The sequence below is a fragment of the Choloepus didactylus genome, chromosome 9 (genome assembly GCF_015220235.1).
Source record: "Choloepus didactylus isolate mChoDid1 chromosome 9, mChoDid1.pri, whole genome shotgun sequence".
Classification (NCBI taxonomy): domain Eukaryota; kingdom Metazoa; phylum Chordata; class Mammalia; order Pilosa; family Megalonychidae; genus Choloepus; species Choloepus didactylus.
In genome coordinates, this window is record NC_051315.1 from 119,624,682 (window position 1) to 119,746,577 (window position 121,896).

General features: G+C 39.5%; 2 protein-coding genes and 1 pseudogene across 3 annotated transcripts; 1 reads left to right on the plus strand and 2 right to left on the minus strand.

The window, feature by feature from the left end:
• Positions 1–38,615: 38,615 nt before the first annotated feature.
• IRS1 (insulin receptor substrate 1) lies at positions 38,616–95,300 on the minus strand. Of its 2 annotated transcripts, none has more exons than XM_037848464.1 (2): positions 91,404–95,300; positions 38,616–39,635 (listed from the first exon to the last, which is right to left on the minus strand). In XM_037848464.1, exon 1 carries the CDS (start codon positions 95,148–95,150, stop codon positions 91,425–91,427), a length of 3,726 nt encoding a protein of 1,241 aa, XP_037704392.1. In that variant the 5' UTR covers positions 95,151–95,300; the 3' UTR covers positions 38,616–39,635; positions 91,404–91,424. The 2 variants fall into 2 exon arrangements, with proteins under 2 accessions (XP_037704392.1, XP_037704393.1); XM_037848465.1 differs by having other exon boundaries at positions 91,392–95,300.
• On the plus strand, positions 95,149–110,541 carry LOC119543841 (serine/arginine repetitive matrix protein 1-like). The gene is made up of 6 exons (XM_037848676.1): positions 95,149–95,555; positions 95,628–96,399; positions 97,457–97,617; positions 107,749–107,901; positions 108,189–108,349; positions 109,048–110,541. The coding sequence occupies exons 1-5, from the start codon at positions 95,149–95,151 to the stop codon at positions 108,211–108,213; spliced, it is 1,518 nt and encodes a 505-aa protein (XP_037704604.1). The 3' UTR covers positions 108,214–108,349; positions 109,048–110,541.
• Positions 110,542–120,986: 10,445 nt separating this feature from the next.
• On the minus strand, positions 120,987–121,492 carry LOC119543619 (annotated as a pseudogene).
• Positions 121,493–121,896: the final 404 nt, after the last annotated feature.

Below are 121,896 nucleotides of genomic sequence, written 5' to 3' on the forward strand. Positions count from 1 at the left end.
TGTAAAATAATTTGTTTCTTGTCAGTTTGCCTGTAGCAATAGGGACTTTCTTTCTCCGCCAGCTCTCTCTCTGCCCTCCACAGATTTCTCCTGATGTTGTGAGAGCTGGTAACAATCCATTACAAGTGGTTAGTCTCTTCAGCAACTCAAGAGATAGTTAACTGAGGGCTTCCAATTAGTACAACATTTCCTTGGTTTACCAAGTGGACAAAGCACAAACACAAATATTCTGTATTATGTTCAAGGAACATGTAATATAGTCTTGGAGACAAGGCGACAATGAAAAAGTAAGCAATAATGAAAAATTCTAGACTAATTCAGTGTGAATGTGGGAGAATGAATTGACCTTCCTGGTCTCCTTCCTACTTTAATGTCACATGAATTCTAGGGCAGGATAACCAGGGGGCTCCATTTTGCCTTACAGGCTGTAAGTCTTGTGGATGTTAAGAGCTGAGGTGACAATTGAACTGCCATTCCTGAAACATTGACCTTGTCACTTTTAACGAGGCTGGTCCTTACCAAGTGACCCCTCGCACTTAGGATCTATTTGTCAGCAGCTGGTGAAACACTAGCCTTGTTGACATCTACACTTACCTCCCCTCTCCAACAGACCGCACTGGGTTAGATAGATGGAGGTGAATGACTTCCAAGTCACAGTAACCAGGTCTGTCTTTTTAATGTTATCCATTATCACTTTGTCATGCCCAAATCTTCTGCAAGTTCTTATAAATGGATAAATTCCATGGATTCCAAATGTTAAATCTTCTTCTGGCTGTAACATATAAATGGTTTTGTGACTATAACCCTACTGCCATCAAAACATCAAATATTAAAGAACTTTGGATTAGTATCTACCTAGGAAATCTGAGGCAGAGTGGAGAGATTAACTATGAAAATAACCAGTCTCCCAAGTATTTCTGGATGCAGCCTACAGACCAAAGTCTGTTTGGGGAGAGTATAGTTGAGCATGGCAGAGCCTAAGGAGATAGGAGAAGCAGAATGGGTCATCCAGTATCCCCAAATCTCCTGTTTACATGATGTAGCCACTGCCTTTTTCCTATTATTAAGATCAAAGTCAAAATGAATTACTTCCTTTAACCACACCAATAAAGCCCTTCTAATAACTAAATGACTAGCAACCCTTCAATTGCATTTTATCAAAAATAGAAATTAAGTAGCTGAATGATGGCTCTTTGCTCTTCATTTTTCTTGAGTTATAGAGTCATAAAGGTCATTTCTCACCGTCACAGCTAACCCAAATCCAAAGGAACTCAATTCCAATAAATGTAGAAGCATAGAAAATACTTCCTTGGGCAAAAGGCTAGCAGAAGGAATTGAGAGAAATGGGAAAGGAATCCATATTCACAGTCATGCAAGTAGTTTACAAAAGAGTAACAATGCTTTCTTTAAATAATCATTCATCCAAATGAGCAACAGCTTTCAAAACAGTACACCTTGGAAGGTGACTGATTCCAAAGACATATTTAAGCCCAACTTTGGTGTTGCCTTTGGCTGAAATGTAAGAAACACTTCTGAAAATTAAACCTATTACTTTAAATTCACACTTTAGTTGAGGCCCCAAACAGAATGGCCTGACTACATCAGCCACTCTATCAGCCAAGCTTGACCTCAAACCACTGTTGGCTTTTCTCAAACATCAGATATATTCTCAAATGATGATGGATGCCAACAATGAGAAAGTTGAAAAGAACAAGTTTTGTTCACTGACGATCTTTCCCAAAGGATCATTTCAAAATGGTTGGAGCAAAGGGAGTATTGCTGCAATAAATATACATCTTCCCAAAATAACTACACTAAAGAACCCTCATGTAAATATCTAAGGACTGTTTTACCTGTAGTGTACCTCCCAGTGCTTGGCTACGCTCATTCTTCCCCATAAATAATGTGCCTGAAGCATGCACACATCTGGCACCAACACTCCAGCCCCTAGGTTTCACCTCTGCCTCCTTATATCCTGCACCCAAGCTCAAGTCCTAGATTTTCCAGAAAACTTTTCCTGCCCAAGCAGCCCATCTTCTGTCAACTCATAAGCAAATGTTCCTTTAGCTTTTCTTCTTTTTCTGCTTGAGCTTTCTCATTATTTCCCTATATTGGGCCTCAAATCTTGTGTCCTTGTAGTCAATCCTCAATATTAGCAGATTCAGTGTTTGCAAATTTGCCTGCATGCTACAGTTTATTTGTAACACCTAAATCAATACTCGTGGTGCTCTCATGGTCATTTGCAGACGTGCAGAATGGAGAAAAATTTGAGTTGCCTGACATGTATGTTCCCAGGCAAGGTCAAACAAGGCAATGCTCTGTCTTCTCATCTCATACTGTAAATTCATGTCCTTTCCACAGTATATTTTGTGCCACATTTTTCTCAATGTGTGCTTTATATTTGCTGTTTAAAATGTCCCCCAAGCATATTACTGAAGTGCTGTGTAGTATTCCTAAGAGCAAGACAACTGTGATGTGTCTAACAGAAAAAATACGTGTGCTATAGTGTTGTTGGCTGGGAGTTAATGAACACCAAGATATATTAATAAAAATATATACTTTAAATAGTTATTAAATGTGGTATCTTTAAACAGAAACATACATAAAACAGGGTTATATATTGATCAGTAATGAAAATGTTGTGACCAGAGAAGAAATATAGAAATCTAACCCTGTATTTTCCCTAGGATCAATGGTTCAGTATCCACTAATCCAGTGTTTGCAGTAACTTTCTAGTACAAACTCACGGCAAATAATGAGAACCAACTGTGTCTATTGTTTTGTAAGTTGTTTCATATCTTCGTCCTCAATTAATTTGTAAGATATTTGAAAACAAAGATCTCTCAGGGGCTTCATTATATTTAAGATAGCGTAAAAATGCCATGCCTAAGATGTAATAACAATAAATACTTATTAATTTAAATGTCACAAAATAACTCTTTTTCCATCTAACTTTTATCTAATGCTTTCTCCTTAAAATTTTTGGGGGCTATGTATGGAATTAAAGTAAAGTGCATAGGCCATTAAGTGTATTGTCTACTTTGTGTAAATGATAAAATTCTCTCACCCTTGCTTTTGGTAAAACATCTATTTATTGAGCTCCTCCTACATGACAGGCACTGTTCTAGATGCTGAGAACACAGCTATGTAAGAATGGAGTGACTTTTCCAGGGAGGGGGAGAGGGAGACAGATGTTTTACAGATAAAAGAGTAGAATATGTGTTGTCAGATGGTGATAGATACTAAAATGAAAATATAAAGAGTAGAAGAGGACTAGGGAGTATGGGTTGGGGGACACTGTGGAGGGTACAATTTTAAATAGGATGATCAGGAAATCCTCACTAAGAAGGTGGTATTTAAGGAAAGACTTGAAGAGAATAAGGGGGCAAACTATGCAACATGTAGGGAGCATTTGGGATGCTCAGAGAAACTAGGCTCCATTTAGGGTAGTTGTTCAAGACTTTTGTATTTTAAGGGGTGACCTTCTGAGCCTGACGTTCCCTGTCCAGATACCATAAATGGCTCCATAGGCCCCAGTGCTTACTAACACCTAAACATTAATCACGCTGTGTCATTACTACTTTATATGTCTCCATCAAGAGGCTGTGAGTTATTTGGAGGCAAGGATTATCTCATTTATCAATACAAACCTCATAGTGTTTAACACAATTCCTGGCCAACGGTGAGAAATTAATAAAATTTTGTTGACTATTGAATAAACCTTCATTCAGATAAAGAATTCATCTCTTCTAAATTCAAAGCCTGGCTTATACTAAATTGAGTCAAATGGTATTTGTGTAGATATATTTATTTGTAATGTAAACGCTTGGCATACTGCTTTTGAAATAAAGAATTGAATTTTTTATAAAAAGTCAAGTAAAGCCAGCCCCATCCCCTCTCTTTGGCACTGCTGACCAGACCATGGAGAACTTGCCAAATATGGATTTAAAACTGAGTAGCACATTTGCTACTGTTCAATAAAGGAGGAACAGCTAGTACAAGGATAGATGGTGCCAGTTCCCACAGGAAAAATGTAAAGTAGCACACACAGTACTAATTTAGCCCTGAAGTTATTAACATGAGGCAAGAGTAAAGTTCAAGCCATCCAAATGTTCAAGGACAAATGATCTTACTCATGACTGTGTAGAGACATTACTTTCTTGGACGTGAGGAACACCAATTTCTTCATGATGATCCTCACCTCAGGGAAGAGAAGTTTTTCTTTCTCTTTTTAACCCATCTTCAGTTCTTCTACTACTGACTATTGGAGCTTCCAAGTCTGAAAAGTCTGTCATTCTAAATCATCCAGGTCATCTGCCCAGGATGTCTCTTTGCCTGAGAAATCCTACCCAACTCCCCTGTTGATGAGCTCCCTGGGGACAAAGTATCATAAGGAAGTTTGTTCCAATCAAGTAAAATCTCTTGTAATTGTAGTTTATACAACAGGCCAAACATAGTCATCTGGTATCCCTCAATACTCAACTGTGAGCATTCCACAGCGTCTCTTGAAGTACCTTGGGAAAGCTCAGATGACTCAGGCCCTGCCATATGCTCTTTGGCCCTAAGCTAATGTGGCAGTTCCAGTGAAATCTGCTGCTGGCTTCCACCCAGCCAGGATCCTGTTTGCTAGTACGATTCAGGTCATTTAATAGTTGGCCAGGCCAAGTTGTTGCTCTTACAGGTAGCATTCTGCCATCCCTACAGGGTAGAAGATGCCTATAAAGAGCTGCTACTGCCACCACTCCCAGCTCAGTCTCCATCTCCCTTCCACTTCTAAACCTCTTGACTCATCTGGTTTCATCCCATTGATTGAATTCTCTTTTTCTCCATGAGTCCTTCAGATTGACAAACTAGCTGGATGGTTCATCCGATTTTACTTTCTGTTTCTGCCTAGATGTTATGTCTCAAAACTGTTCCTTCTTTGATGGAGCATTAGCACCCAAGGACGAGGGACAGCCATCCCTGCTCCCCTTGGCACCACACAAGTGTCCCTGGCTACTGCTCACCTGAGAGGGGCATGGGTGGAATATTGCCCATGTCCCACAACAAAAATAAATATAAAACAAATAAAATAAATTATCTACTTGATATCTGGCAATAATATAAATCTACTGTTCTGTCATTCTCAGGCACACTTTCAGCCAAGAAACAGTGTAAAGGGAATCAACAATGTGTCCCTAGATGCTTGGGCTCTAGGCATGATCAACACGTCAGAGAGAAAGATGCTGCCCGGGTGAGTAGGTACAAGGTGGATGAGGACACAATTTTGCCAACTTATTATAAAGAAAAATTTTTTGAAAAAAGTTAATCATGGGCTAGTTCAGGAAGCAGCCTAAGACTTATGTTTGTATGGGAATACTGTTCTGCCTTTAGGGAGATGTGACTATTATGGGATAGGCTTGGCATTACTTCCAAATTAGTAGGCAGAGACTCTGAAGCCTTCAAAGAAGGCTGTAGCTGGAATTGAAATTATAATTTTTTATTTTATAGATGAAAAGTCAAGGTCTTGGGAATTCAATGATGAACCAAGATTCCTGCTTGGTTAGAAAAAATTAGGAAAAAAAAAAAGGCAGAGTATCCTCATCATGGTTTTCCAAGTGGTCAGCATAAATTATAATTAGCATTCAAAATGCATTTATTGAATAGAAAAATAGACCCTGTTAGTGTTAACAGTACAGTGGTCAATATTTAGATTTACTGATTTAACCATTCCTTATCATCTCTGACTAGTAAATTCTCTTTGTTTAATTATTCCAGCAAAGTCAAGGTTTGATTATCCTGTTAACTGGGTGTCTATGTTCTGTCAATAGAGAGTATTTTCACCTACAATTTCTCCTAGTCTTCTTGAAGTTGAGTGCCATAACTGGAAAGTAATTGCATCACAGGCCATAAAAATATTTGGGTTGTTTGTCTTGGAAGTTATACTTTTAGGAAATAATTCCAAATGCAGGGGATTTATAAATGTGCCCATATATGTTCATAGCAATGTAATTTACAAATGAAAAAAATGTGTTCATGTCTAAGGGGTAGTTAAGTAAATTAGAATGCATCCATAATACATGGAATCATTTAATAAATATCTATTAAATGCCTATGTCCAAGCACTATTCTAGGTATTCAATATGCATTGGTTAGCAAAACAAAGAGCTCTACTATCCTGCAATTCACATAGTTAAAAAATTATGTTCTTCAGAGTTACTTAGAGGAATGCTTCACATATTATGCTAAGTTAAAAAAGCCAGAGACAATGATATGTTCAGATGATCTTTATATATCCGTATGTGCACAGAAAACTATTAAAAGATAATTAGTCACAATGTCAATAGAGGCTATCTTCATGTGATGAGATCATGTGTCATTGTTATTTTTCTTTACAGTTTTCTCTATTTCAATATCTTAAAAACTATTTTCAATAAAGCAACTTTTATAATCAGATAAACAGTGGAATAGTTAGACTAGTAATACACCTAAATTGCAGGAATCTGGAACTCTTGTTCTACCAACTCCTACTCTAAGTTCCTTAGAAAGTAATATGACTTTTTTAAAGTATAGGCTTCCCAATCTACAAGACTATTTTTAGCCTTCCTTCATCTGGCAACAGAGAAGAGCAACCAATAACCTGCTGTGAACAATTGCTGCTCAGTGGTAAATGTGTTTGGAGCTGATAAGTTAATGAGTTGATGGATAAATATAAACTGTGTTTTGAGATATTACATATTCTGATATCCACAGAATTATCTGCAAAATGCTATTTGTATACAAAGTAGACTGAGCATTCATGAGCATACACACACACACACACATACACACACACACACACACACACACACACACACACTCCACTCTTTCACACGTAGCCAACAAAGGGTAACAATACAATAGCCAGCTACCCAAGATTTTCTAAAGCAGTCCTAATGTCACCTAATTCTATTATTATCAAGGCAGGGAACTTTCAAACTCAATGCTTTTTAATTTTTATCCCTTTTTTAAGACTTTGACAAGAGAGATATTTATACACTAGAAAGAAATACTTCAACAGATCATGTGTACTAATTTTTGTGTCAGAATTTAAGGCCACTTAAACAAGAGCAAATGCACAAATGTTCCTGGCATAAACTGAATAGAAAGTTTTATATTGCTAACCCCAGTCAGATTATCAAATGTGTACAAACACACCTAATTGCTCTTCTGTCGTTTTCCTGTATATCTGCATATCTTTAAAACATGCACACACATAAAATTAAGTTGAGACAGAAATTAAATTGAGCAGGAGGAGGGTGCCTTGAAGGCATAACAAGTAGAGCAAAAGGGAGTATTAGGGGCAGTGCTATAAGTATGAGAAATTATGGCCTCTTGGCTCTGGTTAGCATGTTTGGGGGAGGTAGGATATGGAGTAGAGGGGGAAATGGCTGCTAAATTTTTCTGAAGCATATGGAACTGGTTAATCAACACCTTTGGAAAAAAAAAATCCTTAGCTACTTAATATCCAAAGCAGAATAAGCACAAGATTATCTGTCTATCCAAAAGATGAGCTTTCAGAGTAAATCTAAGGACTAAATGAAAGGGAAGAATAGTATGTTACAACTTATTGCAGTCATTACAACAACTGCAATTGTTGGACAATAAGTAGTTATAGCTCACTGCTGCACCCTCAGCTAGGAGACTGGGATAAAGGGGTCACCACAGAAGGATAAGAAAGGAATACAAAACCCTTTTAGATTTTGGGTCCACATGGGGAGCTAAAAGAAAGGCACTCCCTTTCAACCCCAAGGTTTGAAGACTGTGCTATGATATGTGAACCCTCCAGGCTTAGAGAAACATGGTGGGGTCAGAGAGTCTGTGAAGGCGAAGCTAGGAGGGGCATGATTCAAAGGAGACAGGTGGTAAGAGGAGGGCTGCTTTCTCTTGCATGTGTGTAAAGATTCCATTCCGTAAATATATCTCGAGCCTGGGCCATGCAAGGAACACGTGAGTAGAGGAAGGGGTAGGGACTCAGATACTGTTTTTCCTCTTGCTTGTTCTTCACTTGTTTTAGTTTGGCTTTGTTGTGTTTATTTCTTAATACAACAGCAATACGTATTAATACATGTTTAATGTCGAAAACATACAAATGCAGAGTAACACAGCACTAGAAATTAATACTACTTGTAATCTTATCTCCCAGAAATACTCACTCACATTCTGTCATATATTCATCCAGTTATTATTTTATTTACAGTATGTACTGCTTTGTTTTATTTGAGGATCATTATGAATAAACTGTTTCATAAGCTGCCTTTAAAATTTTAAGTGATATTCTGAACATTTGGCAATGTCATTAAATATTCTTTTAAAATGAGATTTTTAATGGCTGCATGGAACACTATCTTCTGGATGTCTTCTAATTCATGTAACTATTATCATACTCATATGTCAACTGAGTCTAACCTGCACATAACTTTGTGATGCATATCCTTATACAGAAGACTTTATCCCATCTTTTTTCTTCTTCTAGATAAATACCTACTGTGCATATTTTTCAGTCTTTTGATATTTGATGTCAAAATGTCCTCGAGAAAAATCTACTGATTTACATTTCACCAGCACTGCTGACACTGTCTGTCCTCCCCCATTTCCTCATTCACGTTGAATATCACTGTAAAAAAGGAGCTTATCCAGTTCATGCTCAAATATTTTATCATGTTGTAGTTTTAATTGCAATTTTTAAAGTTTTGATGAGGCCCCCCCTTACATTTATTCACTTCTCATGCTTTAATGGGCAAAATAAAATCAAAATGAAATTTTCTGTCACACACATTCTTTGGCACAATGGAAACAGAGCATACTTATCTCCCCTCCTTCATGACTCCCAAGGTAACATTATTCCCACTCTCATTTTTCCCACTAGTGTGAGAGTAAATGGTTAATAAAAAGAAAGGACAAATAGAGTGGGAGAGGGGAGAATAGCAGAAGAGGCTATCAAAAAAGTTTGGAAGATAGAAAGCAAATTGACACATGAGAAGTGGCTTAGGTTTCCCTGAAGGAGGAGAACCCAACAAGAAGCAAATGAATTTTTTCCAGAGAACTCTGGGAAAACTCAGAATTAGAGGCACTAGTGCCTCAGAAAGTCTGTATTAAGAACAGTTGGACCCTCCGATTGCCCCTTCCCACTCACACAGCCCGGCAGCTGCTCCTCATCCTCCCAGGGGAAGATGAAAGGGCAGTTGAGCTGGAGAATGGTCCTTGGCCTGCTAGGCCTAGGAAGGGTTGGTTTACACTGTTGTTCGGATTTAGGACGTTTATTATGGTTCCCCACAGCAACAGAACCAATAGGATATTTATGGGTATGTGTATGTATGTATGTGTGTGTGTGTGTGTGTGTGTGTGTGTGTGTGTTTATGAGGAGATTTATTTTAAGAAATTGGTTCCCTTGATTGTACTGGCAAGTCTGAAATATATAGAGCCTGCCAGCAGGCTGGAAACTCGACAGGAGCTGATGTGTCAGTCTTAAGGCAGAATTTCTTCTCTGGAAAACTGCAGTTTTTGCTCTTAAGGCCTTTAACTGATTAGATGAAACCCACACACATTATTGAGGGTCATCTCCTTTAGTTAACGTCAGCTGATTGTAGATGCTAACATATCTACAAAATATCTTCACAACAGCATTTAGATTAGTGTTTGATTAAATCTGAGTACTATAGCCTAGAAAAACTGACCAATGAAATTAGCCATCACAGAAAGTTTAAATGAAATCTGCACATGCAGTGGTCAGACCCCTGCCTCAGGCTCCTTTTCCTGCTGGGCTCCAGAATTCAGCTCCCAAGTTTATACATCTGCTCATACCTGGTCCAAGGAGGAGATGGGAAGAGATTTCCCTGGTGAAGCTAACTGCACTGGTTAGTGCCACACTTAACACTCTCCTGTGAAGTCCACTAGTCAACAAGCTCTGCCCGTGTAGACACAGCTTCCAGTCTCATTTCCGTGCAGCACTCTAACCATCAATGGACACCAAATAATCACAAAAGAAAACAAATCTAGAGAATCAAGAGAATGAAGTGTGCAGAGGTTTACAAGTCATCGGAGCACGCCATTCTCTGGGAAACTCTCCCTCCTTCCTTCAGCTCCAAATCCCTATACCTTCTTCTGGATTCCTACAGCAGGACCTGGCTGCCTTACTCCTGGCACTTTAAGAGAACTTTATACTTATTTTATCCTCTCTTTCAGATGCTAAGTTCCAAGAAGGTTGGCTCCATATTTTGCCCATCTCAGTCATTTCCTGAGACACCTCACACAGGTAACAGTTTCAGTAAACATGAATAAAGATTGGATTCAGGGTGCAGTCCATTTTCCCCCATACATGGATATTCAGTGTAGCCTTCATGGTTTAACCAATCAATTCAATCAGTTTAATCAATCAATTCAATCAATGTCCTAGGAGCCCCCATGATTGGACACATTGTTCACAAGAGCTAGCATGTACTGAGAGTTTCTAGATGCCAACCACTGTGCTGAGAACTTGACTCAAATTACCTTGTTTAAACTTCACAGCAGCCCTAGCAACTAGAAGCCAGGAGTTGAGGACCCCAAGTGTTTCCAAACTGGCCCAGGGTTATACAGTCTAATTCAGACCTGGGTAACCTAACCCCAGAGCCTGGGTAACCTAACCCCTTAAACCCGAAGTCAGGTTCTTCCTCTGACATCATCTGGAATTCACAGTATCCGACTCTGGGCCTCCTCACCAGTGGTGATACGCCACTAGTGGTGATACGCACTCGTAAGCTAAATGTAAAGGTTTATGCTGAGAAATCTGAGCAGGAGCTCATTGGCCAGTGCCACGGGTGGAGCTTCCAATTACGGAGTGGAAAGCCCCAAGCCTACAGCCTCACACAGGTTCTTTCCAGGCCTGGCCGAGGTCCAGGGATCCCTCCAACAGGGCTTCTAGTCAGTGCTTCTGGGTAGTGATTTGACTTGTGAGTGGAGTGAAGGATGCAAGAGGGGAGAAAGGAATAATATTTCTGTTCCTTATCTCTACAGCTGCACAAACTCAGGCAAACATGAGCTACTCCAGAAAGTTAATGCAGATTGAATTCTAAAGCAGTGGTAGCAGCTGTCATGGATAAAATTCTAATCTGGTTCCAAGCCCTTCCTTGGTTTTAAATGAGGCCTTTGGGAGAGTACATGAGCTCCTGGGGCAGTGATTGACCCAATGGCCTGAAGAATAATGTGGTTCAAAAGGAGGCTCATGTACAGCCATTACTGACTTTGCAGGCTGTGGTCAGCTGAAAAAATGGCCTCCAAAGATATCAAGGTCCCTGGAACCTGTGACTGTCACCTTATATGGCAAAAGAGACTTTGCAGATGTGATTAAGTTAAGAATCTTCATATGGAGAGATTATCTTGAATTATCAGGCTGGGCCATAAATATAGTCAAAAGTGTCCTTATAAGAGGGAGGCAGAGGGGGATTTGACAAGAGAGAAGAAGACAATGTGAAGACTGAAGTATGATACTATGTTTTGAAGGTAGAGGAAGGGGTCATGACTCAAAAAATGCAAGGAATGAAACTCTAGAAGCTGGAAAAGGTAAGGAAATAGATTTTCCCCTAAAACCCCTGGAGGAAGCCCGGCCCTGTAGACACCTTGATTCCAGCTCAGGGAAACTGATTGCAGACTTTTAACATCCAGAACTGTGCGAGAATAACGTGTGGTGTTTTAAGCCACCAAACTCTTGGTAATTCATCAGGGTTACCTGACTAATACACTGTGTTAATTAGGAAGCTAATGTGAGGAAATTGTTTGAAGAAATCATCCAAGACATTCAATAAATGATGCCTGGCCTCATTCTGAGCATTTCAAATCTGGTGGGTTTTGGTGGTAGAAGGCAGACTGGTCTTGGAATTGGACAAACATGCCTGTGACACTATATCTGAGCCTCAATGTCCTCAGCTGCACGATGAGAGGGCTGGATTAAATCATTCATTGCATGCTAGAATATCCTATTTACTGATGTCATTGGCCTGTGGTGTCAAAATAGTCTAAGCATCACTGCATGATATATAGTTAAGAAATAGTGCTGCTTTTTTTTAGAACATAAGTTGAAATTTTTTTTTTCCTTTTATAGATCAAAATGTGCATCAAATAAGTATCATTTTAACTTCTAAATAGAGATGACTATTTTTTCAAGGAAGTATTTCAAGAAAGTAACCAAAATAATGCCAGCTGCTACTCTAGCACTCATGTTTGTGATAGTAAAGACTTAAGATATTAAAGCAAACATTTAACCAAATATCATACTTCAAAGCCTCTCATCTAACCCCAGGTATAAACAAGGGCTTACACTGCTGGATCCTTTCTCAAACTTTAATGAATGATGTAAACTTTTATGAACTATCACAACATACACTCTGTCTTTAGACACCTCCTGAAATAAACTTACAAAGTCTCTAAAATCCAGACACTCTGTGGAAAGTGCTGATCATTACTTGTTAAAGAAATTAATTTATGCAGTACCAGTTTCTTCCGGGACCATAGGTGAGAAAGTGCCTATTGGTAAATATTTCCTACAGTCATAAACCTTTTAAGAAAAGGCATTTGGGGCTCATCATGCTGTTGACTTGGTGATATTTGCTTTGCTAGGGCTTCCTCTTTTTCTTTCACCTATAGAGAAGAAAGCATTTCACTTGCTGGGAGGCAGAGCTGGAAGGTTGGAAAGACCTTCTACTTAGATGACCACTTCCTAGACAGTGTGGGGATTAGTGATTTTGTAGGTCTACACTAGGTTGAGTTCCCTTCCTATGAGTTCCCTTAACTCAACTGCTCTCTTTCTGTATTATGTCATGGCCCTGCCTTCGGACTGGTCTAAATCAACTGTTAAGAATCAAAAAAGAAGTCAACATTTACTGAAATGCCTGGCTTCTCCCCAGTCCAGCAGCATGGCAGAGGGCTCTGACAAAGAATCCCGGCTCTACCACTGACCAGTTGTGTGATCTTAGGGAAGCTACTTAACCTCCCTAAGCCTTGGCTGGGATCACCTGAAATGGGGAAGTGGGGTGGTCCTCATTCTTTCCCCCTCTTTACTTCCTCCCCGACTCACCAATTTCTACTGACAGCTGTTATGGATTCAATAATAACTCCAACAAAGACATGTTCAAGTCCTAATCCCTGGTCCTGTGGATGAGAACCCATTTGTCAATAGGCTCTTCAAAGATGTTATTCTCCAAGGTGAGGCCAAACTGAATCAGGGTGGTCCTTAACCCAATATGACTTAATCCAATATGGAGTCCTTAGAAGCAGAGTAAATGTGGACATAGAGACAGAGAAGACAGATGCCCATGTGACAGTCAGAGAATGAGTTAGGGATGACTGGTCAACCACCACCAGAACACTTTGGACTTCAGAAAAAGCATGATCCTGCTGACATCTCGATTTTGGACTTCTAGCCTCCGAAACTATGAGGCGATAAATTCCTGTTGTTTAAGCCAACAAGTTGGTGATATTGTTTTAATAGCCCTGGCAAACCAAGACAACCAATCTCAGCAAAGTCCAAGCAGGAAGGGAAGAGAAGTAACAAGGCAAAAAGTTCTGACTTGCTTAAAATGTGCCCCATGCCCTCTGGGACTGAGAGATGTTTCAAGCTGACACTTTCTCTAGTGAGTGCTTTAATGGGTTCTCTGGAGACCAGCTCCTCTGGGATTCTCTGAATATAACTTCCTTGTCAGGGCCAGTACCTCCTTCATCAGACACACTTGATCGCTGAACTAGTGCTCTTCCCAAAGCGCGCTGTGCAGTTGGGATCCCAGAACAACATTCCAGCTGAGGGGTCCACACCTGCCCCAGAAGTAGCCCATGGTCTGCCTGGCACTGACCACTTTGCTTTTCTTAGGTGTGTGTCGGGCTTCTGACCACTCTGCCCTCTAACTGCTGAGGACATGGATCCTGAGGGATGTTGGACCTAGATCAAAGGGGCAAGTACTCCCTCTCTAATAGTTAACACATTCATTTAATTCAAACAAGCAAAAGTTCTAAAAGGCATACTGTGTAACGTCTTCCTTCACCCATCCACTTCCAACCCCACCTCTCTACACACACGTGCATGTGTAAGCACACACGCTGGTAACTCTAATTTCACTTTCTCATCATCCTTCCAGATGTTGTTTATAAATTTGTATCTGTGAGGCAAAACAAACGTATCTTTTTTCCTCCTTTTCTACACACCAATAGCCTATAACACACACCCTTCACCTTGGGTTTTTCACTCAGCAATGCGTCTTGGAGATCTCGTGTCAGTACAAAATAGCCTCCTCATTCTCTCTCTTACAGGGACAGAACATTTCGTTTTGTGTAGGTATCATAATTTATACACCTAGTGCCTACTGTTGACTGTATGGGTTCCCAGTTCTTTGCTATTAATAGCAAATACTGCAGTGAAGAGTCTTATATGTGCTCCCATAGGTGAGAATATAGATTGAGTAAAATGCTCGAGACAGAATTGTTGGATCAAAGGGCATATGCGTTTGTAATTTTTATAGCTCATGTCAAATTGCCCCCACTTTTTTCTGCAGCACAGGAGAATCTCTGCCCCATATCCTCACCAAACCATTGTGCTATCAAACTTTATTTTTGTCAGTCTGATAAGTGAAAAATCATTTACTGAATAAACCATATAATCCCCACTGATTTGAAATGCCACCTGAATGAGGTGCTTGAATATATATATGTGTGTGTGTGTCTGTGTGTGTGTGTGTGTGTGTGTGTGTGTGCTTGAATATCTGTTAGAACTGGCCCCTCTCCCTTTATTCATTTTTTTAACAGAATTTTCCTGGACATTAATGCTTACATAATTTCTCCATGTAAGTTTTAGAAAGCAAATTTCCTGCTTATAAAAATAATCCAATTGTCTTTTGTTGGGATGGTATTAAATATACAGATTAATTTAAGAAAAACTTACACCATTTTAAGATTCCCCTCCATAACCAAAAGTATGGTATGTCTTCATATTATCTGCCTTATTTTACATTCCTCAGAGAATACATAAATGATTGCCTCATACTTGACTTTCACATTACTTGTTAAATTTTCTCCGAGGTAGTTGATCTTTTTAGAACCTATTTTGAATGGTATGTTTCTTGTAATCATAATTTCATACTGGTTGTTGAATTTATATAAGAAATTTATTGATTCCTTGAATATGAGTTTTGCATTTGAATACTCTATTTTAATAATTTTCCAGTTGATTCTTTGAGATTTACAGATAAACAAATTATTTAAAAATTATGAAAATATACCCTCTACTTCTAATCTTTCTACCTCTAGTTTCTTTCTCTTGTCTAGCTGCATTGGCTAGTACAAAGTAATATTAAATAGCAGTGGTGATGGTAATGATATCTTTCCTTCTTTACTAGAATTTTTTTTACTGTTTCTCCACTAGGCATAATGTTGACTTTTGTGTTGATGTGTGTGTGTGTTGAGAAAAGCTCCATCCATTTCTGTCCTATTAAAAGGCCTTTTTTAATTAACAAAAGAAGGATATTGAATTTTTAAAACTGCCTTTTCAGCATGGTTTGGGACCAAGCACCTTCATAGTTTAGTCAGCTTGATTTGTTAAATTATGTTTATTTAAATCATCCTTATGTTTCTGCAATAATCCCACTTGAACATGGTGAATTATTCTATTAATGTGCTGTTGGGATCTGTTTGCTAACATGTTATTGAGGATTTTTGACATTCGTGGCCATGTGAGAAAACTTATGGCTTTATTTTTGTGCTCTTTGATGGGTTTTGGTGTCAATATTATTCTGATCTCAAGAAAATCATTTAGAAGCTTTCCCCTTTTTCTGCTCTGAGTAGCACTGGAGTGTTGGTAGAACTCTGTGCAATCATGTGGTCCTGGGGTTTTCCAAGGTTCTGCTTTCACAAACTTCTCTATTCTGTGTATATTTTCCATTTTAGGTTTGTGTTTTGCTTTTTAAGCCTCAAGGACAGAGGGTTGAGTTTAGCAAACTCCTCAATTCATGACACATTATTATCATTCATTCACACAAGTCCCCCTCTTCTTTATTTTTTTAAAGTATTTATTCCTTTTTACTCCCACAGTCCCTCTTATTTCCTTTTCCCCTCATATAGGCAACCATTCCATTTTGCTTAATATGTAGCTTTTTAAAATATATCCTTGCAAACTGTGCATTAGTTTTTTTGCATGTGCTTTTATTTACACAAGTGGAATTGTGTTATAGATCTCATTCCATTTCTTTCCTTTCCCCTCAAGCACTGTTTTTTAAATTCAGTTTTATTGAGATATATTCACATACTACACAATCATCCAAAGTACACAATCAATTGTTCACAGTTCCATCATTTAGTTGTTCATTCATCAACCCAATCTATTTTGTGAACATTTTCCTTACACCAGAAAAAGCAAAAATAAAAAAAGATAAAAGTAAAAAAGAACACCCAAATCATCCCGCCCATCCCACCCTGTTTTTCATTCAGTTTTTGTCCCCATTTTTCTACTCCTCTATTCATACACTGGATAAAGGGAGTGTGATCCACAAGGCTTTCACAATCACATTGTCACCCCTTGTAAGCCACATTGCTGTACAATCATCTTCAAGAGTCAGGGCTACTGGGTTGCAGTTTGATAGTTTCAGATATTTACTTCTAGCTATTCCAATGCATTAAAACTTAAAAAGGGTTATCTACGTAGTACATAAGAATGCCCACCAGAGTGACATCTCGACTCCACTTGGAATCTCTCAGTCAGTGAAACTTTATTTCGTTTCATTTTGCATCCCCCTTTTGGTCAAGAACATGTTCTCAATCCCATGATGTCAGGTCCAGATTCATCCCCGGGAATCCTATCCCGCATTGCCAGGGAGATATACATCCCTGGGAGTCAGGTCCCACGTAGCGGGGAGGACAGTGAGATCACCTGCCAAGTTGGCTTAGCTAGAGAGAGAGGGCCACATCTGAGCAACAACAAGGTACTCGGGGAGACTCTTAGGCACAATCATAAGCAGATTTAGCCTCTTCTTTGCAGTAACGAGCTTCATAAGGGCAAGTCCCATGATAGAGAGCTTAGTATACCAAACCGCCAGTCATCAATGTCTGTGAGAACATCAGCAACAATCCAGGTGAGGAAGCCCAACACCTCTGCATTTCCCCCCAGCTCCTCAGGGGAGCCCTGCATATATATTTTTATTCTCTGTCCAAATTACTTTGGGATGAAGCAGTATGTTTTAAGATCCATCTGTGTCATTATGCAAATATGGAATCCAGTGCTTCTAACTGCAGCAATAAACTGCAAGGTGGGCATCCACCAGCTTTTCTTCTCCACACTTCCAGTAACGGGCATCCAGTGGTCTTCAACCTCCTGCCACCACCACTGGCTATGTAGTTAATACCCTTGTACTTGGCCCTTTAGGGACTTACGTGTGGAAAATTCCCTTGGGTTCTATGCCCAGAGCAGAATTTCTAGATCAGAGGGAATGTGTTTATTTCATCTGATCAGGTAGTACCAGATGGCCCTTCAGAATGGCTGGCGTGTCCACACAACAGCAGCAGTAGAGAAGGATGTCTATTCTCCACTCCCCACTGATTTAAGTCTCTAATTGCTGTCAGTCAAATAGACACATATCTATCATTATATACCCTTGTTATTTTAGTTTTGATTTCTCTTCAAATGCAGGTTAGCTTTTGGCCTGTCATTTGTATCTCACCTGTTCATATTCTTTGTCTCTTTTTTTAATGGAGTTGCTCGAACTTTTTTTCTTGGTCTTCCAGAGTTTCTCAATTAATCTGGATATTAATCCTTAGTTTTAGACATTGCAGTTATCTTCTCTTATCCTGTTTTGCATCCCCCTTTTGGTCAAGAAGATGTTCTCAATCCCATGATGTCGAGTCCAAATTCATCCCTGGGAATCATATCCCGCATTGCCAGGGAGATCTACACCCCTGGGAGTCAGGGGTGACAAACTTTGGTTGAATAGAAATCCTTAATTTTGATGTAATAAAATTTCTCAGATTTTTGACTTAATTGTTCTTGCTTTTGAGGTTTTATTTTAAAAATCATTGCCTGCTCTAGACAACAGATATTCTTCTAATTTTTGCTATTAACTTCAGAATTGTTTTCTTTCAGATTTAGTTATATCTAATGAAATCTATTTAGAGTCTACCTTTATCTGAAATATCGGGGATGGATCCACTTGTGTTTCACTCCACATGGTAAGCAAGTTTTCTGAATATCACCATAATCAGATGTGTGGTTTAGTTTTAAATATAATTTATTAAGCACCACACATACACAGCTCTGGCCTTGAGCCCTTTATTCTGATCATTGGCCTGCTGGTGTGAGTTTGCATTAATACTTCTCTTCTATTATTATCTCTGTGAAGTGTGTTAATACCCAGTAGGACAAGTCCTGTTCTTACTCTCTCTTTTTTTTTTTAATTGACTAAACTATTTGTGGACCTTTATTCTTCCATGTACCTTTTAGAACGTTTATCAAATTTCTTTTTAAAAATCAACTGTAATTTTGTTTAGAGTTGCATTGAAATTATAAGTAAATTTGTCCCAACCAAGAGCATCTCTCCATTTCTCCAATCATCTTCTATGTCTTTCATTAAAATTTTTTCTGTCTTTTGAATTTTTGATTAGGGGAACTCCTAGAAACTTTATACTTTTGTGGCTGTTGTTAATGGGGTATTATGTTTATTACATTTTCTAGCTGGATATTGTTGTGAAATATGGGTATTTTATCAGATGATTCATTCTATATGCAATAGCCTTGTTAAATTCTCTTACTAATTCTAAAAATGTGTTTGATCCTCTTTTTTTCTAGATTGGTGATCATGCCATTTGCAAATAATGAAAGTTTTATCTCTTTCTTTCCAATGTGTACACTTTTGTTTTTGTTTTTATGTTTTGTTCTGTCTTTTGTTTTTAAATTTTTGTTCCTTACATCATTGGTCAGGATTTCTAGTTCTGCATTAAGTAAAAGCAGTGGACATCCTTGTCTTGCCCTATCTTTTTAAAAATGCATTTAAAATTTGTCCATTAGATATAATGATTGCTATAGACTTTCAATACATAACTTTTTCAAGTTAAAGTAATTCCTTCTTAATCATAGTGTGAGAATTAGATTAAGTTTAGCTTTCACACAGGATGGGGGCAGCTCAGGGGAATGGCAGAAGGTTAAAAAGCCAAGCTGTAATCGGTGGCCAGTCCCCCTGTTTATCTGCCCACTACCCTTGCAAGGTGGAGACTTGGGAGTAGAGGTTTCTAAAAGCTTTATAACTTGTTACCAAACTAGCTCAGACTGGCTCTGCAGTTAAAGAACAAAGGAAAGAGGCCACATAAGCATAGAAGTGGTGTCAATGCCTTATTTGGGCATAACAGTTATACACAGGAGTGGAGAATTGTTTTAAATGTTTCTTGTCTCAAATGTTTCAAGTTCGTGCAGGACACCTTTTCTGAATGTTTCGAATTTGCGCAGGCTGCATGTTTCAAATTTGCATGGGTTAGTTAGGCCTGTCAAATAGAATGTAACCTCTGAAGTATCCAGCCACTGGAGAAACAGGGGAGGGACTTGAGGGTTAGGTGTAGGGAATAAATAGTGCTTGGTCTATTGTTTGACGCAGTAATGACCACACTGTGGTTGCCTGCCTGTTCTTGCAAGAACGTGAATAAATTCTTTTCTTCTCCACAACTGGGTGAGTGTTTATTCATTTTTAGGAATAGTGCTTGTTTCTCACAATTGAGAACTACTGTTTTAATCATAAATGGGTGTTACACATATAAAAAGTTTTCTTTGCATTTCTTGAGCTAATCACATTTTTCTTATAGTTTATTAATTTAATGAATTATATTTATAGACCTTGCATTTGTGAACCATCCTTGCTGAGATTAACTCTACTTGATCATGTGTTTTCTTTTAAATACATTATTGGTTTCATATAGTCCTATTTTTTAGGACTTTTGCATTTATATTTAATGAAATGGGGCTATCATTTTCCTAGGTGTGTGCTATGTGTGTGTGGCTTTGGAATCAAGATAACATAAGCCTCATAAAATGAGTTAGGCAGTCTTTGCTTGCTCTGTCTCTCATTTCTTTTTTTTTTTTTTTTTTAATTACTTCTGTAACAGGAATTCCTTCAAATTTTTGTAGAATTTACATGTAAAACCATCTAAGTTAGGATTATTTTGGGTGGTGATCATATTAGAAATTTTCTTATCATTTTAATGTGTTTAATACTTGCTTGTCTGTTATTTTGTCTTTCACCAATTTTGGCATTTTATACTTTACCAAAAATGTATGCATTTCATCTGGGCTTTCAAATTTATTAGCAAATAAATGCTTATTATGCTTAATTCTTTAAAATTTTTCTCTTATGTCTGTAGTTAGTCTCCCCTCTATGCATTCTATGGTTATGTATATTTTGTTTTTTGTTTAACAGTCTTCACAGCTGTCTATTTTATTATTATTTTCAAATAACCACAATTTACTTTTGTTAGTCCTCAATATTATTTTGTTATTGATGTTTCCTTTCTTCTGGTTTGTTCAGATTTATTCTGTTGCTCTTTTCCCAACTCCTTGAGGTGAATGATTAGCATGATTTATTTTTTACCTTTCTTGTTTCTAAATAAAAGTATTTAAAGCTATAACATTCCTTCAAAGTGCTGACTTTGTTGTCATGCAATTTTTTAAATCAACGTTATTGAGATATAATTTACACAAAATAAAATGTACCCATTTAAACCATGCAGGTCAATGAATTTTAATATATGCATATCTCTGAATAACCGCACTGCAATCAAGATACAGAATATTCCCACTATGCCCCAAAAAGCTCCCTTAGGCCACTTTTTAGTCACTCTTTCCCTACCATCTCACCAAGCATCTACTCATGTGCTTTTTGTCACTATACATTAGTTTGGAATTTTTTTTAAGAATTTTTAATTAATGAAATCATAGACAGTATACTCTTTGGTGTCTGGCTTTTTTAACTGAGTATGTTTTTGAGATTCATCTATGTTGTATGTATCAACAATTCATTCTTTTTATGCCATTGCATGAAAATACCACAATTTGTCTATCCATTCACTTGTTGATGGTCATTTGATTTGTTTCTAATTTGGAGCTAGTATGACAAAATCTTCTATGAACTTGTGAGTCCAAGTATTTGTGTTGTGCCACAAATTTTGAATTATAGTATTTTAAACTACTCATTACTAAATATTTTAAATCTTCTTTATGATTTCCTTTTTGAGTCCCAAATTACTTAGTAATGTGTTACTTAGTGTCCAAATATATAAATTTTAAAATTTCTTTTTTGTTATTTACTAATATTTCCATTTCCTATGTGTTCTGCAGTTTTCATAACTTGTTATTCTAGAAAAATTATCCATCACAACCAAGTTCTCAAAGTTATATTCATAGAGTTATACAGAGTAATTCTCCACAAGACTTTCAATGCCCTCTATTTTTGTGGTTATTTTCCTATTACTAGTTTTCATTTCGGCATATTTTTTCACTTAGGATAGCTAATGGGGTTTTTGTGGGATTTTTTTTCCCTCAAAAAAGTGTGATCTTGGAATTACTTTTTTATTCTACTCTTTTTCTCATTTACTAATTTATATTTTTTGTTGTTGTTACTTTCTTCTTTCTGTTTTCCTTTGGTTCATTTTGCTTCTCTCTAATAATTTATTTTTGTTTTTCTAACATATTACTAGAACAGAGTGGAATTTATAGTTTTATAACATAGGTTCTGATATGTACTGTTTTCATTTCAATATTTTCTAGATACTGTGCAATTTTGGCATTGGAATCATTTTTGATTCATGAGTGACTTAAGAGGATTTAAGAAAAAACTTTTCCAGGTGTGATGGTTAGGTTCATGTGTCAACTTAGCCAGGTGACCCAGCTGTCTGGTCAAGCAAACACTGGCCTAACAATTGCTGTGAGGACGTTTGAGGCCGGTTGATAAACCAACAGGCTGGTTTATTGGATCATCAGTCAATTGACTGCAGCTGTGACTGATGACTCACCAAAGGGCGTGCCTTCCACAATGAGAGAATGCAATTGGCTGGATTTGATCCAATTAATCAGTTGAAGACTTATAAGCAAGACAGATGGAGGACCTTCACTTCTTCTTCGGCTGCCCAGTGAAACATTTCCTGAGGAGTTCGTTGAAGTTGCCGGTTCGTTTCCTGAGGAGTTCATCGGGCATCTTCCTTGGAGTTGACAGTTTGTTGACGGCTCTACGGAATTTGGACTCGTGCATACCCATAGTTGCGTGAGTCACTCTTACAATTTGATAATCAGAGACACCTCTCATTGATTCTGTTTCCCTAGAGAACCCTAACTAATATACCAGGTAAGAGTGTTTTCTCATTGTTTACTTTCTTCTAGTTTTAAAATTATTATAGAAGGATATTCTTTGTACAGACTCTGCTTTTTGTGTCCTTATATATGGTTTTTTTTTGTTTGTTTGTCTTGGTTTTTTCTTCTGGTTGTTCCATGGAGACTTGGAGGCATATGTATGCTGTGTGTTCATTGAACAGAATTTGGCATATATCAGTTAGAGCTACCTTGTTAATTGTGTTATTTAAGTCCTCTGTTGTTTTCTTAGTTTTCATTTACTTGATCTGTCACTGAGTAGAATGCATTACAGTCTTTTCCTGCAAAGTGTTTCAGCAGATATTTTGCATACTGTAATTTTTTCTTTTATGCATGTTGATACTATGTTCCTAGGCTTATGTGTTCTACTCACAACTGTTAGATCCTCTTTCTAAATTGTAAACTTTAAGCTGTGGTCTAGTTATAGTTATGAAGGCTACCAGTAGTTCAAAATCATTACAGCCCTGTTCCCTTCCCAGTCACTTCTCTTCCCACCCTCAAGTCAATTTTAGGGTATACAATTTATCTCTACACTTTAAATATATGTTAACTTCTTTTACTCAGTTTATCAGCTATAAATTGCATGTGTTGTCTCTTCACTCTGAAAGATCAGAAAATCAGCATATCCAACACTACCTCCATTAGGTTATGCTACTAGTATTACATTTACATCATTGTTCTAGTTTGCTAATGCTGCCAGAATGCAAAACGCCAGAAATGGATTGGCTTTTATAAAAGGGGGTTTATTTGGTTACACAGCCACAATCCCAAGGCCACAAAGTGTCCAAGGTAATGCATCAACAATTGGGGACCTTCACTGGGATGGCCAATGGCATCCAGAAAACCTTGGTTAGCTGGGTAGGCATGTGGCCAACATCTGCACCCGAGTTCTGCTTTCAAATTGGCTTTCTTCCAGGACGTTCCTCTCTAGGCTTCAGCGCCTCAAAAATGTCACTCTTAGTTACTCTTGGGGCTTCTCCAGAGCAAAAGTCTGCTTTCAAAGGCCGTCTCCAAAATGTCTCTGTAAGCTGAAGCTCCTCTCTCAGTTCCAGTGTGTTCTTCAAAGTGTCCCTCTTGGCTGTAGCTTCTCTTCAAAGTGTCACTCACAGCTGCACTGAGTTTGTTCTGTTTGTCAGCTCATTTATATGGCTCCACTGATCAAGGCCCACCCTGAATGGGTGGGGCCATGCCTCCATGGAAATTATCTCATCAGAGTTATCACCTACAGTTGGGTGGGGCACATCTCCATCCAAACAACCTAATCCAAATATTCCAACTTAATCCCCATTAATATGTCTGCCCCACAAGATTGCGTCAAAGAATATGGCTTTTTCTGGGGGACATAATACATTCAAACCAGCACAATCATCAGGATTTATAACATCTGCATTCAGTTCCATGACAACATATTGGTATTACTCTAAATGGAATAAATTATGACTGCCAGTCCTTTTGCTGTGATCTGGATTCTGGTTCCCTGCCCCCCACTCCCACCTGCCCCAGGTCTCAGGAGAAAGGAGCCCTTTTCCTCGTGAGATCCACAGTGCACAATTCCACTGCAGGAGGAACCTCAAGGCTTTTTAACTTTGTGCCTATAGAAGGGGGACCTGGTCCCAAAGGACAGAGACAGACAGCTTGTGGGGACTGCAGTGCCCAGCAGCAGAGAGAGGGTGTCCAGCAGGAAAGCAGCAGAGCCAAGCAGGAAGGACTTGTTGGTGAGTACATCTGACATACCCCTGAAAACTCAGGGAAAATCTGGGCAGAGCCTTTGCAGGGGAGGTATATTCTACTTGAGGAGGTGGGGATGCTGAATCACTAAAACTTGGGTTGAAGTGGAAAAGTGGTCACATTTGCAGCCCCAGGCTCGACGGGCCTGGGAACGTTTAGACTATGTTTTGAAATGAAAATGTGACTCAATAGGAAAATACATTTTTTGTAGATAAATAGTGAGGTTTGCTTAAACAGAAATGTGGGATTACAGATGTTTATATGACCCTCGTCCTCTAATAGATGCAGATGTGTACTATTTTCTTTAAACAAGAATTGAAGTTAGACCTGGATGAAAGAAGAAAATACTCCCTACTACAGCCGCTAGCATTCTCTGAAAAGAATTTAAACTCACCCTGTCTTTGTGTCCTTTTTACTATAATGCACACATATCTACACACATGCACACATGTGCACATGCATGCAAAAATCATGGTAGTGTTCTGATATTTTCCCTCAGCATGTCTGGGATTTCATGTTCCACCTCCATCTACCCAAAATCTACATCCAAAATCCAGAAGAACAAATTCACCTTCTCACAAACCCTTTCCTTCCCCTCTTCCCCAGACCACTTCTTCTTTTGAATTCTCACAGTGTTTTATCTGTACCTCTCATGGGCTTATCTCTTCTGTCTTGTATTATGGTTGTTTACGTGGACATTATGGTCAAGAGGAAAGAAAGTCTGGCTTTAGAGACAGACCTGTCCAAGGATGGATCCCAGGTCTGTCCCTCACTAAGTGGGTGGCCTTGGGAAAAATCCCAACTCTAGAGAGCCTCTGTTTTCCTCATGGCCAAAATAAAAATAATACTCTCTCCCATGGTTGTTTCGAGGATTGGAGATGGTGTATATAAAATGCAGTGCCTGGTAAAAATGCAAAGGCTCACTAAATTCTAGCAGTCAATATAATTACTGATGATGTTATTATCATTATTTCTTATGTCCCCTACAACAGTATTCACTCATTTATTCATTCAAGAGATATTTATTTAGGAGGAACTATGTGTCAGGCAATGGGGGCCACTTGGAGAAAAAGACAGAGGGTTTTAGGGGTGAAGATGGAAAATAAACAAGTAAACAAACCCAGAGATAGTTTCAGATGAAGGTAGCACTGTGAAGAGACTGAAATAAGATATTCAACAGGGAGTGAGAGAGTCAGGGAATGATAAGAAAAGGCCTCTTCAGGACGGGGACTTTTGAGCTAAGACCAGAAAAGGGAAACACCTTCCAGAAATTCAGAAGCCAATGCATTCTGGCAGGAGGAGAAGGTAAAAGTAAAGTCCTTGAGGGGAAAATGAGCTGTCAGCTGTGTGAACAAAGGAAGGCATGCTAGGGGGTGGCTTGAAGAGATAAAAAGTGTGGATTTTATTCTCAATGTGACTGGGAATCTCCCTGAAAACATGGTTCACTAAGTCCTGCTCCATTGTTCCTGCAGCCTGAAGAGATATTTCTCAGGACCCACTCCACAGATTTTTGAGAAAGGTAGAGATGGAAGGAACGAGGGAGGACAGGAGAAAAGAAAGAGAAGGGAGGAGGTGAGGGGGGAGAAAAGGAAGGGCAGAGGGGGAGAATATCTAAGTAGCCATCCACACAGATAAATCTGATGATTCTCTCCATTGCCAGGGCCTCTAGTACAGACAGAGGCCAGCCTTGGTGGGTGGAGAATTTTCCCAACCTCCTGTGAATATTTGGTGTCGCATTGGTCTCCTTCTTCGGGTGGTCCCAGATGGTGGTGGGGGCTGGGGAGCTGGGCGGTCCTGAGCGAAGAACTCCTCACTCCTTCTGGCTCACATCTCTGGCAGTTCTGTCTCTCAGGTCGCAGATAACAACTGTCAGATGGTCTTACTGTGAAGCAATAAGTTTCCCCATAAACAAGAAGGCAGGCCAAGCTCCAGAAGAGCTGCAGTCTGGACAGAACACACAAGCCTGGAAAGAATTAAGAGTTCATGTGCAATTGTACAAAGCACCTCAGGGAGATAGAAGGGGTTAAACATAAGCACACAATGTTCCCGACGCCCTTGAATGCACAAGCAGAAAAATAATCACATATCCTTGGTAAAGGAGAGAAGAGATGGTGAGAGAAACAAGTCAGTGTTTCCCACACGAGAACTAAAAATAATGCGGTGAAAGGCTGGCCCAGCCGGAAAATGGAGGCAAAGAGAAAGGAAAGGTAGAAAGGAGATGGCAAGAAATGAGATCAGAGGGAGGAGCTAAAGGGAAAGGCCTTCTCAGCAAGGCCTGGCGCTCAGCTCCTTTGTCACCTTGAGGGGACTCTTCTCAGCAGTCAGGGTGACTGAGCCTGGCTCGGCAGGGCCCCCCTTGTACACCCTCCCTTCAGACCTTCTCCGTGTGGTGCAGGAACCTAGACAACAAACAAAGAAGAAATAACAGCCTGGTCTGAATAGCTTTCTTTATTAATTCGGTCTTAAATATAAAAAGAATTCAACTCAAGCCTGGCCCACCCCAGGGGCCCGATGGTGCAGGGGTATTTGCAGATGGGCAACACCTCGAAAAGGATGCTGATGATTCAGAGGACAACTGCAGCATTTGGGTGAGCAGGAAGTGTGGGAGGCCAAGGCTCGAGGGCAGCATTTGAATCCACCCTGCAAGCTGGCAAAACTGGATTGGATAGGAGAGTCTAATCGTGGCTCGCATCTTGCGGGAAGTGATTCAATCGTTTAAATTAAAGGTAAAACTAGCTGATTTGTTTGTGATTCTTTATGTCCAGTTTCCTCGTTGGGGCCAGTTTTGCACTCAGCAAGCTGCATGGTGCGTTTCTGAGAAGCAGTGCCATGATCACGAGAACTCATCTGTGGCTGTGTCATAGCCTTCGTTTGAACACAGGCCTTTTCCACCAGAAATATAGGAAGAGGGCTTTAAGCATGGGATTTCTCCTCTTGTCGAAGGTCAGATTTGTAGAGATGCACAAAACATATTGGCATGAAGGAAGAGATTTTGTCTAAAAGTTGTAAAGATATTTAGAATTAAAATTATTATGAAATATCTCACTCCATTATGAACTGCTATTCTAAATGCTTTGCATACAGCTTACCAAACCTCCGCGAAGTAAACATTATCACTGTCTCATTAGAGTTGGTGAAACTATGGCTCCAAGAAGTTAATCTATTTTCCAACAGTGTCAGTTAATAAATGGTGTTTCTGGGTTGGCTTGGGCTAGCCAAAGCCCTTTTTTTAGAATAAAAACTCAACTCTCCAAAACCACAATAAGAAAAATTAAATGGCATGTTTCAATTGTATTGTCAACTTTGGTGGAAACATTTCAAAAGTTGATTATGGTTTCACTGGGGGTTCGACATTTTTATGGAGCATGCACACTGGATATAATCTTCTGGCCAAAATATAGTAATGTAGTTTCTAATAGGAGATGTTTTGAGTTTATCATCTCCAGAGAGAAGTGTTCTTTTTAAATTCTTGGCCGATGCTTTCTTTGTGTTATGGCGATCCACTCCATGGCTGGGGCTCGGAAAAGTAAAAATAGATTTCCCATTAGTAGCAATTGAAGTAGGAATTGTTTGTCAGACAGAAGGAAATCCTTTAGCACCTTTCCTGTTTGAGTTCTTTTTCTGCCAACATAACTAAGCAAGTTTCATCATAGAATGGGGTCAGGGCCAACATGATGTAGAGGTGAGGTAGGTGATCATCTGCAAGGGATGACTTCAAGGATGTGAAGAGGATGGCATTGGACCTGGGAAGACTTTACAGTGGCAGCCAAGCATGGACCCCTGCCCCCAGGAAAAGAAAAAAAAAAAAAAGGAAAGGAAAAAAATTGTTTTTGTTAACTTATAAAAATTCAAATTCTTCAGAAAATCTAAAAAGAAGCTATTTTAATTTAACAAATGTGCAAGTTTGTGACTTTTATTTTTAATTACAAATGGGGTAAGGAACCACTACACCATAATCGTTCGCAAAGTTCAGGACCTATAAAGTGCAACATCTGCCCTAACTCTAACACTAAACATCTTAAAAATCTCCCCGCATTGATGCCGAAAATTCTACCATTTGCAATTAGTTCTTTTGTGCAAAGGTGGTCTCTTCCCTCAGGGGAGGTGTTTTGTTTTGTTTTGTTTTGTTTTGTTTTGTTTTGAGCAAATGCCCTGGGTGTGGATTCATTGATTTCATATACCTTTGAGTTAATCAGATGTGTTTTCTCCATTTTAGAAAGAGCCTGGGATGCTTTCATGGAATCGCCAACCAATGTATAGAATTGAGAGAAGAAGGTAAGGACAAACTGTGCCAACCTAATTTTTTTTCTTTAGGCCAGTCCCTAATTCTATAACATTTGCTAGGGACTCAGGAAAATAAGGAAATTTTAAGATTCTAAGAAATCATCTAATGCAGTGATTCTTGACCTCCCTGAGGTCATAGAACCTTTTGAGAACCCACTGAAATAAACTAATCAAGGCCCATACTGAATGGGCGGGGCCACACCTCCATGGAAATTATCCAATGAAAGATCTCACCCACAGTTGAATGAGCACATCTCCACGGAAACATCCAATCAAAAGTCTCCAACCCAACCAACACCAATACGTTTCCTGCCCTTCTCCCCAGGAATAAAAAATGCACTCAGACACATACTTGAAAAATCTTGCATTGAATTTTAGAGGGTTCACAAATTTCTGAACTCCAGGTTACAATCAAACAACCTTTACATCTTATAAACAGAGCAGTGGAGGGTCAGGGTGGAGAGGTGCTTTGCTTGAAGCCAGTTCCAAGGCAAGGATGATGTGCTGGTTTGGATGTAGTATGTCCCCCAAAATGCCATTATCTTTGATGCAGTCTTGTGTGGGCAGGAAACATATTGGTGTTGGTTGGGTTGGAGACTTGACTGGATGTTTCCGTGGAGATGTGATCATTCAACTGTGGGCGAGATCTTTCATTGGATCATTTCCATGGAGGTGTGGCCCCGCCCATTCAGTATGGGCCTTGATTAGTTTACTGGAGCACTATATAAGCTCAGACAGAAGGAGCAAGCTTGTTTCAGCCCAGAGGGACAGTTTGAAGAATGCACAAGAGCTGAGAGAGTTGCTGCAGATGAGAGACAGTTTGAAGATGACCATTGAAAGCAGACTCTTGCTCCAGAGAAGCTAAGAGAGGACAGATGCCCCAAGAGCAAGTAAGACTAACATTTTTGAGGAACTGCAGCCTAGAGAGGAACGTCCTGGGAGAAAGCCATTTTGAAACCAGAACTCTGGAGCAGATGTCAGCCATGTGCCTTCCCAGCTAACAGAGGTTTTCCAGATGCCATTGGCCACCCTCCAGTGAAGGTACCCGATTGTTGATGACTTACCTTGGACACTTATGGCCTTAAGACTGTAGCTTTGCAACCAGATAAACCCTCTTTATAAAAGCCAATCCATTTCTGGTATTTTGCTTAATGGCAGCATTAACAAACTGGAACAGATGAGAACTAAAGTTTTCACACAGTCATTAAAAGAAATACCCCCATCAGATTCTCATCTGTCAAACATTTCAGGAAACACAAGCAGTAGGGTGACTCTATTCAGGAAGAAGATTGTTTAGTCGGCCAAACTTATTTTATTTTTCAACTGATGAAGTAAATCAGATTCAGAACCCAACAGTTTTTTTTCACATATGGGGCATGGTACCCTGCAAACTTGGAATAGTTAGTGTGCAGCGGGGATGAGAGGAGGATACACAGTTAAATGAACAATTCAAATTTAAATCGGAAATATGGTGCTGATGTAAAAAAAAAAAAAAGTTGGCTGTCTTAGACGCATCATTAACATTTATTTCTTCCTTGAATTATGTGTGCATGTAAATATGCATGGTATAGTGTGATGTGTGTGTGTCTGTATGTGTGTGGGGTAGTGTGTGTGTGTGTGTGTGTGTGTGTGTGTGTGTGTGTGTGTGTGTGTTTGGCTGCTGTTTGTTGTCTGTGAAAAGCAAATGGGATAAAGTCCTTAGCTGAGCTTCAAGAAGCTAAGAGAGAGCTAGAGAGTTGAGGAGTTCTTTGTCTTACGGAGCAAGAAGACCTGGAATATACTGGAGAAGGAAGTGGGTGGTGGAGAGTGTTGAAACTGCAAATCAAGAATCCCCATACGCCTTTTCTGACAAACCAGTGTCATAAATGTATATCAAGATTTCAATGGATGTGGATTTATTTTTCAGTTTCCACATATTTTGATGATGAAAACTTCAAAAGTAAAAGCTCAGAGTTAGATGGAACTGGGTTGGCATCTCAGTCTCCACTCACCAGCTGAGTAAACTTGAACAAGGTACTTTCCAGGCCTCGGTTTTTTCCTTTGTGAAATTATGTAATAACATGTATAAAACCCTTTGCAATAAAGGGTTGAATGGGGAGCAGATGAGCAGATTGATGAACAGTGATGGGCGCAGAGAAAACGCTTGATAAATGTGAGCTGCGGAGATGACTTGGGTTCTCGCTGGAGCTGATCCAGGAAGGGGTTCTGAACTCGTGGGTAAGACACTGGCAAACTCAGGTTCCTGATGTTTCCTGAGGATAAGGCTTTGCACCAGATGATAAATAAAGGATTCTGTCCAGCCAATAAAGGATTCTGTGATGCTTTCTGGCCCTGATGAAAGTCTGCTCTGGGAACCTTGTCCTCGAGAATTCTTTCCTCTGGATCTTTTCCCACCTGCCTGCTTTGATTCTTCTCGTTCCAGCTTTTTGGGCCTTTTTGCTGTCTCATCTTGGCTCTGAACCTGTCCCCCATTCTCCACCCAACTGCTATCCAGGCCAACTTCAGTAACCCTCCAGGACATGACTTTCCAAATCTGTGCCCAGTTTGAATCCATGACAGCACCCCAAACCTTTCTGGGAGGAGGACATCAAAGCCCTTTTGAAATCAATTTTAATCAATCTGGTATGAATACAAATTTAAAACAAAGACACGTTAAATGGGGTGGAACTGAAAACCAATTTCCTTATCTCTAAAACAAGTGATCCAAACCAGTTGAGATCTGAGATCACTTCAAGAACTAATAAGGAAGTTCCAGAGTCTTTCTCACACCTGGCATGTAATAACAGGCCTCAATAAATATTGTGGTGTGGGGAATGAATACATAAAAATTGAATTTTATGATTAAAAAAATACCAAGGAATTACCTTCCTATTTTATCTAATGACTCAATTTGGTGCAATGGTTCATTTTTTTAAAAAAGTCCACTAATCCTCAAATATTTTATCCTTGTCTTATAGGTCACCAGCTATTGTCTTCCTGACCAGAATTCACTCTCCTAAGCCTGATCTCCAATCTCAGCCCTGCAGTTGATCACGTTAGAAAAGGAGAATGGATAAGGATGCCTGCTTATTGTCCCTAATATTAGTTGAGGCCCTGCTGTTCTGGACACCACAATCTACTTTGAACTTCCTTTGGCCTCCCTTTACCCAGCCAATGTTTAAAAAAAAAAGACAACCCTTAAATGAATTCTTTCTTTTTTAAAAAAATCTAGAAAAACTGAGATACCAAAAATAGCATCACCCCATCACCCAGCTTCTACTCTAATTCAATACTGCCTGATTATAGGATAGTTTTTTTAGTGTTTATCAATAAAACCGTTTTAAAGAAGTCCCTTTGGCACTCTAACAAACAACTGTATGAGGATTAAGATATGATACTAAACTTTGTGCAGCAGCACTATAATTGTGGATACACTGTTCCACAACCCACCCTGATGGCTCCTTAGCAGACCCTGGAGAATTTCAGAAACTCAGAGTGAGGGACTTTGCTTCCCTCTTGGAAAACATCTACAGGGGGTTTCAATAAAAAGCCAGATAGTTACGTATTTTACTTTGTGGGCCATCCAGTCTGTCACACTACTCAGCGTTGCTGTTCTAATGCATTAGACAATACACAAATGAATGCACACGGCTGTGTTCCCATCAAACTTTTGTTACCAAACAGGCAGAGGGCTAGATTTGACCCCCACACCATACGTAGTTTGCTGTTCCCTGATGTACAGACCCCTGTGTGGTGCGATGGGATTCCAAGGTATGAAGGGATTCCCTAAGATTCTCATCCAAACACTGTGTTTTTATAATATTCTATTGTTTCCTTTCTCATTACAAAAATGAGATATGATCATTGTAAAACCTTACATGAACAGAGAAAATAAAAATCATCCATATTCCCATCTTGCAGACTTAACCACTTCATACATATATTTACAGAATTGGGATAATATGTGCATGCGTATTTATCTAATTCTCCTATATTTATGCTATTTCTTAACAGAAGTTTAGATTAATTTTACTGATTTATACTTTATAGATTATTTGATTTGTTCAGGAGCAGTGAGGATCTTCAGCAATATCATGTCTTGTCTCACATTTTCAACTAGGGGACTATGGTCTGTGAGATTTGGGGGTTTAGGCCAACTTACACAGAGAGGGGTGGGCAGGCTCCTGCCCAGTGAACTCCAGTAAACTGTTCCGGCAAGGCTGGTGTGCACAACTGCCCTGGAGGGAAGGTGTGCATGTGTGTGTGTGTGTGTGTGCATTGAGGAAACAACTTGTTACCAATATAAATTCCCATGGCCCTTATTAAAATCTGTGTTGTTAGAAGTCCTTCAGGAACTCGGAAACAGGTAGCTTGCAGATCAGGCACTGAGAACCACGGAGGATGTGTGAGAGGGGGCATTCCAGGACAGTGGAATTTCTCCAGTCCAGGAGATGCTCATGGCATGCACCACCCCCACATTTCTCCTCCGCCAATCCTGTTCATTTTTCTAATCATCAGTATCTTTCACAGAGACTGTTCCAAGTTCTGATTTAAAAGGGTTCACAGGAGGCAATCTGTAAAACCTAATGACTGAAAACCCAGGTATTTGGATTATATGTGGCTTTTCACATTTAACTTACTGTTTTGGGGTATTCCTAAAATAAAGCCAAATATTACTATTCTGTGGTTGAAAAAAGGTGCACGTATTGAGAAAAATGGTAAGACACCAGAAAATGATTTTCTATGAATGGACACAAAGATGAAGAATGGAAATAAATGTAATAAGGCCTGCTGCTTTGTAGGGTGAAATTTACAAGTTGGGCAGAGGTTTACTTTTGTGCTCACTTGAAACCAAGTTTGCTCAGCAAATTTGTGACCCAAGCCAGCTGGAGCGATAGTGTTTTTTAACGCACAGAACAAAAATCTTTTCAAGTACTTGGAAAGCAGAAGGGGGAGCGAGGAAGACGAGTCACTGCTCTGCAGTTTAGTAACCTGTGCCCAAAAACACGACACATCCCTCCTTCTGCTTGCACAGCTGAAAACTGGTAATACTAAAAGCATCTAACTCAGGGATGCTGAAAGCTTAAAATAATTGATGGAAATCCGGGTGGCCAACTTAGAATGAATGCGGAATAAATGCTGTTATTGCTTATAATAGAATCAGTGCGATAATTACAAATTCTGCTCAGCTATTAATTCTCACAGGCCTTTTATTGATGTTTTACTTGTTACCATTTATTTCTGTATATGTGTAAAAGTAATAAGATAATTATGCTATAAATTACACCATTAACTCATTCTAACTAGACTTCCCTGAAATTATTACTAATTAGTGATGTTTACATGTAATTTCAATAGGGGTTAGAGTGATATTTGCTCTTACAATATCAGTGGAAGGGAAAAATCTGTTGTTTTTTTTTTAAACTATAAATGGAGGAAGTTAATAGGAAGTGAAGATCAAGTAATGACTTCAAGCATTTATTAAATCACATTATGTGCTGCTCGACAATGAAAATATCATTTACACTGTCAAGCCAAAGGAAGAGCCTTCTAGCCTGATACACCAAATCAGAATTGAAAGGAGTCTTTGCCTCAGTGGAGTATTATGCTTATAACAATAATCTTGTATCTGTCTCATGTTTGATCAACATCAATCCTCTCCTATTTTAAATTGTTCAAGAGAATTCAATGAGGGGTTGACTGCTTCTATATTGGCAATGTGGTTTAATATTTTCAAAAATCTTAGATGTTGTTGTTTCTTCTAGTGGTGAAACAATCCACAAGTCTCCACTGGTACAAAAATCAGGATTCCTGAAACTTGCCAACCAGAAGAGTCACCTGTTTAAAAAACACATTCCTCGATGGCTCCAGGGAATCAGAACATTTGAAACATTTTGTTTCAAATGTTCATAGCAGCTTTACTTGTAATCAGCAAACACTGTAAACAGCCCAAATGCCCATCAACTTGTGAATGGATAAACAAATTGTGATATATCTTTACAGGAAATCAGGGTTTTTAGTAAGTGGCTCTTGTAATCAGACAAGTTCTGGCAACACTTCTAAGCAGTGTACTAGACTCTCCTGGGGAGCATAAAACAGAAAAACTCATGCCCAGGCCCCATCCCAGACCAATTAAACCAACATCTCTGGGGTTGGCCATGGCCATTGATATTTTTTCAAAGCTATTCAGATGATGCTAATATGTAACTTGTCTGGTGCCTTGCTCCTCCAAGTATGATCAGCAGACCAGAAGCAGCAGTGCCAGCCTCCCCAGGTAGCTGGTTAGAATTGCAGGAGCTCAGCCCCCCACCCCAGACCTCCCCAAAGGCAATCTGCATTTTAACATATTCTTAGGGAATATGTTTCCACATTTAAGGTTGAAAAGGTTGTTCTAGTGCATATTAAGGGAATACCTATCTTTCCACCTGGGAGGATGGATTTTTGTTCTCCCTTTTCCCCTATCCACCCACCCCCATCCACCTCCACCACCAAAAGCATCTTAATCTCTTAAAATAGTTTTCTTTAATATACTCGGCCATTGAAAAGTCTACTGAAGAGGGACAGGATGAGGCAAACCTATCTGTTCCAAAATCATTTATTAAAGTATGTTAAATGGTGTACATTGCTCTGACCCAATCAAATGCCCCAGGAAATTTTAATTGGCGGTTTCTGTTTCATGTCCCATAATTGATGACATTAAGGATCACTAACATTCAAATCCATGAATTCATTTAGACAGTTTTCTTTAATTAATGATGAAGACACTACAGTTCTAAGTACCAGACAGAATTAGGACAAAAAAAAAAAAAAAAAGAAAAGAAAAAAAAAAGAAAAGAAGCATAACGCTATAAAGAAAACTCGGAAAAACCCAAACACTTCTAAATAAAAATATATAACTGAACTGGTACCCATTACGTATATACATAATACATGTTATACACACATATACAATAAATGTTTTGGTAGCAATACAGACAGACCATGCATTGGTCTTTTTGTACACAAATGAAGTAGCACCTTGAGCAGCACCACTATCTTAAGATGATAAACCAAACTGCACATACATTAAATGAAAATATGTATGTATTTAATTTAGCCCACCTTGCAGCCAAGAGGTGTAAGGAAAGAATTGTAAGAAAAATTGTTCCAGGAACTACATTCTCAAACCAATAGCAAAATTCTAAAAAGAAAAAAAAAAAAACCCACTAAAGATGTCTAGGCAAATACAGACACGGTTTCCTGTTTACTGAATTTGTCCTATCATATGGCATGTTGGTTAACACTGGGGAAATTAACAGCATAAACGAAGAGAGAGAGAAGCCAGGTGAGTGGCAAAAGTCTGTAATACCAGGTATCTTGGTGTGTATATCACAAATGCCAGGTGTCAATCAACTAGGAAAGGAAGATGACTCTCCATCTAAGTCATACATTTCTAATCATTTTAGCTAATTATAAGCTCTTTTTTAATGATAAATTCCTTAAGAGTTGGTCAAGCACCTTCTAGATTGTTCTACCTTTCTACCTCCTTCCAGCACCTAACTTGATGCTCTAGTTGCAAGTAGTGAGAGTCATCAATCATAGTGTCTGACCCATACATTCTCTATCTACAGGCAGGAGACTGGTTTTCAGAGCTAAGGCAGTGCCTCCAAGATTTTTCCTGGTGTGGCTGCGGAAATGATTAAAGGCACCTGTGTTTAATCCTCCATGTTCTACTGACTACAGGAAGGTTGTTTTTGCTCTCCAGAACTAAGCTCACAGACTGGAGATCTTTCCCTTAGTAAAAACAAGGTGATACCTCTCATATCCCTAAAAATGCATGTTTCTTCCTCTCAAGTCTCTCAGCAGTCTACACAAATGTAGTATTGCCGTCAACTAACGTTCATGGTGTTGTTGGAGCACTAACTCCGTCAAGTCACTGCTGATGAGCTGTTTTCATGTTTGGCTTCCACCCATTTTCCTTTGCGTGCCTTCCAAACGGTCCTGGCCCTCCCCGGTGAAGGTCTTAACTCCCAGTACCTCTGGTTTCAGTGTCTCCTTGTGCGATGGGCTGACCCAGAGCTCTGCCAATTCTGCCTGAGCCTGAGGGCGGGATGGCAGCTACCAGCAGTCAGAACATTTCACGTCCGTACCATTTCCCATGGCTCTTATTGTCAGTGGATAATGACTCCCCCAGTCCCATTTTAAACCACCTACAGTAAATCAAATTAAAGTTTCCAACTACATGGCATATAGCATTTAAGATACAAGACAGAATAAAACAGGGCTTAAGCGTAAGACTTTGAATGTCTCAAATTTAAAGGACAGCTAGGAGACAAAAGCGAGGGAAAAAGAGGTTAAAAATTTCTACTTCTGGCTAGATGATTTTTAGTAACTCCATTTTCTCAGTCCATCTAGATTAGTCAAGAGTCCCTGACCTTTGAAAGTTAGCAAGAAACGGCCACAAACGTAACATCAGTACTGATTTGTCATTGTTGACTCATGTGGCTGATCATTAATAGATTCTCTTCACTTCTAGCTGGTTCTAGTCCCATTCTTTGGCCCAGAAGGAAGATATCATCGAAGTCATGAAACGTGTTTGTTCTTTTCACAAGGGACAATTTTAAAAGTCTGCCTAAGTCTCTATGAAAGAATGCTGCTAAAGGTTGGTCTCATGAAAAAAAGCCACAACGTCTAGGTTATCCAGAGGGCACCAGAAACTCATTATTGTAAGTCCTTGGTTGACCTACAAATACTTTGAAATGGATGAAAGGCAACTTTCCTCAACAGAAACTGAACACAAGGGCTTAGCAGCTGATGTGGCTCAAAGTAAACCCTTTGTGGAGGCAGAGCATGAGTTCCTGCCTTGAGTATCAACAACTTTTGGTTTTAAATCAGTAAAGTTTGATACCCCCATCAAACCCAGTTCAGGGCCCACTAGAAGCATCTTAAATAAGAACTTTATACCTTTCTGCTCTTTGACCCAATAAAGTGATAGGGAAATAGAAACCAAGAGATGTACTTTCCAGTCTGTTCACTTCTGTTCTCACCCAAAATATTTTGATAATTCCACCTATAGAGGTATCTTGGTAATACATATTCAAAGTTTAGGTTCCTTGAGAAATAAAACCAGCCTTCTAAGAAAATGGTTTGAGGTGACTTTGTTCATTGATTTAACTACTTGAGTCCTCAATAGAAGAGAGCAAGGCAGCTTGCTTTCTTCCTACACTGTCAGAATACTTGAAAAATGAAAGTTAGTTTGACCAAGAAAGTCCTTTTTACAAAAAAGGAGAAAAGAAAACCTTTTGTATCAGATTTTCCAAATTGGTAGTGTTCTCTAACAGGAAACGATGTAATTCAGCAAGTTCTTTGAAAACAATGGATTCTTATGACTACAGACCTATTTATTTTAGATATTGATGAGCATGCAAACGATTAAAATCTGCAACAGTGAATGTTGTATAGCAGTCTGTGAGGTACATGCCATCTGGTTGAATGAAGAGTAACCCAGGACTCAGCCTTTTATTTCCACTCCCTTTTGAATAGAGCAGGGACCCTATGTTGGTGATCTGGGAGTACTGGCCACTGCAATGGAATCCAGGCCCAGCCCCTTCTTTGTAGCCCCACCTCGACCCAGGGGGCACAACCCTTCAGAAAAAGAAAATTTTGCTCCTTCCCTCTGTAGAGTTGGAAATTCCTGATGGAGAGTTTCCACTGATGCCAAGGGAGCCTGATATCTGCATGAATTCACTTAACCATTAAGAAGGTTCCTGGTAAAAAGATGAAAAATTCTGTAAGCAAAAAATTTTGTAGACAATATCCACAAATAGGTTCACTGCCATTTCCATTTTCATATGGAAAAATTCCAAGATGTGTATACTTTGCAAACTTGAAAAGAATTAACATTTTTACTGCTGGCTAGATGTTTCAATAGCAGGTTATTTATGCTTTTATGTGCTCTCTGTAAACTGTCTTTTATTAACTAAGCACTAATAGGCCAGTACCCACCAGGGCAAATGAGCCAATTATATCCAGTTAAATAAGGTAACACTGGAAGTCCTCAGAAAACATGAGATAAAGGTCTTAAGGAAAGTGACATGCAGCCCTGTTTAGATTAAAAAAACACTTTCCGGAACTTTAATTTCTGGGTAGCAAGCACTAATTTGTTTTTACCATCTGTTTCAAGATAATGCAGGAAATAAAGTATCAGAATGTGTGCACAGAAAAAAAAAATGGAGGGAATAGTGCAGAAAGCTTACAGAAGGGGGAGAAGAAAAGATCAACAGTATGTAGTTTATTATGAATAGAAAGAAATTTCCAGAATTTACAAACACCCACATTGTTCATTCCAAAGAGAGCTTTTGATTTAAAGGGATCACCCATGTCTCCTTTTTTACAGTATACACAAGGAAGACTTTGATTTCCTTTACTTATAATTTTGCTTCCACTCAATTGCCAATTTTAAGCTGACACTTGAGAATACCCAGTAGAATACATCCTTCTTCAGTTTAATTAACATGGCCTATTGTCTTACAGGAAAAGTACAAAATTAAGATTAATTCTTGTAAGGAACTCATCTCAACATCAGGATTATATTACAGGAGATAGCATCAGTATATATAACTATACAGTTGAGAACCATCTATGACACTATGATTCTTATTATATTATTTTTCTGAATTACAATCTTAAAACAAGGATTGTACCCTATTCTACTCTTCTTAGCCTTGTTTTAAGCCATTGCTCCACTCTTTACAACAAAACATTGTATACCTCAGTTCCACATCCAAAAAAAAAAAAAAAAATGTTCCGTAAGAAAAGAAGTTACATTTTAATTAAAAAAATTACACATATAAATCAAAAACCTATGTTAAATATTTAATACTCTCTCCACCCAACAGTTCTGTATGTAATAATTTACAACGATGCTTTTTCGTACACAATTTCAGCAGCAGATGAAATATATCTTGCAAATGCACGGAGAGTAAACCCATTCTCTCGTGGTGTGATGGTGGGCACATCAGCTCACTGTAGCCAGCTAAGTCCTTAAGGTTGAAGACGAAGTTTATGCAGACTCATTGTTCCGGTGTCACAGTGTTTTTTTGCTTGGCACAATAGAGAACGTGCAGTTCAGTCAAAGAACTCCTGAGGATTGTATAAAGTAAACAAACTGAAACGGATGCATCGTACCATCTATGGAGGGGAGCATGTGAGGTCCTGGTTGTAAATCATGAAATATTTAGAGTCTGGGTACCCATGAGTTTAAGGAGGTTTTGCTGAGGTCATGTAGGTCTTCATTCTGAGAAGGAAAAAGAAAGAAGTGATCACCATGGGCATCTCAAAGTGTACTTCCAATCACTCATGTAAGGCTCTACTTTAAAACAAGTTTGTGCCAGATAAACTGGTTACAGGCACGAACAGTGCTATGTACCTAAAGAAAATCAACAAGCTCTCTTTAACCTTTTTCTTTTTCAATGCAAGAGTCTAAAACAATCATGAAATACAAGTGGTCAATATTAAATCCGTAAACACATCAATGTGTTCTGGACATTTCGGATGTTTAGCTATGCAAAAAAAAAACAAAATAATTTGATGTTCTTATAACTGAAGCAACCATGTACATTGCAGCTACTGAGCAAACTACTGCAAAATATGGCAAACAGGTTGCAGTCAGCCTAGGCTTGACCTTCTGTTGGTTAAAATTCAACAGCAGATTTTAGAATTTGAAGTGCAGTGCTTAACTACATAATCTGAAATAATTTTTTAAATGTGAAATTGTTCGCCATAAGAATTTGGGATGCAAATAGAGATCCACAAAAAACAGACCTAGTTAATCAGCAAATAAAAGAGCAAGAAAGTGATTCAAATTTAGGTCTAATGCAAATTAATCATTTAGGCAGGAGCTCTTCAAGAGAAAGACCTCAAAGGAACCCTATCTATTCCACTTCAAAGAGGAGATACCTTTTCCAACCTCATAAGGCCTCTCTTTGGCTCTCAAGTATTAGACTGAATAGTCCTTCTGAGGCCCTTATTTTTCATGTATTTGGAAGTTATCTCTATATATGAATATACAGAGTGCCCTGCACGGTAAATGGCTCACAGTGGTAATCAACACATACTTGTCGAATGAGTAAATGGTTGCATTCAGTACTATGAAGGCTATGAAGGTGAATTCTGTCACATGCCCTGCCTTCTAGAAATTAGCAGCTCTTGAAGGTAAGCTCTTTTCATACACATAATACAACGTAGGAAAGGTTAAGTTCCATGCACAGGGAATAAAAATGCTAGATTCTCAGAGGAGGGAGAGAATCCTAGCTAGGAATTTAAGGGAACTACCTCACTGACACACTCGGCTTGGTTCAGAAGACAGGGAATAATTTGGGTGTGTGGGATTATAATTATATTACATTTTATATAATATTATATATTATATAATAGGGATTATATCTAAGTTGCTTCAGTGCTGCAGCTCTAGAGTTTAGCATAAGACCTAGCACACAACAGGTACTCAAAGAATATGAGCTGAGTGAATGAGGGGGAAAAGCATACTTCCTATCGAGGCCACATTATAAAACATGCCCAGGGATTGGAGACAGCCATGGACAGGCCAAGTGAAGGGTCTGTCTTCATCGAGTCACCAGGTATCCATCTGATGAAGGGTGGTAGAAATCAAATCTGCAAAGTTAGCCTGGGGTAGATGGTGAAGAACCTTGAATGACAGGCTAAAAAGTCTTTAATTACGAGGATGCCAAGGACATGCTTTGTTACATGATCAAGATGCTGCCAGCAGCTCACGAGCTTAGTGATGGATTCTGAAACTCACAATAGAAATGTGAACAATATAACTTTTTTCTCTCTCTCCCCTCTTGCCGGAGATTATGGTGGGGATCAGTCAGCATTGGCTATTTACGTGATGCCTTTTGTGTAAACTGAAGTTTACACCAAATGAGGATTCTAGTTTTATGAGGAGATTTCTGTTTATTTTTAAATATTAACTCTGCCTCTCCAAGAGGTAAACAGTCTATTTGTCTACTTACAAATAAAGATTGGACATGGAGACACCAGTGTAAAACCAACCAACCAACCAACCAACCAAATAAACAAACAAAAACACTCCAGGCTTATCCCTTTAATTGCCAGAGAAACAGATTTACTTTGTGTGGCATCATCAAGCGAAAGGAAAGTGCATCCTTTCAACGGCTGTGTGGTATGCTGTGAAACTTCCCAGAGAAGGCTCTCACAGATCTCTTATTTACTTTCAACTTTCTCCTGAATTCATAATGCAGGCTATCAGAATGTGCCTTCCAGAGTATCTAGATACAGCTTAACTCAGCGGCAGGACTCTGGGTTTAGAACTGGGCAGTCAGGCCAGACTTCATCAAAAAGCTTGAGACAAACAAAGAGAGCACCTGATATAAAGTGGGGGAAAAGCAAAGCGCACACGGTAGGCTTTTCACGTCACATCTGGCTCTCATCCAGAAGGGCTGAACGAACAGCTTCTCACAGGAACAAACTGTACCCGGTTTTATCATCACATGTGCCAACCCGCATGGCGGCACAAGGGCAGGGATTGGGGGCCCTGCAAGGAGGAAAAAAATATGGCTGCACCATGTACTGAAACCTATCACTTGGGGCTATTCCGAAACCCTCTCTGTAATTTTCCACAAGTATGCTCAAAGAACAGGAAATAAAGGGAAATATCAATTCCATCGTGTACCTTCTCTCCACATTCTTAACACATGACTTTTAAAAGCCCTTTGTCATAAACCCTGATCAACACATGTCACAGCTACAAAAGCTACCTATTGGTGCCACATCTACCTAGGAGTTATAAAAACGTGGGAGGAAATGTTCACAGGGAAGGGATGGGAGCAGGAGGCAAAAAAACAAGTAATAGAAGCCTGGAAATTTTTAAAGGAAAAGTGAAGTCCAATTCTGTTTGTCTTTGTACAAGGGTATGTGAAGTGTGTATGTACATAAAGCTTAGCTATAAGAAATGACATAGATTTTTAACAGACATCCTCAGTGGGAACTGCCCTTCAAAGCAGCCACCTTGGGAGCTGCATACTTATTCCCATCATGCAGCCATTGTTGGGGCATTTTTGGAATGCCTTCTCAAGTTCCCATTTCTTTTTTGCAACCGCCTTCTCGGCCTTGGGCATATTCCTTTGAATGGTCTTTATAGCAGCCAGTCCTGGCCCTCTGAGGGCACATTTGATCTTTGGAGACAGCCAAAAAGCTTTTAGAGCCAAATATGGTGAAGAAAGGGGCTGATTAAGCTGCCTAATGGTTCCCAGCGAGGTATTATCTAAGGTCAAAGAACTCCAAAAGTGAAGTTCCAAAAACACAGTCGTTCCTGGTAGTCGCACTGATGAGTTTTATTTATTTATTTATTTTGGAAAAAAAAGTCTCATGACTTTATAGACATCTCCACATACACACTTAATTGGACTTTTAAGTTCATCTGTCTATATGCCTGCATCTACATACTTGCAGTCAAGAACAGCTGAACTTGAATAAAGCAACTCACTTGAAGAAATACAAACATGAATATATACATTTTTGTAACCTGTTTAAAATATGTATAAAAAACAACAACAACAGTAACCACACTAGAGTTCTGCAGTTATTCAATTCAATACACATCATTGAGGGACAAACACAAATACAATAATAAAGACCATAATAAGCACTGAGTAACGAAGACATGAGTTTAAGGCACTTTATCTATATAAACCCGACTGGTTCCCACCAACCATATGCGGCAACTATTGCTATGATGTTTTACAAATGCAAAAAGTCATTTGTAACATGCATACACCGGAAACAAAAAAGCAAAATGTTTCCTTGGAGAAGGCGCTGTACAAATGTCACATAGAGTGATATTCCTGTGATATATTCTCTCCAGTTGACATCATTGGGGAATAACTTCTGCACCCGGAATTATAATGTACCTGTCATGAGATTTAGTGGCAGGAAATGACATTTTGACAAAATTTCTTCGCCACATCAGTACCTACTATTCCTCTTCTCGTGCATCTTCTTGTAAGATAAAACCCACCTCATGCTGTTGCCAGTAATAAAACATGTACTTTTTAAAGAATTATCAAATAAGTCAACACATGAGCAACGTACTAGAAACCTATGGATTACTGTGTTTTGACATCTACATAGGAGTTTACATCTTCCAGACAATACCTACTTAAAGTATGCCTCCTGGAGCTGCAAAACAGAGACAAGCCTTGTGCTTCCTTTCACATCCTTTCAGCCTACTCACTGGACTTTACTCTGAAAGCAGCAGAACACTGTAAAATTATCATTTACGTACAACGGGAAGAAGGGTACCATGTCCGGAATGCATTCTTAGTCAAAACCATAGACTAAAAGTTTTTATCTTGTTTTATGTCTTGAAATTTCCTGCCAATTTTTTTCAGTAAAGCACAACATAATAATAAGTATCTGTTGTTAACTAGTAGCTTCTAATTTTGCCAAGGAAATAGGAGTACAATATTATAAGTTGCTCAGCTACCGTTATATACTACAACCTAGCCAGAAAGTAACATTTTCTCATCCACCTGTGCTTTAAATGCTGACCAATTTTTTCAACCTCCCTGTTATACCATCCCTTTTCCCATCCTTCTAATCCACTGCATTTGAAGAGAAGCATGGTGTCATTCTGAAAGTAGAAAAAGCCTCAGGCTTCCTGGCTTTAAGCAAGGATCTTTAAGGGAAGGGCACAGGCAAAATATTTGGAAGAACCATGAGGGGAGAAGGATTCCCCTGAGAGGAGAAAAAAGATTTCCTTGGACTAGGAGTAGAGGAGGAAAAGGTGGAAAGGCTTGAGGGCAGAGAAGCGGGGGAGGGGTAGCCCAGTATCTTATAAAGGTGGTGACTTCCGGGCTGTGACACCCCCCTATGTATCAGGCCTGTCGATTTCCTATTTCGCCCAACGACAGTCAACCACACACCACTACTACCACAACCACCAATCCCAATTCCGTTCTTCAGGTCCTCTTGACCTCATTCCCATTTCAGAGATAAAGGAATACTTCTTTACGCAGATGCAATTAGTTAATGATGTCAACGCTCATTAAGAGCACTAATTAAGAGCACTAATTTAGAATGCTTGCACAGTATAGCCCTTCATAAAACACTGTGAAAGTACTCTGTAAGCATACACAAATTTGGTAAAAGGGCTCAGTAAAAAAAAAAAAAAAAGTCATCTGTATCAAATACCTTTATAGTTCTGGTAGTACATAGCTGTTTCTCATTTTAACACTCACACTATAAAATATGAGATGGAAAAAATGAGACTACCGATTCATCTGATAAACTGTAAAATCCTTAATAAAGGAATTTCCTGGTTTAAAGTCTGGATCTACCATCGGGGTTAGATGGAAGCATCTAGGATGAAGCAGCAATAGCTCAGCCCAGCTGTTAGATATGGTAACCACTCAAGCGAAAAGTAAAGAAAAGTTAAATCCAGAGAGCCTCAAGTTTGGGACACTCAAAAAGAATCTCTCTCTTTGAAAGATACAGCTGGAAGGTGTAAGGGCAAACGGAGGACTTTGGGAAAGGACAAACTTAAGTGGTGAAAAAAAGTATTTTCAGTGTCCATAGTCCACCCCTTCCATAATCACTCTCCCTCCCAAAAAATTCAAGTTAGGATTGAACTAAAATTAGAGAAAAGACCAAGATGTTTGTTACTTCAACTTGAAAGGAGAAAGCCATGTTAGCTAAAGAAAGGAAACCAAAATCTTTAAAAATAGGCCAGAAGTGGGCTGGGAAGACTCGGTTTTGTGGTCTTGAATGGCAAAGGATAACCACCCTGCTGAGCCAGTGCTTGAATGGAGCTGCTTAAAGAGCACTTATGCCGGGTGCAAGTCACACGGGAGAGGGCTGGTGAAAATAACAAGGTCGCTGGCCAGACGCTCGAGGGCGCTGGGTTGCCAAGGAAGAAAATTCAGGCAGCGCTGCCAGCATGTTGAGAGGCCATCTCGCTCCAGTTCCCCTTTTGTCCCAACGAAGGCCCTTCTGGCATGGCTGGTGACTTCAGGAGACCACCAGCGAAGAAAGGCACGTGTATTATGAAAAGGCAAGGCGAGCAGGAGTGGCCGGAGGGGCGACCACAAAAGGCAGACGGGGGCTCTGGAAACTTTCAAAGATGGCTAGGGAGTTATAGAGAAAACAGACTTCAAAAACAAGAGAAAAGAAAACATTGTTCTCTATCATTAAAAGCATTCTGTTAATGATATAATAAGGAAATTGAATAAACATTTAGAAATCTTTTAAGCCAAAGTATAATCACTTTGGTTATTTCCCATTCTTTTTATTAACATGGAGGATGCAGATAAGTCAAAGATAAAGAAAATGGTGTCAAAGGCATAGCAGCCACCCCCCCCAATAAAATGTAAGTCAAAATGTCCCAAATCTCCTTTCTACCCATATTATAATATGTCCCCATAATAGATATATGACAGAGTCATGGTAGAAGAACTCAGAAAAACAATCCTTCTACATTTTGAGTTCTGAACTGTGGGACAGGAAGCTTTAATTTTAACCGAGTTCAACCAAAACAAACCTGTTATGCAAGACATTAAAGTAACATGATATAATCTTCCCTACCTGAGTAAGGAAGTCATAAAAGTCAGTCTTTCTTCTGCTTTCATGGGAGCTATTTCTGCAGTACATTCTCTCTCATAGGAATTACATTCAATTCTGCGTTTATATTGTAATTTCACATCCGTTTTTTTGTGTAGTGTTCAGAAATGCAGGATATAGGTTTTATAAGTCTGGCTTTGATACAAACCAGTAGACATAAATGAAAATCACAGCTAAGTTTACAATGTGGTGTAGAGATAGTAAAAAAGTGTTTGTAAACCCATATCTGTATTTAGGCCAATGGGAATCGACCAGATCTATTCCCAATACCTTTATATTTTCTCTATTAAACACTAAATGGATTTCACATTCTAAGCTCTCTCCCTGGAGTCTTATCATAAATTGCTTCAAGAAAGCAAGTGCCTGCTTTTACTTTGGAGCAACCATTGTTTCTTATCAACCATTGCCAGTTTTTCCACGCTAGCACATAAACGGGGAGTGGAACACGCGTTTGCAGAGCTGGTCCCACGTCTGCAGCAGGCTGAGGTAAGGATCATTAATGTCACTGACATCACTTTTGGCAGCCAGAGAAAAGGGAAAACCTGTGTTTAATCTATTTCCTACTCACCACAAGTTTCAGCCGGAGTCCCCGATAATATGGGTTGTGGTTGACTTTATGGAAGAATTTGGTAATGCCGGAAAAATGTACTGAACTAAACAAGCATCTTTAAAAGAAACCACGAGGTACCCCAGCTGTGTGGCCCTGATTGCCTCCCCCTTAAGTTTCTTGCTCTTAAACTGGTTTAACAGATGACAGAGCCATGGTTCCTGTTAAGGTCAAACTCAGTGGAAGACTTTTCCTGCTACAGGCATCTGATTAACATCTCCTGGAAACCGTCACTTTAAATCACAAGCAAAGGGCTTTTAGGCTTTGTTTTCCTTCGTGACTTTAGGAGAATACCAAGGAAAAATGTTGGGAAGAATTTAATCCAGGATTCTTTGAAGTTAAGTGAACTGTTCTTTAAAGAGAAAAAGGTGGTCTAAATAATGAAAGAATGTTCTTTCAATTGAAACTGGTCACAAATATGTAAGTATATGGCTCATATTTCAAATGCATTCAACCTACAATTCTCATTCATTTTGCCTTAAGAATTCTTACTAAAGAAATACAAGTCATCAAGATTTCTGAGCTAGGAGAGTGATTCTTAAATAAAATTCAATGTTAAGGAGTATGGAAAAATGTACCAGTCATCTTAGACCACCGAAGGTCATGGGTGGCTCCCATATTTAATTGGATTATGTCAAAGATAAGCTATAACTGTTGCTTGCAATAAAGTAACACAATAAATGTGTGTTTCCCTTGAGTTGCCACTACCTGAGTGAAAAGTGAGTAACCTGGATGCAATTTTGAATTCTAAAAATGTAATTTAGGAAATTCAACCAAAAAGGGGCTATTTTGAGAATGAAGGGGGAACTATTACACTGCCTGTTAGGCTTTTTAAAGACATCAATTATGTTTAATTCAAAACTTACTTCCAAACTAAATTTTAAAAAAGAGACCTACACAACTTACACGATCTCTTCGCTTGTTCTTTTTCTCTGTGACTGTGGGCAAGTTATTCACCTGCCCAAATCCCAATGTTTTCATCTGTTATGAGGGAATAATAGTACCTACTTCCTAGTGTCTTCATTAAGATTAAATGAGATAATCCATGAAAAGTTCTTATCATCACTGTATATAATAATAAGCACTCAAACATTAGTTCTTATTGCAACTATTACCATTGGGAAGAACTAGAACTCCTTGGATCTCACATCTTCTCCTGATACCTGAAAACACCACATTCCAAAAAGCAGAGGTGGAACTAGCAAGCAAGAGTGCATCCAAAGACCAGACGGGAGCCAAGGACTGGAGCTGAAGCTAAGAAGATTAGTACATGTTTGAGGAAGAGAGCAAAGTTATTTCAGCGGGGAAGTGGCATGGGAAAATGCCAGAACAACAACAAAAAAATGGTATAGGTCACGGTATGAAAGCTGAAAAACGACCCTGAACAATTTTACACAAAGACCTGCCTACCCACATAGAGAACAGCAGGAGTTGATATGTTAAATATTAAGACAGATACCACCAGCTTATATTTGAACGGATCCTAAACTATTGCTATCTACAGGAACACCATCAAAAGGCCACTCCTGTTGCTTTACCAGAAGAAATTAGAAGCATGAATCCCATCCTTTCTGAGTCAGCTAAAGAGACTTTCAAATGCTACACGAAAGGATTTAAGAATTCTCAATAGGCTTATATGGATGTTCAGTGAGTTTCTCAAGAACTATTTCCAGGTTCTAAAGCCTGTTTATAATTGTTGGGGGAGGAATTGGGTGGCTTTTGTTTCTGAATTTTTCCCTCCAGTCTCTCATCTGAAGACACTGAACAGGAGAGTGACACAGGCAGTCAAAACTGCCCAGGTAACTTGAAGAAAACCGAAATTGCTGTCAGATGCACATCTAATTGTCAGCAGCTGAAAGAGGAAGGGATAAAAATTTTAAAGATGATCTGAAATAATTGATAATGTACACACTGTATTTCTAAGGTCTTTGAAAGAGACAATGGTGCAGATTTCTCATTTACTGCAAACACTTCTTTTTTGTCTCATAGAAGTCAACATTCTCCTAGCTCACAAGAGGGGTTGGCCTTTTCACCCGCTGACCCCGAAGCTCCTAGTTCTTTGCTTTCCCCTTTCCTGTCTTACTTCCACTTTGTTCGTGTTCCTCTCTGTTTTCTCCATTGTCTGCCATTTCAGCCTTTTTCTTTTTAATTTGGAGAATGGCATTTGCTTAAAAGTTCCCTTAACAGCCTTTGGAATTAAATTGCATTGTGTTATTGTGGTGCTGAGTTGATTGTCTGGCTAAACTAGAAGCATCCTGGGGACAGCTGCTCCAACTCTTAGTTAAGAGCTGGTGACAAATCTTAACTAAGGTATCCTGGCTAAGAAATATTTGCCAGTGACTCCGAGGGGAAGACAGTCCCAAGGGAGATAAATGGGGTTTGTGAAGGTGACCTTCAGGTGCTGGAATGCTGGCCAGGGGTCATCGTGGCTTCAGCTGCAACATGCTCATTAGAGTAAACCTACTTTTTGCAGGGACCTTCTGGCCTCCAAGAATTTCACTGTATCTCTACAACAGTGGTCCTCCATTGGGGTGGGTGCAAGGAATTCTGCCCACCCCCCACCCTCTACTCCAGGGACATTTGGCAATGTCTGGAAATATTTTTGGCTGTCACAGCTGGGGGTGTGGATGCAGGGGAGATGCTACTGGCAACCAGTGGGTATAAGCCAGGGATGCTCCCAAACATCCTACAATACACAGGACAGCCCCCGCAGCAAAAATTATCTGACCCCAAATGTCAACAGTGCCAAGGTTGTATCACTATTGCCTTCTGGAACTGAGGAGGAGGCCACCAAACACAACCTGTCAATTGTTTTGGGGTATCCACACCAACTCTAGGTAGGAGTGTGAGGGAAGCGGCATTCATGTTTGCTGTTTCTGTTCTGCGGCCTTCTATCATTTCTGGGACTGCCACAACATGGCTTCTGTTTCCCAATGGGTGCCTCCCTGTGCTCCTGGCTCTTTCCCAATTTATTACGGTTGATTGAAACATCTCTGCAGAGTCTCATTCCCTCACAACCTTCTTGCTAGAGGACAGCTAGTTAATCTGATTAGCGAGTTTAAGCCCATGTTTTCACATGTCCCTCCTCCAGAGGAAACCAGGAACCTTCTGGCTGTAATGCTATAGCGAAGCAATGACTGAAGGGGGGGTGGACAGGTGTTATGGTACGCCAAGGCACCGGGGTCTGGAGAAGCCCAGCAGGGTGTCATGCTGCCCCATCTGTTCTGAGCACGAACAAGTGATCAGCCCACCAGGAAACCCACCTTCTAGTGCCCAGGTCTGTATCTTCGTGCAGCTGAGCCAGAATTTTCCGTATGATCCTGGACAAGTCATTTGACCACACTTTGCCTCCACAATTTAATAAAATGGAGAGAATACCTAACACCTGTGATCATTTGCAAAATTCAGTGAGATAACATGAGAGAAGGATATTGTGAACAAGAAGAAGACACTTCCCATATGTAACTTGTTACTGTTGGTCAGGCGAATTGACCTCAATATTTGAGAACAAAACATAATAATAAGGATTATGCAACTCTGTTCCAGAATTAGTTGACTTTTAAAACTAAATCTAATAATGTTCCTCTCCAAGAGGCTGCTCCTAAATCAATATACTGTTTCTTTTTCACTGTGTGAAATAAATACCCACTTGGAAGATGGTTTATTACAAAAAAAAAAAAAAAAAAAAAAACATTCAAAATTCAAGACTGAGATATAAAATTCCAGTTGCCTTTTGCCTTTTCTACGTATAGCATGTGTCCCTAGGAAGACACTTTAGGTCTGTTTTCCCTAAACTTAAACTTTATGAAAAATAGTGGGGGGTGGCAGATGAGCCCATATACTGTCATCAATGAGTGCATGGAGCTCAAAGTTCTAAAACTTAGACAATGAATGAACAGAAAAAGTAAACTGATTTCCAGGGGGTTAAATACATAGTTTTAAAAACTGAACCCTAAGGTACTGGTAATAAGAACAAATCCCCCCTAAATGTAACCACAGGAGGTGTTGTGGTCATGAAGTATGCTTTCTAGCCTGAGATGCTGACAAAACTCCTTCAAAATAAAACTGAACCACATAATTCCACCATTACTACTGTACAGTGACAGGCTATAAGTAACACTTAATTAACAGCACTCTCAGATGAGTAATAAAGACAAAAGAATATATAAATAATAGTGAGGATAAGGAGTATGTGTGTTCTTTTTTATTTTTAACTTCATTTGGAGTAATGAAAATGTTCTAAAATTGATTATGGTGATGAATGTACAACTGTATGATGATACTCTGAGCCACTGATTGTGTACTTCGGATAGATTATATGGTGTATGAATGAATATATCTCAATAAACTTGCATTAAAAAAAGAAAAACAAAACAAAACAGCCCTCTGATGAGCTTTGCTTAACTCTGCTCAAAGAATGCCAAAATTTTTTTTTCTGTTAAAACCATGTCAAAAATGGACAGTAGCCTTAGCTATTATTTCTCCACATTTTTCTTCAGTAACTATATAAGCGAGAGTTGTGACCAGGAAAACTTCCACACCAAGCCTTAAGCACCAGAGAAGCTCCTCTTTCTTCCTATCCTCCCATTCCAAGCCCTCCTCACTCCCAACCATCAGCAGCCCCCAACAGGGCCCTGGACACAGCCACTGACTTGCTCCACATCATTTCTTCTCAGATCTTCCCCAGAGAATTTCCAGTAGAAACAAAGAGGACTTCCCAGGGTATCAGGATGGGGGGGCAATCAGACCCTTGCTAATTTCCAACCTCTGAGGAACAGCTAGAGAAGGTCCAAAGGAAGAAGACTTGAGAACAATCTGAGATAAGCGAACAGGCTGGGACCCTTCACCTCGTGTCCTTCTCCCCCCACCTCTGACCTCTATAGTGGTTTACTAGCATTTCTTCTAGAGTTGGACCCAAGAAATAGAAGAACTTAACAAAAATTCACCTTAGCAAGTTTTCATCAACTAACAGTTCTATAAAGTGGGAAGGGAGGCTGGTACAATGACCAACCGAAATGAGCATCTGGATGACAATGATTTTAATTTTGGATGCCCAATTCCTATGACTACAGGTGACCTCAACTGGATAACCAAGTCACTGTACAAAGGGTTCATGGATTCATGAATGAATGGGACAATCACAGCAGTCCCAGGCCAGGTATTATGGGGACTTCCTGGATTCTGTGGTATTGTTTAGAGTTAGAACTGAGCTCATGAAACTGGTTGGTAGTGGCACCGAGATGGAATTTGGGGTCCCCTCACTACCAAAGCAGTGAGCTTTCTAATCACCCCATGAGCCATTCAAGTCTCAATAGCCCAACTATTTAGTAAAGCAAAATGATCCTAAAAGAAGAGAAAAGCGGGGTGATATGCAACACAAATACGTGCAAAGGAATATTCCTAACAGCCAAATCAGTCAAGTAGAAAACGGGGATTTCTACAGGTGAAAGGGGTAAATTTATAGCAAAAAAAAAAAAAAAAAAAAAAAGACAAGTCTCAAAAGACTACAGATTTATTGCAAATGAAGAATACACATTTTAACATTGTAGGTGTTAAATTAACAAGAATCTGAGATACAGAAATACTTGCTAGAAACCTTTCCACTGTGCTTAGTAATACCCAGGCCATTCTTAAGTACCATGTCTAGCTTTGTTCTCCACTGTCAGTACTACAGAACAGTGCAGAGAAAATAACCAGTTTATGGAAGGACAGAATAAAGCACTGCTTCCCAAACTTTAATGTGCTTACAATCTCCTGGGGCTCTTGTTAAAATGCAAATTCTGATGCATTAGTTCTGGGGTGGGCATTTCTAACCAGCTCCCTGAGTGATCCAATGCTGCTGGCCCTTGGACCATGCCTTGAGTAGCAAGGGAGTAAAGAACCTAAAAGGAAAGGGAAATGTGCTATTTAACTTATATACAAGAATAATACGAGGGCTTAACTGGAGGGCTTATAAGGAAGGCTGTACAATAAGCCATCTGTTCTCCATCTCTGTAGGGTAAATGGACTTAACTTGCAGAAACAGTTTTAAACTGAAATACGAAGAAAAATTTTCTGGGAGAAAAGGTTATACAAGAGTTAACTAGAGAAGAATGAGAAATTTCTGCCTTGGGGGCTCCTGAAAAACCAGAAGATCTGGATACCTGCAAAGACACTGGCGAAGATAACAATAGCTAGAATTCCTAAAAGACCCCCACTTTGTTATTCTTTTTACCTGATTGAGGCTCCAAGCCCAGGTGAAAGGATCAGAGACTGAGGCACTTGAATTAGGTAAAAGAGGACAGAAACTGTGAACCAATTCATTTCTATCTCTTTAAACAATGAATGCAGCTTACTTTGATATGTGGCAGTCACAGTCGAGAGGTGGGGCCATGTGTGTTACCTCAGACATGGATGATAGAACCAAAATAAAGAGGCATTCCCCACAATTCAATTAAATGCATACACCCTGCCCTACAACACTCTTTGACCAAATAAACCACAAGGCACAGATCGGAGGTTAGTTCCCAACTTGATGTCTTTATTATTTAAGGAGACCTGCAGGCAGTAAAAGCCAAACTGCCAATTCAGATCTCATCCCAGATAAATGAACAGAATCGAAATAAAAGTTAAGCATCTGCCCCAGTCTAAAACACCTTCAACTTTGAAATATCTAGAGTACTGGTATCAGATGGTGCTCCCATTCTCCATTATTAAGCCTCCATGATCTTTCTTAAGAATAAGGTGATTCTCACGCAGATATCTCATCCCCAAAACTGAAGGTGCTGGCAAAAGAAGATCCAGAATGAGCATTCTGTAAAAGCAGCAAAGCCATATGGGATCACAGGTATCGAAATTTGGAAAAACTAAAACATGAGCAACAAAGGATGATCTGTCTGTGAGATTAACTTGCATTCAGGTTAACAGACAGCAGCAAAACAATTTCTACAGGAAGGCAAACAGGCCCCGAGCCAACAGTGAGTCCTTCAGTCCTATTTATTAGGAAGTTGATTACAAGATTCCACTTTACTGTCAGTGAAGTTTTACAACAGCAGTGGACAGGCCTTAATTATTTGATGACAATTTATTTCACTGGCCCCGATTCTGTGCTGACCCCACGGCACAGCTCTGCTGGTCTGGAAGAGAAGCCTGGGCAGGGAGAGCATAAGCTCCTAATGGCTTTAGGGAAGAGTAGGAAAATGATGAGGTGGCCAGTGATACTCCCCAAGAGCTAATTCCAAAACCACTGCTGGGCAGTGCAATTCACATGCCACGTAACTCACACACGAGTTGTTTTCCTAATCAGTTGGGACAGAGTGAGAACACATTTGGCCAAGGGCTATGGGAATACAACAGGAATGGAAACCACCTGTGAGGCATTTCACTGTTGACCCGGTGGGGACATCGGACAGTGGTAAGGCAACAGCTCCCCTTGGCTGCTAGACCTTGAGCACTTGCGCAACCTCGCTGAGCTGAAATTTCTCGGTAAATAGTGATAAAGGTGCCTAACTCAGTGGGTTGTGGTGAGGATTAAATAAAATGGTGACTGCAACACCCTCAGTATAGAGCCTGACAATTTAACAGTTATGGGACAATTAATTCAATCAGTTGAGCACCAAGAAGCTATTGGAAACCATAATGGGTGGAGGACTGCAGAAAGGGGGAACCAAAAGGGACATGGAGACACTTGACACCCAAGCTCTGCCTCTTCCCAATTTTGCTTAAGTGTTTGCTGTTTACAAAGAGGAGCACCTCATAAAATGGTGTCATTGAGACCCTGACAATTACAACCCACTTATGATATCACAAGTTTTAAATAAAAAATACCGTCCAAGTCATTCATCATTATTTTATCACTGAATATGAAGGTGCTTCCTCTTTTGATTTGAACTTATCATTTTTAACAGTTGATTCGCTATTTGAAATGCATTGCCTTTAACTAAAGGGGCAATTTTAAAGCACTTTAAACTTCTTCAACCTGAGTTTTTATACTCCCTTAGCTAAAAGGCAAAATACATAGGCAGAGTAGAATCATGCCAAATCTCACATGCCCTGAAATTTAATCTTCTAAGACAGTGAATGAACTTATATCTGACTTATTAAATCATCTTTAGATTTATCTTCAACTCTCGACTTGATTTACAGTGTCTTATACATAATTGGTACTCGATAAATAAACGCTGATAATGTGTAAGGAAAGAGCTATAGGAAAATATGTCCTAATCCAAATATTCTATGGTCCACATGCCTTTATTTAAGGGTAAATAATTTTAGCCAAAGTAAAGATAATGGATTCTGACTTCTTTGTGAGGAGACCTTTACAACTGGCAGTGATTAGTTTAAAGTGGGGGTCTGTTGTCCCCTTTTGATCAACATTCTTTTAAAATCTCAGCAATGTTTTAATGCTATTCGAGCCTCCACAACAAATTAAAAACAGTGACTAAAAGATGAAAGCAATTTTAATAATCATTTTTGAATTACACGTGTCCTCCTCCCTCACAGGATATTTTAGTGAACTGATCAGGGCCGGGGGTAGAAGGGATGTGTAATCTTACCTGGCCCACAAAACGCATCCAAGAGTCTACACCTACAATATAGCTGACACTCATTACATGACAAGCACTGCGCCGGGGTTTTAATATGTATTATTTCATTTAATCCTCATAAAAATCATATGAGACCGTATTACTATTCCTGTCTTAAAGACAAGGAAGCTGAGGTTTAGAAAGGATGAGTACATTCCTCAAGCTCTGAAAGCTCATAAATGGGGCCAACGAGATCCAAAATCCGTACTCTTGACCATGAATATACAGACAACACTATAAAAAACATGGGCAGTGTCGTCAAACCTTTCATCTAAATAGAGTCCCCCGGAACATACTAAGTTATTTTTATAAAAGGAAACAGAAGATAAGCTTTGTGTTTATAAAAGGTAATGAGAAATTATATACTGAAATGCCATTCTGATAAACCTAAACTAAATCAGCTAAAACAACTTTTCAGGTAATAGCTACCTGGATATCAGCAATACTTTCACTTCTGAAAAACAGTGTGCAAAAGTGATTACCATCAAAAAAGCATACTTTTATCCCTTATTTTGAGCATCATCCTGTAAAAACATTAAATGTGAAATCTCTCATTTCTTGAAGAGTCTAGCCAGCAATGAGCCCAACAACTAGCTATGACTAATAGATGCTGACAAAGAAACACAAGACAGAGTCGAAAGGTAAAGCAGGAGGATGGACAATTTACTGACCCCATAAAATAGAAACCCTTTTCATTCTAGGACTGTAACTCCTCTAACTCACTACTTCCAGCATAAAGCCTGGGATAGGCAGGGATATTTTTATCATACAGCTTTTCCTTCAGTCCTTCCGTCCTTTATTTAGAAAGCCAAAATAAAAACCAGAAGAAGTATACTTATAAAGTCATGAGCCATACACTATAATAGGTAAACAAAAGTCCTTTGACATTAGAAAACACAAAAGAACAGAAGATTAGAAAGTAAATCATAAACAGCTGCATCTCCCCTCCCAATTGTTTACATTCTTAAGACATCCACTTTTTAAAAATATTCCCTACGTAGATCAAAACATGCTGTACTTAGAGAAGAGTAAAACAATGACGTTAGCTTTAAAATAGTATACAGTTTACATATAAACAGAGCTAAATTTATACACATTATTCTAGTTGGCACCAAATGATCTGCATGGCTCAAATGGAGAGCTATAATTGTATTAATGATCTCTACAGAAAAATCCAAAACATGCATGTAACCTTTAACAAGTTATCTGGCTTGCGCATATGTTCATGTTTTACATATGTTCATGTATGTTCACCAGTACTCTAATACAATGTAGGGTAAAACTGGTATAACAAATCAAAATAATCTAAAAAGCATTTTCAAGCTGATCTAGGCTTGGGTGACACTTGGTAAAATGATTGCAGTGATCTGGCTCTTTGTCCCCTGCTCTTCTCCCCACAACTTTCTCTTTTTTCCTTTCCCTTAATACCTTCCCCCTTTCACTATTGACACTCAGGCTTAGAAAACTGGGTGGCACAGACAAACAACTTTTAAAAAAAATTATTACTCATACCTTTGTGCATTATACACTAACCTAACACAAAGCTAACCTTAAGAGGATGAATCTGCCCCTGCCAGCGTCATATATGTACGTGGGAGAGGATGTGAGAGGAGTCACACCTCCAATATTCTGATTTGTTATATATTCAAGAGATCAGCAGTTGGCAAAATGTTTTCAAAACACAATGTCCATGCACAAGCCTCATGCACCTACTTTCATTCATCCTTATAAAGGGAAACACTTCATTCTAAATATTTTCTAAGTTTTAACTTATAACAAGTTTCCATTAGGAAGAGCAATTTAATATCAATGGTAGGAGAGTCTGTAAGTTTAGGGAGATAAAAGATTTGGTTCTTCTCAACTGTCCTCAAGAAAGCATTTATTCTCAGCCCACGTGTTCAAGACAAACCAAAGTGAATCACCAAGTTCATCCTACTGAGAAAGTTCAGTTGTTAAAATCTGGTATCGCTGACTTCAACGAATCTAAAACTATGCTCCATTCAAGGAGGTGAAAACTGCTGTCGATACACACAATATCTTGTCACTGTATTACCACCTCTCAAAAATACCCAAGGATTATTTGTAAACATGAACCCTGTGACTTCTAGTCTTGACATCCAAAGTGGTAGGTTGGTGTTAACATATGCCCAAAGTTTAAAGAGGATGGGTAAAAGAAGATAATGTATTTTTCCTTTAGACTATAAATAGGGATGGTGGTTTTTAAAGTCAGATGACTTATTGATCAATTATAATATGCTTATTGATACATTATAATAGCAATGAGAATTCAGACCCAATGGTCCAATCCTCAACTTGGATGGAATTCCAGGACAGCACAGAATTGCCTCTTAAAATACAGTGGGTCCTTTCCCTTGGCACTGTATGTGGCCAAAGAGGAGTCTAAATGCTTGAGTGCTTACTTTCAATTATGAAGTGCTTGTGTAAGTACTGCAATTAATGGGTTATTGCAATGATTGTAAGTCATTTAACATTTTGGGGTACTTACAATATATAGAGAAAAAGCTTCCACTGCTGGAAGATGGCCGGTGCCACAAACTTTGTGCAGTCCCACAGACCCAACCCTGGGCAGGCCGTGAGCCAGCCATTCTAAAACATGTCCCACAGAATACCACCTCCAGGAGAAAGAAAGTTCTGTGGCCAAAGACAGTTAGGAAATGTTTCCTTCAACACATTCCATGTCATAGTAGAGCTTTCACATTTTGTTTAACTATGTGTTTTTCAAACTTCTGATCAGAAAATATGCAGCTTTTATTTCATATTAACAACTCTAGCATCCTGTAAAAAACATACTGTGGGAAATACTACATTAATTTTTTCTCCATAAAGCATTTTCTCATGAACTTTGCTATTTAAAAACACATTCTGATAAAGTATTAGACAAAATAGATACATAACTGAACAGAAAAAAAATACTTTATTTGAGAATACCATATTTTTTTCTCCATTCCCAAATTCTTGGTAGATTTGTAGTCAATAAGAAAGATATTAATGCAGCAACAATTTACAGTTTGGTTTAACAGATGTCAAAAGAGTTCTTTGCTGCTCTGATTTTGAAGGGAAATGAATTTCCAAAGTAAATGAAGAGTGGAAAGAGAGCTGCTTCTCCTAATATTCATAGACTCAATTTGAGTTCAGAAAAGAATACTTCACCACTTTCAGGGCCCATGTATGACAGTTGTTTTATTTTTATACTCATGACTTTGGTGGATGAATTTCATAGAAATGAAATGGTTTATTACTGCACAGATAATTTTAAATTATACTCAAAGAACCAGAGACAAATGTAAAAATATTTTGCATTGCTGGAAAAACCAACCCTACAGTTAGTCTACCACAATGCCCAAACAAGATGAGTCCTTACAAAATCACAAAAAATATCATAAATGAAAACTCAATATTTTTTTTCAAAATATTAAATGGAATGTTATGTTACCATTTAGCCTAAATACCTTCCAATACAGTTGTGTATACTGGGAAAGTATGAAGTTTGAATATCTAAATGCGAACATTTAGACTTAGATAGAAAATTGACCTGAACGGGTTAAACTTTGACATAATACAGAAATAATTATAATTAATCTTAGTATTACCTTGATCTCCTCCTTGATTTCTAAGAGGCTGTGGTGATATACAATATTTTCTAAGAGAGCTTTAGATGCATAAATTATATAATGCCTGAAATGCAGAAATGAAACATAAAAGGCGTAATTTTTTAGGGAGTAAAAATGGTGGCAGGGAAAGGATGAGGTTAAATTGCCAGATGCAAATGGGAACAACCTCACAATTAGCCAGATAGGACATAACCCAATCTAAGATTTCTAAATTGTCCAAGGAAGTAGAAGTTTTGAGCCTCTACAGACAGATACGGGGATTATCTTTGAGGATGTTATTGTAAATTCCTTTAGCCAAAGCAGCTCAGTGTACACTACAAATTATTTTATCCAGTAATTGTGAAATAAGAGAGGCTGTGCAATTATACATTCACTTCTGTTTGTGCCGACAGCATGACTCACAGAGATCCAATGAGGGATAATGAAAAATTATGCCCTTATACCCAAAACTGCCTGTTTTGGGGGGAAAATATTACACAAGGCTCAAAGCACAAATAAAAGTCACGACAGAAATATTCAATAGGCAGCCATGTGGCTTTGAAAACCAATTCCAAATGCTCACATTTATAAATGTGAGATAAGGTGATTGGATTTTTACAATGCCATGTTGGTAAATGAAAAGTTCTTTTTAAAAAGGGAAACAGGTCCAGAGAAAACTTATAGGAGGTTTGGAGCAAATGAACTTCTAAATATGGTATCTGCATTTAATAGAGGGACAAATAAGTACTGGGTTCTGGACCCTGAAGTTACAAGGGCTTTGACATAGCCAACCAACCACTGGCAGCTGGCAAAAGCCCTGAGCCATTAACTACCAAACAGCAGCTGAAGCAAGTCACATTCTGAAACTTTGTAGCACTTCCTGGAATACAGTCAAATGTTGGTATGCTTTAAAATTTATCCCCACAAACACAAAAGCTGAATGAAAATCACGTGAACAGCAAAGAGCTATTATGCTCAAAGCAGATATACATTTTCAGGTGTGTTAAAAACTGAATGGAAAAGAAAAACAGAAAATTGTCTTTTCAAAACTCATGCAAAGACTAATTAAAAACCATTTTTTGATAAAATTTAAAACATGGCACTTTCTTTACAGTAGAGAGAAATATAGAGAATTAAAAGTCACAAAATAAAACACAAATACACCACCAGTGCCATTTATCAGGAAACTATGAAAATACATAGAAACACTTTGGCCCCTAGCACCCTGTTAAAACATGTAAATAGGTATAAAGAGAGAGAAAAGTCAAGTAAAGAATAAGTTCATCCTCCATACAAAGTCTTTTAATTTATGTGCATAAGTTAAATTAGATTTTTTTGCATTATATTTGCTTTGTTTTGTTTTTTTGCCTTAAGACAGGATTGAAAATTAATTTTTGGTAAGTGGCTTAACTAAAAGGTTGCCTGAACTATTATTTCAACAAAAGCTGGCATTAGGAATCTCCATTCTACTCCTTGAAGAGAGTTGAAACTATCCAATTAGTTTATAAAATGTCAATAGAAGGAGATCTTACAAATAGCAAATCTAATGGTGTCCACTTTGCTACAAATATATGCAGTTAAACTTTTTTTTTCCTTCTTAATCTGCTGTGGCTCCATTAGTAAGCCCCAAAAATGTAACCTGGCATTTACACTCTTGTCCATCTGGAATGTTTCTATGTCAGAGGGGAACCCTCAACCTTCTGCTCAAGATGAACAAGTACACAGCTGGTAAAGATCTGGGCACAAATGAAGGCACACACCAAATGTTTAATCTCTCCGGGACCCTCTTCCTATTTTCAGATGATGCTAAGAAGGATATGGCTTCTTTTTAAATTGAATACTGTACGATTATCAGAACCAAGCAATTCCTTGTTCTAAAGATACTGCAAGAACAAAGCTAGAAAGCTTGCCATCAAAGCTATCTGAGGTCCAACACGCTGTCTTTTATGGTCACTAAAAGTTTTGGAACCAAATACGTATGAAGCTAAAGCCAATCTTTTGAAAGTATCATTGTGAAACCTAACCCTGCAACTCTGTGCTCCTCAGCAGAGTAGAGTGGCATTATGTACGTTTCAGCGGAAATTCAGGAATTACTGAGGTTTTCCACGCTGCTTCCATGAAAACCAATACTTCTAGGCTTCACTGGTGGCTCATGATGTGATGCTAAACTTAGAAATCAAGCTGGGTTCTATATCAAGCTACACCACCTAACTATCTGTGGGCAGGAATGTGGATATACAGACCATTTCAATTCTTAACTATTGGTTTTAATGAGAAAAGCAGGTTGGTAAAATTAAACTCTCCAGATAATTTAACAACAACAACATAATTGCTTTGGAATGCATTTGGGTATTAAATTAGGCTACTGTCGTGGCCAAGGTTTAGGCAATACAAGAGCAGGGACACTATTTACACTGCTGTCTGTGAAAATAGTCCCGTGGAGTTGTGCCATACCTGCATGGTTGGGGGTTTTAGTAAGTCATTCTAAGCCAGTTACCAAGAGTTCTACACTTCATAAAAAGCTGGAAAATTATCCATTTTCTGATACTTGCCTAAGTAATTCTTCCCAGCTACTGGACAACTGTCACTCACAGTGACAACACTTTGCTTCATATCAAACAAACTGAATAAAGTTTCAAAAAAGCCCCTTTCCTTTAGGTGACACAGGTACAGGTTCTAACATTCAAACAGAATTATGATTTTATAGGTACCTTAGTAAACCTGAAAATCTCCATATTCAAAACTGCCCAAGGAAGAGTTGACTGAACTAGTTAAGGTACAAATTGTGACTCTTGAAAATTATTTGACTGTTCATGAATGTAATATGGAAATCATGACAAAGCTGTGCATATTGGTTACAAATAACAAAGGTTGCCAGTAGCATTACTTTTCATCATAAACTATAGGAAAATTAAAGTCAGTGTTTTTTTTTTTTTTTAGCAAAGCTCCCAGGCTATGGGATTGCCTAAGCACTTTATTCTGATATTCAGAAAAGCAAACAAAAGGGGGCTAAAATGGCTAATCAATACCAAGTGCTGAGCTGTAGCCCTACATCAATTCAGTTCTTGCTCATTATGGAATCTTTCTAAATAAAAATTAGAGGGGTCCCTAAGGTTTACTTTCTTCCAACAACTAACAATCATTGTTCACCAGAAAAATATAGATTCAAATCTGGTTTAATAAAATAATTGAGTTAGGTTATTTAAAACTTTGCTCTTAGTGAATATAAATATGCTCAATTACCATTCGAACGCAGCATCACAACTTGGACTCATTGCCCAGAGTTCTTTGGGAAGTCATTCTATATATCATATTTAACTGATAATTAAAGACACAGAGAGCAAACCTCCCGCGATAGAACCATCTAAAATGCCAAGAGACCAGAGAAATCTAAAACATGATGAAAAGGACAAATCATAATAAAAGCTTTACCTACCACAGGTAACATGAGTGAAGCATCTGTACAACTTTGCAAACATCGCACTAAGAGTTTTAACTAATGCAGAGGGCCACAAACTTTTTTGGTATAGAGGCTGATAGTAAATATTTTCAGCTTTGCAGGCCACATATGGTCTCTATTGCAACTACTCAATTCTGCCATGGTAGCTCAGAAGCAGCTACAATGCATAAAGGATACAACTCATAAAGAAATGGGGGTGATTGCATCCCAATACAACTTTACAGAAACAGGTGAAGGTTGGATTTGGCCAGGGGCTCTAGTTTACATGCCAACCCCTGATCTAGTGTAGACTAAGCAAAATTACATATTTCATTGTAAATCAATGAAAAATCAGGGGAATAAGAATACAAAAGGGGCTGCCCCTAAAGACAAAATCAACTCAGGGTAATAGCCTATAACTATAAAATATCTTTCTGATGAGAAGAATCAGAAACAGAAAACAACTAACCAGCAGTTTGCCAAAGTATAAATATTTGCATATTTGTTAGGCTTACAAAATATTCTAATACTATTGTGATCATCCAGAAGAGAACAAAACCAATTTCAGAACATTCTGTATATTATCTTCCTTTAAATGCTTTTATAATAAAGTACAATAATTTCCTGAATGAAAAGATAAAAAGGGGAAAGCGATAAGACAACACCTTCAAAGAGAAGGGAGAAGTGAGGCCTCATACTGCTGGAGGGTCTTGTTAGTTTTAATTTACTATTCCCTAAACATTTCCCATACCATACTATTTTCGGTTCCTTTTTATTCAAATTACTACATTTTTGGGGTTTTTCTTTTTATACCATGTTGTGGTTTCTACAGTCCTGAAATTATGCAGGATTCTAAGAGTCCTGTATTAAGGCTCTCTGGGCAGGCTACTGTCCAAATTTATGACAAAAATATTACAAACAAAATCCACAAAAAGTGCCATAGATGCCACATCTCAGATCCTCGTGGTTACCCCCTTTGAATGCCAACATGAAAATGAAACGAGCAATCCGGAAAGCTTGAATTTCAAGGGCATTTTTTAAAAGATGCCATCTGCTCTCCTAAAGCAAAACAGAAGCAAAAATAGTTTTCTTGTTTCTTAGCTAGAGCAATCCCACATATTCAATCCTAGTGCATTTGATCTCCAACGGCCAAGGTTATCAACATTTTTGTGGTGTTTCTCTCTTGGCTTCTACTATATCAGTCAAGTTTTATTCCACATGGAATTATTCATTATTTTATAATAGCTTCAAATCAATTTTAAATGCCGTCAAAAAAGACCCTACATTAATCCTCCATTCACAAAAACTTGGACTTTTGAATCAAATTGCTCTTTATCCATACCCAAGCTACTCTTTTTTTTTTTTTTTATTGTCAATACCTACAATTGATCTTAGGGTATGAATGTACCCTATTTAATATAGTAACCCTTTGGCCAATCACTTAGGCTTCAAAACTCTTTTGTATCAATGACGTACAGTAAATAAACTTCAAACACTAATGAAATGAAAATCCCTATACACATCTCTGTGGCTCATGCCAAACAATGAGAGGGAGCATGGACAGACTTTAACAGCACAGAATCCAAGAACCATTTCTTTGCAGTCTGAAAATGGCTTTTTCCCCCATATCAGATTTTCCAAATAATGTTTTGCTTTTACTGTATTAATAAAGTTTGCATTCCCTCAGCAATACCAAAGGATCACCAAAGGAACATGACAAAGATTCAGATGTAAAAATATGGATTTTTAAACTGTTAGGAAAGTACGTCATTGGTCTCAATAAGGACCAGAAAAAAGAAAGGGAATGAATGAGGATGATCTAGTGTAAACTTAGAAAAAGGGGTTAGAGCAGATCATAATGATGTGGGCCCACAGCATCATCTCTGAATGTGAATCATAGTACAATTTATCTTTTGTGCTGCAGTTGTCAAGGTCTTTTTTTATTATTTTTATTTAAACAGTTTTATTCACACACCATACAATCCACCCTAAGTGTACAATCAATGGCTCTTGGTTTAATCACATAGTTATGCATTCACTACCACAGTCAATATGAGAATGTTCTCATTTCTTACCAAAAAAAAAAAATCCCATGCTCCTTATATCCCCCTATTATTGACATTTAGCTTTGGTATAGTGCCTCTGTTTACAATTAATGAAAGAATATTACAATGTTACTGTTAACTATAGACCTTAGTTTGCATTAATTGCATTTTTCCTATATACCACCTTAGTATTAACTCCTTGTAATAGTGACATACATTTGTTTCAGTCCATGTAAGGACTTTCTTATATTTGTAAGTTGCCAAGGTCTTAATGTGCACCTATATATGAGCAGATCAGAAACTGATCAGCTGCATAACCGGTTTTTCTTAGGTACCATAAATCACTAATCAGTTGCTCCCTGAGGACCTAACAGTGCACAATCATATTTAAGTGGTTGTATATGGCACTTAGAACCCTACCTCAGGAACTATACTTGTTAATTCTCATCAGAGCCAAAAAAATCTGCTTGGCCTGGATTTTAAACCCCAGCCTATCCCAACCTCACACTCCAGCTTCACCAATTCTTATTCCTTTCTTAATAAAATCTGCTCAAACTCACCTCCTTCAGGAAGTACACAGTTGAGCTAAAATGGGAATTCAACGTGAGATAACGCCCTTAAAATTTTATTGACTAGCAAGTGGCAAGCTCGTAGTGAAAGATTAGTTGTTTCGGCCAAACTACCACAGAGGGTGTTCTCTGTGTAGCCTTCTCCAGCACTGGTCCATATCCAGATACAAGAGACAGGAAGAATTTTTACTGGGGCCCTGTTGGGAACCTACAACTTGTGCAGGTTTCCTACAAACTCAGCATCACTGTCTGCCTGGGTGAGCTCCCTAAAACAGCCCCAGTGGTCTTTCCAGGGCTCAGGAGTGAAGCATCCCTGGAGCTTTGCCACTTGCCTACTCAACAACTGGCTCACAGTTTCAGGCACTGAGAAATTTTGGTTTCTGCTTTGCAAAATTTGGGGACTCCATATGTCAACTCCATAATAGTAATATGCATAATCTCATCATCACCTGAAGATAACATGAACCAGAAAAAGGTCATTTTTAAAAGTAAATCCACTTAAAACAGAGACCTGCTTTTTATAGTACCAAAAGGGTTCAATGTGGATTTTATATTGGAAAATGAAATTAAACATATGGAAAAGACCTTATTTTATCTTATGTTTAACAAAATACAAGTTTTAATTGCATCTACTGGCATATTCTTAGAATGAACAGTGTGTTCAAGTGTTTGTTTTTTGGGTTATTTTCCTTTATATTTCATTTTTGACATTGTATTTGATTTTCATAGAACAATCATAAAAAGGATCATTTTTGCAGAAATATTCAAAGGCTTTATCAGTTTTCTCAAGGGCCTCTCTTAATGCTATGAGATTTTTATCACACTTTAAAAGTACCAACTTTTGTCTCTTAAAAATACTGATTTGTCTCTTCAAGAGTTGACTCAACTAATTCTGCTAGGTCCTTACTTGTCAGTGACTCTACTTGTGACTCTCAACAGTTTTTGAACATCCCTTTTATTGATTTCATGGAATCTTCCATCTTTTGCAAAAGGTATATTTTCACATTGAATAAACTGATGCAGGAGTTTAAGTATAGAGAATTAAGTATAGAGTATTAAGCATTTATTAAGTATAGAGAAAGCCTGAAGAAGGAGAGAATTTTTATGTGGTTAGTTCATTAGTGAATATTTTATAGCTTCTACTTCCCTACTAAAGCCTTGTGATTGCGAGAACTCAGGTAATGAAGCTCACTCCCCCATCCTCCACCCCACCCCACCATATGGCAGGATCTGGTTTCATCAACCCACTAGCATGTCTCCATGAAACCACTAGAAGCAGCTCTCAAGAACAACTCAAAACAGAAGTGATCACAGAATTAACACCTGAAGACAAATGGCATAATCAAAAACATCATAAAAAGTTAACTCAGCCAACATAATTTTCCAGTAAGTACGTAAAATCAACTTTAAAAAAAAAAGCAATAAAATCAAAGCTAACTCTACATTTGATTGGTGCCATATGTTTCCATTATGGGTTTTAAATGTCACCTAAAAATGCTCTAAAGTGTAGGTGTTAGAGCAGACTAATATCTAGCATACAGAAAGATTAAAGGATTAAAATGAACGAATGCTGTACTTCCTAAAACATACAGACGTGCGCACAGTACCGGTCGACTCGCAACCAAGTGTTAACAGCAAATCTAAATTTGGATCTCATAACCTAAAAACCACTTAAGATAAAAAAAGAGTACTGAAATAAGTGCAAGTCACAATAAGGGCAATATATGAATGGGTTGTGTCAGGTGACATGGATTCCAAAACAAAAACGACCAACTAAAGACATAAACAAATTGGGTTAAATAATTTATGGCTAGAATGACTGCTGGAGGCTTAAAACAAAGATCCCAACCTGGATGGAAGGGCCCTTAACTATTCTTTACAGAAGAATTGAGATCTGGCTTTAAAGAAATCAGAATACTCATGCCTTCCAAGGAATGTGTCAACATCATCACGTGGGTGGCTGTGCTGTTATGTACCCCAGAAAAGACTATGTTCTTTTAGTCCACTCTTGTGGGGCAGACCTATTGTGGATGAGACCTTTTGATTAGATTGTTTCCATGGAGAAGTGACCCAGCCCATTCAAGGTGGGTCTTAATCCTTTATTGAGTCCTTTAAGAGAGCTCAGGGAGAGACAGAGGTCAGAGAAGCTGAGAGAGACATTTTGGAGAGAAGCTAAGATACATAATCCAGAGTCTGTCCCTGGGAGAAGCAAGGAGGACCCACAATGAGCCGAAAGAAACTAAGAGAGCCGCTTAGGCAGAAATGCCCAGAGAAAAACAAGCAGAGAGCCAAGAGAAGCTAAGAGAGACAGAAGCCCATAGACATTTTGGAGAAAGCCATTTTTGAACCAGAACCCAGGAGAAAGACCAGCAGACGTCACCATGTGCCTCCCCATGTGACAGAGGAGCCCCAGATGTCATCAGCCTTTCTTCAGAGAAGGCATCGCCCGATTGATGCTTTAATTGGAACATTTTCATGGCCTTACAATTATAAATTTGTGAACTAATAAGCCCTCATTGTAAAAGCCAATCTATTTCTGGTATAGTGCATTTCAGCAGCTTTTAGCAAACCAGAACAGTGGCTAAGTGGCCAGACAGGCCTGGATCTATGACTAAAATCCAGTTACCATACCCAAAGAGCCTGGTTTGGTCAGTAGAATCTCAGGAATGTTAGGGTAATATGCTGTGGTGGAGAGATCAATGTCTCCCTGAGGTACCTTGAAAATATGCCTGGGTGATGCTGGGAACTAATCTATGAGGATCTATGTCTGAGGTGGCTTTTTTCATATCTCAGAGATCCTAACTGATAGGCTCGATAAAAAGTGAAGAGATGAAGAGTAAGAGATTATACAGAAGAACTCCATGGCCCCAATGTAAAACTTGGTAGGTGTTTTAGTTTCCTGGCTGCCAAAGCAAATAGCATGCAATGAGTCTGCTTAAACAGTGGAATTTATTGGCTCACAGTTTTCAGGCTAGAAGTCCAAAACCAAGACATCATCAAGGTGATGCTTTCTCCCAGAACTGTGGCATTCTGGGGCCGGCTGTCAGCGATCCTTGGTCCTTGGCTCTTGTGTCACATGGGGGCCTCTCCCAGCTTCTCCTTTCTCTACTCAGTTCCACTGACAGAGTGGCTCTCTCTCTCTCTGTAGACTTCCCTACAAGGTCTCCAGTAATAGGATTAAGACTCATCCTGATTTAGCTCCGCCACATCTTAACTGAAGTAACCTCATCAATAGGCCCTATTTACAAGAGTTCACACCCACAGGAATGTACTAAGTTTAAGGACATGTTTTTCTAAGGAACACGGTTCCAAACCACCACAGCAGGCATACTTAGCACAGACGCTAACCTTCTTGATGGGCTTCTCATCACACTTAGAATTAAATCCAAACTACTTACCATAGTCTATCAAGCCCCTCAAGATCTGGGCCTATCTTACTACTCCAATCACAACTCTCCCTGATGCTCCAGATGCACTGGAATGTGACAGAATCATTCCCATTGTAGCACTTCACATCTGCCACTCTTGCTGGGGGCCTGCTTCAACTGGCAGACAGCCACGAGGCTCTCTCTCTCTCACCTCATTCAGGTTGTTGCTCAAACACTGCCTTCTTTTCTGACCACTGTTACCAAAAACAGCCCACCCCAACTCCTCTTTTATAGCTCTTTACACTAATTTTCTTCATAGCACTTACTCCCTGAAATTGTATTACTTTCAGTTACTTGTTTGTCATTGTTCTCTTCCATTAGAATAATATACACTCCATGAAGACAGAGACCTGCTACTTTGTTTTATTCACCACAGTTTCCATTTTCCAAAAAAGTATCTGGGCACATAGTAGGTGCCTGACAAGTAAATACTTGTGGAATGAATGAATGGACATACATCAGTTGCATTGATACAAATATATTTTATGAAATAATGTAATATTAATGAAATAAGCAAATGCAAATAATAAGCAAATAATCATTAATAAGACTAAACTAAAAGAAAAATCCAAATGGTGACTCAGAGACTTAGGGGTTTGTGTGCTACACTGTGAGCCAAGAGTTGCTTGGTCAACTGCCTTGACCACTGCTCTGTATTTGCTGACATTAAAATACATTTGAAACCAGGCTCTGGCTGTTTCTAAACTATTTGGATGCCCTCAGAAGTTCCCCAGGATGCTTCCATATAGTCATCAGGCTAAGGCAGGATGCACAGTGACTTCTGCTACCCATTCTCCATCAATGATGTCATTCACTTGTTCGTAAGACAACCACTCATATTCAATCTACTTTGTGTAATTATATTCAATATATTTCAACACTTTTTATGCAACTCAAGAGACAGGACCTAGAAACTGGTACTAGAATTCTCCTGGATCAACACTACTAATCACCAAATCACTCTGTGCCCACAAGTACTCTTAAAGAAAGCACAGATGACATATCAAAGATCACAACCCAAGGACAGAATCAAAAAAGAGTTATGAACAAACAATGAAACATGCCCTGCCATGAATGGTCACTGGCAACATCAGACACAGACAGTACAAGTTCAAATGATAAGTGGTCAACAGCGACCAAGAAAATGAAGCAAGAGTGCCTAGAGTGTCTTTAGGAAGTGGAAAGATAGGCCCAAAGCAATGCAGGCCTCCAGCACTCCACAGGACCCCAGAGTCATTCCTGGACCAACCCATCCATGGCTGGAAGACTAGACACACAAGAGATGTCATTTCAGTTTTCATAGGAGTTTCACAGGAGGCTAGAGACTTCCATGTGAAAAGTGATTACTTATCAACACTGAAGTAGCTTAACAGCTATCTCTTTAACAGGAACAGAACAGATAATGGGGAAGGATTCTTCTGGTTTTTGTTTCCAGAAAACTGTGTACCTATGGTTCCAGGAAAACTGGTACATTTAAAAACAAGTCATAAGCCAATGGAATGGAATCTGACAACTTTCCTGACTGAACCTGTCCATTCACTGATAACCAGCATACATTCATTTTAGTTAAGACATAACATCCTTTGATTGCTGGCTGCTGTATAAGGTTTGGCCTTTCAAGCCTTACAAAATGTAGCATCACAGTTTTGTTCTGGAGAGAATAGAGGTCTTGGGAAATATGTTCCTATCCCAAAAAGAAAACAGGAGGTTAAATAAAAGGACTATGACTGTCGGGTGTATGAATATATCTCAACAAAACTGTATTTAAAAACAAGTAAATGAACAATGCTGGGGAGGAGGGGAATGGGATGTTTGGATGTTCTTTTTTATTTTAATTTTTATTTTATTTTTTGTAGTAATGAAAATGTTCAAATATTGATTGTGGTGATGAAAGCACAACTATATGACGATACTGTAAACAACTGATTGTACACTTTGAATGATTGTATGTTATATGATTATATCTCAATAAAATTGCATTTAAAAAATAAATAAATAAAATAAAAGGACTAATAAAGTCCTAGTAGTATTAAATGCATTTTAAAAACTTTATGATTAGAATTGACTAAGTCATGGATATAGGCAGTTAATTACTAGTGTTCCTAAATTATGTTCAAGCTAGGCTAATCATCAAATTCTCTCTATATAAAAAAGGAAGCTTCGTTTAACAAGCTACCTGTTAAATCCTTTAATTATTCACATAAATTACAATATTTTTGCCAAACATACCTTTGAAAACCTGAATACTTCTTGCCCAGTTGAAGCTTTCAAAATATATTATGCTTTAAAAACAATAAATTAAAACTAAATTTGAGTGTGATTCAGTTAGTTTGATATATTTATGATCATACATTTTGCCCATGAAAACCCTTTACACTGCTTGATTTTTCCTAAGAGTTATTACTTCTGAAATAACTATATCTGTTTATTGTCTGTTTCTTCCACTAGCATGTAAATTCCATGAGGATAGAAATAAGTCTTATTCACTATATTCCCAGTACCCAAAACAGTGCCTGGCATTACAAATATCTGAGGAACAAATGAATGAATGATTAAATTTATAAAACATATTTTCTATACACATATACATACACATGCAACATGTATGGTTATATATGTACTATATAAAGTGTGTAAATATAGTATGTAATAGACAAAGCATTACTCACATTGTTATGTGGTCTAGCAGAAGGGAAAAGCATTGTGAGAAACAAGCACTATTCCTAAAAGGAACAAACGCTCACCTCATTCTCACAGCATCAAGCTGGAAATAGGCCAACAGAGTTTTTTGCTAACTCTACCAGGAAGCAGATGAATCGTCCTGTGCAAGTTATTTAACTTCTCTGGGCCTGAGTTTATTAATATTAATCTGTTGAAAGAAAGTGGTGAGCATTATCATCTTTAAGGTTGTTTTCTCAAGAATTCAAGAGACTCATATAAAGCAAAATAGAAAATAACTGAAATTCTAACTCTTGACCCCTGGGTAATCATAAATTATTAATTAACTATGGTCAGTGGCTATCTATGACTCTGTCCTATAAATTTCAGCTTTCCTCCAGTCTTTTTTTCTTCTTTCTCTATTAATTTTTCCTTGACTGATGGAGCCAAATGTTCTGAAATAATTTTGGAACACAAACAAGCCTAGTGAGCCCCTGAAGTTAATTGTGCTGTAAACTCCAGTGCAAACATGTTGGAGCCCTTTCTCAACATCCTCTCAGCAAACCTTCTGACACGGACAAACACAAATCAGGACCAAGAATGAGCTCACACTTATATACCACCATCACCACTACCAGCAGCCCTGTCAAAACATGGTCAACTGTAAAATCACGAGCAAAGCAACCAACACTACCAAAATTACTCTATCACGGTGAGAGTGAAGTAGACAGAACTAGCTGGAGTTAGCTCCTGTGCAATCTCCTTTTCACTCTCCAAAGCAACTTTTCTTTGGGACAAGTCAACTGCATCATTTAGGTTCTATGGTCTACCTCAAAGAGTTGTTCTAGGCCCTTTACTAAGTAGGTAAGACTTGCTGGTCCTTTACCACCTCTTGAAGATGGTCATCTTGTCTGCCTGGCACTACACATAAGTCTGGATCCCTCTGACAAAAAGTGCTAAGGCACAAGAGTAGAGATATTTATCAACAAGAATTCTGTGGAAGAAAACATTCAGTATTACCTGACAATACTTTTATTTTCCATAGTTAATATATAATCAAATCCACAGGCACCATAAAATGTATGTATATGCCTCTTTTTAGAATACAATAAATTCTTTTCATTTAATCCTGATTTTTACTTACATTTTATGAAATAATTTAGTCCATGTGCAGAACTTTGTGTTTTCTTTGCCAAGTTAATAAACACAACCCAGTTTCCCAGAATTTGACAGTACAACACGATCATCTTCCATGAAATAAACATCTGAACTAGAGAGTCAACTTCGATGCACCTCTTCAGGCACTCAATCACGTTACATTCATCTAGCCAGGACATCTAGGAAGCTGTCTGTATTTAAAAACTATTGTGAATAAGGAAAGAACATAAATGAAAACATCCCTGGGTTGTAAGGGGAAAAAGGAGTGGTGGGATTTAAGTCAAATCACTACAAACCTTAGGCTGGAAAGGCAATTCATAGTTTACAACTGCACTTTCATACAGTTTTTCATTTGATCCTCCAAACAACACTAGAAGATACAATGGGGATATAAGCACCCCACCCTCAATTTCATAAGCTAGAAAATTACATCAAAGAACAACCAGTCCCCGGAAGTAGCAGCATCAGGAATAGAATTCACATCTCCTCTTTTCTTGTCCATGCTGGTTCTATTATATCACTCGACCTTTCAATTATAATGGTCAACCTAGGCTTGCATTCTAATATATATAGAATCAATACTACATACACACACATATTAAATATAGCCAAGGGGATGAAAAGTATAGCATATACACTTTTTTTCTTAGCTGAACAAATATCATGAGCAGTAGGAAATGAAAGAATCTTATCAAGACAAGGAAAAGTGATGCTGGTAAATTCTCTTTTTTCCCCACATCAACCTTCTTCTTCTTCTTTTTTTTTAATTTTAGTCCTCTTATGGAAGCTGATAACAAGAAAGAAATCTTGGGATCAGGAAAGCAGAACTGAAACCTAAAGCTTATCATACTGATAAGGATATGTACACAGGAAGCAATAAGTTACCACTGCTTCCTGTTTTAAGTATCCTTATCTGCAGAACATTAAATCTTTTTTTAACCTCACATATAGGACAGTTCTCAAAATAGCATCTTCTGAGCTTCAGCTGTCAGCTGAAGTTGTTTCATAAATAGCCCAGCATATGTACTCCAGAGGGTTGGTAACACTCTAAGTGCAAATATAGTTTAGTAATACAATTCCCTTTAGACTTTGGTGACAATCTAGAATGTGTAAAATCAAGCAGTCATAGAAATTCTACTGAGGATATTATATAAATATCTATTGTAAATGACCTATAGAACTCTATTTGGACTATTTCTGGAAATTTTGAAATAAAGGTCATTAGCAGACACATATTCCTATTTTTAGTAAATGGTTCAAAAAGGAACATAATACTTGTTTCAGGTCAGTTCATATTTAAACAGTTTCAAAATCACCTTTTATCGAGAGATTTATTTTGCTAAAATGAATATGTATAAAGAAACCCCTGAGTCCTCTATTTTAAACAACTTTTCCAGAGGCTTTCACAGTCAACAAGTACAGACAACAGAACTGATTACATGGGAATGTGTTTGAAAAAATTACACACGTAATCCAAGGTTAAATATATGGAGAAACACACGTAGGTATAAAAGACGCTTCACTGTAATCTTTATGATGTAGTATGTAAGGAATTTCATTGCCAGAATTATACAACAAGCTGAGACAATTTCAGAGAGAAAGAAAATCAACGTCTGTGTTTTTCAAGGAAAACAAGGGACTAAGTGGAATGGGACTATGGAGTATAAATGGCCTAGAATTTTATTATTTTGTTTTGTGTCCTGGTAATTGAATAAAATATTGGTGCCTGCACCACTCTGCTCTTTCCCCTCTTCTGGTTACCGACTTCTACAAGACATCCACCCCAGGAGAAGCAGAGAAGGGGTTCTGAGCCAGAGTCAATGGCAGCCCTCCCAGGAGGGTACACTTAAGGTTCACTGTGCTTCACATCTAGTAAATGCTCAAAAACACTTGTAGAATGTTAAAAGACTCTAATATGATCCTCAAGCCCCCTTTTAGTCAATTGCTAAGTAGTTGCCTTTTTTTTTCACTCAGAGTGATTAGGCACTGATTCACCCGAGGGGTCCCCTTATCGTCCCACGGGCAATTCCGGGACATTGGGCAAGGAAAGCCCTGTTCCCCAGCCCACGGATTCAGACCGGGATAGACCCTGGGGCCCCCGTGCATAAATGACCCAGTGCCCAGACAAGGCAGTGCATTGTATGGTTATATCCCAGATACAAAGGCCAATTCCAAAATTCCCACTGATGTCCAGAACTGATGACAACCAATTTCAGCTCCCTCGAGTAACTGGATTCCTTGAGACCTGGGAGTCAATTATGGTAAGAAAAAATAGAAATTTTATAGATATCTACACTGAGTCTACATTATGAAATCATAGAAAAAAAGACTACTGGTAGATCAGCTTCAAAGAACTCTTAAAAAAAATTTAAACAAATACCAGTTATGTTAATCAACACTAAATCTATGCAGGGTAATGGTTAAGAGCAACTTCTTTGGAGTTAGACACACCACAGGGTTCTTAGGCAGCTTAAGTGAGAGAATGTATATGAAGTCTTTCACACAGTTCTTGTACAGTCAGCACAGAACAAAGAATAGCTGCTATAATTAATAAACTCTCTCAGCCACAATATACTCAGCTATAAAAGAAATGGACCCAATGGTCTCCAGCTCTGTTCTAAATTTAACATTTAATTTCTATTATTATCATTATTACATGACTTAGAGAAAATGTGCTCATTTAATGTAAAGTAAGACTTTAAAGCTTTTTTATCCATTTCTGAGAAATTTTCCATGTTGGAAAAAGGAGGCAAAGCTGCGTAACTCTCAGGCATGTTCCTGTGTTTGTTCTGGGATTGGAAGGATGACTGTAGTTCCAAAGTGTATGTCAGGATCTGGCAGGGTCAGAGCAGAATCCAAGCATCCTTAGATAATTAGAGAGAAGCACCAAAACTAAGTTTTGTTCAACAAAATCAAATGGAAGAAAAAAGAAATGGAACAAAACAAAATTATATATGCACAAATAATTTTGTAGGAAGAGAACTTAAGAAGGCTCTTAAGGATCCCAGTGGCTCCAAAGTGGTAACAAATCTGTAATGTTCTGCTGTCACTGAACAAATAAACAGTGAAGTGGAGTATATTAAAATGGGGAGAACATGGAGAAACCAGGAAGCAAATCTCCAACTATACCACCCTGGGCTGGTCTGAAACACTCTACTACAGAATGTGGGCCAATTCCATGCAGGAAAAAGATGCGGAAAACTACATAGTTCTGGAAAGAACTACAAAATCGACTCAAGTTTTGAAAAATGAGAATGATGAATAAAACCTAAAAATGATTAATGTTTAGGGAGAACTGAGAGCCGACTTCACAAAAGTCTACAAACACAAGTCGGGAAATATCCCAGAAAAGGACAGAGGACTGAATGAACACACTGTGGTACATCCACACACAAACACAAACACACACAATTATGGGTGTGTCAGAGGGTTGCAAGAGCCAATTAAAGAGCTCCCAATGGCCAAAGCCACAACAATTTGTGCTAATAATAATTAAAGCAGTATTGGACTGTAATCCAAAGTATATAGCCATTGACCATACCGATATAAATATGACTGACTAAATAAATATATGGAGAAAAAGAGGCAAATCTCCCATGCAGAAGAATTCCAGACAATATATGTAGATACTCCTCTCCTTAAGTGTGGGCTATGTGTAAGCAATTTCTTCCAAAAAGTACAGGAGGGAAGGAGGGGAGAAGGGCGGAGAGTAACTGCACAGTGAAAAAACCTGACAAACACTACCTCAGGTGATCAAGGTCTGGTGAAGAAAGTCCATATCGACATTGAAGAGTCATGTTGATAATGAGTACCCTTGATGTGATGGATGAGAATGGCATTTTATCTCTATTATCTAATCAAGGCATCGTATCCCTGTCTAAACCATGAGAAAAAAATGTCAGACAAATCCCAATTGAGGGGCATTCTACAAAATACCTACCCAGTGCTCCTCAAAACTAGTAAGGTCATCAAAAACGAGAAAAATCTGAGAAACTGTCGCAGTCAAGAGGAGCCTAAGAAAACATTCCGACTAAATGGAATAGTGTATCCTAGATTCCCATCCTGGAACAGAGAAAGGATATCAGGGAAATACTGAGGAACTCTGAATAAAGTATGGATTTCAATAACATATTATAATAATAATAATGTATCAATATTGGTTAGTTAATTGTGACAAACGTACGAATACAAGATTTATTAATAGGAAAAACTAGGTGTGGGGGACAGGAGAACTCGCTGTACTATCTTTGCAATAATTCTGTAAATCTAAAACTTTCTAAAATGTAAGAGTTTATTATAAAAATGCTACTGAATTAAGAATGAGTGGTAAAGAAGTTTAGATAATTATGTAAATATTCATGCATTTTACTCTCCAAATGGTTTTCAAACATCCTTAAGTTTCCTGGCTACTTTAAAGAACTCCAAACTGTAAATTCTATTTGGTGAATTATTGTTTTTTCTAGACAAGAGAAATGATGCAAAATTTCATTCAGAGGAAACAGATCCTAAAATTAAATTTCAGCTAATGAATATATGTTAGATTTGAAACCCAGAAAAGTCATGTGCAATTTATTTCAGCATTGCCTGATTATTTATGAGACATTTCATGTTTATGACTATTTTCTGCTAAGGATTTCTGTTTAAATTCACTTAGCCTTATTTCCTCTCTTGGTAAACTGATTAGTAATAGTACCAAAATTGTTATGATTTCCTGTTTCATCTTCTACACACTTAAATATGTTCACTGTATTTTATTTTTGGCACCTTAAGTAATTTGCAAAAGATTTTTTATTATATACATTTAAGTTTTCTGATGAAATATAATTTATAACCTCAATAAAAAAAATGTTTTAAAAGGAAAGGAGCTGTCACTTATCACTACCATTAAAATCAGAATGAGGGAGATTCTCTTCCTTGAGAATAAAGGATTTAAATGAGTGCCAAAGGAATTTCCTCACCATAAAAGCTGTTAACCACTAGGAAAAGTTACTTCAAAATTGAGGTTTTCCTCTTGTGATCCACAGATCTAGGAGGAATAGGCCTGAATGTCTTTACTGGTAAAATACAAACTACTATGGAAAGGAAAATTTTCATATAAGAGCAATTTCAAAATCTCAGTCTTTTCTTCACAAACGTTTTGTACAAGGAATAAACCTATAGAAAACCAAATGGACTGAATATTTCGCTAACAGAATTTTCAAACAAAATTCCAGAAATGAAGGATTAGTATATACACATTACCAGTTTTGCATAAGAGTCTTGAAAAGAAAGCACCCAGTGACAATTACTAACAACCATGGAGGTTGCAGCACTTGATGACAACACATGCGTGACCTTCAGGAGACACAAGTTCCTCACACCCTTTTTGTTTTCTCCTCTTCCAGATGATTACTTTCAAACAAGACAAACTCTCTAAGGCAAACACACATCAACAAAAACTCTCTTACTTCCCTCTCTTTCACATCCTCCCTGGTATGTCAGAAAAACTGACTTGACTTCAGTTGTGAGTCACAAGGTAACCTTAATCGTGAATGATAAAGATAAGAGGTATGTTGATGATGTATTACGTCCCAGAAAAAGGAAGTCATGAGTTCTAAAATGAAACCAAATAGACAAATCAGTGTTGTCAATCCCTCAAGTCAATAAAAGGGGCCAGATGTATCTGTCACTTCTTAGTGTGCCTCATTTCCTTCCTACCCTTCTCACTCGACCAGTTCACAAAAAAGAAGCTCTAGGAGGACCTACATTTTTCTCTATTTTCTTCACAGTTTTAACTCAAGTACTTGAACTATGCTTGGCACACAGTAGATATTCAATAACTACTCGGTTGCATCAATCAATCAGCAGACAGTCTTCCATGTCTAGTCTACAAAATAGCCTTTAAATACAGTTTGCTGGCATGAACATTTGAGTCTTCAGCAGTTTCTCACCAGTATCTTCATAGTCGATTATAATTTCTTCCTAAGGCACAGATTCAGTAATTATTACAGCTTAATTATGAAATCAATGAATAAATTTAAAACAATATGTTGCACCTACCAAATGTCTGGCAATGATAATGTAATTAGGAAAATCTCTCTGTCCTGTTTAGTATATGATGTTCGCCTACAGATGAATGAGGTGCTAATATATTTCCCATACTGTGCTTTAAAAGCATTTAAGTCACATTCATTCATTTATTATCTACAACAAATAGTATCTACCAATTGTCAGCCTCATTGTGCTCAGTATTCAAATCCAGCCAACCATGTTGATGAAGAGTAAAGGCCTTGCTCAATACCAGATACATACCTGTTAGATAACATTTTCAGGTCTTACAAAGTAGCATAAATACCAAATGACTGTAAAGGGTCAATAAAACTGAAGTCATATTTACAATGTTTATATTACAGATGTTGGAGTGTTGGAGATTTTATATTAAAGGTTGACAAAAACTTTGGATCCTATGTTTTAGCTTAATATTTGAAATGTCAAGCAATGTTTAAAGAGTTGCTATACCAGCTGATAAGCTAGTTTATAATACGCATTCTGTTACTTTGATCATAACACCTAGCCCAGCCTCAATCAAATTAAATGAAAGTCAGAGAAAGCAAGGGAAGAGTCTCCAATCTAGGCTTAGCAATTAGGTTCAACTGCCTGGAGCAAGGGAGCATTTTATCAAAGTAGCTAAAAAGTGACAGGCTGGCAAAACTGACTGGTTTAAATTTAATTTCTTTTCCCAGGCCCTAATCATATTTTGGTAGAGGGACTAATTAGCAACAATACACCCAAGCAGAAGAAAAGGAATGAGCATAGGGATCTATTAGAAGAGGATTCTATGCGTCACTTATTTAATAACTGGTTACTTTGAAAAACAGAGGTAATTATGATAGACTAATTATTCAAATAATTTTCTCATTGCTCTTGATATCAGTAAACCTCAATGAAAATGCTACACAATGACCTAGATCAGTAAACTACAATTAACATCAGGAGAACTACATTAGTAGAATGAAAGTTGATGAGCTACTGTTGGAAGCAGAGAAACAAATCTTGTCAAAACAAAGCAAAGTTTCTGTCAATCTCTAAAAGAATGGTTTGCAGAGAGGGAAGGTATCCAAGACCTTGAAATCAACTAGGACTTCAGACATGGGAACAATGCAAGTTCAATTAATTTTACCCCCAAGTGTTCGTAGCCAGTCTTAGATTGCAAGCACTCCTGTAATTTTGCTTGACTTACTTTAAATATGATATTGTTAACTCTGGATTTTATTTTTTAAGTATTTGAGGGAAAATGGGTTGAAGTACTCAAAATATATCTAGATGTTGTATTTGTTTGGGACTTTCCTAATGCCATCTCTCCATTGATTCAATGACTCTTTCCTGAAATTGCTGGTAATCAATTCAGCAAGCATTTCGTGACTGCCTCCTCCTCAGATGCTGCAATCAAGGAATGAATAGGGAACTTACACTCACAATTTTTTAGTAGGAAAGCATGCCAATGATGGGTGATTCCATTGTATTTCAGGAAGAGATAAAATTTTCTGAAAGGAGAGAGGTAGGGAGCTCGGTACCCAGGATTCAAGCCAGTAAAATATTTTAAGTGTTTTCTTTGATCAATTAAATGCATTGATTTTACATTGCAAATGCAATTTTGCTCCCTTACGCTGGAAACTCATTCAGAACTCTTCAGAGTTAAGAACTATTTGTTTATCTTACTAAATATCTCCTGCCACTATTTTTAAAAATAATATTCCCTCTGCCAAAAAAGAAAAAAAAAAAAAAAAAAAGCCCCAAAGTTCCTTATCTAGAGAGTAATAGTAAATCATATTAGTTAGAGAGGGGAGGGATTCATGGAATGGGGCTCTATTCTTGGAGGAAAAAAAAACACATTAATTTAAAATCCACTTAAAAGTAGCCAGTGAATTAGATCAAATTGGGCAACACAGGTTTTTGTCATGCATTTGATAATGCAAAGATGCTTTGCAAGAGCCTGTCTCACACAGCCTGGTGGGAAGCAGGCTTTGAAGACACAAAAACATTCCATCAGTGAGTTTCAAGCTGGAGGCTAAAAGCAGCAGCCATTCATTTTTCCATCTCGAGACACATTCCTCTCCCAGTTCAAAGGCCCCAGAAACAACAAGACTGCACACTTTCTGAAGGTCGTCCCTTGTAGGAACTTGTGAGTGATTGAAGGTTCAGGCTGCAAAATATTTTTAAAGACCTAGCTTTAGGAATGTTACCCTTTTTATTGGAGTATATTTTCCAATCCCAAACCACCCCCCCCAAACACACACATACACATTTATGCAAAAGGAAAAGTTTTAATTATAATCCTGATTATTTCCCAGATACCCTACTAGTGGAAGTTTAAGTTATCCATTTTTTAAATGTAATATTTATATTCCTTAATCTAACCAGAGAGAAAGGGATCCACTTTGAAAGGAAGTTATTGTTTACCTGTGGTTCAAAGAGTGTGTTGGAATCAGGAAGAGGGGCAGGCAGGGAAAGTGAAGGGGGGATTGGGGGATAGATTGGAGCTACTAAAATCACAATAAAAATACCACCAACTCAACTGGCTCCTCATAAAACTTGAGGGCTCTCCCCCGCCCCACCCCACGACATGCTTTATACAGTGTCCCAATTTGTTTTGTTCTGTAACCTCAAGGACATTTAAGGCACTTTATTTGAGATTCTGGTAAAAGAAGAATGTAAATACTGGCTGGTAAGAGATCTGGGCAAAGAATTAACAAAAATATTTCCTTCACTTTGAATGGGATGTTGCAAACCATTTGCATTAGCTTTCCAATAATCAGCAAGCCCGCATTACCCAAACCTTGCCTTGTGCTCAAGCAGGAGAACCTCTTTCAAACCATTTAAAGGTCTTTGGCTCCCTTTGCTCCCCACATCTCCCCTCACAAAATTCTAGCTCCCCAAGCAAGTTCTCCTGCAGTCCAGCTGGTTGTGTAAAAACAGCCCTCCTAGATCAACCAGTCCTCCCAATTCCCACCCAACCTTCCATGACTGTAGCCTCATGAGTTAACCAACGTCAAACAAGCAGATGAACTGCCCAGCTGAACCCGGTCCAGGTCACCAACCTGCTTAATAGTGAGCTAATAAATGATTGATGTTTTAAGGCATTATGTTTTGGAGTGGTACACATCAAAAGTTAAGTGATACATAAACCTAAGAAACTAGACATCTTCACATATAAAACTATTTAGCAGCTCTAAAAATAGTTCCCTCACATTGATGAATTTCATTTGAAGAAGCACTTCTCCCTACTCTAAGCTAATCTGGGAAAAAATTCACATTGCTATTAGCATATGCTATTAACATATTAGCAAGCCACCAGAAATGACAGAATTTAAATAAAAATTGTGAGTATTTTATCTGTTATCATATTCTTAAAAGTTTCTATTTAGTAAAAAGAACTCCCCCTGTACTATATGACCTTGATAGCAAGAACATCAGAGCATCAGTCAAAAATGGTTTTGATAACTAGAAAATTCCTCTTTGGTTTAAAGTAAAAATTATGTTAGCAATACACAGATCTTCCTTAGGAGATACGACGGATTCTCTCAATTCCACTCCTGTCCAGTATTAATAACTTGGGAGAAAATGAGAGCAAGTACATCACTAGCATAAAGGAATTGCCTTAATTATTTGCATGCAATTTTATGTCTAAGATAAATTGCTCCCAGAATTTAAAATAATGAAAGACTATTCCAACAAAAAGCATTAATTCTTTTGAGCACTCAAAAATATGAGACTAGTATCGTAGAGTCCAGAAAGTCTTCAAAAGGATTCTTAACTTTTATATTTAGTCCTACTACACTATATTCTATTAATGATGGGGTGAGGGTAGGTGGATAGGACAGGAGGGTGTGCTTAAGGACCACCACAGAAGTTAACAGAAGAAAGCAGGGTAATTAAGATTAAAAATGATAGCACTTGAAAGCTTTCCCTTAATCCTTTTGCACAAACTCTTAAAAGTTAAAAAAAGAAGATCATTTTTTAACCAATGCCTTTCCCCCTTCACTGGATTACTCTAGATTAATCACTAGCAACTTTTTGAACCTGAGAGGTCAAAGAGTCATGGAAAGCAGAGCACTTTTCTTTTCCCTTTTAACAAAAAAGCAGTGAGCCTATTGTAAGAGGTAGGTGGTCTACTGTGTGCCTTTAGTGCAGAAATTTGGAATTTGAGCATGTTCTTCCATGGAAGGCACTGAGCAGTTGGGCATTTAACCATCTTTCTATTACTAAACTTCAAAATTTCAAAATTTATGAGCAGTCTGCCTCTGAGAAGATAAACAAAAACCCAGCAACAATACTGGCCTGTGAGAAAGAGAATCTGGGGGACTAGGGTGGGAGGGAGCCTAAATTTTTCACTCTATATCTTTTTTTATTTTAATCACTTGAAACTTGAACCTTGTAGCATGGGCATGTATTGTCTATATCGAAAAATAAAAGAAAAAATAGTGTGAATAGAAACAGCAAGGTACTATAAAAATTGGCGGTCTTAAAAATATATTTTTTTTAATGTTTCTGTTGAAAACAAACATCGCTGCACGTTATCAAAACGGGGGTGGGGGGAGAGAGAGAGATATCAGCTTAATAGAGAGCAGTGACAAAATCTCAAAGGAGATTAGAACTTCCAGGGGAATCAAGCACAGGAACCAGTTCACAGGATTAGAGGCTTTCGCTACTAAAAATAAAAACCACCCACAAAAAAAGGGGTTAAAAAAAAAAAACGTTTCAAATCATAAAGCCTCTGAGAATGAGTAAAAAAGTCTTTAAAGATTCATTTATAGCCCCCAAAGTACCCCGATTCCTAACACTGACCAGTCCATACAACCATCCCCATTAAATCCCTGTTCATTTAATACCTGGATGCCTCTCCCTCCCTTAGACTAAAGATCCAAAGCAGAGAGAGATTTTCTTTGCTTCTTGCCAATACCTTATTTGTTAACTGAATATATGAAAATGGGCCACCCTTCCAAATGACAGTTTAACAGCATTATAAACTATTTAGTATGTAGGTGCCATACTAAATAGGACGCTACAGTTAGAATGAAGGAAAGTACAACACTTTATGGTAGCTGGGCACAAAAGCATGTGAGAAATGCTGACTTCCATGGATCTCAGGTTCCATGAAATTCAGGACAAAGTTCCTGAATTTTGTCACCCTCCCCTCACCCCAGTAAGTTGTGCCATAAGAAATACAGTAAGTTTGGATGAACTCCCCTCACTCCCATTTGTTCTCCATTTCATGGACCCACCCTTTTCATCTCTCAATAAAGTGTGTACCATTTGGAATATAACAGGGGCTCAACAATGTTTACTGAAGAAAAGGAAGGAGAAAGGGGGAAAAGCAAGATCAGTGGTTTGGGGCCTATTTGGCCAAGGGCAGAGAATTTCTGTTGGAACTGGGCAGTGGGTAACCGCCGAAGCTGCACTAGACACTGTGAAACATCTGCTGATTGTCCCCACAACCTCTAAAATTCAAGGGTAAGCGTGATTACTTTTCTTACCCTATAGAGTCCTTCAAATAATTTTAACATGAACAGGGAAGTGATCATCGGAGAATATCAGAGGAATGATAGTTGAAGATCTAGTAATTACTGAATATTTCAGAGGCCTTCAACTGACTACTCCAGTTTTATAAATTTCTGTTTTTTAAAAATTTTGCTTGTCTAATTTAAATCATAGTCTTCCTAAAAGCAACAATTATGACTTTCTGTGCACAATATAATTTGTTTGCCACTTGTACATTTGAAAACAAAATACCTCTTTGATCAATTCAAAAGACATTTATCAACTTTTCAAACAATTATCAACTTCTCAAGATTAAGTGATAATGTTTAGCAACATGACCTAAATATCAGAGGATTGGACATTTGGAGAACTTGCACCAAAGCACCTTTCAGTCAACAACAAAAAAGGACAAAGTTCATTAAAGTCTTTTTTTAATTTCCTACAAGTTTCACTGGCATCACCTTCAGCCCAATCAATTACCATCCAACTTCTCTTTTAAACCAGTTTTCCTCTAACCAGATCAGGGATAGACGGTATACAGTGTAGATGGTATACAGAGTAAAACAAAGAGAAAACAACAACATGGAATGGTAAAAGGAAAATAATGGAAAAACAATGGATGCAACTCAGATTACTCAATAAAACACCGAAGGTGGGATAAAGAAACCACAATATCCTCTTCCTTTAAGGTAATGTGGTGGCTTAGCGCTATGTACCCCAGAAAAACCCGTCCTTAAACTTAATCCATTCCTGTGGGTGTGAACCCATTGTAAATAGGGCCTTTTGATGAGGTTACTTCAGTTAAGGCGTGGTCCAGTTGAATCAGGATGGGTCTTAATCCTATTACTGAAGGCCTTACAGGAAGGCCAGAGAGAGAGAAAAAACCAGGGGTACAGCCCCAAGCTGGAAGTCAAGGCATCTGAAGAGAAAGGAGAAGCCAGGAGAGGCCACCATGTGCATTGCGTGTACTTCCACGTGACAGAAAAGCCAGGGACCAAGGAGCTGAAGCAGCCAGCCCCAGAATGCCACAGTCTTCTGCAAGAAAGCAATACCTTGCTGATGCCTTGGTTTTAGAATTCTCTGAGCCTCAAAACTGTGAGTCAATAAATTCCCATTGTTTCAGCCAACCCATTGCACAGTATTTAGAGTCCAGGAAACTTAAACAGAAAGATACAACCAAATTGCCCCAAGTATTCAACTCTACTGCCATCATGAATGAAATTGTAGAAAAGGGGTTGAAGGAAAAAAGCAGCCTTTTCAAAATAACACATCATTTTCAAAAAGCTGTATTATTCAAAGATCACTGACTCATTGAAGAAACACAAATAAAATTTACCCAACCAAATTCATTCAAACAAACAGACTAAAGCAGAGCCTGCAGCAAGAGTATTATGAAAATGGAAAACGCTCCTTTCCCCACAGATGACAGTACCTTATACTTATCTAATCAATCTTTCCCCTTTTTTTTAGAAATTAAGAATTGAAGAGACACTACCATTTGTATGATATAAGACAAGGAAGAGAAGCAAATAAATGATACTAGTCTATCATTTAAAAAAAAACTTTATTATAACTTTTTTAGTAACTGTTTCATATTAGTTGAAACTTGGTATATTATTATAACATACTGATATTAAAATGTAATTCTATTAAGTTAAAATTCCATGTGCTTATACCTCCTGAATATCTTTCAGAAACATTTTTAAAGAGCTTTTAATGTCTGCACACAGATATGGATTAATAAGGTAATGAAATAATCAATTACATAATTTAAGATGTAGTAGAGGAAATCTCTATTATTTTAAGAGCCAAAAAAGTATTACTAGGGAAAAAAAGTTAGAGAAGCTTTAAGTGTGAGATTGACTTCAAACAGAATTCATAAGAAATCATTTTCCTTGTATACAATTTCTATTAACTCTGTAACATAAGGAAATAGTTGAGGAAATGGCTTTCTTTAAGATAAAACAAAACAAACAAATCCTTAAAATTGTGAAGTGTTTCATTATATTAAATTACCATCTGCCAAAATAAAAGGAACCATTTATATGCTACACAGCTGAAAAATACAGCTGATTATAGCAGGAGAATCGGAAAGGAGCTGGTCAACGAAGTCTGAACAAAAGGGTCAACAGACTATTCTAATGATTTAGGAAATACACATGGAAATGATGCCTTAAGGGGGGATGCTTCTCAAGACACTGGCAACTCAGCAAAGTCATGTACAGCTTAACCAACTCATCAAAAACCCCACACCACAAAAAAGCTGGGCAGCAATAATTTTGCCAGCAAAAGTATTGAGCTTTTTCACATACCTAAGAGGGAAATTAACAACTACATGAAAGATTGTGGAAGATCTCAGAAAGTCCCCAATTGGCTTCTCGGATTTTCTTTCATTTGTAAATAGACCATCCACAAGAAAGGGTGATTTCCAACAGAAAAAATATAGAATGCCACAGACATGCACTGGCTAAAGCTTGACCCACACTGTGGGGTAGGTGTGGTTGGATGTTTCTGACAGTTGACCTTAGGATACAGGAACTAGCAGGTAATTTACCTTCCAGCACAAATTTCATTTAAAAGGGGAGAGAAGAGGTTACAAGAGGGGAGTACGTAATCCAGTCTAGAGATGGTTCCAAAAACTTATGCTGGTACAGACAGCAGAGTTAATCTGCTAAAACCTGAAAATGGCCCCTCGTAACAAGAAAGCTTAAAAATCAGTCCTGAATCAGACAAAGAATTTTCCTTCCAGGCCCTAGTCTGGGCATAAAGAATGTCTGATCCAAAGGCTAGAACAGGACAGAACAGGATATTCTAACATACTTCATTATTATCCCATAGAAAGCTTCTACAGAAAGAATTCTCATTACAACTGACCCATTAAGGAATGCAATTTTCTCCAAAGCATTCCTATGTTTAGAGCTGTAAAGGCATTTTGAACAAACTTCTCAAATTACTAAAGAGAAAATAGGTCCTGAGAAACTAAGTGACTTGCCCAAGGTCATTCAGCAAGTGAAGGGCACAGGCTGTGCTAGAACTCAAGATCTCTGGCTCCCATGAGCTGCGTTTCCATTGCATCATTCCAGATAGCATAAAGGTAATTTCCAGGAATTTTGATAAAACAAACAAACAAAAAAAAAGACGTCCTTTTGGCCTTGGAATAAAGAATCCCAAGTCCTTTATTGTAAGGCAACACTACAAATATTTATTTGGGGGGCAATCTGGTAAATTAACACATTACATGGAATTTTTATAGATTTTTTTTTTAATATAAAAAGCTACCTAAACAATAGCACAAAATAAAAAGATTGCTAGGTGCTCAGTTTTCTGGATAATAGAGATACTTTCCCACTGCTCAGACGCATTTCTCACACGGGAGCAGTCCCTTTACTATTTTCCGCTATGATGTTTCAGTGAGGCAAGACAGATGATGGATGGTGAGTGTTGGGGAAGAAGGGGGATACTTCCACAGCGTTTCTCTTTATTTTCCTTATTTTAGAAAGGGAAATCTGAACAAATTTTCCCCCCCATACAGCTCACATATTTTTGGTTATGTGAGGGTGCAAAACACAAATCTAGCAAAGCTCTCAAAACCAGTTCGCCCTAAAGGGCTCGTGATTTGGGCTCTCACTGGTCAAAAACAAACCTGCTTTTGAGAATACAGGCAGTATTTCTTCCACACCTCAGTAAGGAACCCTAACCAAGCCCTTTGTAATGAATCTCTAGATTCTCGGGCTCTGGAAGCTTCTTTCCCCAGTTTTCATTTCTCTTGGGCCCAGAGGGTCAGTTCTTGTTCCTCTTAAGCTAGGACGGTGCTCCACCATCCGCGGGCGCGCAAAGTGTCGAGCACAATGCAATCTTAACCAAACAAGCCCCCCACCCCCCGGAATCGCCCCAAACAATGCTAGCCACAGCACTTGTCTTTCCTTCTCCTTTTATTAATTTTTTTCTCTCTCCATTAGTAAGAGATTTAAACGTAAGAATCGGGAGCCAACCCAATCCATCCTACAACCGCGTGCTGAGTCTTCCTCCTACTCGTTGATTTCAAGACTGGGAGAGGAAGGAACGTAGCGTCGTAGTAAACCATAGTAAAGAGAAAAGAGAAACAAAATGGGGCACGTCACATGGCCACCGCCTGGGATTTTTCTCAATTAAAAATAAGAGGAAGTGTGGGTTTCCGGCCTATGTCAGTGGGCTGGGTGGACTTTTTCATTCTTAGGATTCTGGACGAGACGCGCGGACAAGGCTAACTTCGTAACATCCTCTGGGGGAGGGGTATACGTAATTAGCTCGTTCTGTGCGGTGGGGAGCGAAAAGGGGTGGAAGGAGTGGGCTGCGCGAGGCCGGCCCTCTGAGGCGGGTCCCGGCGCCCCCTACCACCAACCCAGGCCGACCCGGGGGGCGGAGGCTCCCAGAGCCGCAGACTTCCCGCCCCGAGGCCCCGCCCACCCCTCAGGCCCCGCCCTGCGGCCGCCGCAGCTCCACCATTGCTCGCGCTGATAGGCTCTGGCGGGGCCCAATCAGCGCACGGCTGCCCCGCGCGCCCGCCCAGGGCCAGTAGCCCCGCGACGCAGCCCGCGGAGTTCGGACCCGCCAGCCACTGCGGACCGCGAGGCGCGAGGAGGGGCCCAGCACGCCCCAGACGGCGGGAGACCGGCGGGGGTGGGAGACTCCAGGGAGCCCTCGGTGCAGATTCCCCCGCCCCCGGCAAAAGGGGGCTTGGAGGAGAGAGGGGGGAGCCAAGTGCCGAATAAAGGAGGAGGAAAGCAGGAAGCGAGGTTTCCCGGGAAAATGGAAAGTGCCCGGGCCGAAAGGGTTTGCGCCAGACAAAAAGGCCACACAGCTAGGAGAAGCGAAAGGGGTGGGGGTGGGGGGGGGGGGGGAAGGCGTGGAGACACAGAATCCTTGAAACCACAAATAGGAAATAGAGTGAAAGGAAGAGAAACGACCAAATATTTTTTTTTGAGGGGGGCTATACCAATGAAAACTCAAAAACTGAACCCAAAACGGATGGCTCGAGTGTGTCTTTGTGAAAGCCTGCTTGATCTGCCCAGCTGCAGTTTCAAAAATAAAAGACAAATTTGAGATAAATAATGCTTAAAGGTAGCTGAGCTGCTAAAACGAAGTCTGACGAAGGCACAATTGACTCAATTTACTCTCTGGAAACTGCACAGAACACGCCACAAGTACTGCAAAATTCTGAAAAGGAGGAGGAAAAAGCAATTCCAGGAACATGAAAATAAGAGGGGAAAACAAAGGGAATGGGATGGACGTGGAGGGAGGGAACCGGAAAACAATCCAGCAGGTCTAAACTAAGTTGGAGACACAAGACAACAGAGGAGAGAACCAGAAAAGGTGTCGGATATGAGGTAAAGCAGAACGCAACTAAGTCCTGAGCAACTGAGCTACACGCCTCACAAACGTTCCTTAATAGATGGTGAAAGTATTAAGCCAAAAAGTTTAAAACGAGGGGTTGAGAGAAAGAAGACACCCCTCAAAGCACCCTCATTTTCTTTCACCATACTTCAGGTTTAACAAAGAAATGGGAAAAAGAGGAAAAGACAGCAATTGACAAGGAAGTTAGGAAAACAATGTTTCCACAACTAACAGATTCCTAGGAGGAGCTGTTTGCAACCACAGGTCTGATTTCTTTTTGTTTCAGATGATAATTGACTATCAAAATAACATCTTTCAACTCAACAGGGCAAAGGCAAGCAAACAGAATTCAGGATGTAAATGTGCCAGGTAGCACTTGTGTTCCACTTAAAACATACACATTATCTACTCTGTCATTTACATCTTACAAATAGACATTGTAGAATTTTTCTGGCATGGTACTTTAAAATCATGGACTATTGCTACTCAAAGGCTGTTAGGGATATGATATGATTATTTCAGTATATTGTTTTTCCTAAGAAAAGATTTTTTTTTAAAAAAAAAAAAATGTATTCTCCATATAAGGGTTTTGTTTATAAAGCCCTTTTTAAAAATGAAAATTCTGTTTGATCAATTTTCTTCAGAGCAAAATATTACTTGTACTCTATGAAAAACTGTTCAAATTAAGAAAACAGGTGAGGAAATGCTGTTTCTTGGCCTCTTTTCCCATCTCCTTTAAAACCAAAATTTTACTTCTGCTTTTTTCCTTCAAATTCTCATTACTTCATAAATGATATACTTTACAATACAAGTGGCTAAAGTGTACAGGGATTGACACTCCCAGAAACAACCTTTGAAATAACCAAAATTTTTACTGTTGACATTGATCTACACAATTAAATCTCTCTTCCAGCAAATCATGAAAACAAATGTTGAAATAAATACTGATCAAGTAACTGCTTTTTAAAACATGTTTCACCTAAAATCTTGCTTTGAATGTTCACGCATCTACATTTTTCTACAAAATAGTGAATTGTTAAAAATCAAGGAGGCTGTGACCACATAATAAAGTCTACCGATGGAAACCCAATGCAAAAATCAGTTTCATGTGGACATATACGAAGAATAAATGCTATATAAAGCTCATTCTGTGAAGCATACATAAAAAGACTGTCACAAGATAATCAGTTTGTCAGAATAAAGTGTTTCCAAATGCTGGAAACTTCTGCGATGCCAACTCATCACATTATTTGCAAGCTACCCTCCTCTCTTCTACCACAAGTATGACCACCAGAAAATAGGCTCAACAGAAAGAAGGGCAAGCTAATTTCCTATTACAAATGTTTTGCATTTTCAATACAGCCTTAGCCACAGAAGAACTAAGCCAGCTTTCAACATTTACTGAACCATTTACTCTTGAACAACAAATATCCTAAAACAATAACAGTATCTCAGTATCCTAAAGGCAGAGAGTATTTAGCTCTTATATTCAATGCAAAACAAAAACAACCCATAACCTTCCATTTCTTGGCTTAATAATCCTTCCCAACATAAAAATTTTAAGTGATTTTACAGAAGATGTATGGTAGCCCCCAAAATGATATGTGTAATGTCTCAATGCAGGCCTTTGCAAAAGCAGACAACTTAAGGCAGACAGGCTGGGACAACTTCCATAACTCTCAACTAATAATGGGTCCCAGACACATGCAGAGTTTACTGCATATCCTGTGTAAAAGCCACCACGTCTGTGAGATGGTTGGTCCATGTGTGAACGATATTTCATGAATGCTGGTTCAGGAACAAAGAGAGAATGTTACCCATAATTACTTTCTAGGGATAATTATAGACAGATAGATATTTCACTTTAAATACATAAGCCTATGCAAGCTCTTACTCCCAAATCTTTTTAGGGCAGAGTGAATATAAACTGATGTTTCTTCCTGCTGTTCATGTTGCGTTGGTATGGTGAAATAACAGAACAAAAGTGCACAGAGCAATTTAATAAGATTACCCTCACCCTGAGAGCACTGAGAAACGATCTTAAATGATGGACTGTCCCTTCCAGAAAGTGACCTTAATATATAGTCAGTGAAAACCTCAATAAACAGATCAACGTTCTTACATATGAACTTTATAAGTTTCAGTATTGGTCTTGTGGAATATATGTCTTTAAAATACAAAGTAAGGACTTCACTTGGGAATTCTCCACTGAAAACAGCCCTCCTGCAGCTTCTTCTACATGTCTGTTTGACTATGTGCCAGGTGTCATTGTGCAATAAGCATTCAGGAGTGCCCTGAACTCGCCGCTTGGGCTCTATAGCACTCTCTGAGGATGCAATGGGAAGGAAAAGGAAGGGGGCAGAGCTGGGGAGGAACAGGATTGGAGCACAGGGATAAAAGAGGTTTTGTCCTCTGACTTTCTCACCATGAAACGCACCTGCTGTGATGTCCAGCTGAGCTACTGGAGGTCCTCTGGCTGCTTCTGGAAACTGATGCTGGCATAGGTGCTTAAATCCTCACTAGAGCGGCTGGCCATGCTCCTCTCACTGCTGCCAAGGGGCTGATGTGGGGGCAGGGGTGGAGGTGGCTGCGGTTGAGGGGGGCACTCTTGAGGGTGTTGTTTAAAGTCCTTGACCAAATCCAGGTCTATGTAGTTAAGACCATTCTCCAGCCCCCCAGTGGCCCGACACACCTGGGCCGGCTCCTTGGGGGTGATCCCAAGTTCCCCAGGCCTCAGCCACACATTCTCAAAGGAGGCAGAACTGTGGCGTTTCACATCCTCACTGCTGCTGCTGCCACCACCGCTGCCTGCCCCTGCTACGGTTCCCCCTCCAAAGGGTACTGTGTTGCCCACCCGGGTGGCACTGGGCGTCGAGGAGAAGGTCTCCGAGCTATGCCTCCTCCGGCACCCTTGCAGGTCCGCCCGGATAACTTTGGCACTCTGGTTGCGATTGGGACTGAGGTTTACCCTGGTGAAGGCGCTCATGTCCCCAGGTCCCTGTGGGCCCCCCAGCAGAGAAGAGCGGACAGCCAGTTCAGCTGCTCCTTGAGGCCCCGTGGGGGAAGCAGCAGCTGCTGAGGAAGAGGAAGAGGAGGGAGCAGCCGCCGTGGCCCCAGGAAGGCTCACCTCCTCTGCAGCAATGCCCGTCCGCATGTCAGCATAGCTGACAAGGGTCACTGGACAGGTATCCACATAGCTCTGACGGGGACACCCCATCTGCATGGCCATGTAGTCTCCCCGGCTACTGGGCACAGCCCGGGTTGGCCTGCACACATTGGCAGCCCCGGGAGGTGCCTGGCCCATCCTGCCCATCTCGACCCCAGTGCTCTCCTGCCAGGCTGCCCTCCGGCCAGGCCCCAGGTCCATGTTCATGTATTCCTCGGTGCCAGTCTCTTCCTCTCTAGGAGCTGGCTGGAGCTGGGACAGGCACCTGACAGAAGCCACCGGGCCAGACAAGTATACAGGCTGATCACCCCCAAATTCAATATTCACATATTCCCCTGGGCTCTTGGGCTCTGGAGGGTGCAGCAGGGGCTGCTGCTGCTGCGGCTGCTGTTCTCGGGCCCGAGGTAAGGTGCTGGCCTTGGGATCTCCCAGGGATAGCCTCGTGGGCCGGACGAGGCGGCTGTTGGTCTGAGCAGCCGTGTCCACCTTCCGAGGCAGATGGGGCTGCAGGACCTGATGGTGGAGATGCGGGTGGCCAGGCTCCGGCCTCGCTCCACAGTATCCCCCTCCCAGGCTGTCACTGCTGGTGGAGGAGGAAGAATCTTCTGCAGTAGCGGCATAGAGGAGGCGACCAGAGCTTGTGGAAAGGCGGAGGTGCTGGTGGCGGGCACTCTCCTCTGGCTCCCCTGGGCGCTGGCTGTGCTTAAAGGACCTTGGCAACGAGTAGTAGGAGAGGATCGGCCTGTGCTGGGAGTCCTCAGGGCCATAGTAACCATCAGAAGGGCTGCTGGTGGTAGAGTCCCCCACTGGCGACATGTTCATGTAGTCACCTGCGCAAGGCAAGGGCTTGCCACCACTGCTCTCCAAGGGTGCTTTGGAGTGAGGCAGGGGATGAGGGTGGTGCCCCCCTACCCCATTTGTCCATAGCTTCCCAAAGCTGCTCCCAGAAGGTGGGGCATTGCTGCCGCTGCTGGGCCCACCGCCAATGTCAGGAGAGCAGCTGCCACTTGGGGACATCATCATGTAGCCATTGGGGTCCACTCTCTGAGGATGGCGTCTGATGGGGTTGATGATCTGCTGTGGGGCAGACACGCTCTTGGGGCTCATGGGCATGTAGTCCCCACCGCCCTTGCGGCTGCCGGGCACTGGGGCCACCCCTGGGGACATGGGCATGTAGCCATCATCAGTGTGGAGGGTGGAGGCATCTGGTCGGTGATGGTGGTGGCTCCCGCACCTCTCCAAGGGGTGCATTTCCAGACCCTCCTCCGGGTAGGAGGAGTGGGTGGGGACAAAGGCGGAGTGCCGGTAGGCGGGCAGTCGGCCTCCACTGCCACCTCCTGGCGGGTAGGTAGGCATCATCTCTGTGTACTCCTCGATGGAAGTCACTGAGGACTGGGATGGGGTCTTCTGGTGGGAAATGGTAGGGGATGTGCCAGCTGAGTGAGTCCTCTTCCGGAACCGATTATCCAGATCTGCAGCACTGGCTGCTTCCTCTCCAACCAGGGCGGGGCTTGTGCCCAAGCCAGCTCCAGGGACGTAGCGGAGGCCATTGCCGCCCCGCGACAAGACGTAGTGACCATTGGGTGCAGTCAGGGTGGAGGCCCCCTTGCTGCCCATGCAGATATAGTTGCTCAACTCCTCCTCGCCACGGGCGGGTGGGGTGTGGCCCAGGGAATCCGGGGTGACACTGCGGAAGGAACTCCGGAAATCGCAGGGACTGGAGCCATACTCATCCGAGGAGATGAACCCGCCATCGCTGGGGGAGCCAGACACCGAGGCGCTGGACCGCCGTGGGAAGAGACAGTCGGAGGTGGAGCCGTGGCCACTGGTGCTGCTGGACGAGAGACTGACCGGGCTGGTGGCCGAAGGCGAGCAGCGAGAAGAAGGCATGGGGATGGAGCGACTGTGGTTGAGCGGCGGGTGCAGCCGGGAGCTGCCCCGATGCCGGTGGGCATGGGTCCTGTTGGTGCTTGGGCTCACCGGGCTGCCGTCCACCGAGGCCGGGCGGGACATGGTGCCTTCGCCATCGCTGGAGGCGCGCACGCGGAAGGAGCCCGGCTTCCCGCCCACCATGCTGGCAGGGGAGGTGGCGGTGATGCTCTCGGTGCGCGAGCGGCGGGTCAGCCCCACCTGGCTGGGAGGGGGGTTGTTGAGGTGGTGCCTGCGCAGGGGGACGCTGATGGGGTTGGAGCAGTTGGAGGAGGACTGGCTCTTGCTGCGAGGGCGGAACTCGTCGCTCATGGCCCGCATGGCCTCTAGGATGGTCTCATGCATGTTCTGGGCCACCACCGAGTCATCCACCTGCATCCAGAACTCCCCGGGCCCCGTCACAGCCGAGCGGCCCACCTCGATGAAGAAGAAGTTCTCCGAGTGGCCGCAGCGTCGGATGTTCATCAACTGCAGCACCACGGCCGCCGCCTCCGAATTCAACTTCACGAAGCTGATGGTCTTGCTGGTCAGGCAGAGGCGGTAGATGCCAATCAGATTCTTTGTCTGCCCCAGGCCCTTGGGTTTCAGGATCACCTGCCAGACCTCCTTGAACGCAGGTCCTGGGGGCACGTCCCCGTAGCTCAAGTCCTCCCCAGCCTCGCCAAGGCCTGAGCTGCCGCTGCAGCTGCCCCCGCAGCCGCCCGCCCCGGGGGCCGCGGCCCCGTCGTGGTGCCCCTTGGCACGGTTGTGCAGCTGCAGGAGGGCCTGGTACCAGCTGTCCTGCTCGGCCTCGCTGTCAGCCGCGATGGCAAAATGCTCGTCCCGGGTATAGAGGGCCACCAGGTGCTTGTTCTTGGAGTCCGCCCGCTTGTTGATATTGAAGCAGCTCTCCAGGGGGATCGAGCGTTTGGGGGCGCTCGACTTGTGCCGCCACTTCTTTTCGTTCTCGTAGTACTCAAGACGCGCCGGGCCCCCCGCCTCGCTGGCTGCCCGCAGTACGAAGAAGCGCTTGTGCATGCTCTTGGGTTTGCGCAGGTAGCCCACCTTGCGCACGTCCGAGAAACTGTCGGTGTCCGGAGGGCTCGCCATGCTGCCGCCGCCACCGCCGCCGAACAGAGGAAGGCGCCGAAACACAACCGGGTGGGGGGCGGAGGCTCCTCGCCGCGGCCCCGCACATGCAAACCGGGCTGGAGGCAGCAGAAAGCCCCGAAGCCGAAATCCACGCCGCCCCCCCGCGCCGGGGAGGGGCCGCGGAAGGAGGGCGCAGTCGCTGCGAGAAGACAGCCCCGACCGGAGTTTACGGGCGTTTCATGCCCCGCGGGCGAGGCAGTGCATGCGGGGCGAGTGCAGTCCGGATCCTCCGACAGCAGAGTCTCCTTTGAGCCGCCGCAGCCGGCTAGGGGCGAAGATGCATCTCCCGCCGCCCGGACTGGAGTCCTGCGCCTGGAGGCGGTGGCGGCGGCGGCCGGAGGTCCTAGCGGTGCCCCTCCAGGCGTGCGCGCCTTCCCTCCGGAGTTCCCCTCTGGAAGTAGCGATTCCCGAGGCAAATTAAATATCCCTGGGCAGGGGGAGGCGGGCTGCCAAGTCCAACGTTGCACGGGGTTCTCCCTCCTCCTTCGCCGCCTCCTCCGTCTCCTCCCACCCCCCAACCGCCCCACCACCACCAGCAGCCCAAATACCAGCTCAGTCGCATAGACCGCCGCGCTGCGGCTGTTGCTGCTGCTGTCGCCGCCCGCAGACGCGTCCTCTGCAGCCCCCATTAGGGCCCATCTCGGCGGGCGGAGAAAGTGGCTTTTCCACGCTCAACGTAACCAGGCAGCCGGGGGAGCCGGGGACGGGCCGGAGGGACAGGCTCATCCCTGCCCCTCGCTCCAGTCGGCAAGGCAGGAGGGGAGGGGACGGGGGTGGGGAGGTTTGGGAAGGAGTCGGAGAAGACGCCTCTTCCCCGGGAGGCGCTGCCGCTGCAGTCACTTCTCCCCTCCTCCCTCCTCCTCCTCCTCGGAGAGTTGCCGAGAGCCCCAACCAAAACAAGCGGCGACGTCTGGCTCTGCGCGCCGGCCCCCTCCGACCGCGCCGCCGTCTCACTCGGAGGAGAAAAACACGTGACGGAGCCTCGGCTCTCGGCAGCCCAGCCGTCGCCGCCGCCGCCGCCGGGACGCTCCCGCCCGGGTTTCTACATTCTGGGCCGAGCCCGCCCCGCGCCCGCCCCTCTCCGCCCCCCGGCCCTGCCGCAGCGGCGCCCGCGCGGGCCTCAGCGCAGCGCTCGGGTAGCGCCCCTGAGCGGCCGCCCGCCCCGGCGCAGCGCCTCCCCGCGCGCCACCAAGGGCGCCCCCGGCCCGTAGGAATCCCCGCCGCGGGCGCGGGAGGGGGTGTTTGGGTGGCTACCCGAAAGAACGAGGGGAGTCTGGGAAAACGGGGGGGAGGGGGTGAGCTCCGGCAGACGCAGGAGTGAGGGTGGGGGGCAGCGGGAGGGGGACGAGCACTGCGGCTGCAGAGCCCCGTATGGGAGGTCCTGGGAGGAGGGGGCGCGGAGGCTGGCTTGGATCTTACCTAACAGGTAAGATCGGACCCTGGGTAGAGAGGCTTCCAGTCAAAGGTTTTTCTCCCAGGAAATATAAGCTGGATTTCAGTTGCAGTGTAAGAAACCATGATAAGGCCATCTACATTTTTGCAAGGTTCCACCTTGGAATCCCCCGATATGCTGCCGTGAGGCACCTCGTAGGAGCAGGGTGACACCCGAGAGCAGTGATTGGGGGATTAGGGTCACCCCAGAACGAGAAAAGGGATCCCCGGGAAGCGCCCCACGTCCTGGCGCTATGGGATTAGCTGCTGATCTAGGAGGGAGAAAATGTAAATATTACAGCTCCTCCCACTCCCGCCAACCATGCAAGGGGAAATTCGCACCTAGGGGTGAGGGCATCCGAAGAAAATGTAATGTCCCTTATCAGATTCCGAAGTCCGTTTGTGATTTTTAAAAGATGTTAGGGACCTACGGGGTGGGGGTGGGTGCCAAAACCTTACTGTGTAAATATTGGCTGGAACGTTTGTTTCACACACACAGCTTCCACACCCATTGAACCACCCCATAAAATTTTACCCTTGATCACAAGGATAATTAGGAGAAAACAAGGATGATGCCAGCTCAACTATACAGGAAAATGGGTACTTCGTGAAAGAGCAGGTCAGCAACTTGGGTCACCTTGATTCTGGTATCAAGCTCACCGCAAGTAAACGCACCCCAAAGTTTTTGAGGTTTTTTTTTTTTTTTTTTTTTCTTTTAAGATGGCCTATAAACAAGTAGTTTATCTCCTGATGGCCCAGCAGGCGTTAAGAACCCTACAAAGATGACGTTGTCATTCTGTTTACTGCTATCTTATTTTTCTACTCCATTGCAGAGCGGTTTGGGGTTTCCGCCCGCTGTCTACACCCGGGACCCTCGCCTGCCTCCAGCTCTCGGGTACTGCAGGATGTTCGCGGGGAAACGCAGCAGTGGAGGCGCTGGGCCGCAGGGGAGAGCAGGAGGGGCGGCGGTGTTCTTGGGGGAATCTGCTGATTGGTGCGTTTGCTTGCCTTTCAAGACTTGTATGGCAGGAGGGGAGGTGGGGAGGGAGTGTGAGGGTACCAAGGTAGGTTGCAAAGCATACTTAAAAAAATGAAAAAGGAGAAAAAGAAAAAAACTAAAAAAAAAACCTTAGGCGCCATTCAGCGGCGGGCCATATGTGACCTGGGAGATTGGGCATCTGCAGAGGGGCTACTCCCCACCCTAAATCTGGGAGCCTCTCATTTCTCCACTCACCTTCATGTTCCCTGCCATCGTGCAGCCTCATCTAAACCTAGTTAATCTGTAATTTGTTTACAAGCTGTTGAATTAAAAGCCCTCCCTTCTTTTCTTCTGACAGCTTGGTGATGTGGGCACACGTGCCCGCTACCGCAAGGCTATAAATAGCAGATATTCGGAAAAGGTGACCAGGCAGTAATAACAGCGACCGAGATCCTGGGGGTATAGAGTGTTTATGGGGGACAGGAGAGGGGGATGCGGAGCACGGAAGCCTGAAGTTAGGAAAATGTAACTGTCTGGGGTTCACCTTTGGCAAGAGAAACGAAAGGTTTTTTTAAAGGTTGTTTACTAGTAACATTGTAATCTAGATGAGGCCACATGGCTTTTTACAGATTTGATATTTAGCGCCGGCTATAGGAGTAGGGGTATTTCACATTCTGTAAGGAAAACCCAGTTCATGGACTTTTACTTTTCAAATGATCCCCCACCCGTGGGGCGGGGGGGGAGGGGAAATCCCTAAAATAAAGGGAATATACCTCTTTCGGAAACAAAATATCCTTTCCTGAAAGGAGGGGAGGGAACTAGAAGAGCAATTTAATTCGCAAATATTTTACAATAAGCTTCACAGAATGGTTAGATTTTTCTTATGAATCAAATTATTATAAAGCGTTTTAAAAAATGTCTCTCAGAGGTAAGAGATTTCTGTTTTAAAAACAGAAGTTCAGTGGTTAAAATATTCGCTAGAAATTATGAAATAAGCTACATTGCCGTGTCAGATTCTGTGACACCTGCTGTAACCAATGAGTGTCATATGGAAGGTAATGGCTGATCCTAGGATGTTATTAACATTTCTTCTTATTTGCCGATGTTTTACCACCAACGCTAAAAGCAGTTAATATTTATTATGATTGTACTATAGAGAGTTCAATTGTTCTCTACCTTTTTTTATTATTATTAATGGGTTGAGATAACTCTGGAAATGCAAATTCACGTGCAGTTCATGTAAGATACAGAATAGAAAGAGATGCTTTGTGGAAACTAACTGAAGTAATGTTGAGCAGGTACAAGTATTATCTTGTCACCTTATGCTAAATTAGTCTTGTGGTGTACTGTAATGAAATAAACTGTATGAAAAATTCACTAACTGAAAATTCCCGGGGAGCATAGCAGCCTATTACTAAAATATATTGCTCAATGCTGCCATCTATAGGACAGTTAGAGATAATTTGTTCAATAAACTAAAGTGCATTTTAAAATCTGAGAGCAGAAATAGTGATTCATCAAAACATTGAGAAGCCGGTTGATATCACCAATACAGTTATGATTAAAAGAGTTAAAACTTTGTATGCCATAGGTGCATTATTGAGCAATATATCTACAATTAGCTTTAAAATGGAAATATTGGCCCATGTGTGGTGCTATCAGGAAAATCATACAAAATTTATAAATTATTATATATTTTATCCATAAAGTGATTTCTAGCTATGAACTCATTTTGGTTATAATGAGTTATAAATTAACTGTTTATTAAAAATTAATAACACTAATTTTTTAATGTTAAAAATTAAACATTCTTTTTTGTGGCCAATATAGAGAAGTATAAGTTACTGTTATAAATAACAGACATCAGAATCAAGTTGGGTGAAAGTGCAGGTAACTATTTGGAAATCAGAAAGTATTTCTTATATCAAAACACAGACATTTTCCTTGACAGGAATAGTTCACAACTGGAGGACCTGTTTAAATATTGCCATCTCTAGAATTAATTTTGACAATTTAGAAAGGTGTCTGAAGCAAAATGGAAACTGGTGGATTTTCTTGCTTTAATGTCTATTTTCATTTTGAGATAGCTTCATAGTAACAAATATTCTGCAAGGCAGTATGAAATATGCAAAAAGAGATACCTTCTTACAGCTTTGATAGGACAATGAGAAATACAAAACAGAAATAATCCATGACTAAAGCTGCATGTGTTAAATGGCAAATAAACTGTATTTACTTAGAGAAGATGGAGCTCATGGTAGATGAAATCACTAAAGAAATCTTTATGGAGGAGAGGAGCCTTAAGCTTGAACTTGAAGGGTGGATATAACTCAGATAAGTGATGGGCAGATTTTCCCCCATTCAGGTTTTTTGGATCACCTACTTGTGTTAGGCATTAGGCTATGCACTGAGGATTTAGATATCTAAGACATGATCCTGCCCACAGGAAACTTAGAATGAAAAGGGGAGACAAGTGAATAAAATTACAGAACACTGTAATCTGTGAAAAATTAGACGTAGGGTGAATGACATCCCATAACAAACTTAATGCATTCTGACTTAGAAGTCATTAGTCACAGACTGTACAGTTTGGGAGTCTGGAAGGTGTCCCTATTCTTAATAACTTTATGTTCTCTTATAATTAAAATCTTTCATCTTTTCAAATTAAGAAATGTAAGATAGAATTAAATGAGCTGGGACATCATATTTGGCCTGAGAATCAGTGCTCCTCAAGCTTGCGGATCTTGTTAAAATGCAGGTATTGATTCAGAAGGTCTAGGGCAGGCTGCAGTTCTGCATTTTTAGCACGCTCCAAGTGATGTCGACTCTGTCATGTGGAAACCACCCTTTCAGTAGCACTGTTTTAGATGGTGGATGATTAATTAAAAGGCACAGTGATATGGTGCTGTGAAATGCGAGTAGGGTGCTTACATTTGTTATTACTTACATATGAGGAGAACAATGGCAATAAAAATTCTACTTTATTGGGGCATCATTGCTTTGGGGTTTCTCTATTTTCAATCATGGGATCAAATCTTCCTTACAAGTATGAAGGCTTGTGTCGGTGTTTTTCAAAGTATGATTAAAAATGAAGATTCCTTGTCTTTTCCACATCCTACCACATCAGAATCTCTTAAGTAAGGATGGAACCCCAGCATCTGCATTTTAAGCAGACTCTAACATTAAAATATAACAATAGTTGGCTTAAGCAAGAAGAAAAAAAATTAATTAGATACCTTGGGAACGGGCAAATGTGAAGACTTAACTAGTAAACTAAGGTCTCTATCTTTGGGCTGTTTACTACTGCTGGGTGGAACAGTTACTGACGCAGACAAGGGTGAGTCTCAGGGCCCTCGAGAAAAATCAATCCCTGGCAATCAACTCATGAGAATCTGCTGCCCTTCAGTTTCATCCTAGCTATTCCAGAAAACTTAGGAAAGATAAATGCACTTAGAACTAACACAGGATTGCAGAAAGATAATAACTATAACTTCAATAGAATTTCAAAACATTTGCTGGTTTTGGTATAAATTAAGCATAAAATAAATAGATGTATGAACTAGGGAAGAGGGAGGTGAGTGAAAACTCCATGCCACTCTTTAATTTTCCACTTCAGAACTCTAGGATTTTTTAGGTTAAGTCCAGAATAACTGACGTTTGTCAAAAAGACTTACTTTTCCTCTTTTGTTTCAATTTTTTTTGATTCCCTTATTCATTTTCTTTCACATTCCTTTGATAAGGATCAGGGTTTGTCATTCTGCCTGTCATCTAAGATAATGCCACTAATGTTTTTGGTCATTTAATCTAGAAAAATAACTCCCAGCTGTTTCTCATATTCAAGGAGCCAAAGTTGTATCTAGAAAAGCACATCTAGAAGGACGTGCAGACTTTACACCAACTCTTGTTCATTTTGCCACATTCTTCATCTTAAAGTTGTATTTTTGGTGCAGTGCACTCATTCTAAAATTCAATAACCAAAAATGTCTTCAACTAATTCTTCACCTTGTTTGTTTCTGATGAAAATTTCAGTATCGACAAATTATCATTGTTCTCTATTCAGTTATCAGAATCTGAAGATAACACTGGGTTGACTTTATAAGCAAGGACCCCATGGTCCCATAGTTCCTCATTTTTCTCCCATCCCCTCCTTAATGGCAAGGCTAATGACCATATCATTTTTTTTAATTTTCTTTTTGATAGACCTTCAACCTGGAGTTTATTGTTCCAAGGTCCTTCAGTTAAAAGATGAAAACAAAATTTTTTTAAATGGTTGGAAGTTTAGGAATATTAGCCTTGTGTAGATTGGGGAAAATATGAGTTAATTTGTATCAAGAAATTCCTAAGTGCATCGCTACCTGTGGTGGTGTCTGGTATGGCTCAGCACGTGGGCAGAGGATCACTCACGATAGAGTAACCTGAGGGCTTGTTGAAACCAGATTCCTCCATCCCACTCCGGACCCTGCTAAACCAGATCCTCTGCAAGTTCATGTGTACTTTTCTCATCCCCCATCCTCATCCTCATGAACTTTATGAATCTTAAGATTTGAAAGCCACTGATTAGCCTGTCTCTGAAATTATATATTATAAATGAGGATATTGTGAAATACATATGAGATTGATCATTAGCAATTGTTACAAGGGTGGTCAGTGCTTTCATTCTGAAATATTCTAGTGCAGTGGCTTTAAAACTTTGGACCATGAACTGCAGTAAGAATACATTTACAAACATATTATACATCAAGCCCTGTACACATTTGCCTATAACTGAAATGTAACTTATCCTTACCATCTTCAATACACACAGCACTTTCTATTCTACTTTCTTTACTTCCTTCCTTCTTTGCCCTCATTCCTCCCCCCTCCCTCCCCTCCTTCCTTTCTTCCTTTATTTCTTCCTCCTTTCCTTCTCTTCCTTCATTCTTTCCTTTTTTCTCCCTTCCCTCCCTCATCACCACCCCCACTTTCTCTTTCTGTTTTTTAACATGTGCAAGAACCCACTGAATTATTTTCCCAGCCCAGTAAGAGGTCATGACTTACAATTTGAAAAACACTGCCTCACTATATGAGTATTTCTGAATTCAAAAGCAAAACAATGATCATCTCTAATTCCCTTGGTTGTGCTTTCCATTGAATCTCCTAAGGAGGGAATTCACAGTGCTTCCAATGAATTCTAGTTTATTTAAACACTATTATTTTTGGTATCAACCAAGGATGAGTTTTCCACTGCTTTTTATTCTTAAACCGTAGCCAATCCATCTGTACCTACTAAGCAATGAAATATCTGAGGCATTTACAATTTTCCATGCATCTTAACAGTAGAAATCTGAAGACAGATCAATGGCAAATTAGGAACACTCAATGTAGTTCAATTACTTTTCTTTCAATAAATATTTATCATTACTTCCCAGTTTTATTCTATTGTAATATTGAGTTAACATGGTTTACTTTGCCCTATGTAAAGTATTGGGGGAAAGAGGTGAAGTAGACATTATAAGTGCACTTACAATGTATTCATATTTTATATTTTACTTTTGGGTAAGTTCAGATTGAGGCTAAATGAGACAGGGTCTGTCTTCATTTATGAAGGAGACAAATGTCAAAACTTGGAGCATTGAGAGAGAGAATGTCACCACTGAGTCCCAGAGGTCTCATCTGAAGATCATCGGAATGTGTTCCTGGCAGGAAAAAACACTCTCTCTATATGTGGTTGAGAACTGTCTGGGGTGGTCTGAAAAATCAAAACCCAGTTGAATACTCTGCCATCAATAATACCACTAGGTAGAGATGTAAAAATGGTCTCTCCCCCTGCTTTCCCCTTGATTCTGGATCTGAATAAGATACTATTTTAATATCATAGCCTTATCACCAAATTTCCACTTTAGAGTTTTGACTTGGGTGCATTCATGTTCAATACACACACCCAATGCTTCCCCTCTTTACTTACTTCTCTTCCTTTGTCACCTTCTTTACAAACCCAGCTTCCTGGAATTCACCACTGCATGAGGGTGAGTAGAAAGTTATTCAATTTTGGTATTCTCTACCACAAGCCAGTATGGTTCCAGGCTATGGGGACAAGAAATAAATTTCAAAGATATCAAGTCTGGTAGGAAGAAGGGGTAAATAGGTAATTAGAATATAATAGGTTAAATGCAGTGATAAAGATATATTTTGACCACATACGCCTGATGCAGTCAGGGAAGGATCCACTGAATGATAATATCAAAGCTGAGTTTGGAAGTTATCCTTCAACCACCATTTGTCAAACACTTTCTCTGTGCCAGGCCCCCTGATGGATATTTCATATGTAGAGTCTTTAATATTCAAAACATTGTAGAACAGGTTTCATGGCATCAATCTTAAAAACACAGACAATGCTCAGAATGGTTAAGTCCCTTGCTTAAGGTAATCTACATGTAGGAGAACTTGGATTTGAACCTGAGTGCTCCTTAACTGCAAGGCTCAAGTTTTTTCCAACTAAACCAGAAATTTTCCAGGAATCCAAAACTATAAAGGAAAAGATCACAATAGGGAAAATTATACAGAATAGAAAAACAAGTTATCAAATTGTGTACTTGTTTTTTTTTGACATGATTCAACAAACTGATTATCCCACAGCTGGTTTAAAAAGGCATGGAGTTAATGCCATTTTATAATTTTCTAACTTTTCATATGCTTTACATTTCTGTCAAATTTTGTTTTCTAAGATATTTTCTCATTTTCATTGACTTTAGAGTGTAAAAATAGAGGTGCAATAGGCTATGCACTCCAGCCTCTCTATAAAATTACATATAAACATCTACAAAGTCAAACAGAGCCTTCTGCCATCTGTAAATTCTTTAGAGAACCACTTTAAAGTCCCAGTCTGTAAGTGCAAAAAGTCAGGGTTCAGTGGCAAGGCAAAGCAGAAAAATAATGTGATAGACTTAGAATTTTGGAAGATAAGACATTAGTTTACTTCCTAACTCAAGATCACTCTCATTTTCACATTCCAACTCCTGCTGATAGACCAGCATGCAAAAATATGCTGTCACTCTAATAACTTATTAGTTTCATTAAAATTAGCTAAAATGTTGCTATTTTCTATTTCTCAGTTTACCAAACATAAATTTCCCTGAGTGCTAGAAAATTCAATTTTAGAGGCTAATTCCCATTCATTCATTCAACAAAGATTTATTGAGCATTTACTATGTATCAGTCACTGGGATCCTGAGACAGGTCCCTACCCTCATGGGTCTTACACTCTATTAAGAGGAAAAATTAGTAATAAAACTAAATATATTAAATGATTAAAATATCTAGTATATTAGAAGTTAAGTGCAGTTGGGAAAAAAGAGAAGAAAAACTAAATCAAGATAAGAGAACTGGGAGTGCTGCTAGTAGGAGAGAGTTGCAATTATAAATAGGTGGTCAGAGGATGCCTCATTCAAGAAGGTGACATTTGAGCAGAGACTTGAAGCAGGCCAGCTGACCAGCCAACTGGAAAACAGAGTGAACATTTTCCATGCAGGGGGAAGAACCAGGGCACAGGGCACAAGTTAGAAGCATGCTTGACAATAAGAAGGGAAGAGTGGCTGAAGAAGAGAAAAGAGGAGAATAGGAAGAAGGGAGGTTAGAGTTTGTGGACAAAATAGTGGACAAAAGCAGAAGGGACCATGTGGGCCACTTTAAGGATTTTGGTCCTTAAATGCGATGGGAAACCACTGGAAGGCATTTAACAGAGGAGTGGCTTGGTCTGATTTATATTTTAAAGAATCACTCTGGCACTTATGTTGAGAATAGATAGTTGGTGGTGGTGGGGAGCAGGGAGCAGCCAAGGCAGAAAAGGTACACCTTTAAAAAGGTTATTGCAGAAATCCAGGCAGGAGAAGACACCCAGCTCTGGAAGAGGAGAGAAGTGGTCAAATTCTGAAAATATTTTGAAGGTGGACTCAGCAGGATTTGCAGGTGATTTGGATGTGACATGGAAGAAAAAGAGAGTCGGGGATATATCCAAGGTTTTTGACCTGTGCAACTAGAAAGATAAAATTTCCATCAATTGTGATAGTATCCCAGTATTCTATTGCTGGATTAACAAAACATTCCAAAGGAAGTACCATAAAAACCAACCATTTTATTATGCTCTAGGATTCAATGAGTCAGGAATTCAGAAAAGGAATTATGGAGATGATGTGTCTCTTCTCCCTGATATCTGAGGTTTCAGTTGGGTTGACTTGAATTGCTGGAGTGGCTTATATGACTGGGATCTGGAATCATCTGGAAGGTTTTTCACTCATGTGTCTGGCACCTGGGCTGGGATGACTGGAAGACTGGGCTCATATGAGAGAGTCAAGTAGAGTACTTACAACTGGACTCTCCATAGGACTTGGGTTTCTCACAGCATGGAGGCTGGATTCCAAAAGAGAGTGTTTGCAGAGAGCAACAAATCAAGAGGAAGCTTCCAGAGAGTGAGTGTTCCAAGACAACCAGGCAGAAGTTGTACAGCATTGTATGTCCTGGCCTCAGAAGTTACATAGCTTCACTTCTACCATACTCTTATCAGTCAAGGCAGTCATAAGCCCAGCCTGATTAATGGGAAGGGAACCTAGACCATATCTCTTAAGGGATGAATGTCACAGAATTTTTTGGAGACTTTTTTCTAACTACCCCAGATGAGAAGAATGTGATGTGGAAGAACAGGTAAGGGGGTGTTGGGGGAAGATCAGGAGTTCAGTTTTAGACACCTTGAGTTTCAGATGCATATTGAATGTATAAGTGGAGATACCGAGTAAGCAGTTGTATATATAAGATGGGAGTTGAAAAAACTAGTATGTGCTGAAGGTATATATGTGAAGGTTGTCAGCATATGAATGGGATTTAAAGCACATGATACTGGATAAGGTCATCAAGGGAAAGAAAGTAGATAAAGAATAGGAAGACAAAGAAACCAACAAAGGAGACTGAAAAGAGCAACAAGTAAGGAAGGAGAAAAACCAAGGGAATATGCTCTCTATTTTGACAAAGAGAAAAATGCTTATCAGGAAAAGGAGAGGGTTAAATCAAATGTTGCTGATGGTCAAATCAGAGGAGGCCTTGGAATTGGAGTAGGCTTTCGCTTCATTATGTTTGTGCCATGTTTGAGACAGATTAACGTAGATATCACATGCACAGAAAATTCTTAGGGTATCATTTGATTCTACAGTGAAATCAGCAGAGTTCAATCTACTCCTCAGATGTATACAGTAAATCTATGGTGTTTACATGGATAATATGGCAACATGTTTTCATATTTCCTAAGTAATTATAACTTGTAAGATTGCCATGAAGATAAGGATACTGAAGTAGATTGAATTTATATTTAGGATAATCCTCACTAGGTACTTTAGCCTTACCATCTCTGAGATATAAATTTGTAGACATTTATTTAAAATTCTAAAGAGAGAGGGGGAGGGATTGATTCATAGAAAAGATTACCAAGATAACATGTCATAATTTTTTTACCATTTAAAAAGTATTTTTAGTTGAATATAGATAATTTTATTTCTAGACATCTGCTTCTGGATTTATTGGACTTTAGTGATTTACATATTTCCTAAATAAATAAGTTTTCCTCCTTACATTGAACATAAAGTAACAGTGCAATCAAAGGGCAAGTATCAATGTTAACATTTAGCTTAATTTTAAGCTGGAAAAGAAGGAATAAAATATTAGGTAAAATAAATTAATACACAACAATATAATAATGTAAAATGAAAAGAACTGTATATGGGGAAGCACACAATTTACCAAATAACTCTTGGAATCTTTATAGAATTACAAAATATTCTTAGAAGCATCTCTGGGTATTGTGAGACTTAACGTTATTATTATTTTAGCTCTGCAATTTTTCCATTATAATATCAGAAAATAAAGAAAATTTATATACAATTAGTTATACTTCAGCTGAGGATGGCAGTTGACCCATCCCACCTCTGTCTAGTGATGATCTGCCCCCTCCCAAAAGTGACATTGCCTGTGCTTGGGGACATTTGCACAGGTTGGCAGTACTTTCCACAAAATTGTTTGCTCTCTTTCCATTTGGCTGAGTCAATTGTTGTTTTATGGTACATGAGAGTATTTAAAAATTGTCAAAACAAAGATTTTTCTTTTCTCTCTTACACCCTTTCCAAGGCTACACCACCTCAACACCCTTTTCACTTTCTCTGTTGCCTACTTTTCCTCCTGTCACATTTCAACCGTGTCTATAATGGAGCGCAGGGAGGAGGTTCAGGACCACGGAGAGCGTGAGGACGAAGACGGGGAGCTACCAATTACTTTAGCCACGTAAGTGGGAAAGAGATGATCCTGGACTTGCTGCTGGACAACTTCAATTTAAAGAACATTATTATAAAGATTAACAATGGGATTCTGACTCCCTGAAATTTGGATGGAATGATTTTTCTGGACGTTTGGACAGTGCTGTCTGAACTTTGTCATTGAATTCCACTTAATGAAAGATGAGAGGACACTGAAAGTAGGGGTAGTCAGAAGTTGCCAGGGCAAAAATTTATTTTGAAGTGTCACATTTATGATATGCTACCATTAATTATAAAGTTTTGTGTTTTTGACAGTTATCGGATCCATGAGCCACCATAGGAGAGAATCAAATCATGCAGAGACAAGCGACTTTAGCCAGGAAATGAGTCCACGTTCCAGTTCTCGAGCTCTGAACTTCCATGGAACCTGCTGCTCATCTTCCAATTCTGTGAACTACCCAGAATCATCACAATAAGTATCCTCCTCCGTTTTAATTGTACTTAGTCTGGCTTCATTTGAATTTTGTTACTTACACCTGAGTCTACCCTACTACTACAGATAGTATTTAGATAGATAGGCAAAAAGAAGGGGAATTCTTGGCTAGGAGCACAACCAGATTACAGATAAGGCATGGAATTTTCTGGGATAGTGAGAAAACTGGCTTAAGAAAATTAAGTGGTTTATAAGTAATGTATTTAAATAACTTCTCTATAATTATGCTTCAACTGGGTAACCACTAGTGTTAATTTGGTAGATCTATATATGCCAATAAGGAACAATCCTGAGGAGGAGGGGGGCAAGGTGTAGAACTAGGTCATAATATTCCACTATTTATGTAAAGAAAAAGCATATAAGTCACATATTTGCTCTCATATACAAAGAAAAATTCTGGGAGGGCAGACAAGAAATCTTAGCAATAGTTTCCTCTGGGAGGAAAAATTACTTTTTTCTTGTATACGCTTATATTGCTTGCTTTCAAAGCCATATTCACATATTACTATTTCAATTAAAAAGTAAAGCTATCAAGTTGTTAAACTGCTATAACTAATTATAATTACAGTATAGAACAGTGAAAACCTTAAAGATGTATACATGGCAATCACTTTAAGAATTTCTAAGTTCTAAACACTATTCTAAGCCATCTACAAATATCACCTCATTCAACCTTTACAGCAACCCTGTGAGGGAGACCTTATTCTCAAATTGCAGATGAGCCTGCTACAGATGAACTTCTGAAGCTCAAAGAGGATGTGAAACACATGCGTGGTCAGAAAAGAAGCAAGTGATGAAACCAAGATTTAATACTCTGGCTCCAAAGCCCTTGTGTTTCACCATTCTCTCCTTTTGCCTACCTGAACAGCCCCTGACCCAAGGTTGGATTTCTGCAGATAAAAACTAAGTTGCCTTGCAACTAGTCTATCAGTGTCATCCGATAAAGGATTGTCTTCATAAGGTCTAATAAAAACAGTCACTAAATAACCTTTTCCTTCAGTTCCAGGTGCTTAGATTTGGCACAGTGATTTTCTTAAACTAACTTAAAAACTTTATTGGAGAGTTATGGGCAATAATGTTTTCCCTCTTCAGCAGTGGGAGCCACTGAATGGTTTAATCCAGGGCAATGACAGGGTCAGATTTTCATAGTAGATAGAACAGTATTGAAGATTTGGAGGATAGATTTAGGAGAGTGGAAATTGGAGGCACCTTCCTCATCTTTTACCAAGAGCCCCATAATATCCTGTGGGTCAATTCGTAGTGTGGTGATTAGTATAGGCCTTAGAACTGGACTGTCTTGTTTCAGTCTTGGCTCTGCCACGTAACATCATTGTAAATGTAGACAGATTTTTAACCTCCTTCATGTCTCAAGTATAAAGTGTAAAATGGGAATAATAATAGTGTCTCACTGAATGAGCATGAGGTTTTAATTAGAAAATACTTGTAATACTTAACCATGTTCAATAATTGTTAGCCAGAATCATTATTATTGTTGATGTTTTCAACCATGTGTTTTGCATGGAATTAGCCCCACCATTCCCCATCTCATTCACTCCGCAACCCCCAACCCCACTCCAGAACAGGGCCTAAAATACTGGTGGAGATCACAAAAATCCTCACAGAAATTTCATGCTTAAAGTAGGGGCAAGAGTTTGCCAGTCTACTCTAGTTTTCGTCATACCACCTATCACCAGATATGTTCTCTATTCATTTGTTTGTGCAAACTCTCAGAGTAGGGAATTTATCTGATTTTGTTTACTACTGTCTTCAGGAAAGCAATAAATGTGTGTTAAATGAAGGGGGCTGAAGAAAGCTTTCCAGGCATAGGGACTATATGAATGATGGTGGGAAAGTCATGAAGAAAAACATGTAAACTGCAGTAAACACAAGGTCATGCATAAATGAGATCACAGATTTAAAGCATTTGGCCTCTGTAGCCTTCAGAGTAGCTATTCCTCAAGGTAGGTGACCACAAGCTCTCTGAAGGGAGGAAGACTGTCCTCATTCAGGGCATCTGCTTCCACACTCAGTACACAGCAGGCACTGAATACATGACTGTGGAATTGAATGCTTTTAAATAGCCACATAGATGACTTTGGATGCAGAGCAAAGAGTTTAGGCTTATTTTACTGACAGTGCTTTGATATGATCAAAGTGGGAAATAACATGAGCAGATCCGGGAAATAGAATGAAAAGGAAACCACACACACAGGGGTAGACTAGTTAGGGGTCTATTTCAGTAGATCATATGAGAGCACGAGGGTCCTCATTAGGCTTATGGTGATGGAAATGAAGAGGAAGATACAGGTTGAGAAAAAAATTCATAGGTGGAGACAATGGGCTTTGAAAACAGATTGGATATTCAGGACAATGGTAAGAGAGAAGTTGAAGATAAATGACTTCTGATTCTGAGTGGCTGGGAGATTGGTAGGATGACTGATTACTTTTCAGGTGTAACTAGCTTGAATTCATTTATTTCCTTTTCTTGCCCAAACCCAACCAAATTCATTTTTCTTTCCCAAACTCCTTATTCATTCACTCTAATGGTTGGTAATTTTGAAAGCGTTGGTCATTTAAAAGACATTTCCTACCAGTAATTATGTGAAAAGTTAATTTCCGGAAAGAGCATGGTTGAAATTATTTTTCTAACTTTTCAAATATTATTTTCTCATGAACAATTTCCTAAAATCTGGAATCCCACTTCTCAGCTAGTTTCTGGATTCTTTTTTTTCTAAAATAAGCATGAACACATCAGGTAATACAGTTACTGTACGTTTCATTCGAGCTCTAAAAATGCTTTTAATATTTTACTTCTTAATTCATCTAGGTAACATAGAAGACTTTTAGAGATTTTTATGTTGTATTAAATGAAGCACATGAAGTTTGGTTGATTTCCAAACACCATGAATTCTATCTACATAAATAATAGAAAGCAAAAGCAAACCTTAAAACTTGCAATTTATATTCTACTCCATGAATTCTTGTTAAAGCTATGTCTGGTAAGTGTATTCCATGGTGGAAAAAGGTTATGTGAAAGTTGTCACTATATTTGTTTATAAAAAAAGTAAAGCTTTTTATTCCACTTCTTCATCAATGGAAGGCAGATATTTTCAACAGTTCCTCAAAACCAGGACTCTGGCTACCAAACATTAATTTTTATCTCTTTCTAAGTTGTAATGTATTTATGGATTCTCCCGACATTAAAATAAAGGTCAATACTTTGGGAGGAGGGGAAGTAGAGAATAAACGAGACTATTTACAGCGTTAAGATCTTTTTATAATTGCCCCCTACTCTGTGCCTCTAGCTTGTGAGGCTGCTGGGCATCTATTAGTGTGCAGGTGAGGCTGCCTTTGTCAAGGCACCTGGCTTCAACTGGAAGGTAGATTCAATAACATTATGCTGACTTGCAGGCTGCAAAGCCTCTGATTAAGGGTCATCACATCTGGCACCTGATTTTATGTCAGTACCTGCCCTTCTGTTCACCTTCTTTCCCATGGACTTTTTAACTGAGTATTTTTAAGGATATTATACGGTGCTATCTTGCTGACTTAGACTGGGCAGTGACAAATTTAATGTTACTTCATCTCTGCTAGGGTGAATTCATTACCCATAGCTGTGCTCAGAAACCTGATAACTAACATATTTGAATACTCTGAGCTGCAAGCCTGGTTACATTAACTAGAAGGGTATGGAAATGGTGGAAAAGGACAAGCTGTGCAAGAAATTATCAGTTCATCTTCTTGGGAAGGTTACCTTAGAGGTCACAAATTTCTTTAGTCTAAAAGTGTCTGCAATGGTTCAAGGTACAGCCTACTTATGGGCTAAGCTAGGGAATGAATAATCCCTTAAAGTGGGCCCTACATCCAAGATTCCATTGTTTACAGGTTATGAACATGAGATAGAAAGTACAGGTCTGATGCCTTTTCCTGATCTCAATGCTTTTAAAAAACAACTTGCATTTTGGTTCCTTTTTTCACTGAAGCAAAATAAACAACTTGTATTTCACGGTGGTCTTCCCTAGACGTACTAAAATATATAGTTCAGTGAATATGTCAATCTATTGGCATTTTGTACAGCTAATATTTCCAGTGTCTAAAATGTGTGCATGATAATATTGCACACAGCTGCATAATGATATGTATTCTCCCAATAATAAGGCAAGGTTAAAAGTTATATTAATTTTTTGAGGATTGGTTCATTTAGTCAATGTCATCAAACAATTTTCTGAGAGCTAAAAATTAGTCAAGTTATTAGCTTAACTAAAATGCCTAGTGGTTTGAAGTAAATGATTGTTCAGTTCAGTCACAATTGATCTGGTAGGCCTAGTTGATGGTGTTCTAATTAATGCATTATAATAGTCAATCAAAAATTACTTACTGAACACTGATCAGGTACATTACACTGGTACTCAGTAGGGAGCCAAGAGGAAATAACCCACCAAGGCATTAGCTAAATGAAGATGTATACTGAGCAACCATAAACTGAAAGCTAATGAGGTAGACATCTCTCATTAGGAAGACACAACCTGAAACTACGTAAATGAATGACTCAAATGCACGAACATGTTCTGGGTTGTCCAACCAAGCAGGGTCTGAAACTTACCCCTCTTTAAGTTAGAGTTCTCTCTGCCTAGGTGAATAGAGAAGATGCAGAAGTGAAAGCTGCAGTTAAATGACCATATCCCTGTATATTTTGAAAGGGAGGACTCCATTAATGCCTGTCTCAGAATCTTCTAGGGAGTGGGGTACTTGATCAAAGTCAGAGTCATAGGACCCGCCACAGACCTAACAAATGCAAATCCAGCATGCACATTTTAAACAAACTATTCGAATAATTCTGAAGCAGCTGGTGTATCTTTCACACTTTGAGAAACATGGTTTATAGTTTCACACAGATCCTTAAGTCTAGACCATATTTCCTGTTTGTTTCAGTAGAGATTAAATGCATTTTTACAATGCATTTTAAATGCTATATAAAGGCTAGTTTAGGAGTATATGAATTCAGAATTAGATGGTCATTTTTAGGTATTATTTCTATTATTATTTGCCTTCTTTCCTTAAAGCAGAATTTGCAAACTGGTGGCCTACCAGCATGATGTAGCCCCGTGGATGTTTTCTTAATTGGTCCACATAGTATTATTTTTTTATTAATTGTTAACATTGAGTATTAGAAGATAACAACAAAATTCGATGTTCTGGTTTCTCTTAAAAAATTGGGTGATCTGAGAGCATTGGGCCCCAATTCCCACAACCTTAGTTAAATAAAACTGAGAAGCAGCTGCTCCTTTTAATGGCCAGTTTGCCATAACCCCATGACTCCAAATCATCTCCCTGACTCCACGACCAAATGTCAGGTGCCATTTGTCACCACGGTGCTTCCGATCTTTCTTACACCCAGCCCACTTGACTCATTTGTATCACCTGCCTAGCTCCTCCAGGCAGTTGCTTTTGTGACCCCTGTCTTAAGGGTACTTCAAAACCAATTGCTTTTGAACAGTATTTGATGATGAAGACAGATACCCACACTCAGACTTGTTCTACTGAATTCCCATGGGATACCCTCACTATGCTCCTGGGCTAATTCATTTCAAGAATGCCCATTAATCAAAAGAAGGTCTAACTCAAATCTTTTTAAGAGGATACACAATTTACCATGACTAATAATGTGCATATTTTCATTTGTGAGTATTTTTTACAGCAAAAGGAAAGAAACTGCTTATAGAAACTAGTATTTTATAGAAAAGTCAGTATTTTACCAAAAAAAAAAATCACTCAAATAGTGATTTTCAAAACCACTTTTTAAAAATCCACCTGCAATCAATTGCATGTGCTCAACAGTCCAAGAATACGTAGACCTGTCCTATGTCTCTTGAATTTCATTAAAAATATAAACAGTTAAATAATTCATATATTTCTCAGTAGGCATTTGGAAATTAAACATGTTGCCTTTTTCTGCTGACCAACTATAACCTGGCACTGGAATAAATAAGCCTTTCCCTCATCATTTTTTCTCCCTTGATTGGGTGCATTGAAAAATAAGTCCCAGGAAAATTCAAGGTAAAAAATCTGCTAATAAAATATTATGTCTGAGGTCTGCATTTGAAAAATAGATATTAAAGTATTATTTTTCTCCCTAACTTGTCTGCTTTGAGGTAAACAGCAGTTCAGGGCTCCCTGTTCAGATAAGGCAGCCGCAGGTGTGTGGATTAATTCATGGTGATTTAGGTTTGGGTTCCAAGTCTCTCACTTCTTGGCTGTGTGAACTTGAACTAGTCACTTTATCTTTGAGCCTCTTATCTGTAAAATGGGATAATAATTACACTTCACAGGCTTATTGGGAAGTTAAATAAGGTTTGATGAATAAAGCGCATGGTTCAGTTTCAATAAGTGACAGCCTTTGCTTTAATCAGTGAGGGTGGTTTTTTCTCTGATAATGACTAAACAGTATTTTCAAAGAACCTAAGAAAAACCTCTTTAAAAAAGGAAGTAATAAACTTTTGTTCAGCTTTTATTTCAGATTTATTCTCCCAATAAAAGAGAAGGTAAATGAATATATTTTTGCTGACAGAGCATTGTTTAGATTAATAGCCGGTCACCTCTTCTGGCTAAGACTCCGTCTTGTGCAGTCTTATAGGTCTCAGGTGCAGACTCTAAAGAACTCCAGAGAAAAATGAATGCTTCTTTTAAAGATTAACTTTTACTTTTGAAAATGAGAAAAGAAAAGCTATTAGCACAGACTAAATAGAAGTTGCCAGAAAGTTAGCTGGTGTTTCAAAAAATAATGCTGAATAATGGGGAGTGTTATCTGGTTCAGGAAAGTGTAACACCCACCCCACCCCCATGGTCAGCCCTTACCTGCCCTTCCTCTAGGGTTCTGGTACCCTCTATTCTCTCTTGTTTTTTTTTAAATGTAATTTTATTGAGATATATTCACACACTGTATAATCCATCCAAAGTGTACAATCAATGGCTCACAGTATCATATAGTTGTGCATTCATCACCATAATCAATTTTAGAACATTTTCATTACTCAAAAAAATAATAAAAATTTAAAAAAATTTAAAAATAAAAAAGAACACCCCAAACATCCCATACCCCTTGTCCCCTCTATTATTGATATATTTTTTTGTGGTTATTTTATTACTCATTTGCCCATACACTGGATCCAGAGAGTATCAGTCACAAGGTTTTCACAATCATATGGTCACAGAATAAAACCTATATAGTTAAACAATCATCAAGAATCAAGGCTACTGCATTACAGTTCAACAATTTCAGGTATTTCCTTCTAGCTATTCTAATACACTAGAAAATTAAAGGAATATCCATATGATGCATAAGAATAACCTTGAGAATGACTTCTCAACTCTATTTGAGATCTCTTAGCCACTGAAACTTTATTTTGTTTCATTTCTTTTCCCCCTTTTGATAATGCTAGGACCAGACTTATCTTGGGAGTCATGTCCCATGTTGCCAGGGAGACTTCCACCCCTGGGAGTCATGTCACACATAGGGGGAGGACAGTGAGTTAATTTGCAGAGTTGGCTTAGAGAGAGAGGCCACTTCTGAGCAACCAAAGAGGTTCTCTGGGGGTTACTCTTCAGCATAGTTATACATAGGCTCAGCTTTGCCATTGGAGAGAGAAGTTTCTTAAGGGCAAGCCTCTAGATGGGGGCTTGGCTTATTAAATTGGGAGCCTCAATTGCTTAAGAGAATAGCAAGAATTCCCCAGATGGGGAAGTTTAAGAGTTCTGCATTTTCCCCCAATCCCTCAACGAGCTTTTGCAAATAAGTATTTTCTGCTCAAAATATTCTGGGATATATTCCCCCATTCTCTTTCGTCTCTGCCAGTAAAGTTCTTGCTCATTCAAAGTGAATGATGGTAAGGTTGATATCATAGTTAGCATTTTTGAGCCCTTACTATTTGCCAGACACTAAGCTCTGTATATTATATGCCTCATTTCAATCTTGACAAGAAGATTGCCCCATTTCAAGAGGTTGGTCAGATCACACATTCTCAAGGCAAGGGCTGGGATTGATAAAACTTGGGCTTGTTTGGTTTCAGGCTATTATAAATGCAATAGTGATTAGTGGTATTTTCTGTAGTGGTGTTTTTGAGTGAACTTTTTCTGTTTTTCATTTTTAACTTCAAAATAATTGACTTGTTCTTTGCATCTATTGGTCTCACTGTTGCTGCTTTTCTTTAGTTTTATTTCTTCTTTCTTTCTTTCTTTCTTTTTTTTTCTTATGACTGCTTCTCAACAGATAGAAATGTTTTTCAAGACTTTTGTCCTGAATTGTTTTTTTTTATAGTTACGCTATATCCTATAAATCAGGAATTTTCTTTTTCTAGAGCTGTGATCACTTCTTATAGCTATCACAGCACAAGACAAATTTATTAAGTAATTGTTAGTTGTATTCAGTTTACTACTTCCTGGTTATTTTCTTTATTCTAAAACATGTCAAAACCATGTATTTTGTTACTTCCTTTTTGTGTACACTAACAAAACTTGAAATAAAGTTTAAAAAGTTAAAAATTATGGTGACTCCTTATCTGTATCTCAAAACCTTGTCTTCCCTTAGGCTCAGAAACTCTTACTTCTATTCACCTTTTAATATCTTTGATTTTTTTCTAAAATGCTCTATTCTTTTTCTTCTAGATCTTAGGATCTTAAAATATTTAAGCTGAAAGAGACCTTACAAATAATTTCATGTGATTCCTTCACCTTACAGTTGAGAAAATTAACTTTCAGATGAGTTACTCAAGAACATAAAGCTAGCAATAGAGCTGAAAATCATGATCTGTGCATGTTCCAAATTTCTATGCTTTCTTGCTTGTTATAAGCCAAAAACATTAGAAACAAAAGTCTGTACTTATGTAACAATAATTTCTACCCTAACCCATCAGACCCATTCCATGTTCCCTTCCTCAATATCTTGTTCCTGTATTGTTTATATTATATTCATTCAATCAATTAATTTTAAGGCTCTGGGTTATTATTTAGTCACATTGATTTAATTTGGTTGAGATGCTTGTTCTTTTGTTGGAGTGCTTGTTCCTTCTGAACATGAAGAAAGAAATGTTTAGCATTTAAGTTGGCCGTTGAGCCCAGAGGGTCAATTTGCAATTTATTCTTTTTAATTCCAGTTTCTGCTTCAGTTAGTATTTGGACGTATGGTGAGACAGCTCTCAACATTTCCTCACAACTGCACCATAGCACTTGAATGTTGGCGACATAAAATGGGTAGAACAGTGAGCTAGATTTACCTTGGAAGTTTAAAATTAATACTTTTTTTCTTAAAAGATACATACTTGTTTTTTGAGGAGATACTGAAGCAAAGGGACATTTTTTCTGCAATTTACATTCAAACAATTCAGAAAAAAATGTTTGTGTGTGTGTCTGTGTGTATATATATATGTATATATGTATGGAGACAGAGAGAAGTTGATAAAGCATATGTTAATATTTAGAGCATCTTGTGAAGAGTACACAGAAATTCTGTATTATTTTTGCAACTTTTCTTTATGCAAGTATTTCAAAATAAAATTTTAAAAAGCAATTGACAGCATTAAAACCTGTATGATTTGACATCCACTTAAAGACTGGCATTTTCATAATGTAAGAAAAATGAACAGTGAACTGTACAAAACCTTTTTTTCACTTGTATAATTTAACATTCTCAGATAAATGACAGCCAGACCTTTATTTATAGTTAGCTCTTGATTCACAGATTCCCTAGAAAGGAAATGCTTTCATTTGAAGTCAGGTGTGTTAAATTAAAACAGAAAAAAAAATCTAAATTAAATGAAATTCTGGTATCTGTGATTGTAGGGGCATGGCAAAAACTAGCCCCCCACCCCCTCATCTGATTCCCCATCCCCTGGTGTGTATTTTCCTAGCCCTATTCTAGTAAGGTGGGTGGTACCTTGGCAAAAAATCTGCAAATTCTTCAACTGTGCTTTTTGTCCTAGGTTTCCTGCACCGGAGATCCCTCTGCTTCCAGTTCATTCAAGCTACCACCCTGGGCTGCCACTCGCTAGTGGGCAGGTTTACCCATTGCCCTTTAACTGAAATTCATTCCCACTGAAGTGCTCCCTGAATGGCCCTACATTTTCAGCATGTTATGTTTGTGGACAGAATGGCTTTTTTTGAAGGAATTTTAATTCTTAGTAAGCAGATGGCAGAGATACAGATGTGTGTATGTGGGTGTGGATGTGCTCACACGTGCTCAAAGGGACTGGGCAGATGGGAACTCTCAGCCAAAACGCCTAAGAGTCACTACTACAGCTATATCACAGACGCTGTGATGCAAGGTCCTTTTGAACATTTTTTTCCATAGCAAGGACCTTTATAGCTCTTCCTTTTTCAAGTATTCATTGTCTAAATTTGTCTTTCATAATGCACATTGCCAGTATTTGTGATACATTCTGCTAGATTTGAGGAGATGTGGTTTAGGTAGGCTTCTATGAGATCTCAAATGGAACACAGAAAATGTAGTTTGGCAGTTTAGGAGTAAAATTATTCATTGTAGTCGTGGAAGCATCAGAATGTCATTTCATATAAAAACAGAAGTTGCAGAGGTAAGAAAAAAATGCTTTTAAAGGAATGATTATTAAAAATAAATGCTTATTTAGGATTTACTATTTGAAATGAAAAGAAAAACAAAACTTACTATTATCCTATGAACATAAGAACAATGACACATCTATTAAGTTGATTTAATTTTTAGATAATAATTATAATGAGTTAAATTATAAAACAAGGTTAAGAAAGATTTATCCAAAACACTGAATAGGAAAATGCTTCCTAAAATAGAAAAATGTAGGTAATTAGAAGAAACATAATCATTCAATATGATTCTGAAATAGGGAATAACTATTATTTTCATTGTTTATAGTTTAGAAAATTAATGAAACAAAGCGAACTATGGAAACATGTTCATGGGTTAAAAAAGTGACCTCTTACATGGGTGATGATGTATTGTACTAGACATTTAATATTGAGAAGTAGAAATAATGGATTAGAATATTTTAACCATGGATCTCTCTGCCCACTAGCTGTATGAGTGTTAGCAAGTTACTTAGACCCTCTAATGTTCTGTTTCTTCATTTATAAAGCAGAAGTTTTAACAGTGCCACATCGGGTGGTTGTGAGAATTAACTGAGACACTGTAAGCGAAATGCTTGGCACGTAGCAGACGCTGAACGAATGGTAGCTAATAGTCGTCTTAAGACTGAATGTGTATTGAGTGTTTACTGAGTGCCAGACATGATGGTAAGAGTTCTAAATGCATTATCTTATTGAGCTAATAGAGGTTACAATGATGGTAATAGTGAGATTTTATAAGATATTAGATAGAGGAGTGAGAAAGCAATTTTAAAGTTTACTAAAATAGTATTGTTTTATAAGCAAACAGAATCTGTATCTGGAAGTTTTGGCAAGAAAAGAGGGACAAGGTCTATGTTAAAATTTAAGGTATCCTGAGGGGGTGAAGATAATGCCCTTCCCTTCCCTAGCTGTTTTAAGGGGTTCTGGGGGAGGGGGAACTAAGCCTCCAGCTGTCCCATGGAAGCACTGTAGTGATGTCTGGGAAAGAAAGGGATTTTTAGTAAATTTATAGAGTTGTGCAACTATTACCACAATCCTGTTTAAGAACAGTTACATCATCCCCCAAAGTTCCCTCATGCCTATTTGCAGTAATCTCCACTCCCACTTCCATGCAACTGCTGACATGTTTTCTACCTCTCTATAGTTGCCTTTTCTGGACATTTCATATGAATGGAATCACATAATGTGCCGTCTTTGGGGTCTGGCTTCTTTCCATTAGCATAACACTTTTGAAGCTCATTCATGTTGTAGGATGAATCAGCATTTTGTTTCTTTGTTATTGCTTTATCCGTTCAACAGGTGATAGATATTTGGATTGTTCCCAGTTTTTGGCTATTATGAATAATACTGCTATGAAATTTGCATACAATTTCTTTGTGGACATATATTTCATTCCTCTTGGGTAGAGTCCTAAGAGCGGAATGCTGGGTTGTATGGAGGTATATATTCAACATAAAAAAAAACCCACCTATTTCCAAAAGTTGTCACACCATTTTACATATCTACCAGTAACCTATGATGGTTCCAGTTTCTTCACATTCTAGCCGTAACTTTGTCTATTTTATTATAGTCATTCCAGGGGATGTGGGCGAATATCTTATGGTTTTAATTTGCATTTCCCAAATTAATGATGATGAGAATGTTTTCACATGCTTATTAGTTATTCATGTATCTTCTTTAGTGAAGTATCTATTCAAATATTTTCCCATTTTTTAATTGAACTGCTTATCTTCTTACTGAATTGTAAGAGTTTTTAAAATATCCCAGATACAAATCCTTTATCAGATATAAAATTTGCAAATATTTTCTTCTAATCTGTGGCTTGCTTTTCATTTTCTTAATGTTGTCTTTTTTTTTTTTTTTTTTTTTTTTTTTTTTTTGCCAGTGGAAATTAATTTATTCAGCTGGGTGGAGAGGCCATTTGAATAGCAACAAGGCCTTGGTTCTTCCCGAGGGGGGTTTGGTCTTCTGATTTGGAGCCTGGCGGGCAGGAGAAGGGGCTGGTGCCCTTGGGCCCGCGGGGCCTAGCACTGCAGCTCTGGGGCCCCCTCGGCCCGCCGGGGGCCCCCAGCCGAGCTCTGGGCACTGGCGTGGGCCGTGGAGCTGAGGACCTCTTCAAAACTGCCTCCGCTGTGATTCGTTCCGCCTACTTTCGTCTCATGTCTCCAAACTTCTTGCTGATGGCTGTCCCAACGTTGCTGAAAGCCGCAGTTGCCTTCTGCCCCGCGTGACTCAGGGTTTCCTGTGTTTTCTTGTAGGCAGTTGTAGTCTGCATGTCATGCCAGCTTTTGCTGAAGTTCTGTTTTAACTCATTCATTAGGTTCATGCCGAGTTTCTGTTTTATCTCAACCAGATGCCTCTCTTTTGCTGATAAAACTTGCCGTAAAGTTGTAATTTCGTCTTCCAGCTGAACTAATTCAGTCTTTAACTCTTCTTTTTCCTCCTCTGATAGCATGTTAGAGAAGTCAGCACTGGCTACAGCATCTTCATCTCTTCCTTGCCATGACTCAGTCTCCAGCAAACGTTGTTTTATTGCACTTCATAGATATTTCGTTTTTTACAATTTGAAGGTTTGTGGCAACCCTGTGTTGAGCAAGTCTGTCGGCGCCATTTTTCCAATCCATAATTTTGTTTTGTTTTTTTTTTTTTTTTTTTTTTTATTAAATCATCATTTTATTGAGATATATTCACATACCACGCAGTCATACAAAACAAATTGTACTTTCGATTGTTTACAGTACCATTACATAGTTGTACATTCATCACCTAAATCAATCCCTGACACCTTCATTAGCACACACACAAAAATAACAAGAATAATAATTAGAGTGAAAAAGAGCAATTGAAGTAAAAAAGATCACTGGGTACCTTTGTCTGTCTGTTTCCCTCCCCTACTTTTCTACACATCCATCCATAAAC

Excerpts from the sequence above, each read along its gene's own strand:
- LOC119543841 (XM_037848676.1), top strand. The coding sequence starts at position 95,149 with ATGCTGCCGCCGCCACCGCCGCCGAACAGAGGAAGGCGCCGAAACACA. Across the intron at positions 97,618-107,748 it reads TTGGGGGAATCTGCTGATTG|GCTACACCACCTCAACACCC; the intron begins GTGCGTTTGCTT and ends ACCCTTTCCAAG. Across the intron at positions 107,902-108,188 it reads CTACCAATTACTTTAGCCAC|TTATCGGATCCATGAGCCAC; the intron begins GTAAGTGGGAAA and ends TGTTTTTGACAG.
- IRS1 (XM_037848464.1), bottom strand. The coding sequence starts at position 95,150 with ATGGCGAGCCCTCCGGACACCGACAGTTTCTCGGACGTGCGCAAGGTG.